This window comes from Talpa europaea, assembly GCF_964194135.1.
Source record: "Talpa europaea genome assembly, chromosome: 16".
In the NCBI taxonomy this organism is placed as follows: domain Eukaryota; kingdom Metazoa; phylum Chordata; class Mammalia; order Eulipotyphla; family Talpidae; genus Talpa; species Talpa europaea.
Genome location: NC_140084.1, coordinates 39,768,194 through 39,905,191, shown reverse-complemented (window position 1 = coordinate 39,905,191; position 136,998 = coordinate 39,768,194). Strand labels below are relative to the sequence as shown.

Here is a 136,998-nt window from a genome sequence, read left to right as displayed (position 1 = left end):
AGGGGTCAGGTCTCTGGCTGCCCAGCACCCACTCTCCAACCCAAAGATCTGCAGGACTCAGTGTCCCCCAAACAGCTGTCTCATATCGCACCTGCCTTCTGCTCAGCAGCCCACTTTCACTGTAGCCTCACTGCCTGGTTTTCTGTGACCCCACTTTGTTCCCCAGTTCTGTTTCATCGTCCTCGCAGCTGCTGAGTTCCCCTTGGGCACTGCCACCCTGTTTCCTGCCAGCCAGCAGTTCCCTGGAGCTCTGCTGCCCAAGCTTGCTGCACTCCACTGCCTGCTTTCACTCGCTGCTGCTCCTCCCCCTCCGCCTCTGGCTCACTCCGAGTCCCTCCAGTCCATCACCCGAGTTCCCGCTAGCTCTGCTGCCAGACAGCACTCCAGCTCGCCCGCTCCTCTTTCTCACCTGTCCCATCTCCCTTGAACCCGTGGCCACTGCCTTTCAGCCCCCTATCCGATTTCCCTCCGATCCCACCTCCCAATCTCCCCAGACCCTCACCCCACGCCACTCTACCCGCCACCTGTCCCTCCTCCAGCCTGTGCCTGGTCTCCCTGTTCTGGCTGTCTGATTTCCCTCCAGCGTGCAGCTAGAATCCTTCTACCCTGACGGTCCAATTCCCCAGTACTGCTCGTGCCAGATTGTCTTCCAACCTGCCAATAGATGTCCCGCTAGCCCCATCGCCTTATTATTGTTGCATCTCTGGCCCGCTTTCCAGTGCCATCTGATTCCGTTTCCATTAAACTGATCTGCCTCGGCCACCGCTGCCGATGTCTTTTTTCTCCCTGTTGCCTTATTTCTTTGCGGGTCCGATTTCCTGTGATCTCTGTTGCCTGTTTCCTATTCGGCCTCACCTTTCCCATTGCCTTTTATCCGTAGCATCTGATTCCACTACATTTTCTTTTGTTGCCAAGTACCCTGTGGGGGATTTCACTTATTTTATAATCTCCATTTCAGTCCTAAACTGCTTTCATGGGGGAATCTCTGGGAGGGTGACTCCAGCAGAGCCTTTGCCCCACCCCCTGCCAGGCAAGGTAGACTTGCAGGCGTGGCCCTCCAGGCGCCGGCTGGGTACTGCCATCTAAGGGAGTACCACGGGATTGTGGGATTTCCAGGAAATCAGGGGATGATGATGGCTTAAGGCACGAGCCCCAAAGAGGGGAAGGACACCTGCAAGGTGTCTGGGGAGGCCCAGACCTCTGCAGCCAGCCAGGCAGCGAGAACAGGGAGTCACCCACAGCTGCCCGTGCCAGGCTGGACTTGGGTAAGAGGCCAGCAGCTGGCCCAGAGCCATCCCTGCTGACCACATGTGGCCACCGCAGGTGCATAAATGCTCTGTGGCTCAGGGGCACAAGTGGTGCTGACCCATCTCTTGGGGTGTATAAGCCCCAAGTTTAGTGTCTGCAACAACAGAAGAGAGAAGGGAATTCCCAAGAGCGACAAACTGAACATTCCTGTTTAATGAGCAGGTAGTGGCTGAACTTGTTTTAATATGATTTAGGGAATCAAAAATTGAGATGTCACCATCTTAGAGCTCTAAATAACATGCACCTGTGAAGACCCCCAATACTGCACAAACCCAAAGCCTAGTCTCCATTAAGCCTCCTCCCCTGAGTTCCTTCCCAGCGGGGCTACCTCAGCTCTCTTTTCTGTCACCCCTGTACCTTCCTGCTAGATCTTTCCGTCCCGTCCAGCAGCCTGGCTTGTCACTAGCCCTGTCATCCGGAAAAACCTGCTTCCTCTTTGCCTTTCCAGCTCAAATTCATTTCTACCCCGACCCCCACCCCCCCCATGACCCTGTCCCACCCTCAATTAACTTTTCACTCTTCTGGCCTGATTACTTTTCCTCTTGCCGCCCAATTCCTTTTTAGGTTTGCTACTATTTACGTCCCCTGCTTAGTTGCTTTCTTTCCATCGCTACGAGATCTCTTTTACCTTCTTTGCCTAGTTTCTTTTACCTCTGCTGCCCGACTCCCTTTGTAACCGGCATTTCTCAGTTGCCAAGGCCTCCGGCAGGCGACCTCCAGGCCACCCCACCTCACCCCCCACCCGGCCTGCCCTCTGCCTGGCCCCTGCACCTGTAGACGAGGATGTCGTCGGCCGAGCTGTTGTACTGGATCTGGTACATGCGGATGCCCGGGATGGGCCGCTGATCCGGCCACTGGACGAGAGCGGCCGTGGCCCCGTGCTCAGTCACCTGGACGCCACGGTCGGTAGGGGGCCCGGGGTCAGCAGCCTTGGCAGAGGCGGAGGCGGAGGCGGAGGCAGAGGCAGCAGAGGGCGGGGTGAGGGCATCCGGATCCCCGTCCCGCGGGGGGTCACAGCTGGTGCTGTTGGCTAGCTGGGGGGGCGGCGGGGGGCCCACGGTCAGTTCAACCGCAGCGGTGGCCTCGCCAGCTGCATTGGCCGCAATGCAAGTGAAGACGCCGCCGTCGCCCGGCTCGGTGACCAGCAGCTCCAGCGTCCCGTTGGGGAAGGCTCGAGCGCGGCTCGAGTTGCCCAGCAGCCGGCCCTGGGGCGACACCCAACGCACTCGGGGCTCAGGGTCCCCCACTGCCCGGCAGCGCAGGGCGGCTGGCCGGCCCGCGGGCACGGCCAGGGGCGGGGAGCGGTGAGTCACCACGGGGGGCTCACACACAAATTCCTCCTCTCCCACAGCCCAGAAGTAGCGGCCGCCCAGCGCGGGCGGGGAGGCGCAGGCCTCGAGGTCGTCCTCGCGCGCCAGCCGCCGCAGCCACACCAGCTCGCAGTTGCAGTGCAGGGGGTTCCCGCCGAAGGCCAGCACCAGGGCGGAGGCGGGCGAGCCGCGGGGCCTGGCGAGCAGCGGGAGGCGGGAGAAGAGCGGGTCGGGCGGGATGGTGGTCAGGCGGTTGGAGGTCATGTCCAGCCGCGCCAGCTTGTGCAGGCGGGAGAAGGCGCCGGCGGGCACGGAGGCCAGCAGGTTGTGGTCGAGGCCCAGCGTGTTGACGTTGCCCAGGCGCCCCAGCGCCTCCCAGGGCAGCTGCTCCAGGTTGTTGTAGGAGAGGTCCAGGTCCTCCAGCGTCTCGGCGCAGTCGTCCAGGGCGCCCGCCGCCAGGGCTGCCAGCTGGTTGTTGCTCAGGATGAGGTGGCGCAGGTTGACCAGGCCGCGCAGCTGGCCCTCGCCCAGCGAGGTCAGCCGGTTGCCATCGAGGTGCAGGGCGCGCAGGGCGCGGAGGTCCGCGAAGGCGCCGGCCGCCACGTGGCGGATGGTGTTGCGGGACAAGCTCAGGTGCAGCAGGCCCGTCATGTTGGCCAGGTCCCGGCGGCGCACCGCGGCGATGAAGTTGTCCGCCAGGCGCAGCTCGGCCGCCCGCCGGTCCAGCGAGGGCGGCACGAACAGGAGGCCCGCCCCGGGGCACAGCACGCTGAGGGGCAGTGACTGTGTCTGGCAGCGGCAGCGGCGGGGACACGGGCTGGGTGTGGCCGGCTGGGGTGGAGACGAGGCGGGGGCCAGCGGCAGCAGGCAAAGGAGCAGTGGGAGGACGGCCATCGCGGGCAGGGGCGGCCTGCAAGGAAGATGGGGGCGTCAGGAGGCCGAAGGCAGGGAAGGGTAGCAGAAGGGGGTGTGGTGGCCCCACAGCGGGAGAGGAGGTCACGGAGGCCTGCGAGCAGGAGAGACGGTCAGAGGTGGTCAGATGGGGCAGAAGCCAGAGGTGATGGTCAGTGTGCGGGGGGGGGGGGAGCCCGAGGCTACAGAGGGTGGCCAGAGGGAAAGGAGGTGGTTCGGGATGGTCAGAGACAGAGGAGGGAGGGTCGGTCAGGGCACGTGGAGGCTAAGCGAGGGGGTTTAGACGCCGTCCCGGAGAAGTGGTCCAAGGTGCTGCGGAGAGAAGAGACAGCCAGGGTGCTGGAAGGACAGAAGTCGTCGGATGCGGTGGAGAAGAGAGGTGGTGAGAACTGGCCAAGCAGATGAGAGGTGGACAGACAGACGGACAAAGATGGTGCAGAAATGGGCAAAAGCCAGACAGGTCGTGAGAGAGAGGAGAGGACAGGCAGGTCAGAGAGTTGGAGACCAGGACGGCTGGCTAGGGTGCGGGGCACGGGGAGAGGTCATCCGGGAGAGGAAAGGCAGCTGGGGATGTTACAAAGGCTCAGAGGGTAGCCATGATGGGACGAGACAGAGGAGAGAGGTGGTCAGCAAAGCGAGGGGGGCTGTAGAGTGGCCGTTAGGGTCCGGGTGGAGGAAGGCAGGGGAGCTGCTGAAAGATGGTCGGAGAGAGGAGAGGTGGACAGAGGAGGCCAGAGAGGAGATGGACAGAAGCCGCAGAGGGAAGAGAGGTAGCCAGAGATGTCAGTGATGGTCAGAGACAGTCACAGGCCACGACCGAGAGACGGGAGTGGACATGGGCTACAGTGCCGGCCAAAGATGAGAGAGGAGTGGTGGCCAGTGGCGTTGAAGGTGGCCATTGAACGAAGCAGAAGACAGGTGGCTGGATGGAGACGCTGAGGGGGGCGGTTGGAGACAGAAGCTGTAGACAGAGGCGGTCAATGAGAGTGGTGTGGTAGCCAGAGAGGAGCAGTGGACAGAAGTGTTAGAAACAACCAGAGAAAGGAGAGGTGAGTAGAGCTGGTCGGTGGGGGAAGTAGAGAAAGGAGACTGGAGAGAGAGAGGGTTGGAGGTGATCAGGGAAGACAGATGGCAAGAAGTTCAGGGAGATGCCATCAGCTGGGACAGACGAGGTCAGGGACAGGCAGGGCTGGATGAGTGTCTAGAAAGTGAGGCAGAATAGAGGCTGGGGCCCCAGCCTGGGGACACAGGGTGTCTGGTTCCTGGGAGAACCCCAAGGGTGCCCGGGGAACCTGGTCCTCATCTGCCTCCACCCTCAACCACCAAGTTCCTCCCAAGTCCCTCCCACCGCCACGATCTTTCAGGAGACTTACCTGAGCTGGAAGAGCCCCAGGGAGCAGAGTCCTCAGGCTCCAAGGGGACCAGGGGTCAGGGCTCCGGAGGGACTCCTGGTCATGCCTTCCCTGACCCCGAGACCGCTGCAGAGGGACTGCCTGTGTGTCTCAGCTGAGGCCTTGGGCCACAGTCTCTCTGGACCTTGACACCTGCCGTCCCAGATTCCCAAATTTTGGGCCCCTAGGGTCTAAGACCCAGCGCCCAGTTGGGGTTGCTCAGCGCCAGTTCTCCCACCTCCAGTCTTGGGATGCTAAACACTCAAATGGTGAGTGTGGGGTGAAGTCCCACGCCCAGTCCTAGCATCCGACACTGGGGTGTTGGGTTCAGATATTGGGGTGCTAAATAAAGATCTGGAGGTTTCTGGTCCCAAATTTCAGCACTCAGGTTTGCAGCACTTCAGGCCCAAGCTTAGGTTTAGGCCCCTCGGAATGCCAGGGTTCAGATATTAGAATCTGAGGCTGAAATCTCAGGGTTCAGTCCCAGAGAGTGGATTTCAGGATATAGATGTGGGAATCCTGGCCCAGATTTTAAGGTCCCAGAAACAGAATTCAGAGTTCAGCTCCAGATGTGGGGTTTTAGATGCCAAATCTTTAGGTTCAGGTTCCAAATCTTGGGGTCCATATTCCAAGTCTTGGGGTTCAGGCTTCCAAATCTTGGGGTCTGGGGACAGATGTTGCGATTCCAATCTCAGGTGTTCACGTTCAGCCTCCAGGTCTTGGGATCCCAGCTCCAGATCAGGGTCCCAGGTTCGGGGTTCTGAATCTCTGGCTCCAAATTCGGGGTGCAGGGCCCCGACGCCGGGGTGCGGGTCCTGGGTCTGGGGCGGTGGGGTCGCGTTTGCTCCCTGGGCTTCTGCGGGGACCGGCCCGGAGAGCGGGGGTCGGCTGCGGCGGGTGGGGGTCCGGCCGGGCAGCCCCGGGGGCCGGGGTGGGGCGAGGCCTGGGTGCGGACGGACAGATCGGGACACGCGGGGTGGGGGCACCGCAGCGTAGGCGGGGGCGCAGGGGGGAGGGGCCGCGCTCAGAGACCCCTCCCCCGCCGGGGCCGGGGCGGGGGCCGGGCGGGGGCCGGGCAGGCGGGCCGGGTCCGGGCGCTCCCGCGGCCTCCTCGCCGGGAACCCAGGGCCGCGCGCGTGCCGGCGCTTAAAGGCGCAGGCTCCGCGCGCGCCCGCGTTTAAAGGTGTAGGCAGACCCCCCCCCCCGCCCCCTCTTTTCAAAGGCGCGTCCCAGCTCCACCTGGTGTTGCTGGGGAGCAAGAATCCTTGGTGCCAGAGACACACAGAGATGGGGATAGAGACCAAAAAAAAGGGCAGACTTAGACTGAGGGACAAAGACAATGAGAGAGGCAGGTGGAGAGACAGAAGACAGATGTTCTAGGAGTGATGGAAATACAGGGACAGTGAGAGACCCAGAGAGAAGGAGAGAGACAAGGACAAGTCAGAGACAGGCAAAGACAGAGACGGAGAGAGACTGACAGAGTCAGAGACAGAAATCGAAAGGGAGCAGCTAACATGCCCCCCAACTCAGCGGTGAGGAGGGTGTGTGTGTGTGTGTGTGTGTGTGTGTGTGTGTGTCCAGTTCTCATTTACTGCCTTGAATGTGGCCATTCATCCCAGAGCACCCCCCCACCCCAAACCTGTCTCCTTCTGCCCCTCTGTCTCAGCATCACCGGGCCTCCCCACAGGTAGCTCCCCAAACGGACCCAGTCTGATTTTTCAGGTCAAAGGGGAGACACTGCTTCTTCCCAAGGCACTTGCACTGGTCACCAGGGGCAAACCTGGCTCCAGACCCTCTGGAATTGGAGTTAGCTCCCAAGACACACTGACCAGTTATCCCAGGGAGGAAGGAAAAGATGGGCAGGGCGCTAGCCAGGTTGATCCAGAGAAGCGTGTCTACGGCCTCCCCCTCTCCCGACTCAACCCACAGATCCACAGAGGACCCTACTAAATCTGTACCCAACACATGACTCACCAGAAGTGGTGTCCACCTGTTCTGATGCTTGTGAGAATAGGGGAGGCCGGAAGGGGGTGTCCTACATGCCTCCTGACAGATGGTGTCCCCAAAAGAGGGATGTGTGATGGTTCACAAGCCTGGCTTGGGAACTTGGTTATAGCAACATAGGGGACCTGATCTTTTGGGAGCCCTGGCCCAAAGCGGGCACCGCCTTGACCTACGGTCATGACCCTATCCTGGGGAGACCTGAGTGATCGTAAACACCCCTGGAAAACCCATCTGAATGGAGGAGCAAAGCAACCTGGGGGCACACCCACTCTGGCATCCCTAGCCATACTGGAGGTTTTAGAACAGACTTTTGGCTCCTTCCTCTTATGTGTATTGAAAAATTGCATCTAAAATTAACTCAGCTCAGGGCCTGTCTTTCCAGATCATTAGCAAAGTTCATCAGTGCTTCTGACCCCGCAGACTGAGTACTGGTCAGACACTCAGAAAAAGGATGCAGAAATTTCCAAGTGATGGAGTTGGAGGGAAATATCTGAAGATGATCCCAAGAGCAGACTGAGATTAGAATTCAGTGGATCGGGCAAATTAGGGGGTGATCCCAGGAAACAGGGAAGAGTGAACCAGAGGAGGAAGGAAGTTAATAGAAGGCACAATTGAGGAGCAGTTTACTTCTCAGGATAATTGGGGCTCAGTTCTGCTGGGGAACATGAAGGAACCTTGTAGAACACATCCAAATTGTTGTCCCCCTTCCCTTACCCCATTGGGTGATGACTGTCCCTTTCAGGGGAGAGAATGGTACCGAGCCGGCTGAGATCTGGGGCAGAAAAGAAGACAAGGACCCCTGGCATGAGCTAGACAGTAGTACTCACACTTCAGCTGCATTGGAATCATCCCCAAGACTTACAGATTTCCACGCAGCAATCTCAGAGTTTCTGATTCAGTATGTCTGAGGAGGAGCCCAAACATTTGCATTTGTAAACAGGTTCCCAAGTGGTACAAAAGCTGCTAAGGGGCCACACTTTGATAACCGCTGGGCTCAACCAGGGACCTATGCCCAAAGCTGGTGGACTGAGGGCACTTGGACCTCTGTTGTGTGGCAAAGAGACCACCTTATTTAATTTTTTAAAAGATTTATTCATTTATGCATACAAGAAGAGCTGGGGTGCAGGCAAAGGTGCAGGGGGGTGCGAGGATTCACCAGAGACAGAGTGGGGAGCAGAACAGGCAGACTGATGAAATACACTGCTGAGGGGAGCAGCGGGCAAGACAGGAGAGGTCTGCTGCGCCATGTGGGTAGCTCCATGGCCAGGGATCGAACTTGTGCTGCAGAGGCTGCAGGATAGCTTCATAGTGCTGAAGCTTAACCCCTTGCACCACCAGGGAGGCCCTGAAACCACCTATTTATAGACAGAGGAGGGCTTCAGAAACAGCGTAGCAGAGGCAACAGTACGAGGTTCGCATTTGCTGTAGATTTCTGGGCTGATGACACCACAGCAAAAGCATCTACCTGGACAGCACTGGCCGCCTTCACTGAGCTCCCACGCCAGAAGGGAGAATGTCACATATCGAGACAGCCCAGAGCGGTCAGGGAAAGGACAGGAGAAGCTCAGGCTAATCAGATCGGGGCTGTCTGGGAGACGCCCAGCCACAGTGGTCAGGCTCTGATTGGGGAACAGAGGGGTGTAGCATCCCAGAGACAGATGCAACCTTCTGTCTCCTCCCTCTGGCGTCCTGGGAACTAGGGAGGCCTCCCAGAAGACGGGACCTTCATGCTGAGACACGAAGGATAAGTACTAGCACAGCAGATGGACAAGGGCCCCCCCTCGCTGTGTGTGTGCCACTCACCTGTACCCTCACGCCACAGCATGTGCCGCCTGGGGGAGGGGTCCCTGGGGTGCCCAAACAGTACTATGCACGTGTCTGCGTATGCTGTAATCACTCACTAGCTCTTGGAAGGGATCCTGGAGCGATGGTTGTTTGGGGGACTCCGCCTAATTGCTGCATTTACTTAATTGCAACATCTGGAGAAGGGGAGCGAAGCAGCAGAAACAGCCACAGCAGGAAGAATGAGAAGCTGCGTGAGAGCTGAGGGGGCGTGGGGGAACAGGACTGCTCATATCTGCTCACAGAATCTGCCCCAGTACACACAGATGCGCACAGAGGACACAGCCGTACTCACACATGCGAGTCACATACCCAGAGGCTCATCCGAATTTACACGGACAGCAGGCACGAGCAGCACACATCTAGCAAGACTCGTATCCAAGTGCAGGGGACGCGCAAGGACACGCATAGACACACCCCTCTGAAACACACAGATTCACACTCAGACATGTGAGCGGTCACGCGCAGAAACACACTGCACACATTCTCTGTTGCACACGTGTGAGTTACACATGCACACATATACACAAGAAACATTCAGAGTCACAGGAAACACAAGGGATGCGTACACACACAGACACACACACTTATGCACACATGCTCTCAAATCAAGGAAATCAGTCTGTTGGCCAAAAACTTAGGCCCCTTCAACTCAGGAGCTGTCAGAGCAAGGAGGGGTGGAGGTGGTCTTCTCTTATCCTCAGCTTGCACCCACTAACCTAACCTTGCCAGTTAGGGGGTCACTGCAATTGGCTCAGCTTTGTCATGAGCACATTAATTGGTACTGAGAGTGAGGGACTCATTTTAAAGGTCGGGCCTGAAGGGGTACCCCCATATAGAAGGGTCAGAAGAGAGGAGCAGTGAGTAAACCCCCCTCAAACAGACACACTAACTACCCTAATCAGATTTATGGGTCCCAGGCAAGCACTGACTTCTATAGGGAAGCCCCGAGACCCTGCGCGTACAGTGATGCTTGACTATGGTGGAAATATAAGGCCACATTCAGGGTCAAAGCGACTTCAGCTGTCAAAATGGAAGAAAACATCTGTGAGAAAATAGAAGAAAGTTTACACTTGTACAAAAAGTGGGGGACGTACAATGATAAAATTTCAACTAGCAGAGACTCTGGGCCACTGTGTTGCTCTGCTATGTGAAGCTGATCACCCCAATTGAGAATTAGAGGATCATTTCGCCGTAGGATGGGCTCAAGTTTTATTGATATCAGGGGCCAGAGAGGAAGGGTCAGTGTGGCGGTGAGTGTGATGCCAGCTGCTATAACAAATCACCCCTGGTGTCCTGCTTGGCTGGCATGTCCCTCCAGCAAGTCACCCATGACACTTGTTAATCTTATTTATTTCCTGGGATTCTGAATTATTGGCTTTCACCTGGCAAAGAGAAGACAGTGTAGAGAAGTTTCACCAGCTTCTCAAAATAATCTTGGCTGAGAGGTGACTGACACACTTCCCTTCTGCCTGTATTTTATTGGGAAAACTAGTTCCACGGCCATTGTAGATGCAAGAGGTAATTGAGAACACATTCCCAGGCAGAGCAGCTCCCTCCCAGCAACAATTACTGCAAAGGGAGTACAGATTATAATGCACTTAACATTAACCACCTCCATTGCCCAACGTCAACCTCAGAGGATGCAGAAAGAAGAGGCGGTGGGCTCTCCCATCCACTGCACCAAATCCCCATTCAGGGAGAATTTTCCAGCCCCATCCTGACCACCTACTCCCCTACTCGAGCCTGTGGGGTGAACGAGCACAAAATTGACCCCTCTGAGGGCAAAGTGAATCTGACTTGATTTGATAAATCTTTAGGTCAGTGTGGAAGGACAATGATAAATGTCCAGCCAAGCATTTACTGAGCCCACCCAGCGCGCCAGGCCTGATGCTGGAAATGAGCCCACAAATCACACTCCAGGCTTTGGAATTGCGTCTCCTCAGAAGGCAGAAAGAGAAGAGATCATTGCAGAACTTGTGGTTGTTGCTGTGATAGTCCACTATCAAGATGAGGGGATAGGGAGGGGTAAGGAAATCACCAAGTCAGCCTTTTGGTGCTGGTGGGAGTTCAGTGAAGGCAGGGCAGCCTGGAGGAGGTCACCTGGACCCAAAAGGAACAGGGCTTTCTGGCATGAACAATAATAACCCCAGCGTGCAGAATCCGTGCTCATAGAAACCTCATGACTCCAGTTCCCAACACAAAGCACTACTGATGCAAGTGCTAATCAGAAATCTGATCCCTGTGAACATAAATCCATGCTGATTCATGTGCTAATTATAAATCTATGCCAATTGTAAACTGTACTGGAGCAGATCTAAATTACAATAATGTGCTGATAATCACCTGCTCAAAGACATCCATGTGCTAATGGCCATCTTGAGTTGATTCATGTGCTAATTACAATCTTGGTACAATTTAAAGCGTGATCAGAGGGTGTTTCACAGTGAAGAACAGCACAGACTCTGAAGCCTGACAGCCTGGGTTCAAATCCCATCTCTGTCATTGACCAAGTGAGTGGCGTTGGGCCTCAGCTTCATTCCTGTAATGGGGGGCAGCTAGTACCGCAAATGGCTGTTGGGAGAACTAAATACGATGATACACCTGGAGCGTTGGAAGCAGTGCCTTGCCAGTGCTTAGTCTCTAAGTAATAGTCGTAGTAATTAGGATAGTAATCAGCCAACAGTTACTGTGCTGATTTCATTTATCCTCATAGCGGGTCCTACCTACAATTTCTTCACCCTTTCTTGGTCCAGGTGTGAGGAGCCTTTCCAGAGGTGAAAAGGCTTCCCGAAGGTTCCCAGGGCGACCCTCAGACGTCCCCAACCCCACACCCAACTCTTCCCAATTCGGTACCATTCCCACGCCCGGGCGTAACTGCTCAGCCGCCACGCGGGGGCAGCAATACACCGCGCCACCGCTCTGCGCGGGACGCATTGTGGGGCGCGTAGTCTCGCCGGCGGCTTGGGCGGTGGCGCCAGACAGGCAGGCGAACTACATTTCCCACAAGTCCACGCAACACCCTCTGCCTCACCTTGCTCTAGTCCGGAGGCGGTGGCTTCGCCCCCGCTGAGAGCGCGCCTGCTGTGCGGCGCAGGGGATTATGGGCTGCAGGAGCTGGGCCTCGCGCCGCTGGAGGGGGGGTGTGCTGCGCAGGCGCGGAAGAGCCCGCTGGCCCTCACTTAGCAGGTGGGTGGGCACTGATGTTTAGGTACCGGGGCCCGCAGCTGCCCGTGCTGAAGCTATGGCAGCGATGGCGGATACATGGCCCCTTCCTTACTCGAGGACCAGCGAGAGTGCCTCACCGTTGGGGGGCAGCTCGCCCCCCTTTGGCTCTCCTTCACCAGTCCGCCCCCACTTTTCACCTCTGGAGGTCTTTGCTCTAGGGTCTTAAGGGGGGGTGCCAGGGAGAATCCCTTTTCCTTCTATTCTTTCTTTTCCTTCACAGCCACCCTTCCCCAGCCCCCTTTAAACATTATTATGGTAATGTTCAATCATGCACAAAAATAGAATAGTATAATGGTCCTCCAGGTACCCATCACCGTTCCTCGACAATCATCAACATATGGCCAATCTCGTTTTATTTTTTCAGCTTCCCCTTCCCGCTGAAATTAATTTAAAGTTTATCCCAGACCTCATTTCATCCATAAATGCTTAAACACCTATCTCTAAAACATAGGTTCTTAAGAAAACCCATAACTAGAACACCTTTATCACAGCTAAGAGAACGAATAATTCCTCAATCTTATCTAATATCCCAGTTTCCCTTATTGTCTTGTAAATGTCTTAAATTGTTTTTCTTTATTGAAGTAACATTGGTTTACAACATGGTGTATGATTTAGGGGTATAGGGTCACCACGCCACCCTCATAATCTTCTAACTGTTGGTTTGTTCAAATCAGAATCCAAGTAACGGCCATGACATTGCATTGGTTGGTATCTTTCAGTCCTTTGTTCTCTGACAGTTTCCCACCCCTTTCATTCATCTGGCAGTTTGATTTGGCTGGTTGCTCTTATTGATGTCCTTTAGTATGTTCTGCTGTATACTGTATGTCCTGAAAATGGGTGGAACCTGAGGCTGGGCCAGATTCAGGGTCAACTTGGGAGTAAGTATCCTTTATGGGTGATGTCCAGTCTCTCCATCAGGATGTACAAAATAATGTCTCAGTGCGTGTGTGTAAGATGTTAATATCTGATGGAGGCTCACAGTAGAAGATTTAGGATAGGGCCTCCCTGGTGATGCAAGGGGTTAAGGCGCAACCTATGAAGCTATCTGCAGCCACTGCAGCACAAGTTTGATCCCTAGCCAGGGAGCTACCCACATGGCGCAGCAGACCTCTCCTGTCTCACCCGCTGCTCCCCTTAGTAAATCTGCCTGTTCTGTTCTTCACTCTGTCCCTGGTGAATCCTCTCACCCCACCCCCCTACACACACACCTCTGGCCTGTATTCCAGTTTTTGTATGCATGAATAAATAAATCTTTAAAAAAAATATAGAAAATTGGGATAGAGGCATCACAAGACCAGAAACTGGAGGTGGGGGTAGAAACGATGAACATAGTTGCTAAGCCAGCTATAGAAATGAAAAATCCTTTGGTGCCAACTGCTGTAACAATTATCAGACTGCTATAGAAAGTATCCGAGGTGCAGACCAGAGGTGGAAATGGAAGGCCATTGCAGAGAATCACCTGTCCTTACAAATCTACCCGGTCACACCACAGAAATAATTAACTTAACAATAAATAATAAATCCACAAAGGAATGAATCCCTCCTCAAACTATAGAACACTATAGCAATACAATTTCTGGCCTGGCAAGAGGTAGCTCTCCTTCCAAGACTATCCTGCTCCTCCCAAGACTGTACTGCTCCACCCCCTCCAACAGTCTAAGCAGACATCTCTTTAACAAACCTGTCCCTTTCAGAGGCAGTATTTCCTGCCCACTTGTGTCTGTGCAAGTGTCTTCCCCTCTCCATATGTGTGTGTGTGTGTGTGTATGTATATATATATATATTATATATATAAAGTCTACCCTTTTGGATGTAATCAAAAGGCTTTGCCTAGTGGGTAACCATGCCATGTGCTGCTGAAAGGGGAATTCTTTCAGTTTTGAAACTTTCTCAGAAGTAACCCAAGGCTCCCACTCACCGAACCCCATATCTCATCAAAACAACTTCAGTACCTAATGTTGGGTTTGGTGTTGTCACCTGAACCATCCCCTGCAAACCACAGCAGACTTCAGGAGGGAAGTAGCCGCAGGTCTCCCCCACCCCCCCACCCCGTTTCATAACAGTGATACTTTTTATTGCGAAAGCTCTTTCTTCTTGTTAAACTCGAGGCAATTCTCTGTCCTCAACTCACTGGTCCTGCCTTAACAGGCCTGTTCTGTGCTGTTCAGTGTGGTAGCCACTGAGTCACCCCAAGTGTCCACTGCAGACTTGCTGAGATGCGCCGTAGGGATAAAACACACACACTGGGAGTTCAGAGACTTAGGTGTTGGGGGCCTGCTGACCTAAAGGGAGCTGGACTTTTTGGACTTTTTGGAAAACACCTGTTTACTCTGCATACGGAGTTCCAGAATGTTAGAAGTTCTGAAAACAGAACTTCTTCCCAGAATTAACTCCAGTTCTCTGAGGATGTGTTGGCTTCTGAGCATGTTCCCTACTAACCAGAAAAACTTGTTTTCAGCAGTCACTTATTAATCTGTACAAAACACAGTTGCGTGCTATTTTCTTTTTCCTTTGTTCATATCTTCAATAAAAGCTTGGGCTGGGAGAGTAAAAGGCAGAGCTGCTCTCCATGGCTCTCTCCAGCCTCCCCCCATTGCAAATTCATTTAGACTCCCGAGTCTTCCTTAACGGCAGAGAACTTCACCGGCTGTCCTGTCTGCAGCACATAGGACCAAAACACCTGAATGTCAGCTAGCTCAGTAAAAAAATATGGATGACATGCTGAGATGATAGCATTTGGGATGTATTGCTAATAAGATATATGAGTGACATATTTGATTAAAATGGCTTTGACCTGATTTTACTTTTTAACGGGTGGCTATTAGAAAATTTCAGATCACAAATATGGCTCTCATATTTCTCTTAGAAAGTGTTTTCTACACCACTGTTGTCAAACTGTGGTCTCTAGGCCCGCAGCTGCCACAGCGGCAGCAACATCACATGACAGCTTGTTAGAAATGCAAATGCTGTCTTGCCCCAGCCCCAGTGAACCAGAATCTCTGGGGACACGACCCAGCAGCCTGCATTTTAACAAGTCCTGCAGACCACGCCCGTCTGAAAACTCCCCTCCTGGCTTCCGAACACAGCCCTCTCTCCCAGTCCACCCACGTCTCACGACCTTACTGTTAACACCTCTAATCTTGTGCCCGATTTGTCAGTCCTCTTGCCACAGCTGTGTTCACAAACATAAATCGGATCACGTTATTTCCCTGCTTAGAACCTTTAAATAACTTCTTGTTGCTTAGAGTAAAATCCAGACTCCTTCCTGTGGCCCCTGCAGCACCTCTATCACGTGGCCACTGCAGCCATGGTGTCCCCCCTAAGCCTCCTTTACTCTTTTTTTTTTAAAGATTTATTTATTTATGGGCCTCCCTGTGGTGCAGGTGGTTGAGCGCAGTGCTGTAAAGCTGTCCGCAGCCTCGTTAGTGCAGGTTCCATCTCAGCCGGCTGGGGAGCTACCGACATGGCACGGCAGACCTCTCCTGTCTCTCCCACTGCACTCCTCAGCAGTGTGTTTCAGTCAGTCTGCCTGTTCTGCTCCCCACACATCTGGCCTGTACCCTGGATCTTGTATGCATGAATAAATAAATCATGCATACAAGAACCGGGGTACAGGCCAGAGGTGCGGGATGGCGGTGGGGTTGAGAGGATTCACTGGAGACAGAGTGGGGAGCAGAACAGGTAGATCCACTGAAATACACTGCTGAGGGGAGCAGCGGGTGAGACAGGAGAGGTCTGCTGCGCCATGTGGGTAGCTCCCTGGCCGGGGATGGAACTGGTGCTGCAGAGGCTGCAGATAGCTTCACAGTGCTGTGCTTAACCCCTTGCGCCACCAGGCAGGTCCCCCAAACCCCCTTTACTCTTTCTGCTCCGACCATGCCACCCTCCCAGGGTGCATGCTACACACACTCCCAGGTCTTCCTGTCCCAAGAACTCTGCTGTGGCTGTCCATTCCTCCTCTGGGAACATAGTTTTCCCAGATCTCCCTTCAGGTCTCAGCTTCAGATGCTCCATCTCTGTCCTGACACATAGACAAAAGCCCGACTCCCCCACATCACCTTCCCAGGGCATTGCCTACCTCTCATTCTCTCCTTGGCACCTGCCCATGCTATTCTTCCTCCTCTTCAGTTTTCTGTCTCCCCGTCTAAGATGCAAGCATGCAAGGACGGGGTCTAATTGCTCTTGCTCACCACTTTGCCTCCGCTCCTCACAGTGACTGCACATCGTAGGTGCTCAGTAAAGGTCTCTGCTGACCCAGCCAGTGAACTGCCCCAGCTGCTCCTCCTCAGTCTCTCTTGCTGCCACCACCTACTCTGAGATGGGAAGATGGTTGGTATCCTCAGTGTTGTAAATACCAGAGCATCCGACAGTCCTGATTTTTAGCATCTGCCACATTGGGTGTCTGACACCATGGGAGAGTGACTACCTGGGAAGATTTCGTGGAGGAGGTGCCCCCAGACCTGTTTTAAAAATGAGTAGAAGACAGTCAGTCCAATGGAAGCATGTGTACCAAGATATGTAGGTCAGAATTCCTAAAGCTCAAATCAGATGACGCTGGAGCCAAATCAGGGTTCGCATAATGGTGGAGGGTGAGTAACAGAGACCCTGGAAGCCACAGGAAGTCATCCAGCCTTCATCTTGAAGAATGGTGATTCCCAACCAGCTACCAGGAATCAGAATGTCTGATTCCAGATAAGGAATTCTGATTGTAAGGTATCTAAACAACGTGGTGGTGGTGGTGGGGATGTCCAGTTGGTAGACATTCTCTACATCAAGAAAGTCCGGGGCCTCCCTGGTGGCCCAAGGGGTTAAGACGCAGCCTATGAAGCTGTTTGCAGCTTCTGCAGCACAAGTTCGGAAGTTCGATCCCCAGGCGGCCAGGGAGCAGCCCACGTGGCGCAGCAGACCTCTCCTGTGTCGCCTGCTGCTCCTCTCAGCAGTGTATTTCAGTCAGTCTGCCTGTTCTGTTCCCCACTCTGTCTCTGGTGAATCCTCTCACCCTCCCTCACATCTGGCCTATACCCCAGCTCTTGTATGCATAAATAAATAAATCTTAAGAAAAAAAAAAAAGAAAATCTGGGCTGCAAATTGGGACTGAAGATGCCATCTTGAATGTTCTAGTCTCCTCTGACTTGGTGGAATTGAGATAAACCATCTCCGCTGTGTCATACCCAAGTTCTTGAAGCACAGGACGGTGAGCAATTAATGAGATAGTTGCTCTTTCAGGACACTGGTTTGGGGGGATTTTGTTCTGCAGTGATAGCTACCTGAGACAGTATGGAGTGAATTGTTTCTTGGAAGAGGAAGCAAGAGAAGATCATTGTTCTCAACATAAAGACACTCACTGCCCTGATCGGGACGGGTGTATTGTTTGCCTTTGTACGTTTCCTCAGTCTTTCATTCACTGTCATACATTTTTCCACCAGATATGTGTTGAGGTCCTTCCATGGGCCACTGTCTGTTCCAGGTGTTGTGGAAACACTGGTGACAAGACAGACAGAATTACAGATTTCATATATTTTAAAGTATAGCTTCAGTGTAGGAGCAATCATCCTGAAAACAGAGTGAAGAAAGGAAGACTATATTATCTAACAAGCATAATGTCACATCAGTTGGATTTATGTCTCAGCCTTTTGGGGGAAAATAGCAGTTCAGAGCCTCATCTTGTATGATAAATGAAAACTAAATTGCAGATGGACTAGAGTAAAATGTAGGAAGAAAACACACAATGAAAGTCTTAAAGATGAAATAAATATTTAATAACCTTTGGTAGAGAATGACTTTCTGAGCTTCAAAATGGAAAACAAATCAAGGATTTGACTGAGTTAAGAGTTGAATATTCCCTATATTCAAAATGGGCTTGACTGAAATAGTAGAGAAAAATATTTGCAAACGGTGTGATAGAAAGATGGTTTAATCCAGACTTCTTCTAAACTTTTTGTAAGTGGGAGCCATATTGTATGTGACTTTTTTCTTTCACTCAGCATTTGTCTGTGAGGTAAATCCACTTCATGGCAAATATCATGACTACTGTTATTTATTCCCTGTGTCTAGTATACTTACTCTCATCACATAACATTCCGTTGTGTAAATTTGCTACAATGCTTGTGTCCATTTTCTTGGGATGGGCTGAGGGAAGGCAGGGAAGAGCCTTATTCCAGTTTCCTGGTGCCCATCCCCCAGTCTCTAGGAGGCAGAGACAGGGACCAAGTTCTGAGTCCCCAGAAGAGGCTGCGCCCAGCTCTTCCCAAAGTGGTCAAACCTCTGTGCCCCTTCAGCAGTGTCTGAGATCCTGTTGCTTCACATCTTTTTTTTAAAGATTTATTTATTTATGCATACAAGAACTGGGGTACAGGCCAGAGGTGTGTGTGGGGGTGAGAGGATTCACCAGAGACAGAGTGGGGAGCAGAACAGGCAGACTGACTGAAATACACTGCTGAGGGGAGCAGCGGGCAAGGCAAGACAGGAGAGGTCTGCTGCGCCATGTGTGTCAGCAGCATTCCCTGGCCAGCTGGGAATCGAACTCAAGTTGCAGAGGCTGAGGGTAGCTTCACAGTCCTGTGCTTAACCCCTTGCACCACCAGGGAGGCCCTTGAACAGAGATTAAACACAACTAGATACAACTGGAAAAAGAAGGGACGTGGAAAGATACGATCCAGAATTCAGCAGAGACAAAAAATGAGAACTATGAAAAAAAAAAAAGAGAATTTCTAATTTATTTATTTTATGGTAGTCCCAGAAGAAAGGGGTAGAGGCAATATGTGAGTAGAACATGACCAAGGTAGAGTTACAGCAAGAATGGAAAATTGTTGAATATTGGAAACTCGACGTAAATCAGCACATTTACAGGTTAAGAGAGGAAGCATACAACGACCGCAGCAGATACCAAGAAAGCATTTGATGCAACTCAACATCAATTCATGATTAAAATTCTCAGCAAAGTAGGAATAGAATTAAATTTGATGACCAGCACTATCAAAATCTATAGCTAACATCATTTATGATTAAGTATTCAAACATAAAATGGTTAAATATTTAGAACTTTCTCTTTGAAAAGCTGATAAAAATACCCATTGCCACCACTGCGGGTCAATTTTGTCTTGGAGACCTTGATTCTGCGGTAAAGCAGAAAAACAGAAGTCATTAACTTCGTTTTTGATAGATGATGAGTCTGGTTACAGAAGATTCAGAAGACTCCATAGACTAAGCTATTGGCATTCCTAACAGAATTTAGCCAGGCTGCTAGATATAAAATCAATCAACAAAAATAAATTTTATCGCTCTCTCCCAGTCATAGATCAAACAAAAGTAATCACTTACATTCATATAAATGGTCAGCTACTTAGTAATAAATCTACTAAAGTAGGTGAATATCACGCATAGGAAAACTTCATAAAAGACTTTAAAAATCTAAATAAATGGTGTTATCTATAGCATCTCATGTGATTGGATTGCATGTCAGCTTTCCTCTGAATTTACCTATAATTCAATCCATCCATAATCTGGATTCTAAAAGTTTTTTTTCCCCTGTGGACTTTGCAGGATCCTAATTTTATACAGAAATATAAAAACCCAAGTATAATCAAGATGTACAAAGAGAAGGTCTCACCCAACCTGATATCAAGACTTATCACAAAGCTATGGGAATTAACGACCGGTGAACTAGAACAGATCCAATTCCAGAAATATCCCCATGTTCATACTACCAACTGATTTTCAAATAGAGATTTTACTACAGAGCAGGAGAGGAAAAGATGGCCTTTTCAATAAATAGGCTGAGTTATTTATCATCTAAATGAACAAAAATAACATTAGATTCCTACCTCATTATACATGCAACTCTCAGTAGACTGTGGATCTAGACTGAAAGGCAAAACAAAAGTTTTTAAAAGGATAGCATAGAAAAAATTCATAACCTCAAAGAAGGTCTTCATGAAAGACCACCAAAAGCACTAACTACAGATAGGTTGCTGGGGCCTCCCTGGTGGTACAAGGGGTTAAGTGTCAGCACTATGAAGCTATCCACAGCCACTGCAGCATGAGTTTGATACCCTGCCAGGGAGCTACCCACACAGCGCAGCAGACCTTTCCAGTCTCGCCTGCTGCTCCCCTCAGCAGAGTATTTCAGTCACTCCACCTGTTCTGTTCCCCACTCTGTCTCTGGTGGGTCCTCTCATCACCCTCACCTCTGGCCTGTACCCCAGCTCTTGTAGTATGCATAAATCCTTAAATTTTTTTTAAAAAATTCTCTGTTCAAAATATTCACTGGGCCTCCCTGGTGGCACAAGGGGTTGAGCACCACACTATGAAGCTGTCCGCAGCCTCTGCAACATGAGTTCAATTCCCTGCCGGCCAGGGAGCAACTCACATGGCAAGGCAGACCTCTCCTGTCTCGCCTGCTGCTCCCCTCAGCGGTGTATTTCAGTCAGGCTGCCTGTTCTGTTCCCCACTCTGTTTCTGGTGAATCCTCTCACCACACCCCCACACCTCTGGCCTGTGCCCCAGTTCTTGTATGCATAAATAAATCTTTAAAAAAAATCCACTGAAGTATTTAATTTTAGTGACTGTATTTTTTGCTTCTAGATTGCTTTTTGTTTGGTATTCTAATATTTGTTCTCACTTTTATGGTTGCCGCTTCCCTGATTAAATTTTCAAACTTGACTTTTGTTTCCTTGAATATAGATGTGGTATATAGTCTGGATCCGATCATTCTGGTATCTGAAGCGTTTGTGTTGATGCTGTCCTCTCTGTCCATACTGCTAGTTCTTGTTCATAATGTCTGGGATTTGTAGGAAGAATCCAAAGACCTAATCGGGTATGAAACTCTACAGAGGACATTGGTTGCTTCTGTCAGACACCAGAACAGCCTCTTTTTTTTTTTTTAAAAAAGATTTATTTGTTTATGCATACAAGAGAGCTGGGGTACAGGTCAGAGGTGCAGGGGGGTAGGAGGATTCATCAGAGACAGAGTGGGGAACAGAACAGGTGGATTGACTGAAATACACTGCTGAGAGGAGCAGGGAGAAGTCTGCTGTGCCATGTGGGTAGCTCCTTGGCTGGGGATCAAACTCGTGCTGCAGAGGCTGTGGAAAGCTTCACAGTGCTGAAGCTTAACCCCTTGTGCCACCAGGGAGTCCCCAGGACAGCCTCTTAAGCTAGGATGAGACCTCCTGCATTAACCTGTCTCACACAGGCCTACAAGTTTAAGCTGTAAGTTCACATAAAAGCTGGGGGCTTCTGGCTCACTCTTGCCCTGAGTGTTACAGGCCTCCAGATCTGAGCTTAAATGAACAGCCGGTTCCACTGCTCCAGCCTGGCAGACCTGGCCCTTTATTTGTGCTAGCCCACTAGGCAGACTGCTGTCTACTTGGAAAATGCCTTCACAACCAAGTTTGAGTTTGGAAGTTCCTCTCTTGTGCTGTTCTGGATTTGGGGCGCTATTTCTTTACCCTCTTAGTCATACATTGAAGCTTTCAGTAATCCTCCCCCACCCACACACACACATTGTCATTTATGTGACACCTTCAGTGTTCACCTTCAATGTCATTTGTCAACTGCCCAGTGGAGGGCAGTTCCCAGCTTCTTAGAACACACTTACTGGCAATAAATGTCCTGTATTTTTTTTTCTCCAACAAAATTGACATTATTTATTTATTGCATTTTTCTGAACTGCCTTCATTTCTTCCTGATCATATAGGTTAAAAATGCTTCCTGAAAAAAAATTAAAATTTTTAAATAAAATATAAGTTATTTAATTTTATCACCCAGAGATACCACTTTTGAAGTCCTTTTAAAGCATTCACACTTTTTTCTATGCAGACTTGCATGGTTTTACATATATTTTATGTAAGTGGCATCATGTTATAGACAACACTGTTATATATTTCCTTTATTTTCTATCCTGTTTTGCTCTTATGCTTTCCTATCTCCTGCCCAGACCAGGTCACCAGTATTTTTTTTTAAAAGATTTATTTATTTACTTACTTACTTACACAAGCACTGGGTACAGTCAGAAGCACGGGAGGGTGAGAGAATTCACCAGAGCCAGAGCGGGGAACAGAACAGGCAGACTGACGAAATACACTGCTGAGGGTGTAACAGGGTGGTCCCCAGGAAAGGGGGAGGTTCCCTGCCCCACCCAAGGGAGGGTGGAGCTGAGCAGGAAGAGAAGAAGCTGCAGAAGAGACTGAGGAAGGAAGCAGGATGGAGCCAGGAGACCTGGAGGAGGCGCATGGAGCCTAGAGACACGTAAAGAAACTGCGCTTGTCTTTTGGTCGTGGACGGGGTGACACAGATGTGGGGGAGACCCGTGGGGAGGTGACAATGGCAGTTTTTATCTTGATGTTGATTTTGTTCTTTTCCTTCCGGGCTTGTCTGGTTGTTTGTGACCCTTTTCTGTGGGTCCCCACTGGAAGATGCTTTAGACTTGTGGCAGGCTTTGGGGCCTTGTTCTGGGCCGATCCCATTTGGATGGAGTTTTACCCACGAGGGGACGGGTAACTTTGGGTGCTTCATTTAGAAACTAGACTCTTTGCCTTACCTGTATTGTTTCCTAGTTTTATTAAAGTTCCTTCCCATTAAAGTCTCATGTGTTTTGTGTTGATGCGGCGGATGGCAGAACCCATTTAGAATAGGCAGGTTTGCGGGGTTTGGGCTGCCCCTCTCCCTGTCCTATAACAAGGGGAGCAGCGGGTGCGGCAGGAGAGGTCTGTCGCACCACGTGGGACCCTCGTCGGCAGCCAGGGATCGAACCAGCGCTGCAGAGGCTGTGGGCAGCTTCGCAGACCAGTGCTCAACTGCTGCACCACCAGGGGAGGCCCACCGGGTCACTAGTATTACCAACATAGCAGCCTGAGGCATATCCTTTCATAGCTTTCTCTGCCATCATTCAAATATGCACAGACACACACATCTGTAAGGAATTCTTACTGGTCATTGTTTGAGACTCTATTATATTCACTTCTCTACATCTTGCTTTTCTCAGTTAAAATTCCCTTCATCAGCTTATAGAGTTCTAATTCATTTGTAATGACTTCATTCATAGTTCGGATAAACCACGGTTGATAAAGTTATCAAGCATGGCTTCAAATATACTTAAAGACTTTCATTTTACAAATGAAAAGTCAGCTGTAGTGCTCTAAGATGGTGGCCCACATTCCAGCCAAGAGGCTGGATGGAGAAAGAGAGGGCACACTCTGCCTCTAGGGACACAACCTGGAATATTCCACTGGCCAGTTATAAGTCCTCATCTGACTGCAAAGAGGCCGAGAAATAGTCTTACTAGGGGGCCAGATGCCCAGTTATAAATTCTCTTTCAACAGGAGAGGAGGAGACAGTAATATTGGTGAGTAATGAGCTTTCTGCCGCAATCACCTTCTAGCAAGCTGGCACTTGCTGGCACTTTGCCACAAACCAGAATGGGAAACCTGTGGGTAGTTATCAACATCAAAACTGATAGGAAATAAAGAGATAGAAATAGAGATGCCCGTTTCTTTGGGACTTACCATTTACATTTAATTAAAACTAATTATTTTTCTTTTGTTCAGGGTGTAATTTACATTGAATTAAGTTCATCCTTTTTAGTGTATTGTTCTATGACTTTTGCCAAATGCATGCAGTGATGTGATGATTGTCATGATAAAAATAGAGAAGAATTCCATCACCCTGAAGGAGTTCCCTCATTCCCCTTTGCAACCACCATTCCCTTATCTTCCAGCCCCTGAACTGAGGTGGTTCTGTTCTCTGTCCCTATAGTTGGCCCTTTCTAGAATGTCATGTGAATGGAATTGTCTATGAAGACTTTTGAGTCTGGATTCTTCCACTTTGCATGATGCATTTCAGATTCATCTATTTTGCATGCATCAGTAGTTCATTTCTTTTTCTTTTCTTTTTTTAAAGATTATTTATGCATACAAGAGCTGGGGTATAGGGTAGAAATGTAGGGGGGCCTGTGAGAGGATTCACCAGAGACAGAGTAGGGAGCAGAACAGGCAGACTGACTGAAATACACTGCTGAGGGGAGCAATTGGCGAGTCAGGAGAGGTTTGCTGCGCTTTGTGGGTGGCTCTCTGGTCGGGGATCGAACTCATGCTGCAGAGGCTGCGGATAGCTTCACAGTGCTGTGCTCAACCTCTTGCGCCACCAGGGAAGCCCCCTGATGTAGACATTTCTACATTTCTTTCTATCCAGACATCCAGAGTCTTTTAAACCTCATCTCTACATTTTGGGAATTTCTTGCTTATGAGTTTGGCTTCCCTAATCTAGAAAGCAGAAACGTACTTTCCCAGCCTTCCTGTGGCTCAGGCATGTGTCCTGTGCCCTATCAATGAAATGTACCACATGCTAAAAAAAAAAAAAAAACAAACCCTTATTTTGTAAAGAGAGAAAAACGCAAGAGTACAAAGGATCCTCAATAACCATTTATCCCCGAGAACAGTCTGCAGTGGCCCGCTCACCCCCGCTCCTCCATTATTTTGTAGCAAAACCCCAGACATCATATTTCAACTGTAAATATTTTGGTACTCACATCAGAATTTAATTTGAAAGCGAGTGAGGAGAGAGGAGGTTTTAGTGTGTGAGTGAGAGGCACGCTGGGACCCCCCCAAACTTGCAGTCTCCAGAGGAGGTCTAGACATCTGTGCGCACAAAGACAAAGCAGACTCCTAGCGTGAAAGAACTGTAACAGAATTAGCATGCATAGAAAGAGAAGAGAAGAAAGGATAATTACCCTTCTGGTAAATGCTCAGCCTAACAGGATCCCCCCCCCCAAGCTTGCCTCAAGCCCAGGGCCCCTTCTGTTGGGGAACCTTAGGAAGGGAGCGAAAGGGGCCAGACAAGTCTGAGACAAAAGGAGCAACACCGAAGTACAAATCAAGGTAACAGCCACCATTGCCCCTCTCCTGCCCCAGGTCTCTCTCCCATGGGTCTCTCCTCCATATGTCTCCTTCCCAGCAGGGTGCAAGGGGGGGTCATGAAAGCAAGAGCTTTCCCCTCTCTTCTGCCCCCAGAGCCCACCTGCCTTCTGTGTTCTGTATCACCTGGTCCCCGAGCCCCCTCCATCATATCCACTGAGAGGATATTGGGGGACACCAATATTCTTATCTGCCAAGGGGATAATTCAAAAATAAACAGTGAGCTGTCTGGGACACGCTCAGCCTCTGCAGAGGGGAGGGGCCTTGTCTAATCCAGCCTGTTAGCGCTAGTGATCACTTAGTCCACTATCCAAAGAATGTTTATCGAGCACCTACTATGTGCATGGGTGATACAACAGCAACCAAGGCAAAAAGACCTCAGCTCTCTTGGAGTTTCCATTTTAGAGGAAGAAGCAGACAATAGAAATGGGAACATGTAAATCAGAATTTCAGGTATGATGAATACAGGAAGAAAATGAAATTGGTGGTGGGAAGTGACTTCAGAGTGGTGTTCTCGGGACACCTCCATGAGGGTGTGACATTTGAGCCGAGACCTGGAGGATGAGAATGAGCCAGACTTTGGGAACTAGACAGGGAAAACTGCAGGCCCCAAAATCCCGAGGTAAGAATGAGCCTGACTTCTTGAAGCCACTGCAGCTGGGGCAGGGGAAGCAAGAGAGGCGCTGTGGGAGGGGAGGCCAGGGGAGAGGGCAGGACTTCATGTGAACTCCGGCATTGATTTCTCTTGGGTAAATGCCTGCTTCCGCGGAACTCCTGGGTCTCTGGGTACGTGACTTTCACTTTACAAGAAACGACCCCCCTCTTCTTCCAAGTGGGGGTTCGGTTTCGCACCAGCAGGGCTCGAGATTTTCAGTTGCACCCACTTTGGCAACGCGTGAGAGGGTCAGTCTTTTTCATTTTACTCACTCCAGTGGTGTGTAGTGGTGTCTCATTGTGGTTTTAATCTGCATTTCCTTAATGACTATGTTATCGTGTTCTTTCTCACACACTTGCTGGCCACGCACGCCTTTTTTTGTAAAGTGGTCAAATATTTGGCCATTAAAAAAGATTGGGTTCTTTGATATTTCAAAAAACAGCCACTGACTGCTGTGGGTGTGGCTTAGAGGCAGAAGTGGGAGCAGGGGAGTTTGGGGAGGGGCTGTAGCTTCACACAGAGACTTGTCACAGGCTGGGGAGATGGCCTGCTTCTGGGAAAGTCAATTCCGGCTGCTGCCAGACACTTGACAGATCTAGGGAGGGGGCAGTCCTACTTCCTGGAGTGTGGCGTTGGTTGGGGGGGGGGTGGTGTAGGGGAGGTCCAGTCAGCTGGGTACCCTCCATTTCTTTCTTCACCAGTGGGGAAGACCTCATCCATGCTTAGAGGGGAGACCAGCCCATGCCAGCACAGTCGTGCCAGTTGCTAAAATATTAAAAAACTTCACTTCTGGGGCCTCCCCTGGTGGCGCAGGTGGTTGAGCGCCGTGCTGTGAAGCTGTCCGTAGCCTCTGCAGCGCCAGTTCGATCCCCAGCCGGCCGGCAAGGGTCCCACATGGCGTGGCAGACCTCTCCTGTCTGGCCCGCTGCTCCCCTCAGCAGTGTATTTCGTCAGTCTGCCTGTTCTGTTCCCCGCTCTGGCTCTGGTGAATCCTCTCACCCTCCCACACATCTGGTCTGTACCCCAGTTCTTGTATAAATAAATTAATAAATAAATCTAAAAAAAAAAAAAGAAAAACTTCACTTCTGCTTGGTTAACAGACTGTACCCCATATCCCACAAGCATCTGCCAACACCCAAGTCTGCTCCTTTGGGACATCTTGGACTTCCTGCGTTTCAGCAGTTCGAGGGGAGTCTCGAGCACTATGACCCTGCGCTGTGCCCACGCCTGTTCCTGCTGGGTGGGGCCTGCCAGGACCTGGCTGGAGCGGGGTGGGTCAGATCAGGAGGCTGAGGCTGAGGCTGAGGGGTGTGGGAGGCTTTAAGCACTAATATCACAATAATACGACATCCATTCAGCTTATAGAGTGTGCCGGGCGTGCATTATTTCAATAGACCTCGCAGAAACCTCACCGTGAACTTTCATGGCAGGAGCCCTCCCCTTCTCCCCCTCACATCTCCCCCCTCCCCACCACCCCAGTACCTCAAGTTCCTGGGACCCAGCTAGAAGGAACCTGAGAAACCGCATTCAGGTCAGGGGGCCCTCTGGCCCAGGGCCTCCTCTGGCCTCGGCTCCCAGCTCACTCTGCTCCCGCAGTTAAGAGGCCTAGAGCGCCTACCAGGGGCGGGGCCTGGCGGTCTGGGGGAGGCTGTTGGTCCTCCAGTGACCAGACCAGACCAGGCCTGGATGAGAGTGGCATTTAGCAGCCAGAGCGTCTGGGCCTGGGCCCTGACCCTCCTGCAGACTCCAACTCCTACCCCCTCGCTCCCAGTATCCAGCCCATGACCAACATCCAGTTTCCCCTTTTTTCTCCAAAGCCCAGGACCAGGGAGCTGAGGGGGTGATGGGGGAGGTGGACTTCCTGCTACTGACCCATCCCCCAGGGCCCTAACCTCAGGTTCCTCCTTCCCCAGCCCAGGCGCAGGCTCCAGCCTAGGCTGAGCGTCCCTCTCTCCTCCCCGGTAGCTTCCCTCAGTCCTGCTTCCAGCCACTTCCTCATTTGGTGGGGCAGACAGGCCCGCCCAGCAGTCACCACACTGTCCCTCACCCACCCACCGCCTGTGCTACGCTCTGTGTTGCTGCCTCTGCCTGTTCCTTCTCTCTCTGCCTGCCTGGCCGGTGCTTTCTCCTTCCCTGGCTCTCATTTTGACTCACTTTTCCTTCGTCTCGCAGGGTCACATGTGCGTCTTGGGATCCTGGGTTCCATTTCCACATTTATTTCCTCGCAGCCTTGGCAGGTGTCTTTACCTTTCTGCAAAATGGGATGATTAAGAGCATCTATGTGAGGGGGTCAAATGAGTTATCCAGGGAGGCCTGCCCCTCACTGGTGTCTACACCCTGAGGCTTTCTTAATAGCCGAGGGGCAACAGCACCCATTTCTGATGATCAAATCATTAGTGTAGCTGGTGCTAATCACAAGCTGACAGGTGTCTGACCGTATTCTAGAAATACTAATTCATTTGAGTCCCCAACACCCTACAAAGTAGATACTATTTTAACTCCCGGTTTTACAGGTGAGGAAACTGAGGCCCAGAGAAACTGAGCAACTTGTTCGAGGTTGTCCAGTCAATAAGAGGCAGAGGGCCTACCTGGTGGCGCAAGGGGTTAAGCATAGCACTATGAAGCTATCCGCAGCCTCTGCAGCACGAATTCGATCCCCAGCCAGCGAGCAACCCACATGGTGCAGCAGACCTCTCCTGTCTCGCCCGCTGCTCCCCTCAGCAGTGTGCTTCAGTGGATCCGCTTGTTCTGCTCCCTACTCTGTCTCTGGTGAGTCCTCTCACCCCCCACACCTCTGGCCTGTGCCCCAGGTCTTGTATGCATAAATAAATAAATCTTTAAAAAACAAACAAACAAGGGCCTCCCTGGTGGCACAGGCAGTTGAGCACAGTGCTGTGAAGCTGTCTGCAGCATCTGCAGTGTCGGTTTGATCCCCGCAGGCCGCGGAGCAACACTCATGATGCAGCAGACCTCTCCTGTCTCGCCCGCTGCTCCCCTCAACAGTGTATTTCGGTAGGTCTGCCTGTTCTGCTCCCCACTCTGTCTCTGGTGAATCCTCTCACCCTCCCGCGCATCTGGCCTGTACCCGTTCTTGTATAAATAAAATAAATCTTTTAAAAAAATACAAACAAGGGGGTAAATATTAAAAAGAAGAAGAGGCAGAAATGGCTTTAACTGTGGTCAGTTGCAGCTGTCCTGTGACAGTGATGTCTGACCCCTAATTGGGGATGGAGGTCAAGTTGACGTATTTCCCATTTACCCTTCACATCCACCATTAGTGGCTGCGTCAGGGCTCCTGGGGTGTCTGGGTCTGACTCTTTCTGGTGTTATGTCTCTGTCCCTCCCCTTTGTCCCCTCCTCCCTCCTGCCGGCACCCACGTCAGACTTCCTCCTTCACTTGGCTGGACGCCATATCCCACTGACCCTTAGACTGTGGTGTCCCTCTGCATCGCCTGCGTCATGGGGGGCCCTGGACCCTCCAACCGGCTCCTGATCCTGCCTCTCCTTCTGACTCTGGCTGGTGAGTAGGGGGCTTGTGCTGCTGCCCCTTGAGCCCCTGGACTCCCCTTGGGGTAGGGCGGGGAGCAGGGCGGAAAGAGAGAACCAAAGGTGAGGATCAGGCTGGGAGCAGATCCCCAAACCCCCAAGCCCTGTGGGTCTCTCCCAGAACCTGACCCCCCAAGATTTGGCCTCTGGTAGAAGCAGGGGGAAGAGACGCTGAGGATGTTGCAACAGAACAAGTGGTTTAAGAGTCACACAGTCCCGCGGCCTAAATGCTGGCCCGCAGGCCCCACCAGACGCAGCTGTGGAGACCCACCCTCCCCAGTGACTACACCCACCTCCCGGTCGGAATCCCCTGCCTCAGCTTACCTTCTTTTTCTCTCCTCAGACCTCAGCCCTGTCCAGGCCCAGCAAGGTAGGCTTAGACCCTGCAACTCCCTCCCTACCTCTCAAAGACCTCATCTCTGTCCTCCCGCTCACCCCTCCTCCCAATTCCCCACTTTCACTGACCTCTGCTGACCTGCCACATCCCCAGAATGCAAGTGCTCTGCGGTGAGCCCTGGTGTGCTGGCGGGGATCGTGCTGGGGGACCTGGTGCTGACTCTGCTCATCGCCCTGGCTGTGTACTCCCTGGGCCGGCTGGTCCCGCGGAGGCGAGCGGCCTCGGAGGGTGAGTGAGGCTGGCAGGGATGGCCCAGGACACTCTGAGAACTTGCCTGGCAGGGAGGGGTCTGCTCCCGAGTCACCAGCATACAAAGGGACAGTGATGGGGGGGCGGGCTTTTGCAATAGCAAAATGGCTCCGACTCATCACCCTGCCTGTCTCTGCACCTTGTCCGCCCTTCCCCCCAACAGTGTCCCGGAAACAGCGCATGGCTGAGACAGAGTCGCCATATCAGGTGAGGAAACCAGCTTCTCTCCCTCACATCTCACTCCTGCCCTGTGGGGGGTCTGACCTAAATACTGCTCCCGGGCCCTTCAAACCTAGGCCCTGCAGCCACTTCGCAGGCGGCTCTCCAAACCCTTGAGGACAAGTGGGCCATCTGTCCAGAACTGCGTTCAGGGGCCGCTCCCAACCTGATGCTCCGCTTAAAAAGTGACAGGAAATATAGGGCTTGCTCTGCTTTGCCAGAAGGCAGGCTCCAAATTGTTCTGGAAATGGCTGCCCAGAACAAACCGATTTTGGCAGCAGCTCTCCAAAGGGCAGAGGACGTAATTTAGCCCTAGTTTGCTCACTCTAAAGAGGGGAGGGATCCTTCAGCCCCTGGAGAAATGGGTGAAAGCTAGGAATTCCTCAAAAACATCCAATCAAGGAATACAAAATTGAGGGCCTCCCTGGTATTACAGGTGTTAAGTCTCAGAGCTATCAAGCTATCAACAGCCACTGCAGCACCAATTCAATCCCCGGCTAGGGAGCTGACCCACATGGAGCAGCAGGCCTCTCCTGTCTCACCCGCTGCTCCCCTCAGCAGTGTATTTCAGTCAGTCTGCCTGATCTGCTCCCCACTCTGTCTCTGGTGAATCCTCTCACCCACCCCACACCTCTGGCCTGCACCCCAGCTCTTGTATGCATAAATAAATCTTTAAAAATAAAAGGAAACACAAAACTGTGCCTATAATCAAGGGGGGGGGTGCAAGTACCCTTGAAACCGATCTTCAGAACCACAATGCAGATGCAAGTCTAGATGTCAGCCACACTGTCCTTAACCCTTTAGGGGGTCATGGGTCTTCTGAGAAGCCAAACAGACCCCTCCCCAGAAAGATGCACACCCAGACTGGTTGTGTGCATGTATTTCAGGACCCTGTCTGAGGCCTTCCTCTCAGGGCACAGAACCTCCCCACCCCTCCAATCGTGAGCCCCGTTGTGCGAAGTCTGTTTTCTTTATCAGCAGCCAGCTTTGTTTTGCCTCACCTGTGGATAAAATGTCTCTCTGTAAAGTGTAAGGATCCTTTAGGAGTTAGGCCCTGAGGTCCGGAAGACTGAAGGGGCTTTTCAGCTACAGGGAGGCAGTGAGATTTCATTATTCTTTTAATGATTTGTTTATTTGTTTGTTTATGCATACAAGAACTGGGGTGTAGGCCAGAGGTGCAAGGGGTGAGAGGATTCACCAGAGACAGAGTTTGGGGAGCAGAATAGGTGGATCTATTGAAATGCACTGCTGAGGGGAGCAGCGGGCAAGACAGGAGAGGTCTGCTGCACTCTATGGGTCAACTCCCTGGCCGGGGATCGAACTCCTGCTGCAGGCGCTGGCAATAGTTTCATAGTGCTGGGACTTAATGCCTGAGCCACCAGGGAGGCCCAGCAGTGATATTTTATTTTTGTTTTTGTTTTAAAGATTTATTTTTTATTTATACAAGAGCTGAGTTATAGGCCAGAGGCGTGGGAGGGTGAGAGGATTCACCAGAGTCAGAGAGGGGAACAGAACAGGCAGACAGACCAAAAAGCACTGCTGAGGGGAGCAGCGGGCATGACAGGAGAGGTCTGCCATGCCATGTGGGAATCTCCCTGGCCGGCCGGGAATTGAACCCGCACTGCAGAGGCTGCGGACAGCTTCACAGAGCAGTGCTCAACCCGCTGCGCCACCAGGGAGGCCCCAACAGTGATATTTTAAAGACAAATATTACCCCAACTTATTCATTTCTTCAGTGGACTTTGCTGAACATACATATGTGCTAGGCCCTGGAGACACATCAGCAGAGCTCATGTCCTGGTTGTGGAGACAGACTTGAAGTCGATTGACAAACATGATCATTTGGGAAGGCATCATGAAGGAAATAAAGCTGGCTGATGTGACAGTGACTGGGGTGTGGGGGGCAGAAGCTAGATGGGGAAATCAAGATGCCTCACGGGACTTACAGGGGGAGAAGGAACCATCTGTGGGCAGATCTAGGGAACTAGTGTTCCAGGCAAAGAGAACAGCAGCATGTGCAAAGGCCCTGAGGCTATCATCAAAATGATGAAGCCAAGGAGAAAGGGGGACATTGAATGTACTTGAGTAAAATCCAGATCTTTTCCATGGCTACAAGGTTGGAGAAGCTGCCGGGAGACTTGCAGGTCCCTTGGAGAAAACGGTTTTTATTTATTTATTTATTTATTTATTTATTTATTTATTTATTTGAAACATTGTAAGATTTGTAAAAATTACTTTCATTATTTATTTTTAATTTTTTTTTATTTTGTGTAGAAGAGCTGGGGTATAGGCCAGGAGGTGAGAGGATTCACCAGAGTCAGTGGGGAGCAGAACAGGCAGACCTAATACACTGCTGCGGGGAGCAGTGGGCAAGACAGGAGAGGTCTGCTGCCCCATGTGGGTAGCTCCCTGGCCGGGTATCGAACTCGGGCCGTAAAAGTGATGGTGCTGAGACTTTTTGGTGGCCCCCAGGCCACCAAAGAGGCCCTGGATTTAGTTTTTTAAGTATTTTTTGCTGAAACCCTTCTACTTCCGGTCCCCACCCTGACAATGCTGGTTCCTGTCTGCTTGTTTAGGAGCTCCAAGGGCAGAGATCAGATGTCTACAGCGACCTCAATATACAGAGGCAGCAGTACAAATAAGCCTGAACCACAGCAGTCAACAGCCTAATGCCTGGATGCAGACATTCCTGCTGCCCATCCAGCACCCTATTTTAACCCCCACCAAGATGCGGATCCACAGAGTGTTCCCTAAACATCATACCTCTCCCCACTACTGTTTCCAAATAAACATGGAACACAAAACCACTGTCAAGTTATTCCACACCCTTGGGCTGAGGGAATGGAAATATACAAGGTTGGGGGGTGGGGGGGCGTAGGGGGGAGGTGCGGGGGGGGGTGTCTCACGAACTCAGAAACAGCTAAATGGGAGAGAGACTTTAGGGAACAATTCTTTGAAAAATTAGAACCAGAGGTATTTCAACTGGTATTTTATTCCAACACAAGAGTGGGCTTCCCATACCAACATCCACAATCCAGGGTGAGAGGGTCAGAAGTCAAAGGTCCCAGCTACAGGGGGGAGGGTCAGCCCCTGCCAGGCATGTTGATGTAGACTTTGCTTTCTTCTGGAGGCGGGGGAGAGAAATCATGAGGCCTGACCACCCACACTTACACATCGCCCCCTTCCTGGGGACCCCCTGTCTCAGGGGATTCCGCAGGAGTTCCCCTGAGCACCTTCCCCAGGGTTTCCCCAGCACCTCCTCCAGGGCTTCCCCAGGGGCCCCCTCCAAGGGACCCCCCCCTCTAGGGACAGCACTCACCCTCAGACCTGTCCTCACCTTGGGTGGGCCTTGCACGTAGGCGAACATACACAAACACCGCGGCTAGGATCAGCAGCGACACCACCGCATCAGCTGCCACAAGGGCTGCCTGGAGCTTTGGGGACGGGGGCCCACATCCGGGACAGGAACCTGGAGGGGCGGGGACAAGGGAAGCAGGCAGCTGAGGGAGGTGCCAGACCCTAAGGACTGTGCTTTGGGCATAGCAGGGCCTCCCAAAGAGAGGCTGGGGGTCGCTGGCTTCAATTTGGTGATGGGGGTGGTGCTATGGGGAGAGCGTGCCCAGAGAGGGCTGCAGATCCTTTGCGGGCTCTGATTTGGGAGCCAGGGTGAGCGGGTGATCTGGAGAGCCTCTGAGGGTGTTCCAAGACTCCCTGGACACGCTTTAAGGACAGAAGTAGTTCTAAAGTGGCAAATCGACAGCAAGGAGTGTTGACCTCTCACCTGGCACCATCTCAGCGGCTGCCACTGTGAAAAGAGGAAAAGTAGATCAGGGAAACAGGTGATTCGGAAAGTCAGGTGTAGGGAAAGGTGATGTCCCGAGGAAAAAACCTCCACTCTGGGGGGGTCAAGTGAGAGAGGAGGGCCAGACTGGGGGATGGGGTGGGCAGAGCTCCCTGAGATCCAGGGAGAGACGAAAAACAGAAGCAGAGGCCCAGAGGCAGCAGTGAGTAGGGCAGATGATCAGGCAGCCTCCCCAAATCTCAGCTGCTTTCCCCAAAGACTCAGGCTCTAAAGTCAAATGGATCACCAGGAAGTGAAGAGGCACTGGGAGCAGGACCCACCCTCAGCACCCACCCCTTCAGATGCGACCTGAATCACCCCTTTCACCAATACTCTGCCCGCCAGCCACCCCCATAACCGCTGGCTTCACCTGGGAGCAGAAGCAGCAGCAGGATTTTGCCTGGAGGGACCATGGTGGGCAGGGGCGGAGAAGTTCTAGGGCGCAGTTGTGACAGACAACGCAGAGAGGCAGAGAGCGGATGTCAACTAGTTGGTGGCAAGATCATCTGCTAGCTTCCTGTATTGGGGAGCGATAGAGGGAGGTTGAGAGGTGGTGGGTCTCAGTGACAGCCTCTGGGCACCAATTCAAGAGAGAATTGGAGAGACCAGGGAGGCTGCCATCATTTTCCAGGCGGGCAGTGATAGGTGGACCAAGGTGTGGGCGCTGGGGAGATTCTGGAAAGAATTTTGAAGTAGATGCAATCTGGGCACCAATTCAAGAGAGAATTGGAGAGACCAGGGGGGCTGCCATCATATTCCAAGCGGGCAGTGACAGGTGGACCAAGGTGTGGGCGCTGGGAAGATTCTGGAAAGAATTTTGAAGTAGATGCAATCGGCGGTGCGGGTGTGTCTGTGCGTGAGAGAGAGTGAGAGAGAAGGATCCAGGATGACCGAAGTTTCTAGCCTGGGCAACTGAAAAGCTGGAGTAACCTTTGACAGATGGAAGGGGAAAGTGCTGAGTTGGAAATGCCTGTGTAGAAGTCAAGTGGGATGAGCGTGCATGCATTTGGGGTCCAGGGCCTAAGTCTGGCCTGGACATGTAAATTTGGGGGTTATGGCAAATGGATAGTATTTAAAACCACAAGACTGGATGAGATCACTGAGGAAGTGAGTAGACACCTCCTTCCTGCCACCCCCAAACACAGACAGCAAGAGAAAAGGAGGAAACAGCCAGGGGAATGGAGAAGGCGCCACAAGGGAGGGAGGAGGAACAGGAGAGTGTGGAATCTTGAAAGCAGGGACAGATTCGGAGAACAGTCAGTGCTGGTGGAGGCACAGAAAGGGGAAATGAGAACCAGCCTCCCACTGGAATGCCAGTGGGCTTCAGGTCTGGGAATTCCTGCCGGTTTAACACACAACACCCAGCCAAGGGTGTAGCTGCAGTGATAATTATTTTTTTCATATTTTTTTAATTTATACAATAGCTGGGGTACAGGCCAGAGGCACGGGAGGGTGAGAGGATTCACCAGAGACAGAGTGGGAAGCAGAACAGGCAGAAAGCACTGCTGAGGGGAGCAGCGGGTGAGACAGGAGAGGTCTGCTGCGCCATGTGGGTAGTTCCCTGACAGGCCGGGAATCGAACCTGCGCTGCAGAGGCTGCGGACAGCTTCACAGCGCTGCACTCAACCCGCTGCACCACCGGGGAGGCCCCTGCAGTGATAATTTTTTTTTTAAAGAATTTATTTATTTACTTATTTATTATTTGTTTATTTATTTATACAAGCACTGGGTACAGTCAGAAGCGCGGGAGGGTGAGAGAATTCACCAGAGCCAGAGCGGGGAGCAGAACAGGCAGAAGGACCGAAGCACACTGCTGAGGGGAGCAGCGGGCGGCAGGAGAGGTCTGCGCGCCATGTGGGACCCTCCTCCGGTGGCCGGGGAGCAGCTGGGGATCGAACCCGCGCTGCAGAGGCTGCGGGCAGCTTCGTAAACCAGCGCTCAACCGCTGCGCCACCGGGGAGGCCCAGTGATAATTATTTTTAATGACGAATAAATAAATGCGAATGACCTCTGAAACAGAAGAGATGTGGGGATGAAGAAGAAATCTGAATCCACCTGTCCCACTCTTTCCTACAGCCCTTCACTCCTGGGGCCCAGGAGGTTGGGGCTCCCAGCTGGCTCCAACCCAGAACCCAGTAACACCGAACCCTCCCAGCCCAGGGCCAGGAGTTACGGCCTCCAGCACCCCCTTGCACAGAAACCCAGAAGTCCCGGCCCCCAGAGTTCTCCTTCAGGAGGCTGCTACCCCAGGCCCCTTAGAACAAAGATGGGGTCCCAGCTCCCTCATTCCCAGGAGAGCCGGGTCGGCGCTCAGGGGCAGCCCCGCCCCCCGAGGGTGGCTTTGCTGGAGTGTGACGTGGGGAGTCCCGGCCGGGTGGGTGGGGCTGATCCGGGACTGGGCGGTGTCAGAACCCCAGTTTAAAAACTCGCGGGGGCCCGACGCAAGAACGGGGACCCGGCGGCGGCTCCGCGGGGTAACAGCGAGGCTGGCGCAGCGCCGAGGCCGGGGCCCTGGGGGCCCGCCGTCCACGCCGAGGAATCCCAGAGGTAACGGGGGCGGGAGGCGAGGCCCGCTCGGCCTCCCCGAGAGCGAGGCGCCGGGAGTCGCGCCCTCAGGGCCCCGGGGCCGGGGCCGGGCCTTCCAGGCGGAGCCCCGAGGGGGGTACCCGGTGTTTGGAGGGGGCAGGCGGCCCGGACTTCTGGGTCTCGATGAAGCGGGGTTGGGACTCTGGACCCCCGAGTCCCGGGGGTGGGGTGAGGGGCGAGGGGGCGGGGGGGAGATCGGGGATCCGGGGTCCCGGGCGCCGCGTGCGTGAGGGCGGAGGCCCGGGTCCCGGGGTGCTGGGGGGGCGGGGGCCGGCGGCCGGGACCCCCGGTGGGGGAAGGGCCCGAGCGGGGCTGGGGGGCGTGGTCGCCTCCACTCAGCCGCCGTCTCGCAGCGCAAGGGCCGGCGCCCGGCGCGGGGGTCCACGCCGGCGGGCGCCCCGTCCGCGCCCGGGGATTCCCGGCCGGGCCGGGTCCAGGGTCCCCAGCGGACCGGGAATTCCCCACGTGCGGGGATTCCACTTGCGCCACGCTCGGCCGGCGCCCCGCCCCGCGCCGGACACCTGCGGGGGGAAGGGGCGGGGGCGGGGAATGGAAGATTCCCTTGCGTGAGCGCCGTGACGTCAGCGCGTCGCCGCCTCGGAGCCGGCCCTCCCCCGCTTAACCCTTCCCCCGCCGGAACCCGGGCCGCGTGGGCGCGGGCGCGGGCGCGGCGTCCGGAGAGTGGGCGTCCCAGATCGGGGCGCGGGCTCAGGGTCGTGGGGCAGCAGGGGCTCAGCTTCTGCGGGGTGCGCCCTCGACGCTTGGGTCTGAAGCTGAGGCGGGATCCGAACCTCCGGAGCCTGACGAGCTAGGGAACCCTGGACTCGCGGGCTCGGTGTCCTGAGAAAGCAGTGCCAGCTTTTGGGGTAAAGAGATGTTGGCATCTCCAGAGAGGGGGGCCCCGCGCCTCCCGGGGCTCAGGCAGGCCTGGGAGACTGGGGGGGGGGCTGTGTTTTTCACGGAAGCGGACGGGGATCGGCAAGGGGCGCCCTCCTCCTCCTCGCGCAGTTTCCACGACGCTGGTGGAAAGTTGGGTCAGGGGGAAAGTGCGGAGCAAAGGGAAGGAAGAGCGGAGGCGGGCCCCGCGCCCGAAATCTTCGATGGGCTTTGGAGCTAGTTCTCAGGCCGCAGCAGTGTGCCAGTTTTTCCGCGCGGGAGGGCGGGGAGGTCGCCCAGATCCACTCCCCCGCGCCCCCGGCGGGGGGACTTGGGGCGCTGATGACTTCCTTCCCGCCGCCAACAGTGAGCCGGAGCGAGCGCAGCCACTGCCCCTCGCAGACCGTGAAGAAGCTCCTGGAAGAACAGAGGCGCCGCCAGCAGCAGCCTGCCGCTGGTGGGGTACCGGTGAGGCCCAGGAGCCCTGTCAATCTGGGAGCTGATGGCAACCCCCACGAGGCCTCCTCCTGTTGGGCAGGGACCCGCCGCCGACTTGCTGGCATGGGGAGAGATGCCCTGGGGGTGGGGAATGGCTGCTGAGAAATCCACCAGGTAAATTCACCCTTTTCCCTTTTTGTTTCTGCTCTCTAGGGACAGTTCCCGGCGCCCCTGGCTCAGTCCCTGACCCCATCTGTGAGTGAGGGTGAGGCTGGTAAGTCTGGGGACTCATCTGGTTCCCTCAACTCCTTCCCTAGCTTCCCTTAGAGCCTCTAACATCCCATCTCAGAACTTTTGGGAACTGACATGCCAGGCTCTCGTTCTTTTTTTTTTTTTTTTTTTTTTAAGATTTATGCATACAAAAGCTGGGGTGCAGGCCAGAGGTGTGGGGGGTGAGAGGACACACCAGAGACAGAGTAGGGAGCAGAACAGACAGATCGACTGAAATACACTGCTGAGGGGAGCAGCGGGCGAGACAGGAGAGGTCTGCAGTGCCATGTGGGTAGCTCCCTGACCGGGGATTGAACTGGTGCTGCAGAGGCTGTGGATAGCTTCACAGAGCTATGCTTAACCCCTCGCACCACCAGGGAGGTGCCAGGCTCTCATTCTTGCTGGGACCCCTTAGAAATTTGATCTCCGGGCTTCCCTGCTGATATCCTTTGGGGGACACTAGGTACCTAAGACTCCCAAGTTCATGGTGTTCCAGGAATCTGGGCCCTCCACCTCTCAGTGTCCCAGAAGTCCAAGCGTCTGCTTCTGGTGCCTCAGGATTCTGGGTTCCTTCCCCTTGTGTCACAGAAGCACTCGCTTTCTGTGCCTTGGGAACATCCAGATCCTCATCCAGCTGCTGCAGCTGTGGCTTGCCTGACTCCGGTAACCAGGTTGTCCCCGGCCCTCCTCTCACACGCAGGCCATACTCCCTACCCAGCTCACCAGGAGACTTTGGGCTCCGGACCCGGCAGCCTGGCTCCCCATCCAGGCTTTCCAGACTGGGATCCCAACACGAATGCTGCGTACGCAGACAGCCCCTACCCTTACCCTGCCTCCTCTGCTGCTGAAGGTTTCCTGACTCCTGACTTCTACCCACCCTTGGACCTGGGGAGGCCGTGTCCGTTTTCCCTGGGAATGGAGGTGAGCTCTAGAGAGGGAATAAGATGCCAAGGGGGCCCCTAAGTTTCCCAGTCACCTTCACGTAGCATTCTGAGATGTCTGGGATGGGGTGAAGGTCCCATTCCTCAGATGGGCAAAACTGAGGCCTAAGGGTCCAGAGTCACCTGGCACCAGTGAGACACCCAGCCATTCCCCTGGGCTTCTGTGTGTATGTGGTGGGTCAGGAAGAGGGGAGGGCATTCTTAAGACTGACTCTCCCCCCACTGGCATCCTTCAGGACCCCCTGGATACCCGGCTCTATGCAGAACCTTCCCTGTCACAGGCAGGATCTTGGAGGGGTTCTGGACTCCCCTCAGGTCCCCCACAGTTGCCCCCTGTGGTCACCAGCACATCCCTGGACACAGCCCGCGCTCACATTCTGGCTTTGGGGCCTCAACAACTGCTGGCGCAGGATGAGGACGGAGACACGTGAGTATCAGGGAGTGGCCGGGGTGGGGTCTGTGGGCTCCTGGCGCAGCTAGGGGCTGGCCATACTCACTGCTGCCTCCACCCTTGTCCTCAGGTTCCTGCACCTGTTTGCTGCTCGGGGGCTGCGCTGGGCAGCATACGCTGCAGCTGAGGTGCTTCAGGTATATAGACGTCTGGACATCCGTGAGCATAAGGGCAAGGTGAGGCCTGGGGTCTGGACTACTGGCTGGATCTGAAGGCAGAGGGTAGGGGGCCTGGGATTTGTGGTTTTCAGAGGAGAGGAGCCTGAGATCTGACCTTTCCTGTCACCCACAGACCCCTCTCCTGGTGGCTGCTGCTGCCAACCAGCCCTTGATTGTCGAGGATCTGCTGAACCTGGGAGCAGAGCCCAATGCCACTGACCACCAGGGACGTTCTGTTTTGCACGTGGCTGCTACCTATGGGCTCCCAGGAGTCCTCTCGGTATGACTTGCTGGCAGGTGGGGTGAATGGGGTGGACAGGTGAGCTAGATCCCAGCTTCCAGGAGATGGAAGAGACCCTAATCCAGCACTCTGCCTTCTCTTCCCCCCAGGCTGTGTTCAATTCAGGGGTTCGGGTTAACTTAGAAGCCAGAGACTTCGAGGGTAAGTTGAGCGGTGGCAGGGGGTGCTGGTGGGAGGGGGTGCCCCAGATGCAGAGCCCTCACTGCCTCCGTTCTGCAGGCCTCACCCCGCTCCACACAGCCATCTTGGCCCTCAACGTCGCTATGCACCCGCCTGACCTAGGCCCCCTGGCTCTGAATACCCAGGCCCGAGACAGGTTGACTTGCGTCCAGATGTTGCTGCACGTGGGTGCTGATCACACCAGCCAGGTGAGCTGGGCAGTGGACAGCTGGCCCCTCTGGGGTTTTGAGGTGGGGGCAGGGCACCTTGGTGCTCTACCTCTTCCCAGCAGTGTGGCCTTGAACACTATACTTCTCTGTGTTTCAGTGGAAATACTATTACTGGTCTTACTTTATATTTTTTTAAACTTTTAATTTTTTACATCATTGTTCATTTTTAAACTATATTTGCTTCCCCCTACCCCTTCAGGTGGAGTCCCCATAGAGCTTCCTTCCCCAGTGCACCCGTGCACCATCACCTCAGTCTCCTGTGCTCCTCCCTCCCTCCCTCTGATCCCTCTCCCTCCTCCTCCCCTCTAGGATGTCTCTGGTTTATAATTGTCTGGTTTTGCTTTGTTGTGTTTTGTACTGTTATTTTTTTGCACTGATGTCTTATTTGGTTCCCCTACATTCCTGCTATAAGTGAAACCATCTGATATTTTTCTTTATCCTTCTGGCTTATTTCACTGAGCGTAATTCCTTCTAGCTCCATCCTCATTGCTGCGAATGGCATGAGTTTATCTTTTTTGATTGCTGAGTAATATTCCGTTGTGTACATATACCACATCTTGATGTAGTCATCTATTTCTGGGCATTTGGGTTGTTTCCAGGTTTTACCTATGGTAAATAGTGCTGCAATAAACATAGGGGTACAGGTGTTCTTTTGGATCAATGTTTTTGTGTTCTTTGGATAGATTCATAGGAGTGGAATTTCTGGGTCATATGACCTATTTTACTTCATTTTTAGTAGACTGAGGAACCTCCAGACAGCTTTCCATAGTGGCTGGACCATATTACTGGTCTTAGTTTATATTTATCAAGCACTGACTTCTCATCCAGCACTGAGCTTTACCGATTAGCTTATTGGCTCCCTAAAGATACCCTTGGATAGGTGTGCCATTGTTACTGATAGGGAAACTGAGGCACAAGGAATTAAAAATCTTATAGCTTGTGAGTTTATGAGAGGGGATTAGGACCCAAGTTTCTGACTTCTGAATCCTGCTCTTAACAATTCTATTCTTATATATTGTAGGTATCTCTTCCTTCCCCTGATAGTAGTTTCTTCATCGGCTGGCTGAGAGAATTAAATATCCACTTAATGATTGGGGTGTTTTTAGCTAAAGAATTTTGAGCAAAGATAACGCGCAGAATTAGCACAATAAACTCCGCATATCTAACATCAATAACCATCAATTCAGCTGGTCCTGCTCCAAACATCCCTCTATTTAAGCAAATGCCTCTATTTTTTTTAAAGATTTATTTATTTAAATATCTATTTATTTTTTATACAAGAGCTGGGGTATAGGCCAGAGGTGTGGAGGGTGAGAGGATTCATCAGAGACAGAGTGGGGAGCAGAACAGGCAGACGACCGAAATACACTGCCGAGGGGAGCAGCGGGCACGACAGGAGAGGTCTGCTGTGCCATGTGGGAATCTCCCTGGCTGGCTGAGAATCGAACCCACAGTGCAAAGGCTGTGGGCAGCTGCGCAGTGCTGCGCTCAACCCACTGCGCCACTGGGGAGGCTCCCAAATCCCTCTATTTTAAGCAAATCTAAATGTGTTAATTTTATCTGAATACTTGGTATCTTTGGGGCCTCCCTAGTGGCGCAGCGGTTGAGCGCTGGGCTGCGAAGCTGCTCGCAGCCTCTGCAGCGACGGTTCGATCCCCCGCTGCCGGGTGAGGGTCCCACATGGCACGCAGGCCTCTCCTGCTGCCTGCTGCTCCCCTCAGCGGTGTACTTCGTCAGTCTGCCTGTTCTGCTCCCCACTCTGGCTCTGGTGAATTCTCTTACCCTCCCGCGCTTCTGACTGTACCCAGTGCTTGTATAAATAAATAAATCTTAAAAAAAAGGTATTAAAAAAATATACTTGGTATCTTTAAAAGATAACTCTTTTTACCTCAAAACCATTATTCCACCTTTAAAAATCAACAATCTCATAATATCCTGTGTTCAGATCTTTAGCTCCAAAGTGATGTATGTTCGTTTATTTATTTTTTTAATGAAAACCCCTAGGACTCATGTAAAGCCATAAACCCCTCTATCACTGTTTTATTTTCATGACTTACTTAGTGAGCCAACTAGGTTGGTCCTGCCCAAAAATACTTTTTTTTGCTGTTCATTTTCATTACAAACCCTTTTAAGACATCCCAAAGTTTCATTATGGAAATGTCTTTATTTGCTCCAAAATACAGAGAACTGCTCCATATGGAAATGGAGTAAAGTTTTCTTATCCCACTGATTAATGCTGCCCAACGCCCATCCTGGTAGATAAAGAACAGTCCATGTGGGATGTGGGTGTGCCTGTTACTATGCATAATGGAATATGGGGTGTCCAGGCTAGCTGCCAGCCCAGAGAGCCCCTCTAGAAGATTAGGAATTTCTTTCTCAAAGACACTTGGGCTGGACAGCTGTCACCGTAAGTGTACATTCTGTGATGTGTGTGATGAGAACCGCAGCCCCTTGGATGCTGGACTCTTGTGCAGTGCGCAACACACGCAGCTGTGTAGGGTACTCCTGGGGGGGACTGGCAAAGGAGGAATCAGGGTCCTAAAGGCTCTTGGATCCTGTGAGAGGGCGCCTGGGTGTGAGGCCTGGCCTGACCTCTGTCATCCCCACCCTGCAGGAGATCAAGAGCAACAAGACAGTTCTGCACTTGGCCGTGCAGGCCGCCAACCCTACCTTGGTTCAGCTGCTGCTGGAGCTGCCACGGGGAGACCTGCGGGCTTTTGTGAACATGAAGGTGGGGGGCTAGGTTGCGGCGTGCAGCTTGTGTGAGATATAGCAAGAGGGACAGTGGGATGTTGGGAGTCCTGTGGTGGTGACTGCAGAGGGGACAATGTGTGACATGCACGGGTGCTGTGTGGAATGGGGATGTACGCTGGGAGGTAAGTGTGGGGCGTAGACAGAGGGGTGTGGCTGTGTGGGGGAACCGGATGTGAAAGGAGCAGGATGTGAAAGGAGCAGGATGTGGACACGAAGGCAGGGTCTGGGTGAGGGAATAGCAGAACAGGAAGTGTGGCGTCGAGGACTCAGCCCGGCTGCGCACATCCTTAGAGGCCTCTGTCTTTCCCCAGGCCCATGGGAACACAGCCCTCCACATGGCAGCCGCCCTGCCCCCGGGGCCGACCCAGGAGGCCATCGTGAGGCGCCTGCTGGCAGCTGGGGCAGATCCCACACTGCGCAACCTGGAGAACGAGCAGCCTGTCCATCTGCTGCGGCCCGGGCCGGGCCCCGAGGGGGTGAGTTCAGAGCCTACCTGGCTGCAGAGTGGCCTCTGACCTAACAGAGTGAACCCCGACCCCTCTCATTCCCAACTTTAGAGGGTGGATTATAACCTTAGAAGGTGATCTTGACCCTCACCCAGCGCCTACTTCAAAATGTCACCTTTGACCTCAGTATTTGACCCCTTACCTCATCATGGGGACTTTTCCTGACCTCCTTCCCTTTGACCCTTGACCCCCACTCCTCATTGCTAACCCCTGACCCCCAACACCTTTCCCTTCATCCTCAGTTCTGGCTCCGGGTCCTTCCTCAGCGTGGGAACTTCCCCTCCAGCTCAGCTTGACTCTGAGCCTCTGACCTTCAAACCCAAGCAGCCCCACTCAGCTTCTCCCCCCTCTGACCCCCAGCTTGGCAGGGTCTGCCTCCCCCACCCTCCTTCCAGCCTTCCCACACTTTGCCCCCGCCTTGTCATGTCTGCAGCTCCGGCAGCTACTGAAGAGGAGCCGTGTGGCGCCCCAGGCCTGTCCTCTTAGGACGCAAACCCAGAACCTGGACTGATTTTTCCAGTCCCCACAGTCCCGTTGGACGTCCAGCGTATGCGAATATTGCAAATCCTTGATGATGGATGTGGAACATCCTGCCATTGGGGTCTTACATTAAAACCTCAAAATGGCTCCTGGGGGGGGTGAACAGTCCCCAATATTTGGGGTACTGTGTTACTCCTCCCCCTCCTACAAGGAGCCCCTTAATGATTTCTGTGAAATTGAGGTCCCTTGATTATTTCTGTGAAACACCCTGGAACAACCCTTGCCCCATTGGGGTCTGTTGTTTTTCCTTTCCCTAACTCATGTCTTCACACCTGGAACCCCGCATGTAATTTCCCTCCATGATACTTGGAGCACCCCAAAACAACTCCTAATACCATCCCGGTAGAGCTAGGATGACCCCCACCCTCCCCAGGACCCACACCTTTCAGGCCCTTCACCCTGTGACAGAGGAAGGTCTCTCTTAGATGAGCGCCTGTAGGGCCTACTGCTTTCTTTCTGATTCAGAGCTCAGCCGGCCCCTTTCCGGGACCCCAGCATTTCCAGTGAGTCCCTCCCCATCCAAAATTCCTATTAAACGCAGTCTGGACTAGACCTGTCGTCTCATCTCTGGGGCCGCTGCTGCGGGGGTGACTGGTGCCTGCGGGGTCATGTCTGGGTGTGAGCGCTGGGTGCCTGGTCTCAATCCTGCCATCCCCACCTCATGGTCTAACTCCAGAGACAGCACAGGAGTCTCTGCTTGTGGGCACTCCCAGACCACTGGTGCCCGCTCTGCCCCTGGTATGAGTGTGACAAGCCTTGAATGCCAGCAGTTCATGTCACTGACCACTCCCACAGCCCTCATCCAGTGGCTGATAAGAGACCGTGTGTCATTCTCCAGGTTCCTTACCTCCCTGTGGGCAACTCGGAAGTGTGTGGGTTTTTTTAAAGATTTATTTATGCATGCAAGAACTGGGGTACAGGTCAGTGGTGTGGGGAGGTGAGAGGATCCACCAGAAACAGCGTGGGGAGCAAAACAGGCAGATTGACTGAAATACACTGCTGAGGGCAGCAGCGAGTGAGTCAGGAGGGGTCTGCTGCGCCATGTGGGTTGCTCCCTGGTCACCGGGGATCGAACTTGTGCTGCAGAGGCTGCGGATAGCTTCATAGGTTGCATCTTAATCCCTTGTGCCACCAGGGAGGCCCACGGAAGTGTGTGTTTTACGTGGACTTAATGTTCCCCATAGTGGCCCCCACCCCTGCTTGGCTGCTTTCCTTTCTGTGTCTTTTCCCCCTCTCAACAACCTTCACGCCTTCCAAAGAATGTTCTCAAATCCTTGCCTCAGTGTTTGTGTCGGAGGAAACCAAACCATACATACCCCACAGCTGTGCTGACCTCAGTTTCACCACCCAAAGCACCCCCACTCCAGAAAGCCCCCTGACCTGAACAGCTCCCCACTGCGTAATCTCTCATGGACAAAAACTAAGCTCCCTTTGGGCATAAACCGGTGTCTCCTATGGGGGAAGGTAAAAGTAACAGGCTTTTCTGCCCTCCCGCCATTAGGATAGATGATGGAACCCTGCGGTCTTGAATGCATGCCTGATGGCGGACACCTGGAGTGGGGCGTGGGCATATGTAGATGGGATTCACCTGGGCTGAGACTGGGCTTTTTTTTTTTAAGATTTATTTATTTATTTATACAAGAACTGGGGTACAGGCCAGATGCGTGGGAGGGTGAGAGGATTCACCAGAGACAGAGCGGGGAGCAGAACAGGCAGACTGACGAAATACACCGCTGAGGGGAGCAGCGGGCGAGACGGGAGAGGTCTGCCGCGCCATGTGGGACACTCGCCGGTCAGCCAGGATGGAACCGGCGCTGCAGAGGCCCCAGATGGCTTCACAGTGAGGTGTTCAACCGCCTGCGCCAGCAGGGGAGGCCCAAGACTGGGCTTTTAAGGGTGGCGTCACGGGGATGGCAGCAGAAGCCAAGAGAGAAGAACGAACGGGAGAAGCAGAGAAGCAGAAGCAGAACCACGAGAGAGCAGAGCAGCAGAGACCACCAGAGAAGGCCAGAGAGCCCAGAAATTGTGAAGACTTGCTGGGGGCTGGGAGGCCTGTCAGCCTCCCGGGCTCCCAGTACCCCTGCCTGCTGTGTACCTGGTAAATCCCAATAAAGGCCTGCAAAAGCCACTGAGGGCTCCAGGACTCCCTCCTCCTTTACCCCGTCTGCTTGGGTCATAGAAAACCTGCTCTGTCCCTATCCTGCCGTTACACTCCACATCAAAAGTTAAGGCTTAAAACAACTACCACTTACTTGTTCATGAATCTGCAGGCTGGGCTGGATGTCTTGCTCTGGCCATGCATGTGGCTGTGGTCAGCTGGAGGCCCAAGTGGGCTGGACAGCTTTCACTATCTTCTGGCTGCTCTGCGGTGATGGCTGGACCTGCTGGGCGCTGGGGGAGCCCTCCCTCTCCAGGTGGGAGGATAGATGGGTCTCTTCACAGGTGGCTCCAGGAGGGACTTTCCCTAGAAAATAAGCCCCAGTTGCTCCCTGCCCCACCCCTGTGCCTGCTGACATCCCATTGGTCAGTCACCAACCTCAGCTCAGGGGGGCAGGAGGCACTACACAGGAGCGTGAATCCTGGAGGGTAGTTAAGGGGGGGGACTCCCACGCCTGCTCCCTTGTGCCAGTACACACGTGCTGTGACTCATGTAGTGGCAATTGACCCGTGAAAAATTCATAGGAATTAGTTGTATTTCATCAATTCTAAGAAAATTGAAATCTCTCTTACTGCCAGTTGGGGGTATAGTTTAATTGCTGCACTTTTTTTTCTTTGCAGTACATAAGTGACATTTCTTTTCACTGATGACTTCTTAGTTTCTGTTGACGTGAGGTAGATATCCAGACACACACACACATACACACACACGTGCGCGCAACCCTGAGATGATAAAATGTCTCTTAGGAGACGTGGCATTATTAAAAGAATTAACAAATCATTTTCAATTGTAAAGAAGGAGGGTTTATGGGCACAGAACACCAAATGAGCAATAGCAAAGTTATTTTTCCTATTAGAGTTTAAACAATAACAGCTTTAAAATTAATTATGCTAAGTAGTGCCATTAAATTTTAAAGGTTACTAAGGAGTCGTGTGAGCATATTCAGCAATGTGGCCTTTCATTTCCTGTCCCATCTGCTTAATACTCTGTTAGCCTTTTGATCACTTGGCTGTGAAAACCCAAAGGCAGCTTCCCCCACTACCCCCAACCTCTTCCCAGCTGTGGTAGATTAGTCATAGATTTCTGATAGGGTACACCTGAACATATAACTCAGAATGATGTGGCAACTGGGTTCTCTAAGGAAACTGTGGCATTATATCCAATTTGCATCACATGGGCATCTTCCGCCCAATAGCTACCAGGTCTGTATTTAATATGCATGACCTGTGTTTACATATATTTACATATATGTCATGCAGTGCCATTGCGAGGACATAGGACCTTTGGGAGAATTAGAAATAGGTGCATCCCATTGGAGCAAAGAAAGTTTCTTCAATAAATGGTGCTGGGAAAACTGGGTCGCTACATGCAAAAGAATGAAGCTTGACCACTACCTCACACCATACACAAAAATCAACTCAAAATGGATTAAAGAACTAGACATAAGACCTGAAACCATAAAATACATAGAAGGAAATATAGGCGAAACACTACGTGATATGCACATCAAAGACATCTTTACAGACACATCACCCAAAGCAGTGATAGTGAAGGCAAAGATAAACAGCTGGGACTACATCAAATTAAAGAGCTTCTGCACAGCAAAAGAGACAATAACAAAAACAAAGAGAAACCCCACCAACTGGGAGAACATTTTTGCACCCAACACTAATGATAAAGGACTGATGACAAAAATCTGCAAAGAGTTGATGAGACTCAGCAACAACAAAGAAAATAATCCAGTCAAAAAATGGGCAGAAGAGCTAAAAAGAAACTTCTCTGAAGAGGAAATGCAAATGGCCAACAGGCATATGAAAAAGTGTTCAACATCACTTGTCATCAGGGAAATGCAAATCAAAACTACCATGAGATACCATCTTACACCAGTGAGAATGGCACATATTAAAAAATCTAGCAACAACAAATGTTGGCGAGGGTGTGGAGAAAAAGGAACTCTTCTGCACTGTTGGTGGGAGTGCAAACTGGTCCAACCACTGTGGAAAGCTGTGTGGAGATTTCTGGACCTACTAAACATAGAGCTTCCATATGATCCAGCAATTCCACTCCTAGGTATTTACCCAAAGGACACAGAAACATCAATTCCAAAGAACACCTGCACCCCTATGTTTATAGCAGCACTATTTACAATAGCTAAGCTTTGGAAACAGCCCAAATGCCCAAAAATAGATGACTGGATCAAGAAGATGTGGTCCATATATACCATGGACTATTACTCAGCATTCAAAAAAGATAAACACATGCAATTTGCAGCAACATGGATGGCGTTGGAAGGGATCATGCTCAGCGAAATAAGCCAAAAAGAAAAAGAAAAATACCGGATGGTCTCACTCATAGCAGGAATCTAGAAAACTTAAATAAGGGACCAGGAAAATGAATATAAGAAAGTGAAAAACAAAAATCAACAAAAAACTATGAACCAGAGATACTTTTTGGGAGATGGGGGGCGGGAGGGGAGGGATTGGGGTCAGAATGGGGCATTTGCAATTGTATGGGGGAATATAAAAATAAAATTTATTATTTAAATTAAAAAAATAAATATAAACATTTGAAAAAAAAAGAAATAGGTGCATCCTCTTTAAGCTGGCTGTCAGAAAACTGCCTTGCTGATATTAGAACGTGGCACTTGACTGCCACCTGCAGGGAAGGTGTGGTAAAAACGCAAATCCACAAGTGTCTTGGAGGTGCACTAACTGAACACCATGGGGTACAGCCTGGAATTATTAGACAGCAGGTTCGCAAAATGGCCAAGAGTGTGGGTGCTGGAGCCAGGTTGCCTGGGTTGAAGACCTAACTTTGCCCCTTCCTAGATAGTGTGGGCACATACTGTAACTTCTTACCTCGTTTTTTTCCAATCTATAAGTGAGGATAATTATGGTACCGACTTGATGGGGTAGAAGTCATGATTAAGTGTGTGTAAAGGCAGGAATGGATCACAGTGCAGGTTTTCTGATCCCATGCAGACCGGGTAAAGGAGGACTCAGAGTCCTCAGTAGTTTTGCAGGTTTTTTATTGGGGTTCACCAGGCATATGGCAGGCAGGGGTGCTGGCTGGGGGGCTGGGAGGCTGGCAGCCCCCCAGCAAGTCTTCACTCTATCTGGGCTCTCTAGCGTTCGTTCTGCTGCTACTCGGCTTCTCTTTCGGCTTCTGCTTCGGCTTCTACTGCTGCTACTGGCGATCCCGTGACACCGCCCTTAAAAGCACAGTCTTAGCTCAGCTGAATCCCATCTACCTCTGCCCACACCCTATTCCAGGTGCCCGCCATCAGGCATGCATTCAGGACAAGGAGCCATCATCTATCCTGATGGCAGAAGGGCAGAAAAGCCTGACATTTTCTTTACCCTACAGTGTTCAAGGAATGCGGAGGATTCAGAACCGTGCCTGGCCCAGGATGAGTGACATGAGTGTGCCCCCGTGGCATTTTTAAATATATGCAATAAATACTTGTGAAGTGGGAGGCACAGTTCAAACGTCTCCACAAATATTAACCCATATAAATCCTTATTACAACACTCTTGGGTCAAGTCACGCCATAGGTAGAGGGCTAACTCCAACAGGGCACAAGATGGCGAGGGTATAAATTTCTTTAGGAGCTTGCAGACATCCACGACCCTTTATGGGACGCGTGGCTGGGAAGTCCATGCTTCAGGGAGAATCCGATGGCCTCCCCCAGAAGGGAAGATTTGGGAAAGGGAAGAGCGGTTCAAGACTCCCACTCCCTCATCAGGCACTCAGGTTGGGTGTGGATGCTGTGTGCGATTGTGTGTGGGAGCAAGTGCTCAACAGTAGGCTGGGGCGGCCTCCCGGTGGCGCAGCAGTTGAGCGCTGGGCTGCGAAGCTGCCCGCAGCCTCTGCAGTGCCGGTTTGATCCCCGGCTGCAGGCGAGGGTCCCACATGGCGCGCAGACCTCTCCTGCCGTCCACTGCTCCCCTCAGCAGTGTACTTCGGTCCTTCTGCCTGCTCTGCTCCCCGCTCTGGCTCTGGGGAATTCTCTCACCCTCCCGCGCTTCTGACTGTACCCAGTGCTTGTATAAATAAATAAATAAATAAAGTAAGTAAGTAAGTAAGTAAGTAAGTAAGTAAGTAAGTAAGTAAGTAAGTAAGTAAGTAAGTAAGTAAGTATAGTAGGCTGGGGAAGTGTGCCAGCATCCTTGGGCTTCACCCTGGAGCCCAGCGGAGCGAGGATCCGAAGGCGCGGCCAGTTCAGCACCCTGGAAAGCTCCCGGGCGCGTGGGCGAGCGGCTCTCCCGGCTCCCGCGCGCCCAGCCCGGCCCTCCGCATGGCCCCGCCCAGATTTAAAAGTCCGTTCCCGGGTCTCCCCGGTGGCGCAGCGGTTGAGCGCTGGGTTGCGAAGCTGCTCGCAGCCTCTGCAGCGCCGGTTCGATCCCCGGCTCCTCCCCGGCCACCGGAGGAGGGTCCCACATGGCGCGCAGACCTCTCCTGCCGCCCGCTGCTCCCCTCAGCAGTGTCCTTCGGTCCTTCTGTCTGCTCTGCTCCCCGCTCTGGCTCTGGTGGATTCTCTCACCCTCCCGCACTTCTGACTTTGCCCAGTGCTTGTATAAATAAATAAATAAATCTTTAAAAACAAAAATACTTAAAAAAAAAAAAAAGAGTCCGTCCCGCCATTTAAAGGGGCGAAAGCGCCAGGGCTGGACTGGACAGCAGCTTCTAGAGCTGGCGATTCCCAACACCCCTCCCCTGCAGAGACGCGGGACGGCAGGTGAGGAAGAGGATTTTATTGGGATGTTAATGGGGACACGTGGGAGGGTGAATTCCAGGGAACAACAGACACAGGAACCAAACAGGCGGTCACCTTAAGAACAATAAATTAACTGACAAAATAAATTAAAATGAGGCGGTCCCAAGCAGGGAGGCAGGTCGGAAATACCTGGGGATTTCTTAGGGGTGGACTTTGGAATTGGAAAGGGGAAATAAGAATTTCCAGCCCCTTTACAAAGGGTGTGAAATGAACTTTTTCAAGACCCCCTCGTGTTTCTGGCGCTCAGCCACAGGGTGCCCGGAGCTGGCTCAGGGTCGTTCCTCTAGGAAGCGGTAGGTGGGGTTCTCGTAGCCGTGACGCTGCAGTTCACGGAGCTGCTGCTCCTCCAGGGTGAGCATGGGGTCCACCTGCAAGGGGCGCAGGGGCGCCAGCGTGAGGCAGCGGGTCACTGCTGCAGCTCTCACAGCCCACCCTGCCCAGGCCCTGGAATTCCTCCCCGAGCTGCGCCTCCGTGCTCTCACCTCCACCACCCCGTGGCTGATGGCCCCATAGGGCTTCTTCCTGCGCAGGAGCAGCATGGAGAGGACAACCAGGGAGCCCCCACCCGCTCCCATGATCAGCAGCCCTGACACAGCCTCTCGGGACACCCCTGTCCCCGCTGGTGCCTGCAGGAAGAGAAGGTGGGGCGAGGGTCATCTCTGGTGTGTTCTGGGAGTCACAGCCTGGCTACACCCTCTAGGTAGAGCCAGAATATTCTTCCTCTTACCAGCTCATCTCTCTGGATCTCCGATGAGTGGAAAGGAAAACCCCTTGGAGCAGACACATTCACCTGGGGGAGCAGAAGGTGTCAGGGCTCCAGAAGCCTGTGCTCCACCCTCTTCCACTTGGGACAGAAGAGGGCACCCCCAGCCCTCTTCCCTAAAGCCTGAAGCCCATACCCTGGGTCCCCTCTTGTCAGACCAAGGAATCCAAACCCCTAGCACCCTCCTCCTTCAGACCTGGGTGTTCAGGCCCCTGTCCCGTCCCCCCTCAGGAACTCACACTCACCTTTCGCTCATGCTGCTCCAGGGGGGACATCTTCTCTTTCCCAGGGGATGCAGCGTCTTGTTCTGTGGACCCTGCCCCCCCCCAAGTCCTATCTCATTCCTGAGAGTCTAGAGTGGTGTCACCCCTGCCTGAGGAGGGGGTCAGAGGGGCACCAGACTCCATCCCAGGAACTTTGGGTTCCCAATGTCTGGACCATTTCCATTCTGGGTTCAGGGACTCAGTGGGACTCCGTGGCTGGGGCCTGCTCTGTGTTGTACTCACCTTTGGGAGGAGCCACGGGGGAGTCTGCTGGCAGGCAGAGGAGGCAAGGCAGGTGGAAGGGTGGAGAGAGCAGGGCATTGCTGAAGTCAGGGTGGAGGAACACCCTCCCGGGGGCCAAGGAGGAGGACCAAGGAGCCTACAGAGGCCTCCCCAACCCGACATTCCTTTCCATCCTCGCCTACTCCCTGCGCTGGCTGCGACACCCCTAGGCTTTAGGGGATTAGAATTGAGATGGGGGGGGGGCTATCCACCAAAGTCTGAGGTTATCTATAGCTGAGGTAACTCACCGTCTTTGGAATCTGGAGACTGCAGGGCACCCTTGTCTTCACTGCTGCCCGCTGGGGCGGGGGCTTCCAAGTCACTGAGACCCAGGTGTTCAGAGTGGAGAAGCTCCTCTGAGGGGGACACGCACAAGGTGGTTGAGGGTGTGACTGGGTGAGTGGCTGGCACTCTAACAAGAGAGCGATGGGAGTGCCATGAGTATGACCCGGGGGCAGGGAGCACAGGATGGAGGCACTGTTGGTAGGGAGGATGGAGGCTGAAGTTTCAAGAAAATACCCCGGGGGTTGGGCCCTCCCTGGTGGCTCAAGGAGTTAAGACGCAGCAGCACTATGAAGCTATCCATTGCCACTGCAACACGAGCTCAATCCCTGCCCAGGAGGTGACCCACATGGCGCAGCAGACCTCTCCTGGCTTGCCCACTGCTCCCCTCAGCAGTGTGTTTCAGTCAGTCTGCCTCTTCTGCTCCCCACTCTGTCTCTGGTGGATACTCTCACCACCCCCCATACCTCTGGCCTACATCCTAGCTCTTGTGTGCATAAATAAATAAATCTTTAAAAAAAGAAAAGAAAATGGCTTGGGGGCACTACAGAAATGGCAGCTCTCCTGCCCACCTTTGACGGCACAGGTGCCTCTTTTTTTTGTTGTTAATAAACCTGTCCTTGGGCCTCCCCGGTGGCGCAGCGGTTGAGCGCTGGGTTGCGAAGCCTCTGCGGCCTCTGCGGTGCCGGTTCGATCCCCGGCTGCTCCCCGGCCACCGGAGGAGGGTCCCACATGGCGCGCAGACCTCTCCTGCCGCCCGCTGCTCCCCTCAGCAGTGTACTTCGGTCCTTCTGCCTGCTCTGCTCCCCGCTCTGGCTCTGGTGAATTTTCTCACCCTCCCGCGCTTCTGACTGTACCCAGTGCATGTATAAACAAACAAACAAACAAATAAATAAATAAAAATTCATGCCTCTAAAAAAAATAAAATAAAATAAAAAATAAAAAAATAAACCTGTCCTTTTAAAATGTAAAAAAAAGAAAAAGAGGGCCTCCCTGGTGGCGCAGGCAGTTGAGCACAGTGTTGTGAAGCTGCCCTCAGCCTCTGCAGTGCCGATTCGATCCCCGCTGGCCTCGCAGTAACCCACATGGCGAGCAGACCTCTCCTGTCGCACCTGCTGCTCCCCTCAGCAGTGTATTTCGTCAGTCTGCCTGTTCTGTTCCCCGCTCTGTCTCTGGTGAGTCCTCACCCTCCTGCACATCTGACCTGTACCCCAGCTCTTGTATAAATAAAATAAATCTAAAAAAAAAAGAAAAGAAAAGAAAAAGAAAACAGCCTGGAAAGCAGGTGAGTTAGGTTAGGAATGTGCCATCCAGCAGGACGTCACAGCGGGCCCAGGCTGAGGTAGGTCATGCTGTCTGAGTCCATGCTCTGGTGTAGGCCCCTCCCTTGGAATCTGGGCTGGTGGCTTGCTTTAGCTAACACAACGTGTGGGCTCAAATTTTAAGAAAACCTGGCAGCTTCCATTTTTGGGTTTTGGGGGCCTGTACCAGTATGTGGGAAATCGAGCTACCTACTGAGAGGCCAGGTGGGGAGGCTCTGGGCAAAGAGGCCCTGCGCTGACATGGCCTGTCTGTGCCAGAGCCCAGCTCCGCGCTGACCTCCAGCTGCACGCTTGTCTCTTGGCACAACCCAGCCAAACCCAGACCAGATGGTGGAATTATGAGCAAAGGACAGATTTAAGCCAGTGAGTTCTGGGGTGGTTTCACAGGAAAACTGAAATGATGGGGGAGTGAAAGGCTGAGAGTCAGGATCTGCTTTGAGAGCTCTGGAGTGGGGCTGGGGCACTCACGGATCTGGGGCCGCAGCTCCTGCGCCAGGTGGGGGTTCTGGTCAAGCAGGCCCAGGCTCTGGTTCATTCTTTCCTCGATGACTTGCAGGTGGGTTTGCACCTGTGGGGGAGTAAGAGGGTGAACTGGGCGATGCAAGCTTGAGATGTGGAAATGGAGGCCGGAGGAAGGTGGAAGGACAGCAGGGGTTGAGGAAAAGTAGCCCATGCAGTGGACAGCAAGTGGCACACACGGGTCAGGAAGGGCTGTGGAGGGAGGCAATGGCGGGAGGAGGCGGAACCCAAAGGAAAGGGAAAGGTGTGCAGAAGGAAGAGCTTGGGCAAGAAAGTGGGGCACAGACTGGTGGCGCAGACAGTTGAGCGCAGCGCTGTGAAGCTGTCTGCAGCCTCTGCAGCGCGGGTTCGATCCCGGCTGGCCGGCGAGAATCCCACATGGCACAGCAGACCTCTCCTGTCTCGCCCGCTGCTCCCCTAAGCAGTGTGTTTCGTCAGTCTGCCTGTTCTGCTCCCCGCTCTCTCTCTGGTGAATCCTCTCACCCCCTGCACTGCTGGCCTGTACCCCAGTTCTTGTATAAATAAATAATCTTTAAAAAAAAAGTGGGACACAGGGGACAAGGTAAACTCTGGACATGAAGAATAAAAGATAGGAAGTGGAGGTGGGGACAGTGGTATCTGCAGAGAATGAAGTGAGGTTTGAAGGGACCCCAGAGGAGGAGACAGACTGGTGGGGCAGACAGGGATGATGAGTTCAGGGGCAGGATCCAGAGCACAGCACTGAAGACTCGCAGTTGAAATACAGGACAAGAGGATCCAAGAAATGGAAATTAGCATCCGAGGGCATGGAACAGGGGTCCTGGGAAACCGAGAAGGGGTGGGGAGAAAGGAGAGTTGAGGGATGGATGGCAACAGGGTTCAAGGCTTTGGGGAGTGATTCTGGAAAAGGAAGCAGGAATCCAAAGGACAGGAAGGGGGTGAAAGGACAGGAAACAGGAGTCCAGGATAGGAAGGGGGACAAAGGTGTGTGAGGGGCAATGATCCAGAGTCAAGAAGTAGGAATCCAGGGCTCCCTGGTGGCGCAAGGTGTTCCGCATAGCACTGTGAAGTTATCAGCCGCGAGTTCGATCCCTGGCCAGGGAGCTACTACCCCCATGGTGCAGCAGACCTCCCCTGTCTCGCCCGCTGCTCCCCTCAGCAGTGTATTTCAGTCAGTCTGCCTGTTCTGCTCCCCACTCTGTCTCTGGTGAATCCTCTCACCCCCTGCATCTCTGGCCTGTACCTCAGCTCTTGTATGCATAAATAATCTTTAAAAAAAAAAGAAAGTAAGTAATTCCAAGAGATGAAAAGAGGGTCTGAGGGATGAGAGAGGTCTGAGAGCCAGCTTCCCAGAGACTGGGCTCTGAGGGAGAGTATTTAGGAGCTGGAGCACGTGGGTACCTGGAAGCGCATCTGCTGGGCTTTCTCGGGGTCCACCGCAGCCACATGCTGGTAGTGCCTCAGCGTGTGCCGCTGCTCCTTCTGCTCAGCACGCAGGTACCGCCGCAGGGCCAGCAGGACGCGCTCCGCCTGGGGAGGGATGAAGGTTGCCCAGGCCCGCCCCGCCCTTCCACCCTCTGCCCTCTGCCCCCGCAGCTCCCACACCTGGGGTGGGTCTCCCTGCAGTGCCGCCAGGAAACCTTCCAGGGCCGCCCGCCGCTGGTCGTTGATCAAGGCGATGACCCGCGTGGCGTGGGTCTCCACCAGGCGCTGCCGCTCACCAGACACCTGCTCCTCCAGCGTCTGCAGAATGGACTGGAAGTGCTGGAGAGGGCACGGGCAGGAGGTGGGAAAGGTGAAGGTGGTGAAAGTTCAGGTCAAGGGTGTCGGGAAAGGCAGGCCCACAGGGCCAAATGGTGGGTCTAGGCCTGGCAGTCACTGCAGGTGGAACCGGACCACAGGAGGCTGACCGAAAGGGGTGGGGCCTGGGCCAGTGGAGGCAGCGGGCTGGGCCTACTGGTGCCCATCTGGGGGTGTAAACTGTATGAGGTGGGAACACCCTGAGGAGAGAACTGGCTTGTGTTAAGGTGGAAAAGACCCGTAGGAAGAGCAGGACGCAGGCCTAGCCAGGGCTAGCCAGACTTACAGAGACTGAGATGGTAGGAGGCAGAGTGAACAATGGGGACGGGGGGGGGGGGTTCCTGGGGGGTGTCTGCAGGGGGTGGGGCTGCATCAAGGTGAGTTTGAGAGAGAGCGGAAAGTCATGAAGCTGCACCTACTGAGGACTGAATAAAAGTGAGAACAGAGGTACAAGGCCAGTCAGAGGCCGCTGAGCGCCAAAGAGGGGCTGGAAAGGACAGGGTTTATCTGCAGGGGAGCCAGAGGGCTATGTAGAGAGGATTCCAGAGCCAGCCCCTGGAGGTGAGGGGCAAGTTAAGACAGGGCAAATCTTGACCAATCTGAGCAGGAGCTTGGGCCGGTCACAGTAGACCAGGGGCAGAGCCAAGTGTGGTGGTGGGGGGGGCCTGGAGACAGCTTGTAAGTAGGAAGGGGTGGGACTAAGGAGGCTGAGAGCAGGAGCAGCCCCACAGAGGATTGTCCTACCTACCTCGTTCAGGGCCTGCCTGTCAGCTTTGGGCAGGTTCTTGGATTGGTTGTCCGCCATGGCCCATTCACGCATCACCTGCGGGTACGGGGAGTTTTAGGGTCCTTGAACCCACCCTTTTCACCTGGTGAGTCTCCTGATCCCTCTTTTTTTTTTTTTTAAAGATTTATTTATTTATTTATATAAGCACTGGGTACAGTCAGAAGCGCAGGAGGGTGAGAGAATTCGCCAGAGCCAGAGCGGGGAACAGAACAGGCAGACTGACGAAATACACTGCTGAGGGGAGCAGCAGGAGAGGTCTGCGCGCCATGCGGGAACCCTCCTCTGGTGGTCGGGGAGCAGCCGGGGATCGAACCGGCGCCGCGGAGGCTTCGGGCAGCTTCGCAACCCAGCGCTCAACCGCTGCGCCACTGGGGAGGCCCCTCTCCTGATCCCTCTTTAAGACTCTGGAAGCTCCGATTCCTTAAGCTCTGGGGGAAGACTCCGAAGGAATTTAAAATGAAAGTATATATTGACCAGAGTTTCCAAAGAGTCTGGTAGCATCTCAGTGGGATTCTAGGGGGGCTGTGATCCCTGTTTATCTGAGTGATCCCTATTCATCAGGCTGGAGGTGGATGGATGCCTGGGGCGCCCCAGTGCATCCCTGAGGAATTTCCTGTTATTTAGGAAGCTCCATGTTGGGGGGATCTTGGGACCCTGTGTCATCACCTCATTAATCTGGCGCATTCTACGCTCCTCCAGATCCATCTTGGCCCGAAGGAACCCCTCGTGCTCGCTGATTTCTCCAGGCATGCCAAAGTACACGTCCACACCGTCTGTGGGCCTCGGGGTAGGAGTCACTGCAAGACCAGAAGGCAGAGTCCGCCTGCAGCCCGCCTCCAGGTCCTCCTCCTACCTGGAGGATTTCAGTCCCCGAAGTGCACCGGATGCCACGTGTATCCTTTCAGCAACCGCTGCTGCCTGGCATCTCGGAACAGGGGGAGGGACCGGACTGGGTCTGTTTTTACAAAGCTTAGGAATCCATTGCACCCTCTAAGCTTTCCCAAAATAATCCTTAATGGCTTCTCTGCTTCCAGGTAACCCCAACCATCCTACCACTCGCCTTCTTCACAGGCCAACCCCTCCACTTCTGCTTTAGCCAAAGCTACTCCCACTCTTTCTGTTCCCCGCCCCCTGTCTGTCCACTCCCCCCTATGTCCTTCCTAAAAATGCCCCTAGAGAAAGGCATGTTCCCTCTAGGGTGGAGGGGCCTAGGGGTTCAGAGACCACCTCACCTTTACTGACCGCTGCAGGGGTCTGGGAGGCCGAGGGTGGGACTCTTTCCTGCTCATCTTCCTCCCCGACTCGTGGGGGTTCCACAAAGTAGTCATCCACTGGCTGCAGGAAGGATTCTTCTTCCTCATCTTCAGCCTCCTCTACCCTGCGCCCCGGGGGCCAGGACCGGGTGGAGGGGTCCCTGCAGGAGCAGGACAAGGTCCAAGGCAGTAAGAAAAGCGCAGGCCTCCAGGCTTGCGTCTCCTACCCAGGGGCCTTGGGGTGGGCACAGAGGATTCCCTCCCACTTACCCGTCCGCTGTCCCTGCTGGGTCAGGGGTCGCTGGAGGTGGGCAGCACACATACTCCACGCCTCGGAACCGATCCGCACCACAGGGCAAGAGCATGCCTGAGCCGTGCAGGATGAGGCCCTGGGAGCTGCAGGCCTGCAGGAAGAGGGGTCCGGGTGCCAGGGTTGTGGGATAGGGGAGGCTCGAAAGGGCTCCTGGAAGCCGGGGTGGTGAGGGTTGATGGGGCTGAGAGTTTGGATTTGGGGTTCTGCCCATGGGAAGAGCAGGTTGGAGAACCCTAACTTGGGTTCTGCAGGAGGGTGTTAAGGGACTGAATTCCACATTCTGGAATCGGGGATGAATGCACCAGCGTCCTGACCTCCTGTGCCTCCTGATGCCTCCGGGTTGAACTCTCGCACTGGTCCATGCGCTCCTGGTGTAGGAACCGGCAGCCTTCAGGTACCAGCAGGGCCTCGCTCACAAATTCACCCGCTGGGGAACAGGAAGGGGCGCCAGAGTGAGACCATCCCACAGCCACCAGCCTGGCCCTCCTCAGAACGCAGATGGTTTATCCTGGGAGGCGTGTCTGTTTCACCCTGTCCCCAAGCATCCAGTTCACTGATGTGGGCGTGAGTCTGGGGCCCAGAGCCTTGCCTCCTGGAGACCCACACCCTGCTCCCCTCACCCAGCCTGTGACTCACGCAGGCAGCGGAAAGGCACGACCTGGTGGTGGGGGTGGGCACAGCGCCCGCTCCGGACATCCCCACACCAGTGCTCCATGGGGATGGCCTGCGTAGCCTGTTCCACGCGTGCAATCTGCAGCTCCGGGTACATCTGGGGGGACAGATTAAGGGCGATCAACCCACTGACCCGCCCGTGCCAACTGAGCTTCTGCACCTTTTTCAAAGCTCCTAAGCACTTCCCCAGGCACTGCTTCTCCAGATCTGGCCTCAGGCAGTTCAGTCCTGCTCGCCTATTGGCCAAGCCCCCTAACAGCTCTCCTAGCTAAGTCCCTCCATCTTTAGGCCTTTGTCCACATTCCTTTCGAAGGACCCCCTCATCTGCCCATAAATTCAGTCCCTCTCTTTAGACACCTTTGCTCCCTGCCCCCCTCAGGGTTGGCTCCCTCCTCCTTTAAGCCCCCCCCCCTTTCTTGATCTCTCAGTGTCTCTCTTTACATTACACCTGCCGAACTTCTCACACCGGCTCTTCACCTTTTCCCCAGTGTGGCTGGTTCCTGAGGCCTTGTCTTAGCCCCTCTCCTTTGCTCACACCCACCACGCCCCAGCTCTTTAAGGAGGCCTGCACACGCTGCTACAAGCTTCACCTGATGCCTTCTGCAGCTGGCCTTTGCACGCTCTCCCCCTTTCTAACCCAGTTGCTCCAAAACAAGCCCTGCCTTACGCTCACTTCGCTTCTTGGTGGCCACGGCCCCTCACCTCGCTGGGCCGTGCCTTTTGCACCAGCGACCGTGCCCAGCCTGCACCCACGTCGCCAGGGCCGCGGCCCCTCCCCAGGCGCGCCCACCTGTCTGCAGTACTCCAGCACGCGCTGCGGGTCCCGGAGACACAGCCGCGAGAGCTGCGGGTCGGGCTCCCAGCGGCCGGTGCGCAGATCCCGGTGGAGGGTTAGGTGCCCGCATAGTCCAGTCACTTGGGCCGAGCCCGGCGCCTGGAGGTGGAGGCGGAGGGATCGGCAAGGGCTCGGGGGGCGCTGGCCTGTGGGTCACCCCGTCCTTTGCGCCCTAGGACCCAGATGCTCAGGCCCCCCAGCACCAGCCCCCCTCAGCCAAGGACCGCGCGCCCGCCTGCGGAGACGCGCGGTTCTCGAGGAAACAGCTCCCACTGGGCGGGGGCGCCCCAGCTCTCCTGTTGCTATGGTGACCAGGGTCCCCCGGGATTCTCACGGCCCTGTTGCCGCGGAGACAGGCTCCGCCCCCACCCGGCGCAGCCGCACTGTAGCCCGAAGGGGTTAAACCCGAATCGCGGGGGAGGCGGCCAGAACCCGGGCGCTCTGGCCCCTCCTCCCTCGAGCCCTAGCCCAGGCGCCCCTTCTCGGGTGCAGAGACCACAGGCCTGGCTTCAGGGCCCTGCGGGCCTGGACATCAAATCCTTGGGGGCTGGGAGCTGCATCCGGAGGTCCGGGGGGCGGTGGCTGGAGGCCTGGACCCCCGAGCCCGGGAGGCGGCAGGGCCCCTCACAGCGGTGCAGAGGATGCCAGCGACCCGCGCCCTCCGGGACCTGGGTGCCCTGCAGCCTGGCGGGCCCCGCGTGCCAGCGAGAAGGGGCTGGGGCTGAGTCACCTAGATCAGGAGGGTCTGAGGGGGCCGGATCTCCGAGACCAGGGGCTCTTGAGAAGCCAGTTCCCACGCTGGGGGCGGGAGGGGGCTGGGCCCGCGGGGGGGGGGAGATGGGCCTGGACGCCTGGGGTCGTGAATGCCCGGTGCGGTTCGGGGCTCCCGGGGTCGGGCCCCCGGCTGGAGAGACCGCGCTTCCCGCCCGGGACGCGTCCGCTCGGGGCCTGGCGGCCGGTCCCGCCCCTTCCCCCACCCCCAGGGCCCGGCCGGGTCTCACCTCGGCCGCGCCGGGGCTCCCTCCGGCCAGGCTCCCGCCGGCGGGCCGCGCGCGCAGGAGCAGCAGCAGCAGCGGCAGCAGCGGTGACAGCGGCGGCGCGCCCCGGAGACGGCGCAGGCCGCCCGCGGCGGGGCTGGCGGGCCCCATGTCCCGGCGCTCGCGCCCTCGCGTCCCCTGCGCTCCCGCCCTGCCCGGCCCCGGCGGTGACAGGAGCTCCCAGCGCCGCCGCCGCCTCCCGCCGCCCCCGGGCTGCGCCGGCGCCGCCAGCCCCGCCCCGCCCGGCCCCGCCTTCCCGGCCAGGACAATAGCGCGGCGGCGCTGCGCAGAGTGGAGCTCGCGGGCGGGGGGCGCCTGCGCCAGCCCACGCCCCCTCCAGCCCGGGGCTCCCGCCCCGCGCGCGGCCTCGGCCTGGGCGGTGGGCCCGGCCCCGCGCGCGCGTGGAGTCCGCCCCCGGCCCGCCCCCCCGGCGCGGCTCCCACCCCTGCCAGGGAAGCCGGGATGGGCGACCCCCGCGCCCCAACAAATAACTCTCCCGAGGCCTTCGAATAGGGATCTCCCGAATTTCCACAGTCGAGAACACGGCAGCTGAGACTCAGACTCCAGAGTCGGCCCCCCACCTTCTCGCTTACAGACCAAGCCCCCGGCCCTTTCTCGAGACCCAGGAATCCGGGCCTGCTGCTCTGCTCCCCAGGGACCTCTGGTGTCTGGGCCTTTACTTCCTAGTTCAAGTATCCGTGAACCAAAGCCCCCAGACCCTTTTTTTTTTTTTAAGATTTATTTATTTATGCATACAAGACCTGGGGTACAGGCCAGAGATGGGGTGTGTGTGAGAAGGTTCGACAGAGACAGGGTGGGGAACAGAACAGGCAGACTGGCTGAAACACACTGCTGAGGGGAGCAGCGGGCGAGACAGGAGAGGTCTGCTGCGCCATGTGGGTAGCTCCCGGCCAGCCGGGGATGGAAATCGCGCTGCAGAGGCTGGGGATTGCTTCATAGCGCAGTGCTTAACCCCTTGCACCACCAGGGAGGCCCCCCCCCATCCTTTCTTAAAAGAGTCAGGTATCCAACACCTTATCCATCCAGGACCCAATAAGTACCTCAGGACAGGAGTCTGGACCCACATCTGTGCTCTAAGGACCAGGAAATCTCGCTTCCTCCCCACCCCCAGCCTCTCCCTCCCCTCTAGGGCTCCATGTTTTGTCACCTCAAATGACAGTGTAGATTCCTTTCTCCCCCTCCCCACCCGGGGTTGACCCCAGTAACCCTGCCATGCACCTGCATCTGTGCATATGTATTTGTGTGGATGTATAGCAGAGGGCCCTGGAGACCTAACGGGACCTGAAGGTGGCTCACAGTTTTGCTCCTGCGGCTACTCGGGGATCTAGGGTAGAGGAAGGCCGCTGAGGCAGGTCTGATGACTTCCTTCCGCGATAGAGGGTGACCTCAAGAGGACCTCGAAGGCACACTCACTTCTTTGCCATTTTTTTTATTAAACATAAATATTCTCATCCCCAGATTTCCCTCCTTCTGCCCCATCCTTACCCCGTGGGTCCAATTCCTCTAGGACCTTTCAGGAAGATAGAAGGAATCAAGATGGTGGCCATATGGGTTTCCCAGGGAATGAACAGCCTTTTGGCTCCACTTCCTCAGGGAGAACCAGCACACGCCCTGGTCAGGCCTCCCTGAATCTTCTCAGTGTAGGTGGTCATCCTGAAGCTCCTCCTTTCAGTGTCTGGAAACGACTTCCACCCGTCACTTCCCTGTCCCCATCCTTCTGTGGCAGGCTCATGCGCCATCTTGAACCTCTTTGACATGGGGAAATAGGTGGACATGGCGGCCATCTTACTGTCACGTGGTACATCCATCAATGACTCAGACAACTGTCATGATCTTTCTCTCCCTTCGGTGTTCAGTTTTGGAGGCGTGAGATCACCAACTTGGTGTGGTTCCTTGGAATTCAGGACAATCCAATACGGCAAGTTGAAGATTTCAGGACTCTTCCATCGGAGATTTGTCATACATGAGTCTGGAGGCGCTGGTGGATGGGTGTGGGGAAGGGAGCATATGGGAAGGGGGGCGTCCCAGGGGCCAGATCTGGGGTTCCAAAGGTCGTGGGTTTGACGTAACTGGTGAAAGCTCGAGGGTGGGGTGTGGTGAGGTAACCTGCCCGCGCTCGGTACAGTCTGCAGGGGGGGGCCATGCCCAGGTGCGGGCTGAAGTCATAGAAGGTAGGAGCCCCTGGAGGCCCCAGCGGGGAGGATGGTGGCAGGAAGAGGCCGCCTCCGGGGGCTTCACCAAGACTCAGGCTCACACTGACCCCTCGCACTTTATAGTAGCCATTGGTCGGGTCCTGAGGAGACAAAGGGGACTTGGTAGGTGAGGGTGAAGGGGCGCGAGGGGCGCTGGAGGAGAGACCCTGGCATAGAGCTAGACCCAGACAGGGAGAAAGACAGAAACAGAAGCAGGCAGAAGCCCAGAGACAGAGACAGACACACAGACTGCCAGAAAGACAAAGTGAGACAGAAAAAATAGTGCAAGAGACAAAGAAACAGAAGGAGGTGGGCAGAGAAAGACAGAGACAGAGATGGAGGGACACAGGTTCACCCCCTCTCTGAAAGTAGAGTATTAAAGTGAAGAAACAATTGTCATTGATTTGTCTGGAAAAAAATTTGAGATTTTCCCAGCCCGCAAAATAACCTCCCAAACGTTACCCAGTAACACATAAGACCTAAACTAACACCGACATGTAGTAGCAGCAGGCGTGATATAATAATTGCACAGTCTGGTTAAAGTAGTTCAAGGGAAGAAACTTTTGGGGGCACTCTTTCAACTTGGGGTGTGCACTGCCTCCAGAATAGCTACTGCAAGCAGATGCTGAATATGCCTTTTGTCCTAAAAGCAGAAATCCTCTTTGGATTTCTTTCTTTCTTTCTTTGAAGATTCATTTATTATACATACAAGAACTGGGGTACAGGCCAGATGTGGGGGGTGGTGAGAGGATTCACCAGAGACAGAGTGGGGAACAGAACAGGCAGATCCACTGAAATACAATGCTGAGGGGAGCAGAAGGGAGACAGGAGAGGTCTGCTGTGCCATGTGGGTAGCTCCCTGGCCGGGGATTGAACTCGTGCTGCAGTGGCTGTGGAGAGCATCATAGGTTGCATCTTAACCCCTTGCACCACCAGGGAGGCCCCTGGATTTCTTTCAGTTAACAAAAAAAGTACTAAAGTCAAGCTTTGTAAAGCCAAGTGGCCTATCTCAGACTTGCAAAAACCAGGGAAAGCTGGTCAGGCGAGCCGAAGGAATAGGAGAGATTGAGGCCAAGACACATTCATCTGCCCGGCAGCCCTGAGGCCTCGATTCTGTGTTCATCAGTGGGCTAGACCTGGCTTTGTCCTCCTGGAGATCTTGGGTCAGAGGGGAAATGACAAATCACCAGACACAGTCTGGAGGGGTCAGGGCTGGAGGGGGGTCTGGGCAGTGAAAAGGGAAACACAGACGTGACAGGACTCGACACAGAAGCACAGGAAGAACACTGAGGCCGTGACACGGGGCCAGCAGAGTGCTGACTGTGATAAGTGAAACAGAATGATCAGGGCTGAGAGGAGGGAAGCAGGGGCTTCCTGGAGCAAGCCAAGTCTGAGCTGAGATCAGGAGGAGGGAGTCAGGCAGGCCCCGGGAGGGGGGAGTGTTTCAGGTGATGGGAGTAACATGCGCCAGTGCAGAAAACAGAATGGAGGGCTCTGGGCTGGGTGCTGGGGTCAAGTCTGTCCTGAGATGGGACCAAAAGGAGGGACAGGTTTGGGGAGATGTGAGGCCAGTGTGGGCCCTGCTGGGTGGAAGGGACCTGGGAGAAGCGACCAGGGAGCAACATCCGGGAACCCTGAAACAGGATTGTGAAAAGAAAGCACAGGCAGGGGGACCCTGATTTGGGGCTCAAGGTGGAGGCTGAGGCTGGGGCAGATACGCAAGTACAGCCAGCAGGTGGGCGAACCGAGGCTGTGGAGATGGGGAGACTATTCAGGGGGCAGGAGAAAGGGGTATGTAGGGGTTACTTCCAGCTCTGGGCATAACAGTATGAAAGAAGTGCGGGTAGACGTGGGGAGAGCTAGAGGAAGAGGGAAGGACACTGACCTTGGTCTCCAGAGCCCCCTCCTCATCCAGAACCAGGTCACTATGGTCCGTGTGCACCATGGGGCCCTGGGGTGGAGCGATCAGTGAGAGGGAGTAGTCAGAGAACCTTCCTTCCCTAGGGCCAGACCCCTAGGACCTTCAACTGGGCAGCAGAGGGTCAGGCAGGAGGGCCAAGAGCACCTGGGAGCTGGGGTTCCAGCCTTGGGGCTAGGGACCATGGGGCATAGAGAATAATTGGGTCTAGAGAATAATTTCATCTTGGGCATATCGGAACTTGGGGGACATTGAACTTGGGGTCACTGTTGGGACTAGGGCCTTATTTGAGTTTGGGGGTCTGGTTGAGAAGGGAGCACATTTGTGACTGGGCTGCTACTTGAACCTGGAGATGGGGCTGTGGCTGGGGACCCCAGCGTCCTACCCGGTCCTCGCCGCTGCCGCTCTCCTCGGGGCACTGAGAACTGGAACCATCGCTGCTGCCTGGGATCCGCACCAGGTTCTTTTGCTTGGAGAAAGAGGCTGAAGCCAGGGACAGGTGGTTGGGGGGTGGGGGTAGGACAGAGGTAAAGATGGGGCAGTGTCACAGTTTGTGGAGATGGAAGAGCAGGAAGAGAGGACCAGACTGGACCACGGAGGGAGGCTGGGAACGCGAGGATGAAGGCCTGGTTGGGTAAGGAGCTAGGGCTCCCTGAGGAACTGGAGCTAGGGCTGAGGGTGACCTCAGGGCCTGAAGGGGAGCCAAGCCCTGTGTGGGGTGCAGAAGGGGAGACTGCAGCCAGGTCAGTGGGCAGGGTGCCTGTGCGGGACTCGGTACTGACCTCTGCCGTAGTGCCAGCAGCAGAGGGCCACCCCGGTGATGACCATAAGGAGAGTGACGGCCGCAGCAGCCACCCCAGCCACGATCCGTAGAGTTGGCAGCCAGTCTGTGGGGAGAAGGGGGGTGTCCCGAGGGGCCAAGGGAAACGGGAGAGGAACTGTGGACAGAAGTGCAGGACTGGGGGATCTCTGGGGTCACAGGCCACTAAGGTTGAGGATTCCCAAGGTTTGTAGTCCCCGGGTTGAAAGGCTCAGAAATTTGGGATTTCACAAGGTCAGACTGCCTGGATTTAGGGGATCAAAGACTTTCAGGTTTTGGTTTTATTTTTCACTTTGCAATCCCCCTATTTGAAGGTTCCCTCCTTTGGGGGCTCTAAGTGTGAGGACTCTCACGGCAGGATTCTATATTTGAGGGAATGAATTTGGGTCTCAGGAGTTAAGGAATGCAGTTCTGAGGTCCCCAAAGTTTGGGGGTCTGCATTTGGGGATCCTCAGTTTGGGGATTGCAGCTTTGGGATTTGGAGTTCTCAGATTTGGGGTCTTCTGGCCCAGGGTCCCACCTCTGCGGCCCAGGCTGACGTGGGCACCACGCTCTCCTAGGCGGTTCCGGGCAGTGCAGTTGAAGCCCTGGCTGAAGTCGGACTCCTGTGTTCCCGAAATGTGCAGCACAGACATCAGGCCTGGAACGTGTCCCCCGCTGCCCTCCGGGGCTGGGAATGTCTCCACCAGGAACCGGCCCCGCGACCCCGCCGCCAGGAAGCCCTCATCCCAAGACCAGACCTGAGACACGTGCCAAAGAAGTCATGGAGGAGACTGGGTAGGAAGGGGCGGGGTGGGTGGGTCGTCTGGGGGTAACAGGTGGTCATAGCAGTTTGGGGGACCCACTCATGGCGGCGTGGGTCATGTTAGTGGGGATGTTTCCTTACCACGGCTTCCGGGGTGGGGGAGGCGAAGATGAGACACTGGAGGCGGGCGGGACCCCTCAGGAAGGCGGGCGCAGAGTGGAGGGCAGTCACCACTGGGGGGGCTGGTTGGCACATGGTGGGCAGGTCAGACGACAAGCCGGGGTCTCTCCTAAGCCCATTTCAGCTGGGCAGGGCCAGGCCACCCGCTGTCCGCCAGCCCCAGCCAGCCAGGTCCCGCCACACCCCTCAGAGGTCCTCTGGCTGCCACCCCCAGGCCGCTCCGTCTACAAACGTCCCCCTGTCAAGGTCGAGGCCACAGGACCTCACCCGGCCCTCTGCCCACCCCCTGTGTCATGAACTGCCGCCTCAGGAGAACTTTCTCACCGTTCACTGTCAACCTAGCCTCCGCCAAGCCGCCCCCCAGGCCCGAGGGCCCCGGCTCAGCCCTGCACAAGTAGTCGCCCGCATCCTCCGGCCCCACCGACGGGAGTCGAAGTGTGGGCCCAGAGGCCAGCACCTGGGTTGAGAAAGGGGCGTCAGGGGCGGCCCTTGGGGGAAGCTCCGCCCACCCCGGGCCCCAGATCGCACCTCACCTGCCAGGACCCCCGGCGGGTCCAGGTGACCCGCGGGGACGGGTTCCCGCGCCAGGCGCAGCTGAAGGCGGCGTCCTCCCCCGCGTCCACAGACAAGGGCTGCGGCTTCGCCTGCAGAATCGGCCCGACTGGAGCAGAGAAAGGGGATGCGTCGCTCGGCGGGGAGGGATGCAACAGGTGGCCCCTGATCTGCCGCTCAGAAGCGCCACGCCCCAGAGCGCCCCAAGCACGGCCCCTCCCCGGGCCACCGCCCCTCGGCTCCCAAGGGGCTACACGCCCCGCCCTCGCCCCGCCCCTGCTCCCCCGGGCTCAGACCCAGCACAGAAAACCCAGCCTCTGGCCGACTCGGGGCCCACCCCCCTCCTTCGCAGCCACGCCCCACTCCGGCCTCCCGCCCCCGCCCCGCCGCCCCGCGGCCCCGCCCGGGCTCACACTGCACGTCCAGCGCGGTGCTGCGGTTGGCGCTCCCCACCGCGTTGCTGACCTCGCAGGACACCGGCTCGGTCAGGAACGAGGCGTCCGCCACGACCTCCAACATTGGCCCTCGGGCTCCGAGCACCGGGGCGCCCCCCTTTGCCCATCTGCGGAGGTAGGGGGGCTGCAGTGCTGACCCTCTCCCCCAGACTCCCTTACTCAGTCCCAAGCCCAGCCCTCCCCAAGCTGAGCTGGGGGCTGGGAAGAGATGACCTTGGTCCTCACCTGTAGCCGGTGACCGGAGGCTGCGCTGTGGCCTGGCACCGGAAGGTCACCTTCCCGCCCTCCTGCACCGTCTGCGGGTCTGCGGCCAGCGTCACCACGGGGGGGTCTGTGGAGGTGGGCCAGCGGTCAGCGCGCGCAAGGACCCGAAACCACTGATGACCTAGGGGGCCAGCTCCCTGCCCTCACCCCAGCATCCAGGGCCCCTGTCCTCTCTTCCCTTTGAGCCAGGAGTCCTGGCCTGTAGCTCCCAGCTCCTCCAGGGCCACAGCCCCCTTCTTTCTCATACCCCGGGGTTCCTCTCTCTCGGAGGACCTCGGGTCCAGGCCCCAACGCGCCTCTGCACTCACACTGCAGGCTCAGCGTGACCACTGTGTCCCTGCCCGCCGGCAGCGCCTGGCTCCGGGCCCGGCACACCAAGGTGGCTCCATCGTCGTGGCTGGAAGGGGTCAAGGATAGGACGCTTTCCACGGACCCAGTGGCCACTTCCCTCAGCAGGGTCTGGAGGTGATGAAGGATGATAGTGATGATGAGGATGATGATGGTTTCATCTACAGCTTATATAGTGCTTCCTACCCGGTAGGCACTCTTCTAGGTGTTTACAGACATTGCTTCATGTAATCCTCACAATTACCCTATGAGGTGCGTACTGCTACCCCTCCCCATTGTAATGGCACGGGATGGACAGATTAAGTCACTTAATCAAGCTCAATCAACTAGCGAGTGGCTGAGCCAGGATTCGAACCCAGGTAGCCCAACCCTAGAGTCCTTATCCCTAATCACATGGCGAGGGTCCCAATTCTCGAACCCCTGCCCTCCCGCGCCCTTCCTTCCTCTGGAAGACACCGAATGTCCTCAGGTGGACACTGCATGTCACTGAATGTCACTGAATGCGCGAGGACCTCACCTGGTGGAAGGTGGCCCCATCCAGCCGGACCCCATCTCGGAACCACAGCAGCTCGGGGGTGGGGTGAGCATTCCCACGGCTCCGACAGGTCAGATTTGCAGGCATCCCAGCAACCAGAGACACAGAGGGGCCACCCAGGACCTGGGGGGCTTCTGGGGGCACTGCGAGAGTGGATTCAGGGGTCAGAGCTGGATCCAGGGCCCAAAGACCCTGGTCTTCCCAGCTCTAACCAAGCATTCCTCTGGGTTCCTTGGACTCTGGTACTCCCAGCTGGCACCGGCTGCCCTCAGGGGCCCCCAGGGGCGAGGACTGGGCCCTCACCCAGCACGTGCAGCCGGGCTGGTCTGGAGCGGAGGCCTGCTTGCGTGGCCTGACATTCGTAGGATGCTTGGTCCTCTAGCTCCACGGGCCTGATGTGGAGGTCGTGCTGGCCACTGGCTGTGCTCCCTGCTATCCAGTACCGGGACCACCCTGCAGCAGGGAAGAGGCAGTCATACCGTGGCTCTGGGTTCCTGGCCCCAGGAACCCCATACATCCACCCCATACATCCACCCCATACTCCACCCCATACATCCCACACCAGAGAGATGCCACCAAAAGTGGATGTGGGCCAGAGACTTTAATTTACCCCAATCCACAGTCACTGCAAACTTGGAGTGCTAAAATTTAAAAAACAAAGCAAGAAAATAATCGCCATAAAAGTCAGAGTAGACGCTACTTCTGAGGAGGAGATGACTGATAGGGAAGGGAATAAAGGGGGTTTCTGAGGCCCTGGCAAGTAAACTGGGAAGACACCTAAGGGTGTCTCCTTTATAATTACATGGCAAACCTTCCATTTGTTTTATCTGCTTTTTTGATTTATGCAATATTTACAACACAAATTTAAATGTCCAGGCCAAAGAGGAAGCTAAAAAATCAGGACCCTCAAATATTTGCCTGAGCCCATCCATATGTCAAACTTGAACAGGTCAAAGTAGAAACTTCAGCTATAGTTCCAGCCCAGCACCCTCACCCTGCAGCCAGACTCCCCAGGAGGGAGAGCAGCCTCACCTGGCAGATCCCGCTCACCCCCAAGAGCCAGCCCATCCTTAGTCCACTGGACCAGCCCCCAGTATGCCCCCAGGGCACAGGGCAGCCGCGCCTCATCCCCCAGCAGTACCACCTGGTCCTCCGGTTGTTGCAGGAAGTGGGGTGACCCTAGGAAAATGGGGGGCAACAGACCCGAACTTAGCACATTCAGGAACCAGGGGTCCAGGCCCCAACCTCCTCTTGCCTCAGACCCAGATGCCCAGCCACACCCCACCCCCCGCAGAATTCTCCTTCCTTAGATCCAGGAGTCTGAACCCCCCAGCCCCATCCACCCTAGTAAAACCACCCCTCATATTCATCTGCTTCCCCCCAAAACCCAGGTACCTGCTTGCCCTCTGAGGCAGAAGAGGAGGACCAGAAGGGTGCAGACCAGCATCTTGAGCGCGTGTCCCCCAAGATCCAGCGGACTTGCGGTTGCACCGGCTTCCCTGCCAACTCCTTCCTTCAAGACAGGGCACCTCCCACCGCGTCGCCCCCCGACTTCCAGACCCCGCCGTCTCTGGGCTGCAGTTCCCCGAGTGTGCTCCGCCGCAGGCTCGGACGCTCTGAAACGCCGGGCAGTTCCGCGCGCTCGGGGCGCGAGAGACCCCAGGAGAGGCCGGTCGCGCTCACCCCGCCCCGGCGCGCCCCGGGGGCCCCGCCCCCTTCCATTGAGAAAGTCCCGCGGCCGCCGCGCCGCTGAATGGGGCCCCGCCGCGCCGGCTGCCCCCGAGGGCGCGCGCCGGGGCGCGCCGGGGGCCTGGGAGCCGGAACACCTGGGCCGACAGAGGGGGTCCCGGCTGCGCTGGACACCTGCACGCTCCGAGATTGGGGGGAGACGAGGGAGGAGCGGAGGCGGGAGGGGGCCGAGTGGAAGAAACTTGCTCAGCGCGCGCCCCGCGGGGACCGCGCCGAGTGGAAACGGAGCTATAAATGGGCGCCTCTGGGGCCGCGCTCGTTTCCGCGCCCTGGGGAGGCGGGGCGCGGGGCTCCCCGGGGGCTGTGGGTCAGGGAGAGGGCGCCCGGGTGCCGGGGAGGCAGCGGGACGCCGGGTAGGGGAAGGAGCTTCATCTCCAGACGCCTCGAAAGCGTTTCTCCAAACAGCCCTGCCTCCCCGGCGCGGGCTGCGCGCCCGAGATCCCGGCGCCCGGCCCGGCCCCGCCTTTCCCGGGCCCAGCCCGCGGGGCCGGCCCCTCGCCCCCTCGCCCCCTCGGCGGTTGCCCGGCGACGGCGGGGGGCGGCGCGCGGCCGGCGGGAGGGGCTGGGAACCGCGCAGCTGGGCCCGACGCCGGCTGCCGCCCAGCTGCGGCGTTCCCACGCTGCGGGCCCGGGGGGCGCCGCGCCGCTCGCGGGCAGGTGGGCGCGGGCCGGGGCCCTGGGTCTGACCCTCCTCAACCTGCAGGGTCGCGGGTTCCACATTCAGATTCTCCCTTGGTCCTGAGCGCAGGTTTTTTTTTAATCACTAGTGCAGGGGCTTGGAGTCCCGGAGTTTAAGATGGGGGTTCAGACCTTTTTTTAAAATATTTTTTAAAAAAAATATTTATACAACAGCACAACAGCTGGCCAGAGGCGCGGGAGGGTGAGAGGATTCACCAGAGACAGAGTGGGGAGCAAAAGAGGCAGATGGACCGAAAGCACTGCTGAGGGGAGCAGAGGGTGAGACAGGAGAGGTCTGCCGCGCCATGTGGGTAGCTCCCTGGAGCCGCTGGAAATCGAACCCGCGCTGCAGAGGCTGCGGACAGCTTCACAGCGCTGCGCTCAACCCGCTGTGCCACTGCGGAGGCTCTGGAGGTTCAGACCTGTGTTGATTGAGAAGTGAACGGCCTGAATACAGAGTTCCTGAGAAACTGGGCACATCATTCCCTTGCCTGCGGCACTGCGCAGTTGGGAGAGCATGACAGGGGGTCAGAAAATCTCATCTTGGTTCTTCCAGTCAGTGGGTTGAAACGACCTCTCACACCCCACACAAGCCCAGGAGGATTTGAAAATCACCAGACAGTGAAATCTGCCCTGGGTCCTGTGGGGGTGAGGGGGAAGGCTGAGAAGCCTGATCTCTGGGATCCTTGAGGAGAGAAGGCTGAAGCCTGGACCCCGGAGGCTTCAAGGGGTAGGTCCTGAGGGCTCAGATGTCTAGGTCCTGACTTCTGTTTTGGGGACCCCGGCCTTGGATTTTGAAACTGGGAGAGCTTGGGGCCAGGCCTCCTGTGTCTTGGGAAAGAAGTCAGGAAGTGAGGCTGTTTTTCCAGACACCTGCTCTGGTTCCCCATCTTAACTCTCTGGGGCCACAGGCATGGAAAGATGGAGAGCCTGGGGTCCCAGGAGCCTCCAAAAGGAAAACAGCTAAGGTGGAGGGGGAAGGCTTGTGCTAATTAAAGGTCCCAGAGATTGACAGCTCTACACCCTGGCCCAGAGGGACACCATCTGGTGAGGCCTCTGGCCCTTTCCCCAGGAGGAGTGGGGGCAGGTGGGGGCGTTGGGAGAGTGGGGTGTGGGGGTGGAGGGCAGGAGTCTGTAATGGGAGGGACAGAGAAAGACCAAAGGGAGCATCAGGATTGGAGCTGAGGGAGTGCAGCCCAGATGCTCCATCTTGTCGCTGGAGGAGGCCCGGATGGGGACCACGGTGGGGAGGGGGGTGAGAATGAGCAGTTCCAGTCCCTGCAGGAGATGAGCAGGCAGAAGCAGCTTACCCCCCAGCGAGTGTGTGTACACTGGGGACAGTGGGGGTGGCACCCAACCAGCATATGGTCATGGAATCCAAGGGTGTGACAGTCAGAGGGGCCCAGAGATGGGGAAACAAATAAGAGCAAGAGGCTCAGAGGAAGGTTGGCTGAAAACAAATGGAGTCCCTGGTGTATGTAAGAGACAGAATATGGTGGGGGGGGGGCGGGTAGAGGTGAGGAAAGAGACAGAAATAGAAAAACAGACACATGTAGGGGCAGAGAGAGGGAGAGAGAGAGATGATTGCAATGTAACTATCTACTGGAGAGAAAAGAGGTAGAGAGAAAGACTCAGACACAAGAACTGGGGTACAGGCCAGAAGTATGTGTGGGGGGTGGTTTGAGAGGATTCACCGGAGACAGAGTGGGGAGCAGAACAGGCAGACTGACTGAAGTACACCACTGAGGGGAGCAGCGGGCGCGACAGGAGAGGTCTGCTGCACCATGTGGGTAGCTCCCTGACCGGGATTCGAACTCGTGCTGCAGAGGCTGCGAACAGCCTCATAGGTCGCGTCTTAACCCCTTGCGCCACCAGGGAGGCCCCAAATAAATAAAACTTTAAAAAAAAAAAAAAAGATAGTGGAGATGGAGTGAGGGAGTGAGACAGACACGGGAAAGGAAAGACGGGCCAAGGCGGCAGAGGAGGCTCGGAGCTGGAGTTCACATGGTCCCTGCACGAGTTGTCCCCATGCCAGGCTCGTGCCAACGCACACACCAGCTGCGGATGGTGTTGGGCCCTGCCTTTCCCTGCCGTCTACTCTGCCCCGTGCACACTTACACCCTGGCCCCTCTTACATACTCACACGCTCTGCACACGCCCACAGGCCAAACGCACACTCACTTTCCCCGTTCTCACATGTGCTCACACACTCCCATGTGCTCACATGCGCACACATGCGTGCCAGCTCTCTCCCCTGCACTCCTCCAGCCTCTCACACTCTTGCACACTCCCTGCAGGGACCCCTGGCATCACGGAAACGGGTGATGTCTGGTCGGGGAAGGAAGGCTCTTGCCAAAATCATGTCCCAGGGCAGGAAGAATCAGGCTGAGCTGGGAAGGCTGGAGTCTGACCCAAGGCAAATCTTTGGGGTCACAGGGGCTGGGGAGGCACCAAGGAATGCGCCTGGTATGTGCTGACAGGGGGTTTTATGTTCCAGCTGGGCCGGGAGGAGCCTGCTGGGTGAGGTCTGGAGCTGCAGCCACAGGAGAACCTCCAGGGAGTGTGATGCTGAAGGGGACTGAGCGAAGGGCACAGGCCTGCCCTGCCACAGACCACACTAGCCTCATCGCTCTCCTGGGCTCCTGGGCCCCCAGACCTGGCACAACAGGGCCTCCTGAGGGGGCTGAGTGGTGAAAGAAGGAAAGCAGTGGGGTGGGTGTGACTGGAGAGAGGGAAGAGAAACAGAGGCTGTAAGGGAGAGACTCAGAGAGTGCCTGAGACCGGAGAGGTAAAGACTGATGAAGGGAGGGGTTGGGGCGCCCTAGACTAGGGAGATAGAGGTGGGGGTCAGGGCTGTGGAAAGGGAAAACAGGAAGAGCAGGAGACAGGTGGAAAGAGAGACAAAGAAAAGAGAGGCAGTAGGAGAGGGGCCCAGAGAGAGGCAGACGCAGGGGCAGGCAGTGGGTGCTCTGGGACCACAGGCAGAGGCCCGGATGGCCCTAGGAACCCCCGTCACGGTGCCCCTGGTCTTCGTGGGGCTGCTGACCGCAGGTGAGTAAGATCCTGGGCTGGGACTCAGCTGCAAGAGGCCACTGTTTCCCACTGGAGAGACAGAGCCTGCCTTCTGCTCACCCACCTGTGTCCCCAGGCCTGGCCCAGTCACCCAGCCCTGCTTTGGCCCCCAGAGGCTTCTGGGGTCTGCCTGAAAACATGACGGTGGTGGAGGGGGCCGCTGCCACATTGCGGTGTGGGGTCCGCGCCCCAGGCAGTGTGGTGCAATGGGCCAAAGATGGGCTCCTCCTGGGCCCCGATCCTAGGATCCCAAGCTTCCCGAGATACCGCCTGGAAGGGGACCCTGCTAAAGGTAAGGGGTGAGGGCCTCCCGGGTGGCACAGCGGTTGAGCGCTGGGGTGTGAAGCTGCCCCGCAGCCTCTGCAGCGCCTGTTCAATCCCCGGCCGCTGGCGAGGGTCCCACGTGGCGCACAGACCTCTCCTGCCGCACCCGCTGCTCCCCTCAGCAGTGTATTTAGTCAGTCTGCCTGTTCTGTTCCCCGCTCTGGTGAATTCTCTCACCCTCCTGCTCTTCTGACTGTACTCAGTGCTTGTATAAATAAATAAAATACTAAATAAATAAATAAATAAAGGTAAGGGGGGAGACCCTAGACCCGCGGCACCAGCAGAGACCTGCGGCCCTGACTCGGCCCTGCCTTCAGGTGAGTTCCACCTGCGCATTGAAGCGTGTGACCTCAGCGACGATGCCGAGTACGAGTGCCAGGTCGGCCGTTCTGAGACAGGCCCCGAGCTCGTGTCTCCCAGAGTGCTCCTCTCCGTCCTGGGTAAGGGAGTGGCGCCCCCAGGGCCTGGGTGTCTGGGTTTCCAGCTCCCCCTACTCCGGGTCCCCAGCTTTCCAGCCCCAGGGTGCACACTCACTTCTTCAGCAATGAGACTCAAAGCTCAGATCCTCATTCCTTCCCAGCCCTGGTGCCTCAGCCCAGTCTCTTTCTCAACAGTGCCCCCCAAGGTGCTTCAGCTGACCCCCGAGGCTGGGAGCACGGTCACCTGGGTGGCCGGACAGGAGTATGAAGTCAGCTGTGTGTCCGGGGATGCCAAGCCAGCACCGGACATCATCTTTCTCCAGAGTGAGTGGGGGTGAGCGGGTGGGGGCAGTGTGATGCCCCCAGAATGGGGTGGGCGTATGTCCTTCCCATTGTCCACCTAGGGGCCCCCCAAATATGACAGTCTGAGAAGGGGACATAGGAGCAGGCCTGGGGAGACGCTGAGGCTGTGGACACCGTGCATGGGAGGGGACACCCAGGAGTTTGCAGGGCTCCTGGACTGGGCCCCAGGGAAGAGGCTAAGGCTGCAGCAGATTTGGGTGCCAGCACTGGTGCAGAAATGAGGAACTGAGGTGATGGGGTGACTGGTACAACTAGCAAAGATGTGAGGGGAGGGTGGAGGCGGGGAGAACCTCCCTCAGCCCTGAGAACTCTGTTTGTGGGGAGGCGTGACTGTGTGGAGGGAGCAGAGATGGCACACAGTGGGGGAGGGAGCGGCATGTCCAGGCCATGGTCCCCAGGATCTTCCTTGAGGGGAACCCATCAACTCTCCGGTCCTGCTGTTACCCCAAGGTGGACAAGCAGTTTCTGACATTTCTACTAATGTGAATGAGGGGTCCCAGGAGAAACTCTTCACTTCAGAGGCCACAGCCAGGTATGGAAGTTGGGGCTCCCCACCCCCAGTCTGACCCCCCCCATTTCTCCATGAAAACCCCATATCCCAGGGAAATGGACACTTGGGTCCAGGTAGGAATATCTGGGACCACATTGTTCACCTGACACTCCAAGGATACTTAGAAAGCCCAGTTCCACCAAGAATTTGGCCAGATGGTGACCCGTGCGACCCCAGTTATCACTAGTGACCCCCCAGATCTCTTCCTTGGAACTCCAGATTCTAGAAGAGATCAGTATGGAGATTTAGACCAGGTGTGGGGACTGGGATTCCCCACCTCTTCACCCTGACTCCCCAAATTTCAGATGATGACTCTGACTCCAGAACCCCAACTTCTCACCCCAGGGTGACACCCCAGAGCTCGGATAATGGGCAGTTACTGATCTGTGAGGGGTCCAGCCCCGCTCTGGACATCCCCATCCAGGTCTCACTCACCATGAATATTCTGTGTAAGTGGGGAGCTGAATCAGCTGTGGGCGCTGGGGATGGGGAGCAGAAGTTGGGGGCTCTGGAAGAGTGTGGGGATTAATGGAAAATTCAAGACTCAGTGAAAAGCTTGGGGGTTCAGAGGCAGATTGTGGGGCATGGAAAGAATGGATGAACCCCCATGAATGACAGCTGCTCCTCAGTCCCCCCAGGCCCTCCTGTCATCGAGTGGCCAGGCCTGGATGAGGGGCATGTGCGGGCAGGGCAGAGCCTGGAGCTCCTGTGCACGGCCCGAGGCGGGAACCCGCCAGCCACACTGCAGTGGCTGAAGGTAAGAGCAGAAGCCACCTTGGGCGGGGGCAGAGGTGGCCGGGAGCTGACTGAGCTGGTCCCCACCTCTAGAATGGCCAGCCAGTGTCCACAGCATGGGGCACGGAGCATGCTCAGGCTGTGGCCCGCAGCCTGCTGGTGATGGTGGTGCGGCCAGAAGACCATGGGGTGAGGCTCAGCTGTGAGGCCCATAACAGCGTGTCTACAGCGGCCCAGGAGCGCGGGGTCACACTGCAGGTCACCTGTGAGTCTGGGTGCCAGATGCCCATGTATCAGCCTGAGGCCCAGATAACCACCTGCTGGTGCCCCAGCTCATGCCTATCTGACGCCAAGACCTTGTCTGTGCTCAGTCCCTGCTCCGTCTGGACTGGTCTGTGAGGCCTGCAGCCCAGCTGTGTCTCTCCTCTGTCCCCCCATCCCTGTAGTTCCCCCCAGCGCCATTACCATCCTGGGGTCCCCATCCCAGTCCGAGAACAAGAACGTGACGCTGTCCTGCATCACCAAGTCCAGCCGCCCACGGGCCCTGCTGCGGTGGTGGCTGGGCCCGCGGCCGCTGCTGCCCACGGAGGAGACGGTCATGGAGGCAAGGCGGGGGCTGGGCTGGGGTCTGAGGGCAGGGAGAGCTGGGGGCCTGACTGCTGAGTCTGGGAAAGGAGGTGCTTGGCAGCCTTAGTCCTTGGGGGGCATGTACTAGGCCCCCGACTCTTGGGTCTGACAGAAGAGGGGCTGGAGACGCTTCCAGTGTCCCTTCTGGAGTCCGGGTCCCTGGTGCCAAGGATGGGGGTGCCCTATCCCCAGCTCTGAAGCCCCCTCTCTGCCAGGGCCTGCATGGGGGCCACATCTCCATGTCCAACCTGACGTTCCTGGCGCGACGTGAGGACAATGGTCTGATGCTCACGTGCGAGGCCTTCAGTGAGGCCTTCACCAAGGAGACCTTCAAGAAGTCGCTCACCCTGAATGTGAAATGTGAGCCCCCACCTCACGAGGGGGCTCCCGGGCCCTAGAGACCCCATCTTCAGGCCCCAAGAGAGACAGAGCCATTTCTGTGGGTTCTTCCCACAGATCCTGCCCAGAAGCTATGGATCGAGGGGTCCCCAGAGGGGCAGCAGCTCCGGGCTGGGACCCGAGTGAGGCTGGTGTGTTTGGCCATCGGAGGCAACCCGGACCCCTCCCTTACCTGGTACAAGGTTGGTGCCCAGCAAGAGCTGTATCAGCCTAAGGGCTCTCCTCTGTGCCCCCAGCACTGTTACCATCCTGGAGCCTTCCCCTGTGGGGGCGGGCAGGAAGGCACTTCTCCAGAGTCTTGGGAAATCATCCGGAAATCTGAATTTCTTTTTTTTTTTTAAGATTTATTTATTTATGTATACAGCAACTGGGGTGTAGGCCAGAGGTGCAGGGGGTAAGTGGATTCACCAGAGACAGAGCGGGGAACAGAACAGGCAGATTGACTGAAATACACTGCTGAGGGGAGCAGCGGGTGTGAAAGGAGAGGTCTGCTGTGCCACGTGGGTAGCTCCCTGGCCGGGGATTGAACTCATGCAGCACTGGCTGCAGACAGCCACATAGGTTGCGTCTTAACCCCTTGTGCCGCCAGGGAGGCCCAAATCTGAATTTCTTGACAAGTACTGGAGATTTTGAGTTTGGGCAGGGAATTGGAAACAACATAAATGTCAGGAAAATTAAATGGAATTCTAGGAAAATTCTGGAAATTCCGAATAAACATGAGAGTTCTAGAGTAAGAAATTCTGGGTGGGGATTTGGAATTATAAAGAAAAGTGTATTAATTTCACAAAATTAAAGGAAATTCTAGTGAAATCTCAGAATGCAGGTGAAATGGCAAACATTTTAGGAAAAGACTAAATTTCAGGAACAAAGAATGAGAGTCTGGGCGAGGGCTAGAAATTTTGGAGAAAGGTTAGCATTTGAAAAATCATTAATGTTTGAAAATTTGAACATTTGAAAATCATTTGAAAATCATTTTAACATTCGAAAATCATTAATATTAAATCGGACTCTTGGGTTTTGGGAATAAGAGAATAAAATTCCATTTACGTTTAAAGAAATTCTGACAGAATTCTGGGAAAATCCTGGGGCATTAAGGAGCTAAGAGGCAAAGACTAGAAATTATAGGAATGACATTGGAATTTCATTTAGCTGGCTAGAATTTTAGGGAACTGCCAAGAATTTGAACCATACCGAGCATTAGTGTAAAAAACTAGGATAATAACGGAATATTAGGGAAGGATCCAGAAATCTGTGGAAAAAGAACTGGATATAGAGAAAGGTCAAAGAAAATTTGAGGTAAGTGAAAATTTTAAGAAAAAGAATTAAGGCTAGGGCCTCCCTGGTGGCTCAAGGGGTTAAGCACCTCGCTATGAAGCAATCCACAGCCTCTGCAGCACAAGTTCGATCCCCGGCCGGCCAGGGAGCTACCCACATGGCGAGCAGACCTCTCTTGCCTCGCCCGCTGCTCCCCTCAGCAGTGTATTTCATCAGTCTGCCTGTTCTGTTCCCCGCTCTGTCTCTGGTGAATCCTCTCATTCCCCACATCTCTGGCCTGTACCCCAGCTTGTATGCATAAATAAATAAATCTTAAAAAAAAAAAAAAGAGCCTGGGGGAAAAGGCTGGGGGGAAAAGGCTGGGGGGAAAATGAAGAAATACTGGGAAGAGTAGGGGAATTCCAAAGGGGTTTTTTTCTGGCCTATGATGTTGGTAAATGCAGCAGGAATGATTTTTGAGGCTGATTTTTGAGGTGCATGGCAGAGGGTAGGCAGGAAACCCTGACAGTTGCAGGTCTCCAGAGAGCAAGACCCACCGACTCAGGGGGCCCCAACTCAGGGGGCCCAGGGTGAAGAGATGCAGGGTGTGTGTGTGTGTGTGTGTGTTGCTCAATTCTAGGCCCTGTGCTTTACCCTAGTCACGTGCTCACGAAAGCGGGCTCCTTTTCCTCATCACACAGCCAGATGTGGGCAACCTCAGGGCTGGGTGGGGGACGGCAGGGCTACCGCGGTCCCCCAGTCAGTCTCGGCCCGCAGGACTCGCGCACGGTGTCCGAACCGCGGCAGCCCCAGGAGCCGCGACGGGTGCAGCTGGGCAGCCTGGAGAAATCGGGGAGCACCTTCTCCCGCGAGCTGGTGCTGATCACGGGCCCGTCGGACAACCTGGCCAAGTTCACGTGCAAGGCCGGCCAGCTCAGCGCGTCCACGCAGCTGGTGGTGCAGTGTGAGCTAGGGCATGGCCAGGCTGCAGGGCGGGCTGGAGATCTGGGTGGGGGCACAGGGGAGACCTCAGGGCCAGGATGCCCTCGGGCTCAGCCAGGCTTTGGGGGGGTCAGGGAGCGAGACCTGGTGGAAGCAGGCGGGGCCTCCTCATCTCTGAGATCCACGCGTTCATTTCCAAGTCCCCCCGACCAACTTGACCATCCTGGCCAATGCGTCCGAGCTCCGCCCCGGGGACGCCTTGAACTTGACTTGCGTCAGCATCAGCAGTAACCCTCCCGTCAATCTGTCTTGGGACAAGGAGGGGGAGAGGTAAGAGTGTTAGGGCCCCCCGCATCCTGGCCGCCCCCCCCACCCCCAGTCCTGACCTGACCACCCCACCCCCTGCCCCCTCTGCAGGCTGGAAGATGTGGCCACCGCCCGGCCCCGGACTGCCCCGTTCAAAGGCTCATCTGCCGCCAGGACAGTCCTTCTGAGACTGACATCCCGTGACCACGGCCACGGTGTGACCTGCAGGGCCCACAGCGCCACGCTCAGGGAGACCGTGAGCGCCTTCTACCGCCTCAACGTGCTGTGTATGTTTCCTGGCCTGGGCCTCTCTCAAGTCCCTAGTCCCTAAGCTACTGGGCCTTCAAGTCTTTCCCCTCCATCCTGAATCTTGGCCCCTGTCTGGCCTTTATCCTCATCCCTGCTCCTGCTCAGCCCCCATCGCGCATTTGTCCTCCACCTGAGCCCTTGACCCTATCCTGATCCCTCTGTCCACCCTTAATCCAGACCGTGGCCCTACTCTTTTTTTTTTAATTTATTTAGTTATGCATAAAAGACCTGGGGTATAGGCTAGAGGTGCGGGGGGTGAGGGTTGTCAGGGGGTGAGAGGATTCATCAGAGACAGAGTGGGGAGCAGAACAGGCAGACTGACTGAAATACACTGCTGAGGGGAGCAGCGGGCGAGACAGGAGAGGTCTGCTGCGCCATGTGGGTAGCTCCCTGGCCAGGGATTGAACTCGTGCTGCAGTGGCTGCCAAGTGCCACCAGGGGGCCTCCCTGGTGGCGCAAGGGGTTAGGACACAGTCTGTGAAGGAATCCACAGCCACTACAGCACAAGTTAGATCCCCAGCCAGAGAGCTACCCACACAGCGCAGCAGACCTCTCCTGTCTCGCCCGCTGCTCCCCTCAGCAGTGTATTTTGGTCTATCTGCCTGTTCTGCTCTCCACTCTGTCTCTGGTGAACCTCTCATACCCCACATCTCTGGCCTGTAGCCTTTTTTAAAAATGCCACCAGGGAGGCCCATGGCCTCTACTCTTAAGGCAACTTAACTGTTACCTTGTCCACGACCTTAAATCTAGTAGCGACCCCTACTTTAAACCTATAACTGATCTTAAATTCATCTCGGATCCTCCAACTTTAACAACAACTTTGACTCCCGGGGGCACCCCTCATGTAGACCCTCCAGAGTTTCTGGGGGAGCAGGTGCTTGTGGTGACCGCGGTGGAACAAGGCGAGGCCCTGCTGCCGGTGTCCGTGTCTGCCAACCCCACCCCCGAGGCCTTCAACTGGACCTTCCGCGGTTACCGACTCAGCCCAGGTGCGCGGAGCCAGCCTGAGAGCGGGGCGGGTCTCAGGGACCGGAGGGCCTGGCGGGCGCCTGACCCTGACCTCCCGCAGCTGGCGGCCCCCGGCACCGCATCCTGTCTGGGGGAGCTCTGCAGCTGTGGAACGTGACCCGCGCAGATGGTGGCCTCTACCAGCTCCACTGCCAGAACTCGGAGGGCACTGCGGAGGCGCTCGTGCGGCTGGATGTGCACTGTAAGCGCCCTCCTCACCTTCGAAAATTAGGGCACTCTGGAGCCCTGTCCACCAAGGGACCCCCCCAGCCAAGAAACTCTGCCCTCTGTTGAGTCTCCTCCTGGTGTAAGCTCTGCCCACCTAGGGACAGTCACCCCTGCTGGAAGCCCCCCCACCAAGTGCTAGTCAGGCCCATGGTGGGACACCCACTTCCTGTGTGGAATCTCTGCCAGGCAGGACCCACTAACAGGGACATCAAGCCCACCATGAAAGCTGAGGCTGGGTAGAGGGTGGGAGAACCCCGCTAACCCAAGAGCGCCTCTACCAGGATGGTCTTCGCTCACTTCTGTAACTGTCCTGGGCGCCTTTTAGACACTGTCCCACCCCAGGCCCTCTCCTGCCATGGCCTGCCTAGGCCAGTGCCTTCCCCAAGCCCCTACCTCCCCCAGATGCTCCCATCATCCGGACTCTCCAGGACCCCACAGAGGTGAATGTTGGGGGCTCTGTGGACATAGTCTGCACTGTGGATGCCAATCCTGTCCTTCCAGAGATGTTCAGCTGGGAGAGGCTGGTGAGAATTCAACCTTTGGTAAATGGAGGTGGGGCTGGGGTTTGTGGTTCTTACTAGGGACTGTGAGCTGCTTGGGAGGAGGGGCTCCCCTCTATGTGATGCTGCACAGCTGCACACTCGTCAGGGCAGATCCAAGAACTCGCTGCTGATGACACGTGAGTGGGTACATAAGTGGATAGATCCCCAGGTGAGCAGGCAAGTGGATGGGTATATGGATGGGTAGATGAACATGTGGATAGATGTGTGAGTGAATGGAAGGGCAGATGGATAAATGAACAAGCAAATGAATGGATGAATGCATGGAAGGGTGGCTAGATGACTGAATGAGAGAAATGGGTAGATAAGTGGATTAGATTAGAGGGTAGATGGATGACTAGATACACCCTCAGTAGAAAGACAGTGGATGGATGGATGGATGATGGGGGGTTAGTTCTGTGAAGACAGATGGTAGCTGGAAGACTAAGGCTGTAGGTGGGACTCATCCTGGGGGATGATGGAGTGGATGGATGGATGGTCAGTGGAGAAATAGACAGATAGATGAGTTGATGAATAGATGTATGTGTTTATGGGGGTATTTTTGAGGTGGTTGGGTAGATAGATGGACGGGTGGATATATGAGCTAATAAAAGGAAGACAGATGTTGGAATGAATGTGAATAAATGGACGGAGAAGTGGATGGATGGATGGATGGTTAGGTGAATGGATAAATAGATGTGTGCCTTGATGGATACATGGTTCTAAGCATGAATAACTGGATCAACAGATGAGTGAGCGGTTGGCTAGACTGATGGATGAATAGATGGGCCTGTTCGAGACTGATTGGATACATGGATGGATGGATGGGTGGGTGGATGGATGGATGGATGGGTGATGGGGGGTTAATTCTGGGAAGGCTGATTGTGGCTGGAAAACTGAAGCTGCCAGTGGGACTCATTCTGGGGGACGATGGAGCTGGGTCCAGTCTGAGAAACCAACTACTGTGTTTTGGGCCCCCAGGGAGAAGAGGAGGAAGACCAGAGCTTTGATGATGCAGAAAAAGTGTCAAAGGGATCCACTGGGCGTCTGCGGTTCCGCCATGCCAAGCTAGAGCAGGCTGGTGCCTATCAGTGCATCGTGGACAATGGAGTGGCACCTCCAGCCCGAGGCCTTGTCCGTCTTGTTGTCAGATGTGAGTAACACCCAACTGCTGCCGCTAAACCCTCATCTCTCATGTTCATCCACATACCTCACATCGACTCTCAACCCCTCCTAGTTGCCCCCCAGGTGGAGCACCCCACTCCCCTAACTAAGGTGGCTGCAGCTGGAGATAGTACCAGTTCTGCCACCCTCCACTGTCGTGCCCGAGGTGTCCCCAACATTGTCTTCACTTGGACCAAAAACGGGGTTCCTCTGGATCTCCAGGATCCCAGGTGAGCCCAGGCGCAGCCAGGCAGCACTCCAGCCCCTGCTCCGGTCCCCCAGCTCTGGTTCCCCTCCCTGAGCCCCTGCCGCCCCTCCTCTCCAGGTACACGGAACACACGTACCACCAGGGGGTCGTCCACAGCAGTCTCCTGACCATTGCCAACGTGTCTGCAGCCCAGGACTACGCCCTTTTCACGTGCACGGCCACCAACCCCCTCGGCTCAGACCACACCAACATTCAACTCGTCAGCATCAGTATGATGGGAGGGGGCTGAAGTGGGCACAGAGGGGGTGAGGGTGCCCCTGCATCAATCCCCAAGTCTCTTGGTGTTCCCAGACTGACAGTGTTACTGAAACCTGAGAAATGTTTATAAGTGAGGTTGGAGTTTTTGTCTGTCCCAAAAATCCTAATGGGGACTGAAGCTTCTGGAAAACCCACAACAAAGAGGGGGATTTTTTAGTCCAAGTAACTAAAAATTACTTTCAGGAGTTGCTGGGTCCAGGTTCGGCTTTCAAGAACTCTCCATCCCCCGGGTCTGCTTTTCTGTGTTGGGTTTGTTTTTTTTTTTTTTAAGATTTATTTATTTATTCAAACAAGCACTGGGTACAGTCAGAAGCACGGGAGGGTGAGAGAATTCACCAGAGCCAGAGCGGGGAGCAGAACAGGCAGACTGACGAAATACACTGCTGAGGGGAGCAGCGGGTGAGACAGGAGAGGTCTGTCGTGCCATGTGGGACCCTTGCCGGCGGCCGGGAATCGAACCCGCCCTGCAGAGGCTGCGGGTAGCTTCGCAGGCCAGCACTCAACCATTGCGCCACCAGGGGAGGCCCTCTGTGTTGGTTTTATTCTATGACTTTTCATAGCTGCTGTTAGATTTTCTTGGGGAAGTAAAGACTTCTTTGCCTTCCTTACAGTGGTATGAAAGTTCTAGAATTAGGATGCATTGACGCTGCTTGGCTCCCTGCCAAGATTCCCCCAGTCAGGGGAAGGAGATATTCTTCTTGGCCGGGCCTGGGCACATGTCTGTCCTACTAGGAGTGAGGTCACTTCCGTCACAATCACATGGCCTGAGAATGTGGGCAAGTGGTTCTCCAAAGGATAATCAGGGTTCTGCAACCAGAGAGATGAGGGTGTGAGATAGGCACCCTCAAAAATCCACTACAGGCAACATATATATTCTAGTCAGTCTTCATGATTTGGACGGTCTGTATTTGCAAATTGGCTTTAATTGTTAAAATGTATTTGTAGCCCCCAAATCAATATTCATGGTGCTTTTTCACTCATTCAGGGACATGTACAGTGTGGATGAAAAATTCAAGTCGCTCAATGAGCTTTTTCTCAGATGAGATAGAGTCAGTGTTTCAGCTGGTGTGCTGTAACCAGGGGTCTTTTCTGCATTCTATTTAGCTCCACCTTTTTTGTACTTTTGTGTTTTTTGTTAGTGATCTTGTTATTTAAATGCCCTCCAGGGGCAGTGCTGTTGAGTATTTCCAAACACAAGAAGGCTGTGTTATGCCTTAAGGAGAAAACAATTGTGTTGGGTAAGCTTCATGCAGGCATCAGTGCACTGCGGTTGGCCATGATTTCAGTTGCTTGTGAATCAACGATGCATAGTAAATAAGCAGAATGCACATAAAGCAAGATCATGGATTGGTCAGCAGGCAAAATTGTGACCCAAGGCTAGCAGGACCTCAACCCTGCTTTTCCCCCAGAAGCTATGATCTGGTGTTTGCTAACTCAGCATTCCCGGTGACTTGATAGAACACAAACACCATGCATGACAAGAATGGGCAGTATATTTAAAATCATTCTTAAGAAAAATCTGGAAGAAACCACTGGGATCCTTTTATGTCCTCTGATTTCTTTCCACATTCTTTTCCCCAAAGGCCGCCCTGATCCTCCATTGGGATTAAAGGTCGTGAGTGTGACCCCCTACTCGGTGGGGCTGGAGTGGAAGCCTGGCTTTGATGGGGGCTTGCCACAGAAATTCCAAGTCAGGTGGGTGCCTGTCGCGGCAGGAGGAGGTGAGGCAAGGCAGGGCCTATTGGAATGACTGCCCTCTGTCTCCACGCAGGTATGAGGCCCTGGGGATGCCAGGCTTCTTCTACATGGACGTCCTGCCACCTGAGGCCACCACATTCACACTGACTGGGCTGCAGCCATCTACCCGGTATAGGATCTGGCTCCTGGCCAGCAACGCACTGGGGGAGAGCGGACTAGACAGCAAGGGGTCCCAGACCACTATCACCACCCCAGGTGAGAAAGAACAGTTAAGACTTGGGCAGAGTTCCTCAGAGGACGTATAGGGGGGTACAGTGAAGTCATTACTATTATTCCCTTTTTGCAGATCAATAAGCTGAGACCAGAGAGGTTAAGTGACTTGTCAAAGGTCACACAGCTAGGAGGAGCTAGAGATGAGATTGCAACTCAGGCAGATGAACTTAGGAGGTCAGTTTTTAGCTGCTAAACTATACTGAATGCAATTAATGACTCAAAGGAAATTAGGGAAGAGTTTGAATTGCAAGAAAATCAAAATTGTGAGGTGCAGCTAACTAAAGCTGTGCTTAGTGGGAAATTTATAGCAGTAAATGCTCATATTTAGATTTTAAAAAAGAAAAGTCCAAACTGACATTATAAGTTTCCATCTAGAAGAACAGCAAATTGAACCGAAAGTAAAGAGAAAGAAGTAATAGAGGTAAGAGTATATATTGATGGACTAGAAAACAGAAAAACAACAGAGAAAAATCAATGAAACCAAGTTTCTTTTTTTCAGAGATCAATAAAATTTGTAAGCAATACAACAACAACAGCAAAAGGAGATACAACTTGACTATCAGAAATGGAAAAGGGACATTACTACTAATCCAACAGACATTAAGGGGATAATTGGGAAGTATTATGAAAAAAAAAGCCATTATACAAATAAATTCAGCAACTTTGATGAAATGCAAAGTTCCTTGCACTTGGCAAATGGGGAGCTATTGACTCTGGCAGGCACTGCAGGGCCATGGTTGCTTAGTCATACCGAATCTGGTTCTAACTAACCTGGGTTCAAATCCTAGCTATGCCACTTTCTAGTCGTGAGAACTTAGCAAGTTATATAACATGTTTGAACCCCAGTTTCTAAAGTTAAGGCAGATCTCAGATCTCTTGTGCCTCAGTCTCTGAAAGTAAGATCTTTTCAGACTTTTGTGAGGATTAAAGGAGTTATTGTTTCTGAAGTGCTTAGATCAGGGCCCTGTACAAAGAGACCTAACTTTCTTTCTCTCTCTCTTCTTGACAGAACAGCATTTTCTATACCTACAAACTTCTCTACTTTTTTTTTCTTGTTCTTAGTCTTCTCTCTCAACACTAAAACATAAAGTACTACAGTCACCTCCTTTGCTCTAGAAGTTATACCTATATTAAGCAATCCTGAGAGCTTAGCATCTTTTTTGGTTAGCCCCCAAATTGACAATTCTGATTAAAAGAATCTTGCACACCATGAAGTGCTTATCAGTAATAATAATTATTATTGGTATTGGAATGGCTATTCATGGTATTATTCATAGTAATATTACCAGCAATTTCTAGGTCTCTTTGGGATATTCCTAAGCCATAAATCAATTCCCAGGAGTCTCAAAATTGGTTGGAAAACTTACTAGGAGACACAGAAATATTTAAGGTTTATCCCTTAATTTAAGGTTCTTGATGTTAATTTACACTCTTTTTAAAAAAGATTTATTTATTTATGCATACAAGAGCTGAGGCACAGTCCAGAGATGTGGGGGGTGAGAGGATTCACCAGAGACAGAGTGGGGAGCAGAACAGGCAGATTGACTGAAACACACTGCTGAGGGGAGCAGCGGGTGAGACAGGAGAGATCTGCTTCGCCATGAGGGTTGCTCTCTGGCAGGCCGGGGGTTGAACTCGTGCTGCAGAGGCTTCGAATTGCTTCATAGTGCAGTGCTTAACTCCTTGCACCACCAGGGAGGCTCCTAATTTATACTCTTCATATCTACCCTTCAGGTCTAGATCAACCTTCTGGAGAACCTGATGGCCAACCACCTACAGAGCTGCCTGAAGGTGAGTCCTGAATAGAACTTTCTAGTCTGTATCCCTGCCTCCTCTCCCCAGTGGCTGCAGTCCCACGAGACTAAGTTCTGTCCCTCTAATTCCCTCATCCACATCCTTAGCCTTTGTCTTGCTTGGATGTGAAAGCAAAGACATCTCCCTATACCTCCAGCATTCATCTCATTTCTTAGCAGCTAGCAGAGGGCTGTCCTAATGTTCTGGCAGAATCCCACTGGGTTCTAATTCTGATCTCTAATCACTGTGGAAAGAGGTATAGATGCGCTTACTGGCCAATTGGGATGTGTCCTCCATGGAGTCCTCCCAGAGCCCTACACACTCAGCAGGGGAGTGACCGTTTCATAGAACTTGGAGAGATGGATGCTGAGCACACCTTAGCTTTGGCTTAGAGGTACTTAGCTTTGTCTTCAGGTAAAGGAGCCTGAAGTTTGTGCAAAGAGGAAGTCGTTCGATATGGAGTTTGAGAGCAAATAGAGTTTACTCTAGAAGAGAAGACACTTAAGGACAGATAATTGACTATGTCAGTGTCAGTGATTCTGGAAACAGCCAGTGTTTGGTTGGTGTGGATGGAGGGTCCGTTCCCAGAGCTTATGGTAGGTGGGCAAAGCTAGAAATGTGGGAAGAGGCCAGACCACAGAAGGTCTTGAATGCTCAGCTAAGGAGCTGGTGCTTCTGCCTGAGTCCAAGCAAAGGCAGGACTTACTACTAATGACTTGATGTGAGAAAGGAATCACCTGCCCTGGAGCGGCAAGGAGTTGGCAAGGAAACCCATCCCCATTTGCCACCCTGACTCTGGAGGAGGGCTTGGCTTGGTCAGGGATGGGATTTCCCCAGAACCTGGCTTGGGGCCCAGTGCCACTTGATTTGGGCTCACTGAAGGTAACTTCCACCCCCCAGGACCCTCAAAGCTGCCCCTGCTGCCTGTGCTGTTTGCTGTTGGGGGTCTTCTACTGCTCTCTAATGCCTCCTGTGTTGGGGGCTACCTCTGGAAGCGCAGAATGAGGCGTCTTGCTGAGGGTGAGGAGAGACCCTTTTCTCTCAGGAGGGAAGCCCCAGGGTGACGGGAAGTCTTGGGGCAGCTGCATATTTGAAAGTCTCCCTGAACCAGCTGGGCTCAGGGGGGCACCTCTGACCCCTCTCTTCCTGTTTCCCTCAGGCATCTCAGAGAAGACAGAGGCAGGGTAAGTGGGGGGTATTTTCCCATTAAGGAGTGCTCTGAGAGAAGGTTTGGGGGTGACAGATATCAGAGGGTCATCAGGTAACTTTGCTCCATACCTCGAAGGTCAGAGGAGGACCGAGTCAGGAATGAATATGAGGGGAGCCAGTGGACTGGGGACCGGGACACTCGGAGCTCCACGGTGAGTAGGGGGAGGGGTTCTGACAGCCCCGCAGACAGGACCTGACAGTGACGAAGATTCTGCTGTTAACTTCAGGCTAGTCATTGCCTTTTCCAGGAAATACTGAGCCAGAGGGTAGGAAGGACTTTATCTGTGTTGTTTTTTTTTGGGGGGGGGGATAGGTTAGCACTACAGATGTAGAGCCATATTACCACTCCATGAAGGATTTTGGCCGCCAGCTACCCCCCACACTGGAGGAGGAGTCTTATGCTCGAGGTGAGTCATGCCCACATCAGAACTACCCTCAATCATAGAGTCCCCTGATGCCTGGACCAGGTGCCCTGCTCATCTCTTGCATCTGCTCCAACTCCAGGTTTCACAGGTCTTGAAGTAGAGAATATGGTCTTTCCCGAGCACCTGTATGATGAGGTGGAAAGATTGTACCCCCCGCCTGGAGCCTGGGGATCCCTCTACGATGAAGTTCAGATGGTGAGATTTGTATCAGCAGAAATCTTTCCTGGGTAGTGCCAGAAACCCACCACCTGATGCTTGTGTTAGTTAGGATAAGCTAGCTGCTGAAACAAAGAGGCCTGCATCCCATGGCCTAAAGAAGATAGTCTGTTTCTTTCTCTAATAGGTGCCACAGGCAAGTGACTGCTGCATGTGCCTATTTCAGAACCCAAGTTCTTTCCATTGTGTTCCTTGGCCCTCCCCTAGCATGCTGTCCAAGTCTGCATGGAAGGAACCATTCAGTGGTGGGGGTGGGTATTCAACTGATGGGAAAGGGAAAAAGAAGGTGATAGAGGCACAGCCTTCCCTTATGGTTCAGGCCCAGAAATGGTACGTTCTGCTCTCATTATCCTGCAAAGGAAGCTGAGAAACGTAGTCCATCTTGGCAGCTACAGGCCTCGCTACAGCTCTATTAGTGTGGCATAAGGGAGACGTGCATTTCCCTGGATAACTAGCCATTTCCATTACACTGGTTAAGCAGAGTAACTATAAAGAAAAAATTCTTTGGGGCCTCCCCTGGTGGCGCAGTGGTTGAGCGCTGGGCTGCAAAGCTGCCTGCAGCCTCTGCAGTGCCAGTTCGATCCCCAGCCACCGGGCGAGTGTCCCACATGGCACACAGACCTCTCCTGCCGCCCGCTGCTCCCCTCAGCAGTGTACTTCGTCAGTCTGCCTGTCCTGCTCCCCGCTCTGGCTCTGGTGAATTCTCTCACCCTCCCGTGCTTCTGACTGTACCCAGTGCTTGTATAAATAAATAAATAAATCTTTAAAAAAAAAAAAAGAAAAGAAAAAATTCTTTGGCCCATTCAACTGAAGTCAAGGAATAGAATTATTTTCAGGACCACCCAGCTGAACCCAGAATTCTCCCTAAAGATGTCCCTGGCAAATCCAGGCTTGCATCCTATTAGATTAGGAGCCTTCAAAGAAAGGGAAGGCCTCCTTTTCAATAGCTCCAAAACCTTAACACTAACACTTACTGGTTTAGCTTGAGTTACAAACTCACTGCTGAACCAATCGCTGAGGCAGGGGATGGCAGATGACAGTCTTTGTGACCTTGGCTAGTGCTCTGGCGCCTATGGGTCAAGGATATCCCTGTTAGATTGTGCCAGATGGGGCACTAGGCTCGGATGGTATTTTCCCCGCCTGTGCGGAAATAACGCCCCTTGACTGCTGTCCATGGTGCTGAACCGCATGTGCCCTCCAGAGCGCAGGAAGCAGCCTGCACACTCCCTCCCCCTCGCCCCCCTTATAAAGAGTCTGGCAGCAAATAGGCCTCGCAGGACATACTGTCTTTCTAAAAGCCACTCAACTGTGTCATTGAAATGTAAAGGCAGCCAGAGACAGTACAGAAATGAAAGGGCATGGCTAAGTTCCCATAACATTTTTTTATAATGAAATTTGAATTTCATGAAAGTTTGTATGTCACAAATGTTGTTTTACATTTAATGTTCCCCAATAATTTCAAAATTTAAAATAAAAAAATCTAAAAAGCATGCAAGCACAAGCATCAGGCCTTATTTGGCCCCCAGACAAATCTGTTCTAAGTGTACTGAGCTGTAACTACTGTTTTCTCCTGTTCTTAGGGCAAAGGGCATCCCAACTAAGGACCAGAGAAATCACAAGCCACACCCCACAGTTCCCATAGCTGATATCGTGGACTCTAAAAGTTTTCATTTCTGACATCTAAATTATTTTTTGACAGGAAATCAGGAGATAGCTTGAGCTTGAATAAAAAACAATCCAGTTAGAGGGGTCAATGGGGTGAGAAGACATAGATAAATCACTATTATCAAAGGGTGGATATTGTTGAAGTAAGGTGGGCAGTTTGTAGGGATTCATGATGGGTGTTCATTCTAGTCACCATCCTCTTTGTATATGCTGGGGTTTTTCTTTTTTTTAAAAAAAGATTTATTTATTTATGCATTCAAGAGCTGGGGTACAGGCCAGAGGTGTGTGTGGGGAGGTGAGAGGATTCACCAGAGACAGACTGGGGAGCAGAACAGGCAGATGTACTGAAATACACTGCTGAGGGGAGCAGCGGGTGAGACAGGAGAGGTCTGCTGTGCCATGTGGGTAGCTCCCTGGCTGGGGATCAAACTCATGTTGCAGAGGTTGTGAATAGCTTCACAGGTTGTGTCTTAACCCCTTGCACCACCAGGGAGGCCCTATGTTGGGGTTTTTCTATAGTTAGAAGATGAAGCATTGCGGGGGGGGGAGGGGCGGTTTGAGCAAGAGTGTGTATCCTCAGAGCTACAAAGCTGATCCACAGGGCATCTCTCTGTAGTTCTAACTCCTCCTTTGCTTGTCAGGGACCCGGGGACCATCACTGGTCTGAGGACATGTATGAAGATCCAAGAAGAATCTATGATCAGGTGGCCAGGGACTTGGCCCCTATGGAACCTGATTCTCTACCCTTTGAGCTGAGGGGACATCTGGTGTGAAATGTCTCAACACCCTCTGCCTATACCTGTTGTGTCCCGCAACATATCACAGTGGTCATCTTCACTCCGGCCTGGGCTGAGCTTGCTAAGGGAACTTCATAAGATACAAAGAGACTGGACTTTTTCAAGGGAGGACATAGAAGGGTGTGTGTAAGTGCCAGAAGCTGACTGCAGCTGGCGTGAAGGTAAACAAGACTCTTCCTAGCTTTGGCTTTGGAAACTAAACTCCTCCAAAGGAATACAGCGATGTGAAAAGGACATAGCCAAAACAATAAAGCTGTGCTGAGGGTCTTTATGCTTTTGAAGTAAAATTTTCAAAAGTGTGAAAAGACGTTTTAAAAACTCAGTTCATTTTGAGTTCAATGGCAACTGAAAGAGGTGGTAATAAGTGAAATTAAGAACTGTTGCTATATCCCACTTGTTTTACTGTTTTCCACAGTTCTCTAAAACATGATGTATAAACCGTGATATCCATGGAAACATAAACATCTATTTCTGTAGAAAATAAAATAGACTGTCAAAACCAGCTAGAGACAAAAGAACACGTATGTATGATTTCTTGTACAGACACTCTCAAGCAGGAAAGATAATCTGGTGACAGCAGACCAAGGGGTGTTTGGGACCATGAGAAAGGAGTTTATTGCAAAATTTATGAGGGAACTTGGGGGCTGATGGAAATGCGCTTTATCATGACTGTGGTAATGGTTACATGGGTTTGTGGATTTGTCAAAAGTCATCAACCTGTGCATTTAACAGGAGTGCATTTTACGTACATAAATTACACCTCAGCTAAGGTGATTTTAAAAACAATTTCCAAAGTAAAGCCACCCAGCAAGAGAATTCTTATTCTTTATATTAAAGAGCAGGAAAAGCAAACTTAGAAATCCGTCTGTTTCCCTGATGAACAAGGTATAGTTAAATGTAATCTTTCTTGAGGCCTCCACTTTTATTTGATTAATTTTATTATTAAAACTACTTATTCCAATAAGTCCACTAGACTTACTATGGTGATTGCTTTAAAATATATACAGGGCCTCCCTAGTGACCTAGGGGTCAAATCTCTGTGCTATCCCTGCTACAGCCCGAGTTTGATCCCTGGCCGGCCAGGGAGATACACACATGGCACAGCAGACCTCTCCTGCCTCTCCTGCCTCTCCTGCTGCTCCCCTCAGCAGTGTATTTCAGTAGATCCGCTTGTTCTGCCCCCAGTTTGTCTCTGGTGAATCCTCTCACCCCCCACACCCCAGGCCTACACCTCAGTTCTTATACAAAAAAAAAAAATTATGCCTGGAAAGGATAGGGTAACTATGATAAGCAAGGATTAAAAATAAATTAAGGAAAGTATTTTGTGTATTTTGTGAGGTTAAAGCAAGATCAGATAATACATGAGAGTGTGTGTGTGTGTGTGTGTGTATGAGAGAGAGAGAGCTAGCAAGCTGGGGGATGCTATGACAGCCTGGTGCTGAGGTGCCAAAACCCAAGCAGAGGGGAGGGCATGTGCAGGAGGGCCCTACAGGGCAGGCTGTTGCAGCCCCAGGGGTATGAAAAGGACCAGTAGCTGACAGTAGTAGCAGCAATGGGACACAAGTGACATACAGAGGGGCTGATCAAAAAAACAAATCTATCAACAACAGCCAGATCTCCCACTATGAAGGAAGGAGCTCTGCATGGATCAGAATATACCGTGAGCCCTGGGTGATGCTTTGTCCATTTGATGTCCTTGAGACCACGAAGACAAATGGAAACACCTAACAAAAATGCTTCAGCACAAACAGGTGCTCATGGGAGTTTAAATTAATACAACCACTTTGCAAAACTGATTGCATCTACTAAATCTGAGCATATGCACTACCCTTTGACCCTACAATTATACTTCTAGGTAGATAATCAATAGACATGCTTATAAATGTGAACTAAAAGACTTGAACTGAAAAGTTCATGGCTACCAGAATCTGGAGACAGTCCAAGTGTCCATCAGAGGAGAACAGACCACTAAGTTGCTTATTAACCCAATGCATGTTGTGCCGATGTGACCAGTGTGAACCAGGGGTGTGACAATATGGGCTAATCTCGCAAACATATATTGACTCAAATAAGACTCAGAGAGAAGACACAGAAGGATTTCTTCTGCTTGGAGTTACAAACAGAGAGAACTGAGCTGTGGCATCAGAAGTCAAGAGCCATCTGTGCAGGGGGGAAGAGAGTGTGTATATTCAGAAAGGTGTTTGATAATGTTGTTTTCAGGGCTGGGCACTAGCAACACAGATGTGATCACTTCGTGAAAATGTATCACACTGAATGCTTGCGGTAAGGACACTTTTTTTTTTTTAAGATTTATTTACTTATGCATATAAGAGCTGGGGTACAGGCCAGAAGTATGGGGGGTGAGAGGATTCACCAGAGACAGAGCGGGGAACAGAACAGGCAGACTGACTGAAATACATTGCTGAGGGGAGCAGCGGGCGAGACAGGAGAGGTCTGCTGCGCCATGTGGGTAGCTCCCTGCCCGCGGATCGAACTTGTGCTGCAGAGGCTGCGGATTGCTTCATAGTGCTGTGCTTAACCCCTTGCCACCACCAGGGAGGCCCAGAACACATTTCTTTATGTGTGTTGTAAGCTATTAAACATCTTACATTCTATCTTTACATTCTATAGCATTGTGGTTGAAACTCTGTTTTCCTGATGTGGTGAACAATGCCTGGTATTTTTCTGAACGACAGAAAACCACTATCTTCACTCTACTTACTACAGAGTTTCATGGCAGCAAAAGCTAGGGCATGTCCATGCAGGTATGGACGTGTTTAATAATTTCAGATAATTATAAACTTTTTTTTTGAACCCACATGAACGCATTCATGGGCATTTTCAAGATGTTCAGAGCGGGGAAGCAGCGTCTGAATGAAGGCCCCTGACCAAACAGCGCCTTCCCGCCCTTGGGGCAGCCAAAGACTTTGGCGCAACTTTCCAAAGGTACCACCAGGGGGCGCCACCGCCCCGCTTGAGAAGAACTGAAGCATTGGAGACTCCAAGCCGCGCCCTGGTCCGGGGGTCTGGCCTTCACAGGACAGGTCTGTGCTGCAGATGCCAAGGTGGCCGTGGAGGGGGTAGCGGGGGTGGGGGAGTGTCCTCTGCAGCCAGGGGGTCACCGCGCCCCGCTAGTCCAGGTAAGCAGGTGTGTGGTACCTAGGCAAGGACTGAGCCCGGGGAGGGATTTCCTTAAGCTGCTGGAGAGCGACAGCCAGAGCAGAGCGTGGTGGGACTGAAAGCCAGTGAAATGGGCATCACCAAGGTGGTCTTAGGTGACTGGATTTATCCTGTGGGTATCACAAAGCCGGTGACTCGTTGAAAGGACAGACAGCCTGTGGGAGCCGGTAACCCCTACTCCAAGCTCGTCTTCTCTCTTCACTCCCGCAACCAACGGAGTCACTCATGAGCCCAGTTGTTCTGGAATCTGGTGTCGGTGAACGCTTTTCCTGGTGACGGGCAGAGTCTTCTCTCTGGAAGCAGCAGTGCCCAGTCCCCCAATTCAGGTAGGTTTTTTTGTTTTGTTTTGTTTTTTTAAGATTTTTATTTATGTTGTGTAGAAGAACTGGGGTGTAGGCCAGAGGTGCAGGGGGTGAAATGATTCATCAGGCATTAGTGTGAAACGACAGGAGTCTCCTCCCAGAAGGCCCTGCACAGGCTGGGGTCAGGCCTTGCTGCTGAGCTGTCCTACATCCTGAGGCGAGGGATGCGTGAGAGCTAATGAGGCAAATAGGGAAGGAAAAGGCTTTGAGAGAAAAGGTCCAGAAACAGGAAGCAAGTTGGTGATGGAGGAACAGCGGGCATCATAGAGGGTGAGGGGCAGGGGAGACATAGGTGCTAAGGCAGGGGAGGGGAAACACCATATTGTCAGGGACGCGCTTCGAAGCTGGGTGAGCATTTATTTTATTTATTTATTTATTTTTACCTTTTTTTTTTATAGAGGCATGTTTTTATTTTATTTATTTATTTGTTTGTTTGTTTTGTTTATACAAGCACTGGGTACAGTTAGAAGCGCAGGAGGGTGACAGAATTCACCAGAGCCAGAGCGGGGAACAGAACAGGCAGACTGACGAAATACACTGCTGAGGGGAGCAGCGGGTGGCAGGAGAGGTCTGCGCACCATGTGGGACCCTCCTCCGGTGGCCGGGGAGCAGCCAGGAATCGAACCGGCGCCGCAGAGGCTGCGGGCAGCTTCGCAACCCAGCGTTCAACCGCTGTGCCACCGGGGAGGCCCACGGGCGAGCATTTATTTAATCGCCATGGGAGCTGGTGACGTACCCTTTGACCCTGTTCAAGTACTACATTTCTGAGTAAAACAGCAAATCTTGCCAACCTAAGGTGGCTTTGAGGATCCTCAGACACACGGGTGATGAATGGTGTACACCTCACCAAGGGCCAGGCACCAATGAGACTGTGCACACACAGCTCTTCATGATCACAACCAGCACCTATTGAGCACCTGTTGTATACCAGGCTGTGTGTGTCCATGAACTCATGGGCTCTTTCTAACAGCCCTGTGAGACCACTACTATGATACTGTTTTACTTTTATTTTTAAATTTTTTAATGCGTACAAGAGCTGGGGTGTAGGCCAGCGGTATAGGGGGTAAGACGATTCACCAGAGACAGAGTGGGGAGCAGAACAGGTGTGTAACGCAACCAACCCATACCGGGTAGGTTCATTAACGGTTCTAGCAGCCATGTTGTCGTCACGCTCTCTGCCTTTTGTAGTTGCCATACTCCGCTGCGCTCCTCCGTACTCTCCTCCATCCTTGACACCGCACCACCACCCCGCACTCTGCCGCGCCACCCTTATAAACCCAGCCTCTCAGCCCAGGTGTACCCACCTAGGCATGTCCACACCCTACTCCAGGTGTCCGCCATCAGGCACGCATTCAGGGCTGCAAGCATCCACCATTAAGCCCAATGGTGGGAGGGCAGAAAACCCTAATACTTTACCTACCCTACAGTCCACCCCCTCAGGGTTTTCTGCCAGACGGTCTATACAAGTTATATATACACGTTTCTCTTGGCGATAGGAACACTGCAGCCATGGCCCACAAAAGCAAGCGAAATACATCACAATATAACAACATACAACAGGACACAAATGAGTCCAGGCAGGGCACCAAGCTAGTGGCAAAAGACAAGATTATTGGCACCAGCAGATGAGCCACCAAATCTGCTGCCGAAGGCACCGCTCATACGAGGGAAGGGAACCACTCACGGCATCTGCCGTCACACGCCAGGAGCCGTCAGGCTTCCCGGCCTTCTCTGGCTGTGGTCTCGGCCACAAGCCTCACACCTCATCCGCTCCCGGGATGCGCTCACTCTTGGGTTGGCGATTCTGCACCGTTGGGGGTAATCGCCAGCCCTCAGGGTTCTCCGTCTGCGGTCACTCCAACACTCGGCTTTCATAGCCACCAACATAGCAAGTAGACCCTTGACATTTTCCTGGATTTCCATAGAGCAGAGTGCATTCTGCTCCTGTGTCTGCTAAAGCCAAAACCCTTTGCACGTTAGTTGGGGACCAGCGGATGGCAAGCTCCACACGTGGCCTCCGGTCCCCGCCCATCCCCTGTGGATGGGTTCCTTTGCCATCACCCTATTCAAAGGCGATCAGGCCATTGCCCGAGGACGGGGTTGGCAGCAAGTGGTCTTCCGGGCTCAGGGCATGCACCTGAGGCCTGGAGCTTCCAGGCTTGCCCTGGGCAGCAGTCTCTCTCCTGGGCGTGAACCTCTGGTCCTCTTGCAGCTGCTGCCATAATTCTAGCAAATATGCCTTGGGCTGTGCATGTATTTTGGTGGGATCTACACCTGCTCTCACTAAATCTGTCCACATTTGGTTACGGGTAACTTTAACAGGTTCTGTGATGCCAAGAGGCTTCCTTGCCCTCCTTGGCATTCCTCTTGACCTTTCAACAACTACCTGTATTCCTTTCTGAGTCTGAGAGCGCCAGCTTTCGACTTCACCCCAGCGAGCTATCACGGTTGTGACGGCGTGTATCTGACGTCCCACAAAGGGGGCTAGAACTGCCATGAGGGATCCAAATGAGGATGAGGGGCCACTCTTTAATACCAAGTCTCTCACCCCTGCTGTGAAACGCTCATCGTCAGGACCACGAGTGTTTACACTGAACATGGCCTGCCGCATCCCCAATTCCCAGAGCACCTGTGCCAGCTCGGCGTCCGCCCGCCATCCGCTTACTGTCTCCGGCACGTCTCCCACATCAGCCCACACTGTTCGCATGGCAGCCATTATCCACTCCGGCAGGGTGTGGTCGCCCTGGCCATACCGCCGGCTGTTCTGCAGCCTCTGCCTCAAGGATGGGTGTGAAGTCACGGAGGCCAGTCTCTCCCTCTCCTGTGCCGTGCACATAATCCCGTCTACCCCCAGGTCCCACAAACGCAGCAGCCAGGCTACCAAGGGTTCCCCTGGTTTCTGGCGGAACTGTTTGCCAGGTCCACCAGTTCCGCCTGGGTGTAAGGTTGGTAGGTAGTGAATTCTGTCATCTGTGGTGGTCTGTTTGCTCCGAACTTCTTCCTCCAGAATCCTCAAGCATTGTTGCAGCATCTGCATCTCTGCCCGCATCTCATCACGTCCTTGCTGGATTCTGGATGGCTCTGTCGCTCTCCTCCGTCCTCCACACCGCACCACCACCCTGCGCTCTGCTGCGCCACCCTTATAAACCTGGTCTCTCAGCCCAGGTGTACCCACCTACGCATGCCCACACCCTACTCCGGGTGTCCACCATTAAACACAATGGTGGGAGGGCAGAAAAGCCTGATGCTTTTACTACCTTACAAAGTGGATCTACTGAAATCCACTGCTGAGGGGAGCAGCGGGCAAGCCAGGAGAGGTCTGCTGTGCCATGTGGGTCAGCTCCCTGGCCGGGGATCGAACTCATGTCTCAGTGGCTGGCGATCGCTCCATAGTGCTGAGACTTTAGCCCCTGCGCCACCAGGGAGGCCCTGTTTTACTTTTATGGTGTGAGATATGGTATTTACATGTTCAGGAGGATACCTAATTCCAACTCTCCCTATCCCTAAGTAACCGTCTCTGTGACTTCTGTCATCATTTCCTTGCTTGCTCTTTCTAAAGGGCTTGACCGTCCACATATGTATCCCTAATGCTTCACTGCCATTTCCTTGCCTCTGCTTGCAGATGTATGGACTAGCATGGCTCAGCATGTCCCACTTGCTGTCTGGCTTCCGTCACTCAAGTGTGTGTGTGTGTGTGTGTGTGTGAGAGAGAGAGAGAGAGAGACCTGCCTGTGGAGCGTGTGCTTCTGTGCAGTGGCTCAACGACAGGAAGCCGGTCTGGGAAATGTGTCATGAGGCGATTTCATCCTTGTGTGAGCCTCATGCTGGGCGGTGGCCTCTGAGACACCTGGGCATACAGGGACCACTGAAATATCCTATTTCATAGCTGTGGCTCTTTTTTTTTTTAAGATTTATTTATTTATGCATACAAGAACTGGGGTGTAGGCCAGAGGTGTGGGGGGTGAGAGGATTCACCAGAGACAGAGTGGGGAGCAGAACAGGCAGACTGCCTGAAATACACTGCTGAGGGGAGCAGCGGGCGAGACAGGTGAGGTCTGCTGTGCCATGTGGGTAGCTCTGTGGCCGGGGATCAAACTTGTGCTGCAGTGGCTGGGGATAGCTTCATAGTGCTGTCTCTAACCCCTGCGCCACCAGGGAGGCCCAGCTCTGGCTCATTCTTTTGTCATGGCTGAGGGCACAGTGTTGCTATCCATTCACCAGCTGGTGGAGACCAGGGTGGTTCCAACGACAAACAGGGCTGCTGCGGGTCCCTTCTCGTGCCTCTTCCCTAATGCCCGGGTTCAAGGTCGCAAGGACGTGTGTGTGTCATACATAGGCGATGTGTCACATCACAGGTGATGTGCGTTGTCACATTTATTCAATAGCCATTTGAGGATGGTGATCATTCATTTCCTTTTTTTTTTTTTTGAGGCATGTATTTTTTTTTATTTGTTTATTTATTTGTTTGTTTATACATGCACTGGGTACAGTCAGAAGCGCGGGAGGGCGAGAGAATTCACCAGAGCGGGAAACAGAACAGGCAGACTGATGAAATACACTGCTGAGGGGAGCAGCGGGCGGCAGGAGAGGTCTGCGCGCCATGTGGGACCCTCCTCCGGTGGCCGGGGAGCAGCTGGGGATCGAACCGGCGCCTCAGAGGCCGCGGGGAGCTTTGCAACCCAGCGCTCAACCGCTGCGCCACCGGGGAGGCCCTCATTTCCCATTTTGAGATGGAGCAGGTACAAGGGAGCCCAAGACCTAAAAGCTGAGCTGCCAGGGACTCAGAGCTTGTGGCTCCAAGGCCCAGGCTCTTGCTTTACACCCACTGGCACTTGATGGGCACCGAATAGTTGGGACCAAGTATTAGGAGATTATTGGGGCTTCCCTTCCTGTCCCCGTTATTTGAACTCTGCACCCATCAGTTAATAATTAACTGCCCCCCAAAGAGCCGGTGGTTCTGAAGAGGTTCCTCTCCCTGGCTAGTGCCTGGTTAATCAGTCACTGCCCCGCTGGTCAAGGGGCATTTGGTCCACCTGTTGCCCCCAAAGCCCCTTTCCTACCTTGGAGGTCAAGGGGTCCATGATGCTGCGGACCTGGAGGGCGCTCCATTCCAAGGCGGGGCCCCCCACGGGGGGTTGGCAGCCCCTGAGTTTCGACGGCGGGGCCTTCCACCTCAAGGGCACCGGGGAGCTGGCGCGGGCCCTGCTGGTGCTCCGGCTATGCGCCTGGCCCCCGCTGGTCACCCACGGCCTGGCGGTGAGCAGTGCCCGGGGGGCCGGCCTGGGGTGCCTGGGCCCCGCTCTGAGCCCCGCTTTCTGTCGCTCCAGCTCCAGGCCTGGTCCCAGCGGCTCCTGGGCGCCCGGCTCTCGGGCGCGCTCCTCCGGGCCTCCATCTATGGGCAGTTTGTGGCCGGGGAGACGGCCGAGCAGGTGAGGGGCTGCGTGCAGCAGCTCCAGGCCCTCGGGCTGCGGCCTCTGCTGGCTGTGCCCACTGAGGAGGAGCCAGACTCAGCTGTCAAGACGGGGTGAGTGGGGGGCGCCCCGGGGTCCGGGAGGATGACAGGAAGGGTGTGAGGGACCCTAGGGCCTGACGCCTGCTGGCTGGGCAGGGAGGCCTGGTACGAGGGGAACCTGGGCGCCATGCTGCAGTGTGTGCACCTCTCCCGAGGCCTCCCGCAGACCCCGGGCTCCGCAGGGGACACCCTCATGCAGCTGAAGGTGACGGCGCTGGCCAGCACACGGCTCTGTGTAAGGGACACGCGGCCTGGTGGGGGGAGGGGCGTGGCTGCCCACCAGGTCCCCCTCACCCCCCTCCCCGCCGCCTCCTTGCAGAAGGAGCTCACCTCATGGGTCGGAAGACCAGGGGCTTCCTCAGAGCTGAGCCCCGAGAGGCTGGCGGACGCCATGGAGTCCGGGCGGGTAAGGACCCCAGCCTGGGGAGATAGGAAGGTTGGTGGAAGATGTGGGAGGCAGAGTTCTGCACTTGGCAGGTATCTGCAAGGGGCTCTTCAAATTGTTTAACCGCTGCTGCTTCTCAGGCTTAGAGCATCCAGAATAAATGTGGCTGAAACACGGGAATGGAGCTGCGGATGCGCTATGGGTCATCTGGGGGTCTTGGGGAGTGGCCCGAGGGCCTGGAGCCTCAGAGGAGTGATAGACACACAGTTCTTACCAGCTAGAAGAAAGTCTCTCAATATATTTTTTAAAGATTTATTTATTTATGCATACAAGAGCTGGGGTACAGGCCAGAGGTGTGGGGGGGTGGGGTGAGAGGATTCACCAGAGACAGAGTGGGGAGCAGAACAGGCAGATTGACTGAAATACACTGCTGAGGGGAGCAGCGGGCGAGGCAGGAGAGGTCTGCTGTGCCATGTGGGTAGCTCCCTGCCCGGGGATCGAACTTGTGCTGCAGTGGCTGTGGATAGCTTCATAGTGCTGCATCTTAATCCCTTGTGCCACCAGGGAGGCCCCAAACATTTGTAATTTTTGAAACACATCCCAGACACATAGGAGGGAGGGTTGGTGTTTCAGAGCGTGGGCTGTGGAGCATGAGTTTCGCCCCTTATGAGTTTTAGTTGACTCATGCGGGGATGGTGACAGCAACTTCTTTCCTGAGTGGTCTGAAGGATTAAAATCCCTGCTGAGCTGGGATCTGACTTCCAGATGGACAGAGGGACTTCCTCCTCCTCACACCACTTGGCTTCCCCAAACCACGACCTGCTTCTCCTTTTTCATCTCTATGGGTTCAGTCTCCATCTTTGTTGGGTTTTTTGTTTCTTAAATATGGAGGTTGCCAGGGCTGGTGAGAGGGTACTTTGCTGTCTCATTATTTCCCTGGCAAGGGTCTCCTCCCTGACCCTGACAGCCTCAGATTCCCCATTTGCAATAGCGATGTCCATGTTTCTGTTTCCTGAGCCCCCCAAACATCTTTCCCTGGACACCCCCAAGACAGTTTACACCTGCTCGTCCCATACCGACACCAGTGTCTCCTTCCCCTCCTTCCTGTTCCCATCTCAGATTCAACCCCCACTTCCCAGCCTTGGTCTTCTGCTCTCTGGTTCCTCAGGACAATTCACGCCTGTCCTGTTCACGGCATAGCCCCACCCCTGGCACCTAGACAGGGTCTGAGAAGTACATTGTAAATGAATGAATGGATATTATGAAGCTAGCAATTAATGAAGCCTTTAATAATGGGGAACTGGGGCCTTCCTCGTGGCGCAAGTGCCAGTGCTGTGAAGCTATCTGCAGCCACTGCAGCACAAGTTCGATCCCTGGCCAGGGAGCAACCCACATGGCGCAGCAACCTCTCCTGTCTCACCGCTGCTCCCCTCAGCAGTGTGTTTCAGTCAGTCTGCCTGTTTTGCTCCCCACTCTGTCTTTGGTGAATCCTCTCACCCCAGCACCTCTGGCCTGTACCCCAGCTCTTATATGCATAAAAAAAATCGTTAAAAAAAAAAAGAACTCGTGAATTAAAACCAATAAATATAAGCATTGTAGGGAAAAATAAGTCATGGGCAGGGGACCAGAAAGCCCCGGGTAGTAGCAAATTTGAACCAGAGAAAACCTCTTTGCGAAGGTGACAGTGGAACGAGACTGGGCGGAGAGGCAGGAGTGAGGTAGGTGGACTTGGGGAAAGCGTGTTGGAGGCAGAAGGGAGAATCTGCAAAAGCTCTGTGGTCAGCAGGCACCTGACATGGTCAGAGAACAGCAGGAAGGCCAGCGTGGCTGGAGGGCCGTGGGGGAGGCGAGAATGAGAGGACGGAGAGCAGAAGGGTGAGCCTCGGTGGCTGCAATGAGGCCTTTGGCTCCTGATGAGGAAACAGGAGAAGCTGAGAGACTAACAGGCGGTAACACAGCACTCCCGAGCCAGCTGCTGTTTGAGCACCGTCTATTCAGTAAATCAAGTCACTCCACTCTCCAGACTTTGGTCTCCTCACTGGAAATAATGGAATGACACCTGAGCTTGGAATGACACCTGTCTACAACGCTTCTATTTATTGGTTTTAATTCCCGAGTTCCTCTTTTTTTTTTTTAAGATTTATTGATTTATGCATACAAGAGTTGGGGTGCAGGCCAGAGATGCGGGGGTGAGAAGATTCACCAGAGACAGAGTGGGGAGCAGAACAGGAGGATCTACTGAAATACACTAGAGGTCATTGTGAAGATGAAATCGTTAGGAGGGTTTATGGAGCCATCTAGTCATAATAATAACCACCCCGATTGCTGGCACTGTCCTGCCCCTCATTATATCCAGGTATTTTTGACACATGAGTCCTTTTTTATACACACAGCAACTCTGTCAGGTAGGAACTGCTACTCTCCCCATTCACAGCGGGGGAAATTGAGCCCATGAGGTCATGTGACTTAGCTCAAGCCACACGGTAAATGGAAGAGTCAGCACTCAAACCCAGATTCTAGGGTTCTCCCCGCTGTGTTACACCCCAAGAAACAATATCCACGTATAAAGCTACTTTTCTGATTTCTAACAATTTCTAAACTTTTTCCCTTCCTGGTGGTGGGGGATTGGCGAGCTAGGGCCTAGCGGGGTCCAGTAATCCTCACCCCCACTCGCCTCCCTTGCTGCCCCCCCACACACACATACCAGGACCTCCAGCTTTCCTGCCTCAATGCTGAGCAAAACCGGCATCTCCAGGCCTCCCTGAGCCGCTTGCACCGGGTGGTACAGGTACGGCCTTCTAGCTGGGGCGCCCCCAACCTGCCGCGAGCCTGTGGGCCTGACCAGCCCCTCTCCCGCCAGCACGCCCCTGACCAGCCCCTCTCCCCACAGCACGCCCGGTCGCAGCAGGTGCGTCTCCTGGTGGATGCTGAGTACACCTCGCTGAACCCCGCACTCTCCCTGCTGGTGGAGGCCCTGGCCGTGCGCTGGAACAGCCCCACGGAGGGGGGGCCCTGGGTGTGGAACACCTACCAGGCCTATCTCAAGGTGCGTGGGGCTGGGGATGTGGGGGGGCCGCAGGCCAGGCTCCCAGCGCCCTAAGCTGCTGTGCTCTGCAGGACACACCCGAGAGGCTGAGGCGGGACGCAGAGGCCGCAGACAGGGCCGGCCTGGCCTTTGGGGTGAAGCTGGTCCGAGGGGCGTATCTGGACAAGGAAAGAGCCGTGGCCCGGCTCCAGGGGACCGCAGATCCCACGCAGCCTGACTACGAGGCTACCTGTCGGAGGTAGGAATGGGCCGCACTGGCCTCTGAGGCAGATGAAAATTAACATCCGATCTTTAACTGGAAATCGCTTCCCACCATGCAGAGTGTCCTGTGTGGGAGGGTCTCTCCTCCCTGCTCCAGACTCCAGCTCTTGCAGAGCAGCCTCCTCCCTGGGCAACCTGCTCCCTCCCCTGTCCCTCCTCCCCAGTCTGTCTTCCACCTCCAGCCAGAGGGAGCTTGTTAACACCTGAGTCACTTTTGTGTCTCCTAAGCGCAGAATCTTCCCATGGCTCCCATCATACCCTTAATAAACCCCAGATCCTTAGGGCCCCACATGATCTTGCACCTGCTGTCGCTCCTCCCCCGACTCTCCTCACTCAGAGTGCTCCAGCCACAGATCCTCCCTGACGACCCCAGGGCCTTTGTGCTTCCTGTTCCCATTGCCTAGAATGTTTTTCCTCCACACAGCTGCTTGGCTCAATCCCTCCTCTCCTTAGGTCTTCACCTACTAGTATCTTCTCAGGAGACCTTCCCTGCCTGCCCTATCAAAAACTAGAACATTCTGGGATTCTGGGCCTCCCCGGTGGCGCAGTAGTTGAGTGCTGGGCTGTGAAGCTGCCCGCAGCCTCTGCAGCACCAGTTCGATCCCCGGCCACCAGCGAGGGTCCCACATGGCACGCAGACCTCTCCTGCCGTGCCCGCTGCGCCCCTCAGCAGTGTATTTCGACAGTCTGCCTGTTCTGTGCCCCGTTCTGGCTCTGATGAATTCTCTCACCCTCCCGCTCTTCTGACTATACCCAGTGCTTGTATAAATCAATCAATCAATCAATCAATCAATCAATCTTAAAAAAAAAAAACAACCTAGAACATTCTACCCCCACTCTCTTAGCACTTAGCAACTGAGGTTCTATATAGTTTCCTAATAGCTCACTGACTGTCTCCCCCACTAAAATGTGGGCTCAGGAGGGCAAGAGTTTCTGATTTGTTCACTGTTGAGCCCCAAGTGCTGAAGATCATGCCCGTTACAGAATGGATGCTCGTTACAGATGTGCTGAATGAATAAACAACCCCAAGCAGTAGATACTATCATGACACCCACATTTTATAGGCAGAGACACAGAGAGGTGGAATCACTTACAAAAGGTCATGTGGCTAAAAAGTGGCAAGGTCAAGATAGGAGGCCAAGCAGACTGGCTCTAGAACAGGAATTCTTACTTCAAATCATCCTGTACTGGGGAAAAGATGTGGGTGAGCTCCTTGAACCCCCATCCCATGGCCTTGGGAAGAAGGAATTTATTCATTCAACACATACTCGCTGACCACCTCTGGTGTCCTGCGCATGACTCCATGGGTGATGCAGGATGTATAAGTCAGCTTCCTGAGGGGCAGAGAAGGGTGGAGAACAGATCTGGGTTCAGCAGAGAATAAACCAGTGTTGTCTGTAAAGCCCAGAGGGTGGCCCCCGGCCTGCAGCAGGCTCTGCACACTTGTGTCAGTCTGTTTACCTTCAGAGTGGTGCCCAGAGAGAGTCCTCATTCTTTTTAAGAGCTGCATAGTACTCCACCATCCTCCATGTGTCCTCATTCATTTAGCCAGCTCCCCACTTATGGACATTTGGGTTGTTGCTAATTACACTCTGTGGACTCACTGCCCTGAGTGACCTTGAGTGAATGTGAGCTTGTGCATCTGAACATGGCCTTTGCCTGTGTGGCTGCCACTGTGCCGGAGGCTTTGTGCGGAACTTTATCTCACACCATCCTCACAGTGGGGTGAACTCACATTGCTACAGAGGAAAACTGCTCAGAGAAAGGCTGTCCTGTGCAGTTAGCAGGGACTGCCCAACCCCAGAGTCCCTGCCCTCAGGCACCCCCCTCCCCAGGACGGGGATCCTGGGGCTGAGCCTCACTCACCAGGTGCCCTGTGCTGAACACAGCATCTCCCTTCAGTTACAGCCGCTGTCTGGAGCTGATGTTGGCCCAGGTGTCCCGCCGAGGCCCCCTGTGCCACCTCATGGTGGCGTCCCACAACGAGGAATCAGTTCACCAGGCAACCAAGCGGTATGCGGTGGGGGTGGGGGTGGAAAACAGGTGCCTCCTCCCTCCCCAGGCATGCACGCAGGGTGGTGGACAGGGGCCAAGGAGGGAGTGTGGGGCTGGTGGGTTCAGAGGGTTGTGGGGGAACAGCCAAAATATTTAACCCCTGCTACATCTGTAGGTTGACCCAGCGGGCCAAGACATTGGCCCTTACTGTCTGGGGTACGGGAAGGTCCGAGGGTTCACTGGGGGGGCTCTGGAGGGGTTGGAGCAGCGGTTACTTATCACTGAGTTTGGACGGCATATCCAGCACCGCCATGTGGGTGCCTGCGGGCCTCCTGCTGCTCTGCTTCCGGCCACGCCTGCGCTGATGCGGGGTCTTTTCTTTAGCATGTGGGAGCTGGGCATTCCCCTGGACGGGCCGGTGTGTTTTGGACAACTCCTGGGGATGTCTGACCACATCTCCCTGGCACTGGGTATGTCAATGCCCCCAGGCCTCATCCCCAGGCCTCATCCCCCTCCAGCCAGTCCCTCCTCCCCACACAGCCGGGGCCTGGCCGGGCTCCCATCCAGAGCATGCGGCTGGTGCAGGCGCCAGACTATCTGGGGAGACTGTCAGACAGTCTGGGCGTCAGCGTCTGAGGCCCGGCCGGCCTCGCTGCTCTTGCTGTTTTGCTGGTTCCAGACCACGGCGTCTTGTTCTGTGCGCTGCTGGGTCTTGTGTCTTCAGGGTGCTGCGCCCAGGCCTGGGACCAGAAATGTGTGTTTTCTTCTGCCAGGTGCTAAGGTGGACAAAATCACCGTGGATCCACAGCGGGGGGCTTTCTTGAGTCACCCAGGGGTGCACCCTTGGGTTGCCCATGTGTTAGGGGCTAACCCAGGGCCAAGCTTCTTGGGGTGGAGTTCTGCTTTCTCGCCCAAGCTATGTGTGGTCAAGGCCGTTCCCTGCGAGTGGAGATGGTGGGAGGGTTGACTCCTGTTAGCGCCTGCTCTGAGGGTGTCCATGCCAGGGCCCCAGTTTAATTTGGGGGAATTCTGCCTTATGTCACTCTGGGTAGGTGATGGGGCTTGATTCCTGTCCCCCTCAACTCTCTGAAGTCATCCAGTCGCAGCTCAGAGCAGAAGTGCTTCCTGTGTCTCGCAGCATTTTAGTAACTTTAAGAACATTTTCTTCAGTCCTTGCTTTGGGATTTTTAGGGTTGTTTTTTCTTTCTTTCTTTCTGTTTTTGTCCCGTTCGCTTTGTCTGTTGTCAATAATGGAAGTCTCTGTGCCGGGTGGGGCCCAGGGGAGCGTCTCCCCGAACAGGGGCCCACTTCCTGCCCATGGTCTCCCCCCAGGGCAGGCCGGCTACGCTGTGTACAAGTCCATTCCCTACGGCTCCCTGGAGGAGGTGATCCCCTACCTGATCCGGAGGGCCCAGGAGAACCGGAGTGTGCTGCGGGGAGCCCGCAGGGAACAGGAGCTGCTCAGCCAGGAACTTCGGCGGAGGCTGCTGGGGGGTGCCTAAGTGTCCCCCAGCAGCCCCCCGAGGTTGTGTGGTCAATAAAGGTCCTGAGCTACTGCCCAGACTGTTGCCCTCCGCCGATGCTACCTCCTTGGGGAAGGAGCCCCCCCCCAAGCCGGCCCAAGCCCGGGGTCCGGGCTGCGCAACAGCGACCTCGTGATGACCCAGAGCTCGGCAAGGACTTGACAGGGACTTAAGTAAGCGCCCCCCCCCCCCCCCCCCGACCCTGAGGTGGCCTGGACTGCAGGGCCCCAGCAGCGCTCACACAGGACCTCTCTGGGCTGCAGGGGTGCCCCGGTGACAGCAGATGCGGCCACGGGGCCTGGAGGGACAGGATGAAGAGCCAAGCCGCTGCCCCTCAGCAGGCGTGTGCCAGGCCCCTCCCGAGCTAGGCTGAGGTCAGCTAGGCGGGGGACAGCAGGGACCAGACAAGCCGGGCTCCGTGTCAGGCTCTTCGCCCGGGAGGGCCAGGCAGCCTCTTCCCAGGCACAGCTCAGCGCGGTCAGCGCTGTGATGGGGGCGCTGGGCAGAGCATGGTCAGTGCTGTAGTGGGGGAGCTGCGCAGCGAATCGGGTGATGTTAGGAAAAGCTGGGGGCTGTGGGAGACCAGAGTAGCCAGCTGGGGATCGAGAGGGCTCCCCAAAGAATAAACAAGTGCGCAAGGAGAAGGGCATTCAAAGACAAGGGCGTGCGCATGAGCAGGAAAGTGTGAAACAGACTGGGGGTGGGTGACAGGGATGCATGGCCGGGGCGAGGGGTGCAGTCTTAGGGGCCACCCTGCGGGGCTGGGACTGTGCCCCAAGGCACAGCAGAGTCAGGAGAGTCTCCAACAGGGTCAGCTTTGGTTTTAGGGAGACCCCCCCTGCTGCTATGTGGCCGGTAGACCAGAGTGGGGGGACTGACTGCAGGCCCAGGGGAAGCTGGGGCAGGGGCGATGTTGGGGAGCAGGGCTGGGGGGAGCTGTGGGCTGATGGGTTGAGTGGAGGGAGAGAATCACAGGCTCTGGCTTGAAGAGGGGGGCAGTGGAGCCAATACAGTCTGGGGGAGACACTGGATCAGCGTGGGACCCACAGGTGTGAGGCTCCCTGGGGGCATCCAGGGGGAGGTGTCCAGGACCATGTGGGGCCCAGGCTGGGGCAGAGAAGGGAAACAGTCACTGGGGTGGGAAGCATGAGACAGGCAAGCACGGGGATTCAAACTGTTGCCAGGAGCTTGCGGGTTCTTTGTCCGCGCGTGCCAAGGAAGCCAGAAACGCCGAAGGGCGGGGACGGGGTCTTTCTCAGGCGCTTTGGTTAGACCAGACTTCAAGCATCTTCAAGCACTGTGCTCCAAAGGCCCCTCTAGCCCCGCGTCTCTCCCTGGCTGTTAACAGCAAGTTCAGCAAAGACAGTTCGTTATCAGTGAGGGGCCTTCACTCCAGGCGGCTGGCAGCTTCTGGGGGTTTCATGGCGCCCCAGCTCCCCAGCGCCTTCTCTCTGGGACGGCTCATCCCTGACAGAAACCCCCCCCCCCCCCGCGCCCCTGCACTGGGAAGGTGACTCAGTGCAAGCGGGTCACAGGGTAGACACGTGTGTGGGTGCAGGTGCCTCAGCTCTGGGGGTGCCCTTCTCGGCCCTGCCCAGCCCCTATCACTATCGTTTTCCCCACTGCTAGTTTTAAGCCCTTATTTCTAGAGGTTGTTTTAGACGAAAGATGCCACCAGCTTCTGTTAGCACAGCAGTTGCAGTCATCAGCCAGCCCGTTCCTTTCCTAGGTATAAATGTACAAAAAGAGGGCCTCCCTGGTGGCGCAGCGGTTGAGCGCTGGGTTGCGAAGCTGCCCGCTGCATCTGCGGTGCCGGTTCGATCCCCGGCTGCTCCCCGGTCACCGGAGGAGGGTCCCACATGGCGCGCAGACCCCTCCTGCCGCCCGCTGCTCCCCTCAGCAGTGTACTTCGGTCCATCTGCCTGCTCTGCTCCCCGCTCTGGCTCTGGTGAATTCTCTCACCCTCCCCCGCTTCTGACTGTACCCAGTGCTTGTATAAATAAATAAATAAATAAATAAATGAATAAATCTTTAAAAAAAAAAAAAAAATAAATGTACAAAAAGAAACAAATAGGAGCATGTTGTAGACAACAACACGCAGTTACACCGAAGAAAAGAAAAAGCAAGGGTCCTTTCCTTTTTTCTTTTTAAGATGTATTTATGTATGCATACAAGAACTGGGGTACAGGCCAGAGGAGCAGGGGAAGGGGTAAGAGGATTCACCAGAGACAGAGTGGGGAGCAGAACAGGCAGACTGACTGAAATACACTGCCGAGGGGAGCAGCGGGCGAGCCAGGAGAGGTCTGCTGTGCCATGTGGGTAGCTCCCTGGCAGAGGATGGAACTGTGCTGCAGTGGCTGTGGGTGGCTTCATAGTGCTGAGACTTAACCCCTTGTGCCACCACGGAGGTCCCTCCTTCCTTTTTTTAATAGTAAACCCGCCCTTTTGGATATAAAAAAAAAAGTCTAGAAAAGCCTCCTGCAGGCTTGCAACACTTACCAGCCAGGAGGTGAAATAGGACAGATCAGGGCCCAGAAGCTCTTCCCTCCTTTATCTCTGGGACAACAGAATGAATGATCTCAACTTTCTGTTCAATGAGTTGAGCATTGTTAGTCAAATTAAAACCACACAGTCCTTTAAACTCCTCAAGGCGGGGCCTCCCTGGTGGCACAAGGGGTTAAGTGTCAGCACTATGAAGCTATCCGCAGCCGCTGCAGCACGAGTTCGATCCCTGGCCAGCGGGGTGACCCACATGGCGCAGCAGACCTCTCCTGTCTCGCCCGCTGCTCCCCTCAGCAGTGTATTTCAGTCAGTCTGCCTGTTCTGCTCCCCACTCTATCTCTGGTGAATCCTCTCACCCCCGCCCCCCCCCTCACCCTTGGACTGTATCCCAGCTCTTGTATGCATAAATAACCCTTTCAAAAATAATAAACTCCTCAGGCACACGGCCGCCTGAGCAGTAGATGCGCCTGGGCAGCTCGATTCCCCAGCCTCGCTTTCCTCAACTGGCCCAATTCCTGGCCGCTGGCACCAGTGCCCTGAGAAGCAGCATTTAGTGATTTTACTGTCGGGCAAGCCAGGTGCTCTGCCTCCAGTCTAAGAGTCCCACGTAACTGGCGCCCCACAAAACACGCAGTGACGTATTCTATGTGGCTCCCCAGAAGTGCGTGTCCCCGCCATTTGGTGAGAGGGAAATTTCCCTTTTTTCTTTCACTTCCTGAGTTAAGTGAGTCTTTTGAGGCATAACCGAGGTGTTTCCCGGTGCTGCAGGGCGCCCTGCTATTTGCAGAAACAAGAGTAAGCCACCTTATTACATAACAAAAACCACCCGCAGGTAATTTGAAATGGGCCACAGCAAGTCACCCAAGAGGGAGGCTTGCAAATGGTGTTGTCACCTTCAGGCAGATCTAAGCACTTTTTCATGCATCCTGTGCAGACCACACATTCTTGAGCAGGTGAGACATTTGCCAGCTTTAACAAACATGTCTTCTTCCTTTTGGCTGTAAAGGATCCCCCCATTCATAGGGGGAGGAACAAGCCCTGGGCTCTTTTTTCAATAAAGATTGATTTATTTACGTATATAAGAGCTGGGGTACAGGCCAGAGGTGCGGGGTGGGGGGGGGTGGGGGGTGGAGAGGACTCACCAGAGACAAGAGTGGGGAGTAGAACAGGTGGATCCACTGAAATCCACTGCTGAGGGGAGCAGCAGGTGAGACAGGAGAGGTCTGCTGTGCCATGTGGGTATCTCCCTGGCCGGGGATCGAACTCTTTCTACAAAGGCTGCGGATAGCTTCATAGTGCTGTGCTTAACCACTTGGGCCACCAGGGAGCCCCTAAATGGTCAGCCTAATGGCTGGTTCCCATAGCAACTTTATCAATTCCCTTTATTCAAGCCTCCTAAACCTTCCTGCTGGGCAGAGTCCGGCTTCATTTATAACCTTATTTGATGATACCCTGACACAGGCTCCTGATTGCGCATGCGTAGTGCCCTCATTAGGATGCTCCCTAATGGGCTAATTGATTCCACCTGCCCCTCGGAGGAAAGACCTTTTTGGTCCCTGGCCCTGACCTCCCTCCTTAACAAACTTGGCTCCCTAGTGCTCGCAAGGATCGCCTACACTGTGTGGACACTGCAGCCTAGAGATCCTTGCGAGCACTAGGGAGCCAAGTTTGCTGAGGAGGGAGGTCAGGACCAGCGACCAAAAATTTCTTTCGTCTGAGGGGCAGATGGAATCAATCAGTCCATTAAAGACCGTAATAATAAGAGCACGACACATGCACAATCAGGAGCATGCGCTTTGGAGTCAGACCCACTATCAGGGGGTCACTGACTGATAATGACTTACTGAGTGACCCCAGACACCCCACTTAACCTCTCTGAGCCCCATCTCTGAATCTGTAAAGCTGGTTCTCAAGTCAGCGGCTCTCATGTCTCAGGGAGCCTCAGAATCACCTGGGGGCGTTGTAGAACACAGACTGGGGCCGCCCATGACCAGAATCTGAGAACCAGTCGGACTGAGGCAGGGCCTGAGAATCTGCATTTCTGACACGTTCCCAGAGGGTGTGGGCGCTGCTGGCCCGGGCCCACTATGAGTGCTGGTGCTTTTAAGGACTGGCCTTTGACCCTCCAGCTGTGCTCCACCGGAGAAGGGGAGAAGCCTCCGGGCTCCTAGGGCCCGTCCTCCTGGCTCCTAGGCCGTACTTGGGGTACGCGGGTCCCCGACTTCCTTTCCAGGCAGCCTGAGGCCAGTGTTCAGGGCTGCGTGGGGTCTGTTCACAGAGCAGAGACAGCAGGAGGGTGAGTGGGATCTCCAGGCCGCAGTTCCGCACACTGTGTGAGATCCTGGCGAGCACTAGGGAGCCAAGGTTGTTAAGGAGGGAGGTCAGGGCCAGCCACCAAAAAATTCTTTCGTTGGAGGGGCAGGTGGAATCAATCAGTCCATTAGGGACCTTCCGATGAGGGCACGACGCATGCGCAATTAGGATGGCCTTGGGAGTCGAAGTTCCTACAGCACCACTGGGAAGGCTCACCTCTGACAGAAACGGCCCCGCCCCTCCCTCAGGCGCCCCTGGCCCGGGAAGGTGACTCGGAGGAAGCAGGTCACAGGCCAGACAACGAGTTTGGGTGCAGATGCCTCAACTCTGCGGGTGCCCTGCACACCCCCTCCAGGTGGGGTAACCTCTAGGGGGCAACCATAGCTCTGGAGCAGAGGTCACCATCTCTTCTTTCAGGTCACCTCAGGGCCATAGGGCGCCTCTGGGGGAGGGAGGCTGCTGTGCAAGTGCAAAGGCAGCCGGTGGCCGCCAGCACGCGCGCGGAGGCCTCCAGCCACCAGGGCCCGAGCGCCCAGGCCACACGCTGATGCGTCCCTCACGCGCCGATCGCGTTCCGATCACGCATCCACCCGGGGCGGTCACTATCGGAGCCCAACGGTAGGCCCAAGCCTCCAGGACTGGGGTCTGGGCCTTAGAACCTTCTGAGACCTCACTCGCCCTCAGCTCTCCCCTAGACCCCTCCCCCAGCTGAAGACCCGCCCTCACACGCCCAACCCCCCCATACTGTCCCTTTCTCCCCACCTCAGAGCCCACCCAATACTCAGACCCTCCCCGGGAGGCTCATGGATCCAGGCCTCAGACCTTTTCCTTCGTGCAGTCCCTTCCCCTAACCTGCAGACCCTGGGCTTCCCACCCCCACCTCCGCTCCCCCCCCCCCCAACTTTCCCAAACCTCAGCAAGAGCCCTCAGTCCTCAGACTCTCCTTGCCAGACTCCCTGTGGCTTTGAGTCCCCACCCCAGTCCCTGTGCTCAGGCCTGGTTCCCAGTCCTCTGACCCACCCCGGGATTGTCCTCCTCTGGTCCCCCAACTGAGCCCTAAGACCCAGGTGCCTCTCAACTCTTAACCCTCAGGTCTTCGCCAGCCTATAGGTTGTCTTCAGACCTTCTTCCATAAACCCCCAGACTCCTTCCTGGGTTCACAGTCTATCCCTGATGCCCTTACACCCCAACTCAAGGAGTGCCTGCCCCCGATTTCCTTAGACCCCTTTCACCTCTCAGAATCCCTTAGACACCCCCCCACCCCAATGACTTCCAGTATGAGTAGCTCTTCCAGAAACCACACCTTTACCTTTTCTCAATCAGACACCTCCCTCCAAATCAGACCCCCACTGATCCCCTTCCTTCCACGGGTCCCCTGCTCACTACTCAGAGCCAGTTGTGTCTTTACTGCCTCCAGAGTCCTTCACTTCTTCCTGCCCACGAGACCCTCTAGCTGATCCCCACCCAGGACCTAACTGAGGTGGACCCACAGATGCCCTCCCTGTCCTCTCGCTTCCCTGTGGAGCTGGGCTCCGTTGGGGACCCAGAAGGCCAGGTGGGCCGCCTGCATCGCCTGGCTGTGTCTGGGGGCCCAGGCTGGGCCCTCACCCGGCTCCTGCAGAGAGGTGAGGGTCCGGCTACTGCAGCTGCCTGAGGGGGCAAGATCCAGGGGTGGAATGCAGGGTGTGACTTGAGTTGGCGCATCAAGTGTGTGCCAGGCACCTACTGTCTGCCAGACACTGTATGATGAGGACCTTTGGGGGTGAACATGACCTTCTGGATCACCGTGAATGAAATCAGGGAAAGGATGGCCTTTGGGAGGGGGTGATATTTGAGTCCCATAATATAAGATCCAATCATGTGACAATAAGGGTAAGAGCACTTCAAATGATGGAGGAGCTAGTGCAAAGGCCCTGAAGGCAAAGCAGACTGGGTTTGTGTAAGTAGCTGCAGGAGCAAAGGGACTTGGGCCTAGGACTGAAGCTGAAGGGAGGCAGCAAGTGCAAAGCACCTCAAAAGGAGTGAATTTTGTTCTGTGATGGGAAAAACAGAGGCATTGCAGGCAGGAAATTAACCAATTTAAATGTTCTTTTTCATTGATATTTGCAAATTGCCTACCTGACCACTTTCTAACTTGCTTAATAAATAATTGTTGATTCTTTTACATTTTTTGGTTATCTAAAGATGGTGACAATTTAGTCTCTCCTTCAACCTTTACTTTCTAGTATTTTTTTTTCAAGATCGATCTATTTATGCATACAAGAACTGGGGTGCAGGCCAGAGGTGTGGGGGTAGAGGTGAGAGGATTCACCAGAGAGAGATTGGGGAGCAGAACAGGCAGACTGACCAGAGTACACTGCTGAGGGGAGCAGCGGGCAAGTCAGGAGAGGTCTGCTGTGCCATGTGGGTAGCTCCCTGCCTGGGGATGGAACTCGTGCTGCAGTGGCTGCGGACAGCTTCATAGGCTGCATCCTAACTCCTTGTGGCACTAGGGAGGCCCCTACATTCAAGTTTCTTAATTGAAATTCTTCATTTCTTGGAAGATGTTGACCAGAACTGCCCAACTTTCCTGAGTTTGTTTCTGCATTCAGTATCTTGCTTGCTATTGGGTTATTGGTTTTTAACTTTTATCAAGTGAGGAATTTCCACCTATTCTTAGTTTTTTAGGGGATTTTTTCCCCCCTAATAACTAGGTATTGAAATTTATCAAGTGCTTTTTTTTTCTGCATCTACTGAGTTAAATGTGTTGTCTCTTAATCCATAAATGTATTTTATTATGTTGCTAGATTTTCTTATGTTGACTTATCCTTACTTTCTGGGAATAAATCAATTGGGTTACTTTTTTTACTTTATTTAGGGGTTTTGCATATATGATCATACATACTGATAAATTACAAAGTTTCTGTCTATCATCACGGAACTGATGTAAAATTTCATTTGCTGGCTCTGAAACCCCTCATTTGGTTATGGAATTAAGCTCATGTGCTAGCCTTATTAAATGAGCCCCGCCTTCCCTCTTTCTTTTTTAATTTGTACTTTAAACATTTTTTGATTTTTAATTTTTTTGCCCTCTTTTTCTATTTTTGGAACAACTTGTGTAAGATTGTCTATACATCAAATGATCATCATTATAACGATTGCATTATAAAATGACTTATGTTTTAAGACCATCCCTGTGCAGGCAAGACAAATGCAGAAACCCAGGTAGGACACCTTGCAAAAGATGGTGGGCTGATGAGTCACAGAGGATGCATTAAGTGTGCCACTCAGAGTTCTTGGTTTGTGGCAGAGCCCAAGCTGGTGTGGACCAAGCACATAATTGATTAGCCATATCTGCCAAGGACACAGGACAGTGACACCAAGCATTTGCCCCCTGGGGATATGGGATAGGGCCTGGAGGAAGAGGGAACTTGGGGAGGGTGGTGTCAGCAGAAGTGGGAGGTAAGCAGTGGCCTGGATGAGTGTGGAGAAACAGGACTTGGGGGCCCCCCTGGTGGCGCAAGGGGTTAAGATGCAACCTATGAGGCTGTTCGCAGTCTCTGCAGCACGAATTCAATCCCTGGCCAGGGAGTTACCCACATGGCGCAGCAGACCTCGCCTGTCTCACCCCCTGCTCCCCTCAACAGTGTATTTCAGTAGATCCACCTGCTCTGCTCCCCACTCTGTCTCTGGTGAATCCTCTCACCCCCCATACCTCTGGCCTGTACCCCAGTTCTTGTACGCATAAATAAATCTTAAAAAAAAAGAAGAAAGAAACAGGTCTTGGGAGGGTTGGGAGGGGTCTGAACGGGGTGACAGGGGTCAGGGTTGACATGGGCGGAGCCCAGCTGCTCCCTGGGTTCCGCATCTTAGATCCTGTGTTCAAAAATAAACGTGAGCAAATTCCCAGGGAGTTTGGTGCTTTTGGAGAAGTGGATGGTGGCCACATGGGATCTACGCACAAACTTAGAGCCGGGTGGAGGCACCTACAAGCCAGTCTCCACGGTGTCCACTCTCCCCTGGGCCCCGGGGGGAGCTCTGTGTGGTTTGGACACCTCTGGGGTGGGGACGGCTGTAATGTAGCAGGCAGATGTCACCCCCGGAGGTGACCAGCTCAACTGCAGATTCCGAGGCAGAGTCCTCAGGTGCTGCCGGGGGCGGGGTGGGGGCCGTGTTCGGGACACAGAGATGGCCCTGGAACGGTCATGGACCGAGGAGGGCCTGTGGAAGCTGGCAACGGGCTTGGATTTTGCCTGGCAGCCCCCGGGAGTAGAGGCAGGGACCGTCCTAAGCTCGCTGCCCCTCAGTCCCGCAGGTGGATGGTGAGAACTCTGCTGGGCAGACGGGGCTCTTCCTCTCGGCGCTGCTGGGCCGCAGCTCTGCCGTGCGGCGCCTGCTGGCCTTCGGGGCCAACCCCAACCAGTGAGTGGACAGTGGTGATGTCCCCACTCCCGGGGCCCTGCGTCTGAGCCTGGAGAACCAGGACTCTCCTCCAGGGGCCTCTCTCCCTCCCAGCTGAGACCCGCCCTTCCCCGGCACACCCTTGTCCTCCACCTTGTCTCGGGGACCCTCTCCTCTCAAAGACCCCATTGTGTCCCCAGGCGACCCCTCCCCACCTGACACCCCCCTCCCAGGTTCGCAGTGACTCTTCTCACCCGGCAGCGTCTTGTCCCTGCTCTCTCGCTTTCTGATCCTTGCCCGTCCTCACCGTTCCCCGCAGCCGCTGCCTCGACGGCAGCACGCCTGTGCACGCAGGCGCCTTCTCGGGCCACAGCCTGGTCCTGCTGCACCTGCTGCGGGCCGGGGGTGACCTGCGACTGCGCGACCAGCAGGGTCGCACCCCTCGAGACTGGGCGGAGCAGGGCCGGGCCGAGCAGAGCTGGGAGGTGAGAAGGGCCTGTGTGGGCGGGGCCTCAGGGCCGGCATCCCCCACCCTGCCTCACCCACCTGCCCCGCCACGCCCAGGTGCTGAAGCTGTTCCAGCTCTGCCGTACCCGCATATCAGCTCTGATGCAGGGAGGGGAGCTGGCACCCACTGCGACCCTGGGCCAGTGGCAGGGCTGCTCTGGATGCGGCCTGCGTGGCTCCCTGCGGCTGGCGCGGGCGGACAGGTAACCGTCCACACCCTGAAGCTCCCCCATGCCCCACTCCCAGCTCCCCCAGACTTACCTTGGGCTGCCCTTTACCCCAGGGCACTGAGGCCAGAAGAGATCAGGAGATCCCCCCAGATCCCAGCCTTGGGGATCGGCTGGGTAAGTGGGAGAGGGTGGGGGAGGGTGGGCACCCTGTCCTCTTGGTCCCTCATCGCCCCACTCCCCGTCCCCAGCTGAGCAGCCTGTGGCCACTCGGGCTGGTAACAGGCGTACCCCTCGCGGACCCCAAGGAGCTGCAGCCAGCCCAGGGCGAGCCAGACCGCACCTACGAGAGCAGCTCCCACACCTTCATGGCCAAGTGAGAGACCCCACCCCGGCTTCTGCCCCGCTGTCCAGAGATCTGGGGACAGGGCAGGCCTCTTTCCCGCGCAAGGAAAGCCCACTCGCTCAGACCTGCCCCCTTCCCCCCATCCCTGCTCTCAGCCTCCTGTGGCGGGGCCACGCGGTGACAGTGCGCCAGCTGAGGGCCCCCGGGACCCCGCCGGATGTGCTGCTGGCCGACCTCCAGCACTGCAGGTGCCCGCCCCAGACCTCCTCGGCCTCCTGCCTGCCCTCCCGAGCCGAGCGCGTCAGAAATGGGCCTGGGAGAGTAGCCACGGCGTGGGCCCTGCTCCAGGAGTGGCCGTCCCCAGCGCCACCGGGAAGCGGGTTCCCCATTCCGTGTGCTGTGTCTTAGAGGCCTCGGGGAGGGGGTGGGTGTAGGCAGGCAGACCATGGCTGGGCACAAACTGGGTGCCAGGCTGTGCTCCCACGGCCTGGTTCCCTGTCTGGCACTGTGCTGACCGTCAGCCCCTAGCACAGGGTAACCTGTGCCTGTGCTGGCTGGGGCCTCCTCATAAATGGCCCGCTCTCCTCTTGCCCAGCACCCTGCAGCACCCCAACCTGTTGCTGCTCATGGCTTTGAGCCCCTCGGTGGACCTGTTGGGGCTGTGCCTTCTCTTTGAGCCTGTGTGGCTGGGCTCCCTGCACGCAGTGCTGCACTCCCGGGGACCGAGCGAGGGGGGCGCCAGCGCCATGCCAGGCCTTCAGCCTGGCCGCCTGCTGCTGCAGGTGCTGGACGCCCTGCTGTTCCTGCAGGCCCGCCAGCGTGCTCACGGGGGCCTGAGCTCCCATGCTGTGCAGCTGGTGCGGCCAGGCCTGGCCAAGGTGGGCAACCTGGAGCATGGGCGCCCACTGCACCAGCGCTGGCTGTGGTCCAGGTGAGTGCCTGCCTCGCCTGCCTGCCCCGTGTCCCATCGGCAGTCACTGACTGGCCTCTTGGCCTCCACAGGTCACAACAAAGCTACACTTGGGGCACTCTCGGCCCAGGGCTGCCCCCGCCTCCTGAACTGTACCCATGGTTACCTCTTGAGCTCATCTGTGGGGACACACCTGCCACCACCTCAGACCTCTACAGCTTCTGCCTCCTGGCCCAGGAGGTGTTCACTGGTCAGTGAGTGAGCCTTTGCCCTGCCCCGCGGAGGCACCCCGCCCTCCCGCCCAGGCCCCGCCATCATGCTTCCTCGCAGGAGAACTTCCCTGGGCCGGGAGAAAGGGGCCTGAGGTGAAGGCTAAACTGGAAGCAGGTGAGAGCCCGGTCTTGGACCCCCTGGTGCCAGCCCCCTATCAGGCCCTGGTTCGGGCCGGGCTGGGCCTAGGGCCTGCCGACCGCTGGGGCAGCCTGCAGAGTACACGATACCTTCTGCGGGAGGCCCTGGCCCAGGTACAGAACAGGTTGTCAGGGGTGGGTGGTGGCCGTGGAACCTCAGGCAGGGCCCACAGCCCCACACCCAGTCTCCTCTCCACAGGCCTCAGCTCCTGAGGTGAGCTCCCCTATGGATCGCACCACACTGTGTTCTGTACCCCAGGGCTCCCTGCCGGGTTACAGGGCAAGGAGTAGGTGGTAGCAGGTGTTGGGTGCAGCCCAGCTATGGCCCCCCCATTCCAACCAACTGGCCTGCCCCCCCCAGAGACACTGTCCTGTGAGTGGCTCCCAGAGCCAAAGCTACACCCCAGCCTATGCCCCTGTGCTGTCCCTAAGCCCTCCACCTACCCACCCCACATCCCAGGTAGGAGCAGGCCGGGCTGCAGAGCACCAAGGGAGTTTGGGGCTCTCAGGGAACCCGTCAGCTCTCTGCCATCACTCTCTGCAGGCCCTGGAGGCGCTTGAGGTCGTGGGCCACAGCGGAGTCTGGAGGGGCGCGGCATGGGACTCGGGCAGCAGCCTGACTCTGGGCAGCAGCCCCAGCCCTGGCCTCGGCCTGGACGGCAGCCCCACAGCCGGGATCAACCTGCACTGCTGCCTGGAGCCCCGCTTAACAGTATGGATGCCCCAGGCCTGTGTGACCACCCAGTCAATAACCTGTGACGCTCCATCCCAGCTTCCCCAGCTGCCTCTCTGACCAAAGACCCCCAAGCTGTCTCCTCACTGTGACCCTGCCCATCCTGCTTCCCCCAGACCCCTGCCCCGCACGCCTGCCTTTAGGACTCGGCCTCTGTGCTGGGGACCCAGGGCTCTGTGCGGCAGTTAGAGGAGGTCCCAGCTAAGACACACCAAGCCCTGCAGGGGCTGCCCTGCAGGACCCCCAGCAGTGTGAACCCACCCCTGCTTGCTGCCCCACAGGGAGGCTTCCCACCCCCTGGTGCTAGAAGGAAAGGCACCAGACCAGGTGAAGCAGAGTGCCCTGAGCCCATCCCTGCCCCGTCCTACCCTCCCAGGCCCAGCCTGAGCTCCATGGCCACTGGTGGCAGCTCGTCTTTTTTCCTGCAGGCGCCCAGCACTGAACTGATCAGAGGAAGTCTCTTCTCCAGCCTGCAGAAGTGAAAAATGGGGCCCTGGTGGGGTGGAGGCGGGGGCTTCTGGGGCCCTTCCTCATTCCTGAGGTGTAGCCCTGGGTCTGTCCTGACCCCCTGTCTCCACCCCCCCAGGATGGATTTGCTGGAGGAGATCCTAGCAGAGCTGCGAGGCGGGGGCCAGCTCGCAGACAGGCCCAGGCCTGACCCCACCCTTGATACAGATTCTTAGGACACTCATGGCCCCCTCTCTGCAGATCACCCCTCCCAGGCCCCAGGAATGACTCCCCCACTTGGCACCCGCTGATGTGACAAAAAAAAAAAAAAAAATGCTAAAGCGCCCATCTGTGTCTGCCTCTGGTCACTGAGCCTGGCCCCAGCATGACACCTGCAGCCACATTCTCACCATTTTTATTCATTAATTTTGTCAGATGGTTTAGTGGGGTGTGTGGGGGGAGACTGGCAGGTGCTGTGCCCCTCACCCCCTGTGCACAGATCAAGACATGCTTGGGGCTCCTGGAGGGAGCGGGAGGACAGCTTCAGCCCAGCCCTCGGGTTTGTGCGAGAGCCCCCAGGATAGAGGATGGCAGGGGCGTGGGCGCACCCTTCAGCCCAGGGTAGGGGAGCTATGACAACAGGTTAGGGACCCACATCAGAAGCAAGTTACAAAGTTAGAAACCTGGGCAGGGGGTCAGGAGCTCGAGAAAATACAAAACAAGGGTTTGGGCTGGACCAAGATCATGAGGGGCAGGGAAGGAGGAAGGTCTCTCCCAGCTCTGACTTAGCAGTAGCTTCGGGTCTGGCCCTCAGAGTGGAGGGACCAGCTGGGAGTGGGGTAAGGAGGTGGGGGACCAGCCCCCTCCCTTCCCTGCCCCCTATTCCTGTATAAGGACCCTCGGTGATGCTCACCCCCTCTCCCATAGGCTGGTGGGGCTGCCCTGTAGAGCAGGAGAGGCTCAGAAGGGCCCCAGGGCTCATGCATCCTACGAGGGGTGTGGGGACCCCAGGGGGCCCGCTGCTTCAGAGGGAGGCGGGGGGCCGGGGGGCCGGGATCTGAACGGCTTCTGGGGTGGGCAGGTGGAGAAGAGGAGCAGGAAGAGTCAGGTGAGGGACCCCTGGGACCGAGCGCTAAGTTGACATAGAGGGGTTCAGGCCGAGTTGGGCGCCGGACAGAGTGCTGGGGGGCCGAGTAGCCAAGGTGGTCGTGGGGAAAGCAGGAAGGGGGAGGGGGATAGCTGAGCAGGAAGTCGGGGGACCTGTGAAGTGGGGGTGACTGGCCAAGCATGCCATATGAGGCATTGAGCCTGTCAGGGGGCATGGAGCGAAAAGGACTCCAGGACCGGGTAGGGCCGGAGTAGGGGGGCCCCTCACCTGCCTCGATCTCATAGTACAGATTTTCTCCCCTGTCGAGTGGTGCAGGGGGACCCAGGGGGCTTCTCCAGACCGGGGCTGGGGAGTTGGGCTGGAAGGATGGGGAGCCCATGGGGTATAAGCCTGGCTTGGGGACTCCCAGAAAGGGGGGCAGGCACTCCCGGGGGACGGAGGAGAAGCCTGGGGTAGGAATCTGTGAGGAGACAGAACATGGGAACTGGGCTGCTGCCTCTGGTGTGTCCCTGGGCCCCCCGCCCATCCTGAGCTGGGCACTGACCTGGGCAGGGCCTCTGAGCCCCCTCCTTGAGGTCCCTATGGGCCTCTGGCTTCTCACCAGGCTCCCGTCACTTTGCTGCCTCGGTAGGGAGGGTGGGGGTCCAGGAGCCCAGGCACCTGGGTGGGCTATGGAGTGGGGGGGTGGCCCACTCCCCGAGGTCACCAGGGGCTCACTGCCTACCTCCAGGGATAGTGAGCGGCGGAAAGGGGAGCGGGAAGCAGGCGGGGTGGTCCCATGCTCCTGCTGGCTCTGTCTCTGGGCCACCTGCTGAGCCCGCTCAGCCAGGGCCAGGGCCATGAGGCGTGCTGGGTTCTTGGGGGGTGGGGGTGGGGCTCCCCCAGGGCGCAGGAGGGACAGGGGCGGGGTTGGTAGTGGTGAATCCATACCAGGACCTGGACAGAGAGGAATGGGGAGGGGAGTCAGCTGCGTGGTGGTGCAGTCTCGGGGCGAGGGTGTGGGCTGGGCTGAGCAGCACTCACCATGCTGACCTTGGGTTCCCTGGGAACCAGGCAGTGCCAACTTGCTGCAGATCTCCTGCTGGCAGGTGTCACTCAGCTGGGCCTCAGCTCCACGCAGCAGCAGGGGGATGAGATGGGGCCGCAGGCCTGGGTTGGGGCTGAGGGCTGGTGTTGGGGTGACTGAGCCAGGTGTCCCCCCAGCTCCTAGCAGCTCCAGGACAGCGGGTGGCACCGACACAGCCAGGGGCTCTGAGATGTCCAGGGCAGTGGGCGAGGCAGGGCTGGTGGGCCCTCGGGGTGAGAGGGCCTGTGGGGTCACCCTGGGTGGGAAGGCAGAGGCAGAAGCAGGGGGTGCTGGGCTGGCAGGAGGTGCGGGGTCCCCTGGGGTGGGGCTGCTGCAGCGAAAGGTGAGAGGATCAAAGTCGAGTCCCCGAAGCCCCTCCAGGCAGCGGGGTGGGCTGAAGTCCAGCTCATCACCATCATCTAGCCAGGCTGAGGTTCGGTGTGAGGGTGAGCCGGAGAGTGCTCCCAGCCCGGCTGCCGAGGATGCTGAGGACGAAGACTTGGAGGAGGAGTCGGAGGAGGAGTTGGAGGAGGATGAGGAGGACAGGCTCTCGCAGGAGCCAGCAGGTGCTGGGCCCACAGGGAAAGCGTCGCTGCTGGAGTGAGGTCGCCGTAGCCTGTGCAGCCTCTGGAGGCCTGGAGGGCAGTTAGGACTCAGAGGTCAGAATTTCACACCACCCAGCAGGCCGGGGAGGTAACATGAAGAGGCACTTCCCGGATAGGGTCACAATGGCTGGGAGAGAGTCAGAGCTGTTCAGACTCAGGGGTGATAAAGGAAATAATGGGAAGTCCGTGAAGAGAAAGTTCCAGACCCAGGGGAAAGAACCAGGCCTGACAAGCTGCCCGAGATGGGTTTTCTGCACATGGGACAGCGGCGAGCAGCTGGGGGGATCCAGCCTGAGCCAAATGCAGGCAGAGGGAGGGGTGTGATAGTGCACACGCCACAGAGCCAGGCGCACCCGGCAGGCTGCCCCTTCCTTGTATTTCCCTGCAAAGTTTCACAGTGACAGATGTGGGGAAACCTTAAAAGCAAGGGGGTGTGGGCCTCCCCAGTGGCCCAGCGGTTGAGCACTGGGTTGCGAAGCTGCCCGCAGCCTCTGCGGCGCCGGTTCGATCCCCGGCTGCTCCCCGGCCACCGGAGGAGGGTCCCGCATGGCGCGCAGACCTCTCCTGCCGCCCGCTGCTCCCCTCAGCATTGTGCTTCGGTCCTTCTGCCTGCTCTGCTCCCCGCTCTGGCTCTGGTGAATTCTCTCACCCTCCCGCGCTTCTGACTGTACCCAGTGCTTGTATAAATAAATAAATAAATCTTAAAAAAAAAAAAAAAGCAAGGGGGTGATGCTCATCAAATCTAGAGCACACCCTGGTCGCGAGGCTGCAGGGGGCAGAGGGCAGCTCACAAGGTAGCGGGGCTTTCTTAGTTCTGGCCAGGGGGTTCCTGGGTATTCATTCTGGTCTTTAAAATCTCTCCCCAAAGGACTGAAGGAAAGTCTGTTTGAAAGGAGCCCACGCGGGACAATGATCATGGTGCCGTGACCGCAGACACGCTTTATCCCACTCACTCTACCCAATGCCCAGATGAAAAGCTAAAAATAGCCCAAACAAACCCCAAAACCTAAGAGCCCCCAAACTGAAGTAGACATTCAGAGGCCAATGGGGGACCCCCACCCCTCCCAGCTCTACTTGGGTCCGGGCCTGGGCCCCCTGCACTCACCAGCCCCACTGGCTTGGGATGACAGAGACTCCTCGCTCTTGGCCGACCTGAGCGTGACTGTGTCCGGGCGGCTGCCTGCAAGGAGAGGTGGGGGGTCATGGGGGCACTCTGCTGCCTCCCCCCACCATCCAAAGCCCAGCTTCTGACCTGAGGGCTGTGGTGGGGCTCGGGTGCCCCCCAGCCAGGGCAGAGGCTTCTTTCGGGGGATGTTGGGGCCTCGGCCCAGTGCAAAGAAGGTCTTCCAGCTGCTACCCCCCGGCTTCCGCGGTTTCTCGCCTCTCACCCCTTTCCTCCTGGGGTTGGGGTAAGACAGGAGGCGGTCTGAGTTGCTAGGTCTTCGTGTCGTACTTTCCCTCCCCCTGTCATCCCTCGCACCTCTCCACGGGTGAAGCTGGAGCCTTGGGGGCTGTGGGTTCTGTGGGTGTCCCCAGCCGGCCCTGGGTGCGAGCCTGGGCTTCCTCCAGCGTCAGCAGGCGAGTGGAGGGGCCACTGCCAGCAAGGGACTTGGGCCTGGGGAGGAGGCAGCGGCCTGCGGAGTTGGGAAGGGGGACACATCGTCAGGTGGAGGGGCTATTCAAGGCCACAGGCAAAGCCAAGCGCGACAGCCCAAGCCCCGGCCCCACAGCGTGCCCACCCGGGCTGGCAAGGCATGGGGCCAGGGTGGATCAGGCGGGAATGGGTGGGCGGCAGGCAGGTGAGGAGGGAGTGAGGCAGAACGAGCTGATGAGGAGGCAGCTCCCAGCAGCCAGCAAAGGCAGCGGCTCTGGCTTCAGTTACCTCCGGCTAGAGGGCCCTCCGACGTGTTGAATCCTGATTGGGCTGGGGTCCGGGACAGGGCGGGGGGACTCTGGGTGGGGCCAGGGCAGGGTCAAGTCTGGGGGCCTCCCCCTCCTCCCGGGTGGACCAAAGACCCCAAGTGCCCCCAGGAGCTACAAGGGGTGAAGAAAGAACGATGTCCGGGCCAAGAAGTGGGGATCCTGAGCGTAGGAGCTGAAATGAGAAGGGGGGGGAGGGGAGGGAGAGGCCGGGGCGGGGTCCTCAAGGAGCCAGGTCCAGCTTCAGTGGGGTAAGGACACGGCTGGGAGCCCATCTGCCCGCCCACTGCGGCCCTGACAATGAGGGGACAGTAGCCAGCACAGCAGGGTTGGGATGGGCGTACCTGCAGGGTCGAGGCCAGCAGAGGTGAAGGTGTCACTGAACAGGACGTCCACGTGGGTGAGCAGGAATTCCACCACCACTGACTGTACCCGAACCTCCCTGAAGGCTGCTGCCCCACCCAGCCCCACTGACTCCAGCTCCATGGACCTGGATGGAAGGAGGGGGAGGGAGGCCAGAAGCCTTGAGCCCCAGTTGGTGGGTGCGGGCTAGGCAAGGTGGGAGCCAACGGGACAAGACTGCCATTCAGCATCCCTGCCCTCATCAAACTGATCACATCTAGAACTGGGTTCTTGACCTTTCCCCAAGTCTGCGTTCCCGCCTTCCCCATCTCAGTCAGTGCATTTCTGGTGACTCAGGCCGACCACTTCAGAATTTGATTCCTTTCTGTCCCTCACACCCACATTTAATCTGCATGCAACACTGGTGGATTCCACCCACAAAGTCCATGCAGAATCTAGATCTGGGCCTCCCTGGTGGCGCAAGGGGTTAAGCACAGCACTAAGAAGCAATCTGCAGCCTCTGTAGCACGAGTTCGATTCCCAGCCGGCCAGGGAGCAACCCACATGGCGCAGCAGACCTCTCCTGCCGCTCGCTGCTCCCCTCAGCAGTGTATTTCATCAGTCTGCCTGTTCTGTTCCCCACTCTGTCTCTGGTGAATTCTCTCACCCCTCAGAAACCTCTAGCCTGTACTGCAGCTCTTGTGTACATAAATAAATCTTTAAAAAAATTATTAACAGAATCTAGATCTGAATCCAGAGTGTAAATTCCTCTCTCTCCTGCCCCACTCTGGTGCAGTCTCCACCCTCCCCTGCTGGACATCACAGCAGCCTCCTCCCTGCCCGTCTCCGCCCCCACAATCTGCTCCCCACTTGAAGTCAGAGGGAGCCTGTGAACCTGAGTCAGATCAGGGCCTTCCTCACTCAGAGTCCTCCCCTCACTGCATCTCACTCCTGGTGAAAGCCTTCCAGGGAGGTGCTGGTCCCTTATCACCTTCCTGACCGTGTCATCTTCTCTTCAATAGCTTGCTCGCTCGCTCATTTGCTCACTCACCTCCAGCCTCCCTGGGGTTCCCCCAGCACACCAGGTACTGCCCAGTCCCAGGACCTTTGAACTCTCTGTTCCTGCTGCCTGCCTTGCTCCTACCCAGTAGCCACACAGGTCCCTCCCTCACCTTCTACAGCTCTTGACTCAAATGTACCTCCTCAGCAGAGTCTTCCCCATTCACTTTATTTAAAATAATCAAAGTCCTTCTCTGTACTCCAGGTCTCTTTATTTGTGCCCCTAGTTCCTTTACCCATCGTCTGATGTTCCACCTATTTTTTAATTTATCTGTTTCCTCAGGAAAATCTGAACCCCTCCAGGACAGAGAGCACCCCTGTCTTGGTCATCACAAAATCTTCTGGGGCTCACTCTGCTGCTGGCCATAGCGGACTTCTACAGAAACTTCCCTATTTAAAAATTTCAAAATGCCATGACCCTGCACATCTCCCTCCTTGCTTTGTAATCTGGGCACTCAGCACTGTCAGACAGCGCTCTGGATTTTTCTTATTGGTGCTGCACTGCCCGTGTCCTCCGGGGCATGTGAGCCCAGGATCCTGCTTCCTGCTGTGAGCACAGGGGCTGGCACAGCACTATGAACAAATGCTGGTGGCTTCCTGAGCGGGGCCCAGCCACTGGAGGAGCTAAGGCGGGCTGATGAGCCGCCAGCTTACCGTAGTAGGTTGGGTGCCCAGACGATGGCCAGGTTGCGGGCATGCATGCTTGTGTTGGCGCTGTGTCTCGCCATGCGGGCCAGGTGCCTCAGCAGGTACTCCAGGGTCCTGAGGTGGGAGCAGAGGGGGACACCTGAGCCACATGTCCCTTGGGATGCTATCACAGCCCTTTCCTGCCCCTCCTGGTTTACCTGTAGTGTGGCGGGGGCAGTTGCTGGATGACGTCATGGACACGCACCAGGCGTTCCTCCTCCCCAGGCACTGACATGGCTTCCTGAGGTTGTGAACAGGCATGATGGGAGCTGGGCTGATGTATCCCACACCCCCCAACCTCACCAGCACCCTTACTCACACTGAACTTCCCATAGAGCTGGTATGTGAGCAAGGGGTTTGGCAGCTCCCGGAAGTAGAGCTTGCAGAGGGAAGACACGCTGTGGATGTCCTGCAGGAAGGCGGGGCCGGACAGCTCTGGGATCCTCTCACTGTCAAACTCATGCCTGAGGTCCCCCGAGAGGAGGAAGACTCAGGTCAGAGCTGGCCCACCTGGCTGTGTCTGCCCCCCACCCCTCCCCAAAGTATCCAAAGATGGAGGCAACTTCCTTCCTGGGCTGCATTCTTCAGAGACAGAACCTTACTGAACCCCACAACAACCCTGTGTACCAAAGACCAGAGTGCCCCATTTTACAGAGGACACCAAAGCTCAGGGGGATGACCCTGCCTACAGTGACCCAAGGCCATCTGACTCCAGAGCGTGACCCTGTCCCTTCCACAAAGTTGTGACTCTGAAATGTCATTGGCAAATAGCTGAAGCTGCAGCAGCACCTGCCCACAACCCTCCCTAGTGCCCCGCTGCTTTAAGTACTTTGTGCCTGCTTTCTCACCCCCTTCAACCTCCCCCGAGGAAAATTCCCAATCTTAACTGTTGCCCAAAAGGTCTATACATTCTGCCCTAGTTACTTCTTGACAATCGGCTCTCCCCTTGCACTGGCTGGCCCCGCCCCTCTGGATGCGCTGAGAAATTCCGAGAAATTCGAGAAATTCCGCAGGGCCTGTTCCCTCACCTCCAGGGCTTGGTCGCTCTCCAGAGGCCTTCTCTGCCCACCCTGTCTAAAACTGCAATCCTGCTTTCTGCTCATCTCCTCATCCCAGTCTGTTGCTTTCCACAGCTCTAGCCAGCTAGAGCAGCCTCTCTCACTGACTTGTCTCCCTCCAGTGTGTGAGGCCCAAGGGAGTGGGTCTCTGCTCATCTCAGTCTCCACTGCATCTCCAGGGCCTTAGGCTTGGCAGGTGGCAGGTGCTCAGTAAAGACTGATCCTCTGCTTCTAATATATATATTTTTAAGTTTTTTTTATTGATTTATACATACAAGAACTGACCAGAGGTGGGGGTGGTGGTGAGAGGATTCACCAGAGACAGAGTGGGGAGCAGAACAGGTGGATCTACTGAAATACACTGCTAAGGGGAGTAGCGGGCAAGACAGGAGAGGTCTGCTAAGCCATGTGGGTAGATCCCTGGCCGGGGATTAAACTCGTGCTACAGTGGCTGCAGACAGCTTCATAGAGCTGAGACTTAACCCCTTGTGCCACCAGGGAGGCCCCTTGGATCTAATATTAATTCTCTCATCTTCCAGGTCTCAGATGGGGTGACACTTCCTCAAGGAAGCCCTCCCTGGCCCTGGTCTCAGTCCAACCTGGCTCTATGCCCTCCTAATTGCTGATAAGTCTGCGTCCCCGGCACATGGCATGGGGACTGGCGTGGGGAAGGTGTTCAGACAAGGTGGAAGGGTTTGGTGGAGGGCCTCACCGCAGCCTCTGGATGTTGGATGACACGCCTGAAAGCCGGTAGATTCCATCCACCACCCCGTGGGCCTCAATGAACTCCGAGCAACAACGAAGCACCTGGGGCACTGGCAGAAAGTTGGGGGTCAGGGCAGGCTGTGCCTTGGGTGGGTAGGGTGGGTCGGGCAGGTGGGCTGGGCCTTACCGTCCTGGCCTGAGTTGCTGAGGTGCTCTCCCAAGTCACAGCCAAACACCCGCTGCCGCAGGATCCCCCGCTGCCGCAGACGCTGCCGAGAAGGCCGGGAACGCATGAAGGTACGGAGCAGGCCAGCCAGCTTCCCACGTGGTCGGGGAACAGCTGTGGGGGAAACGCAGGCCACACAAGGTCAGGGCAGAACCAGTCTGGCGGGGTAGGAGGCAGAGGCCTGACCCCCTGCTTTCATTCATTACCTGAAGTCAAAGAGGAGATGCCCTGGGGAGCTGGAACACCACTCAGGGGACCATCAGCATCTGAGGGGTGAACAATGGTTGGAAAGGATGGATGGGAGGCAAAGGATGCAGAAGGGCCTCCCCTCTTTGCCCATGGCACTCACCCCCCTTCAGTCCTGGACCCGGCCGCTCTGTGAACAGTTCCACACACTCACTTGGGAAGAAACCAACCTGAGAAAGACTCAGGGTCAGTGACCGGCCCAACCTTGCGGGCACAGCGGCCCCACCCCACCTGTCCATCCTGAGGCAGGCTCACCTGGAAACCTCGCTTGCCCCGCCACCAGCTCCGGTCCTCCGTGGGTGGCATGTCAATTACTGAGACAATGTCTCCCACCTGCAAGCAGACAGGCGCGAGGAGGGCAGGTCAGAAGGAGCAGGTGGAGTGGCAAGCCCAGTTGGGGTCTGCTCCCGACACACTCACCTCGAAGGACAGCTCATCTGGTGCCTGGGCTGTGTACCGTTTGATCACGTGGGCAGCGGCCACCGCAGGGATATTGAGGGAGGCCTCCTCACTGAGGAGCAGTCGTCGGCCATGGTTGTCCAGCTGAGGTGGAGGGGATGTGGCGGGGAGAGGCCAGAAGGTGATGATAAAGACAGAGGTTCCACCAGGCCCGGTGGAGGCCATTGCCTGTCCCCCATCTAAAAGCCCCTGTCACTTGGAGCTACTCGTCAACACTGAAATGCTCGCCCCTTCCAAAACAAAGCCGCTTCCTTCTCTTGTGTGGCCCAGGTCTTCCCCGCGCCCTCGTCCTCCGCACATTTGCTCTCTAAAGACCCGCTGGTTTAAGTCCCTCGTAAGCAGGCACTTTGTGAGTTCCAGTCAAACCTATTTTTAACTGACATACCTTGAAATCCTCACATCCCCCAGAGCCCAATACCTGCTAAAATGCGTGCTCGCTCGCTCGCTCTCACAGGCATGCGCCCACACAGACACTGAAATACCAGCGCCTCCTCCACTCCAGCTCCCTTCTTTCCTGTGCCCACCCACACACCCACACGTGCACGCACACATGCGCGCACACACACTCTCTCTCAGGCTGGTTCTTGCTCCTCAGACACCCCTCACCCATTCCTAATCTAAGCCCCCCTGCTGGACCCACCTCCATCCAGGTGAGCACAGGCCCACAGTTGAGGTTACTGTCCACCAGTCCTGACAGGGTCTCCAGGTACTGCAGCAGCAGTGGCACCAGCATCTGGGGGCAGATTGTCAGGGTGGGCTCTCGGGAGGGGGCCTGACGAGAGCCCACTGCCCTCCTGTAAGCCCTGGGCCCTCCCTGGGCAGGGCTGGGATTCCACCCAAGTGCACGGTTGCTGCTCTGCTGCTAAGCCCCGAAACACTGCCATAGCGGCTGGCAAATGGGCTGTGCCAAGCTCTTATGTGCCCTCATTGGACTGGTTACGTTAACCGAGTCCTGGGAAGCTCCCCATGATCCTAAAGTTAAAGGGAGCTTCCAGGACCCTGCTGCAGTGCAGTGCCTGTCCATTTGGACTGGCCAGTATTCAGGTCATGCCAGCGTTTTAATATTCATCTATCCCCTCTGCCTTGATGGCTCCACACGTGTCTGATGAGGACACACCAGTGGATGATGCAGGGGCTGGGACAACAGCAGGTTACCTGGGCAGCCCTGGCACCCTCTGGGGGTGGGGGAAGCTCTGGAAGGCAGGAAAATCTCCGGTCAAAGATGCACCGGTGGAGGTGGGCATCCAGGGATCGGAAGTCATCATAGCTGCGGAGGACTGGCCAGGAACGGCCCTGCAGGGTTGGGAAGGACGAAGCAGCAGTGGTCCCATTACAGTGAGCTGAGGAGCATGGTGACCAGTCCACAGGGCTAGATGAGAGGCAGGGGTGGCCTCACCTGACAGGTCACCTGTACCCCAAACACCAGTTCATTCTCTCCAGAGAAGCTGGGGCCTTCACGCTCTGGAGACAGCAGAAGCTGCAGAGGGAAACAAAGGCCCAGGTGAGGGCCTCACTTTTGCCCCAGTGCTGACCGCACCAGGTTGCCACTCTGGAGGGATGGGTCTGTCTCGCTACGGGCCCTTCCCAGGGTGGGGCTTGGTGGCGTCTCTCTCAGCATACAAGGTCCTGGCACAGAGCATACAACTAACAAAGAAATAGTTGCTGAATGAATAAAAGAAGAAATGAATGCGCAAACAGCTTTCCCCCTTCCCCGCAGTAACTACTGCCACTGGTTGCTCAGAGAACTGGAGCAGCCAGTCCCAGGGATAGTTTCAGTGGTAAAGTGGGAGATATTTCTTTGGCGTTGGGTGGGATCTAGCCTCCCACCTGGGTGTAAAGCCCCCATACCTGGATGTGACCAAAGTCAACATTCTCGTAATGGAAATGGGCACAGTCAGCCAGCCGGGGAAAGGGACCTCGAGGAGCTGAGAGCCTGCAAGACAGGTAACACATCACTGGTGGCTCCTGTGCTTGGCCTCCCCTCCTAAGCTGAGCCTCTCCCTCACCGCTCACCTTTTCCCAGGCTTCCCCTTCACACTGGGCCCCGCAGTGGGGGGCAGGGGCTGCACCGAGCCCTCCCCTGGGCCATCCAGGCTGTCAGTGCTGCGAGCCTGTGGAGCAGAAGAAGAATCAGAGGCCCCCAGAGATGGGGCAGCAAGACAACAGGAGCATTGTTATCCAGCAGCCTGGGTCTAGAGGTCCAAACTGCTCCACACGCTGCCCTGAGGATGCAGTCAAGGGTATGTCGGGGAGGTGAAGGCTGGGCTGAGGACAGTCCTGCTTATTCGTGTGTGGTCTGGGGTGGGAGTGGAGGAGCATGTGCCAAAGGTGAGGCAGGGAAACAGCCTCAGCAGCTGGTTCCATCTCTGTTTTAAAACCTCCTGTAGCCCTGGTAGAACACAGTGATCTTCCATATGTGCCTCTCCGCATCTTTCGTCAATGTCTGGACAATCAGTCTTATTGCTCCCAATCTCTCCCTTCCTGACAGCTTCTTCATAGTAAGTGCATGCTTTTCACAAAACACAAATTGCCTCTGTATCTCTAGAGATCACACACGTTCAGTGGCTCCCTGTTATCTTCAAGATAACTCTGAATTCTCTGGTGTCTGTCCCATCTCTTCCTATTGCCACCATCCTCGGAGCTCTCGAAATTCTAAGAGTCCAGGAGCTGAGATCCTGGGGGTCAGGGGTCACATCACGAGTGCTTGCCCAGCCCCCTCCTGAGCCTCACCCTCATTCTCCTCTGACTTCCTTCAGGCCTGTGCAAGGCTAATCCTGCTGTCTTGAACTCATGTGCCCAGCCTCCCACAGGGCTCACTCCGAGTAGAGTGATGTTAATCCTAACCTCCTACTTTCCAACCTCACCTCTTGGGCCTCAACTCTCATGTTCCCGCCTCTTGGAAGCTCTCCAGTACTCTTCAGGCTGTGTCAGGCACCTCTTCTGGACTCTTCCATCCCCTGAGATTCCTTCACCCCAAACATGACAGCTCCGCCTGAGCCCTCTGAGATATCACTGGTGACAAGTCCATCTCCCCCACAGAACTGTGACTTTCCCAGGAGCAGGGCCTGGAACTCGAGTCCCCAGTTCCCCAGCATGGCCCAGCACAAAGTGGGACAGAGAGCTGGTGCTCCACACAGCCAGGTTTGTAACTAATTTCTTTGGATCCTAATTATGCCCAGCGCCAGCCCAGTCGCACAGCTGGGGCCAGGTAAAATCTGATGAATAAATTAACCAGCTGCCAGCGGAGGAGACTGGCTTTTAGCGTCTCCCTCTTGCACACGCCTGCAAGCCAGAGTTCATCCTTGGGTCTCACCCTGAAATCTGTCTCCCTCCAGCCTATGAAGTTCCCCAAGGGATCTGATTTTCGCTCTGCCTGGAGCAGAGGGTCTGCACAGAGGTCTCAGTGAATGTCTGCTAAGTGAGTGAATAAGGGAATGAATGGATGAATGAGCAGGAACAGCATGGTGGGAGAGGGAGCCGGGTGGGGGAGGGAGCATGAGGACCCAAAGATCAAGCTGCAGATACAAGGGATGGCTTGGGTTTGGGGTGGCGTGAAGAGGAGGGGCACAACTGGAGAGTCTGCGGCTAAGGGGGTAGGTAGGAGGGGGTTGGCTGAGGGCTGGGGTGGGGTAAGAATGACTAGAAGAAAAGGGTCAGGCAGAGGCTGGAGCCGGTGGGGGTGGGGCTCAAGAACGAGACAGGGGCTGGGGGGAGCAGGTGGGGGCCAGCCCGGGGTGGAGGTCGGGAGGCGGACGCCGAGGAGGGCTTTGGGGTTGGGGTGGGGGCGGGGGAGGGACCCAGGGAGCTTGCGGGGGGCCACTTGGGGGCGGCAGGTGCTTCCCGGACCAGCCCCCCTGCTCCCAAGCCCAGTTCTTCGGCCGCTGTCACCCCCGAGCAGGGCGTGGAAGGGGCCGCGCGCCGAGGGGGCGGGGCCGAGCCCGGGACTCCGGCCCGAGACCGGGGGAGCGGGACGGACCCGACGAGGGGTGAGGGGCGGCGCAGGCCGCGGGCTCGGGCGGGGCCGGGGGCGGAGCGCGCGGGGCGGGGCCGCGCGCGGACAGACTGACACGCGGACGGACTGACGGCCGCGTGGGCCCCTCACCACCATGGTCGCGTAGCCTCCTCAGGCGCCGGCCGAGCACGACCCCCGGCTCGTCGTCCTCGTCGCCGCCGCCGCCGCCATGGCGACACAAAGGGGAGGGCGCGAGCCGCGCGCGGGCGCCTGCAGGCCCCGCCCCTAACGGCTGCCCGTGGCTCTGGCGCGCGCCTCACGGGGGCGGGGGCAGGAGGAACGCGGCGCCGCTTCTCATTGGCTCTACCCTTGGTGGGGATGACGCCCCGCCCACCAGGCCGATTTTCATTGGCTTCGGCTGCGGTCCCATCCCGGGCTCGGGCTCTTCGGCCCCGCCCCGCCAAGTTTGACAGCGCCACGCCCATGGCTGTTTTTCATTGGCTGTCATTCTCCTCCCGAGACACACCCCCGGTTCTTTATGCTCTCTCCACACACTCTGATGCTACCCCTTAGTCCACTCGCAGTGACCGCTCCTCTGACATTCTTAATTGGATTCTTCCATGGCTTGAGGGCTTTTCTCCAGCCTCTAGCAGCTTTTCAGTCTCTGTCTTGTTGCTCCACGTTGTCCGTCCTGACCCTGCCCACCAAATATGGAGGGCATTGCCCACGAATGCTGTTCATTGACTCAGATACCCTGTCTGGGACACAGCCCGAGGGACACTTCGATATGGCCGCTCCCCACTCACTGGACATTTTAGCCAACCTCCAATCTTTTTTTTTTTTTAAAGATTTATTTATTTATGCATACAAGAGCTGGGGTACAGGCCAGAGATGCGGGGGGTGAGAGGATTCACCAGAGACAGAGCAGGGAACAGAACAGGCAGACTGACTGAAATATACTGCTGAGGGGAGCAGTGGGCAAGACAGGAGGGGTCTGCCGTGCCATGTGGGTTGCTCCGCGGCCAGCCGGGGATGGAACTCATGCTGCAAAGGCTGTAGATTGCTTCATAGTGCAGTGCTTAACCCCTTGCACCACCAGAGAGACCCCCAACCTCCAATCTTGACTCCCTTTAACTAGGGATAGATTTAGAACACAGGCCAGAACACGGCCATGCCTCCTATAGACGCAATCCCAGAAAACAACAATGTCCTTTCCAAGAGGATTTTCCCATCAGTCATGCCCCCAACAAGGACCTCATCCCTCTGCCTGTTCTGTGCCCCACTCTGTCTCTGGTGAATCCTCTCACCCCCTGCATCTCTGGCCTGTACCCCAGCTCTTGTATGCATAAATAAATAAATCTTTTTTAAAAAAAAAGACAATGCAGGTTCCTTGTTGTCTACTGGAATGACTATTTCTACCACCTCAAGGCATCATGGGAATAGTGTGACTATGCTGAGGCAGCCATGGCCTGAGGAAGCCCAAGTCACATGGAGAGACCATGTATAGGCACTACCATCTGCAATTCCAGCACAGCCCAGCCTGGAAGTCAACTGAGCCCGGTGCCATACCTGTGAGTGAAGACGCTCCAGTTGTCTGGTCATTTCGGTCTTCTCAGTTGAACCCCTAGATATCATGGAGCAGAGACAAATGGTCCTCAATTGTGCCTCGTCCAAATTTCTGATTCACAGAATCTATGAGCATAATACGGTTGTTTCATGCCACTAAATTTTGGGGGTGACTCATAAGCCTGCTCTGAGTAGGATGGCCCTTTGCCAACTCCTTGATTCCTACTTGTCTCAGCTTACAAGTGACTTCCTTAGGAATCCTTCTAGGTCCCTCACCCTCAACTGATCCAATTCTGCTACTATAAACATCTTATTTCTCCTTATATCTACATTTCTTATTGATTTCATTGAAATGTATGGTTTGTTCAAAGACTGTTGAATGCACATACTATTGTCTGTGACAAACAGAAGCTGCTTTTAGTAGAAATCTACCCTATTCCCCTCCTTTTAAAAAATACAGACATCAAAGTTATCTTGATCATATATTTTCCAGCCTTTTATGATGAAAAGTTTTAAACATACAACAAAGTTGAAAAGTTTTATAGTGGTCACTCAAAGCCCCATCATTTAGATTCTACCATTAACATTTTATTGTGTTGGCTTCCTCACGTCTATTATTAACACATCTATTAATTATCACATCTATTTATTACTGC

General features: G+C 55.1%; 9 protein-coding genes across 11 annotated transcripts in view; 4 read left to right on the top strand and 5 right to left on the bottom strand.

Annotated features, from left to right (window-relative positions):
* The window catches only part of LRFN3 (leucine rich repeat and fibronectin type III domain containing 3), a 4,162-nt gene extending 635 nt beyond the window's left edge, over positions 1-3,527 (bottom strand). The window contains exon 1 of the mRNA XM_084256672.1: positions 2,080-3,527. Coding sequence (XP_084112798.1) covers positions 2,080-3,512 — 1,433 coding nt within the window. The 5' untranslated portion in view covers positions 3,513-3,527. The remainder of the gene's footprint in view (positions 1-2,079) is intronic.
* A 25,493-nt stretch (positions 3,528-29,020) lies between these two features.
* Positions 29,021-32,614, top strand: TYROBP (transmembrane immune signaling adaptor TYROBP; the record flags this gene model as incomplete). Its single annotated transcript, XM_084256671.1, has 5 exons — positions 29,021-29,081; positions 29,451-29,477; positions 29,598-29,732; positions 29,917-29,960; positions 32,549-32,614. The coding sequence occupies 5 exons, from the start codon at positions 29,021-29,023 to the stop codon at positions 32,612-32,614; spliced, it is 333 nt and encodes a 110-aa protein (XP_084112797.1).
* Positions 32,615-33,268: 654 nt separating this feature from the next.
* Positions 33,269-34,260, bottom strand: HCST (hematopoietic cell signal transducer). The gene is made up of 3 exons (XM_084257913.1): positions 34,184-34,260; positions 33,754-33,777; positions 33,269-33,441 (listed from the first exon to the last, which is right to left on the bottom strand). The coding sequence occupies exons 1-3, from the start codon at positions 34,224-34,226 to the stop codon at positions 33,275-33,277; spliced, it is 234 nt and encodes a 77-aa protein (XP_084114039.1). The 5' UTR covers positions 34,227-34,260; the 3' UTR covers positions 33,269-33,274.
* Positions 34,261-36,079: 1,819 nt separating this feature from the next.
* NFKBID (NFKB inhibitor delta) lies at positions 36,080-43,994 on the top strand (the record flags this gene model as incomplete). Its single annotated transcript, XM_084256892.1, has 13 exons — positions 36,080-36,187; positions 36,231-36,360; positions 37,643-37,743; positions 37,927-37,987; positions 38,684-38,904; positions 39,206-39,351; positions 39,446-39,551; positions 39,667-39,813; positions 39,924-39,975; positions 40,054-40,202; positions 42,838-42,954; positions 43,289-43,453; positions 43,917-43,994. 13 exons carry the CDS (start codon positions 36,080-36,082, stop codon positions 43,992-43,994), a joined length of 1,581 nt encoding a protein of 526 aa, XP_084113018.1.
* A 7,062-nt stretch (positions 43,995-51,056) lies between these two features.
* APLP1 (amyloid beta precursor like protein 1) lies at positions 51,057-61,187 on the bottom strand. The gene is made up of 17 exons (XM_084257218.1): positions 61,030-61,187; positions 59,984-60,127; positions 59,158-59,290; positions 58,836-58,948; positions 58,479-58,612; positions 58,188-58,369; positions 57,622-57,752; positions 56,917-56,991; positions 55,974-56,132; positions 55,770-55,898; positions 54,339-54,438; positions 52,515-52,622; positions 52,228-52,254; positions 51,967-52,037; positions 51,686-51,748; positions 51,441-51,584; positions 51,057-51,326 (listed from the first exon to the last, which is right to left on the bottom strand). The coding sequence occupies exons 1-17, from the start codon at positions 61,174-61,176 to the stop codon at positions 51,228-51,230; spliced, it is 1,959 nt and encodes a 652-aa protein (XP_084113344.1). The 5' UTR covers positions 61,177-61,187; the 3' UTR covers positions 51,057-51,227.
* A 1,856-nt stretch (positions 61,188-63,043) lies between these two features.
* Positions 63,044-70,542, bottom strand: KIRREL2 (kirre like nephrin family adhesion molecule 2; the record flags this gene model as incomplete). 3 transcript variants are annotated; one of them, XM_084256741.1, is made up of 15 exons in its annotated part: positions 63,044-63,379; positions 65,164-65,229; positions 65,582-65,679; positions 65,979-66,083; positions 66,537-66,756; positions 66,903-67,003; positions 67,266-67,398; positions 67,475-67,602; positions 67,907-68,055; positions 68,174-68,279; positions 68,521-68,671; positions 69,078-69,238; positions 69,399-69,548; positions 70,128-70,274; positions 70,491-70,542. In XM_084256741.1, 15 exons carry the CDS (start codon positions 70,540-70,542, stop codon positions 63,044-63,046), a joined length of 2,103 nt encoding a protein of 700 aa, XP_084112867.1. The 3 variants fall into 3 exon arrangements, with proteins under 3 accessions (XP_084112867.1, XP_084112868.1, XP_084112869.1); XM_084256742.1 differs by lacking the exon at positions 65,979-66,083; XM_084256743.1 differs by lacking the exon at positions 70,128-70,274.
* A 3,973-nt stretch (positions 70,543-74,515) lies between these two features.
* On the top strand, positions 74,516-92,340 carry NPHS1 (NPHS1 adhesion molecule, nephrin; the record flags this gene model as incomplete). Its single annotated transcript, XM_084256891.1, has 29 exons — positions 74,516-74,573; positions 74,671-74,886; positions 75,236-75,358; positions 75,533-75,661; positions 76,151-76,232; positions 76,596-76,699; positions 76,880-77,007; positions 77,079-77,250; positions 77,432-77,589; positions 77,828-77,972; positions 78,069-78,193; positions 80,043-80,229; positions 80,408-80,537; positions 80,625-80,800; positions 81,671-81,811; positions 81,892-82,032; positions 82,461-82,582; positions 83,579-83,750; positions 83,835-83,991; positions 84,087-84,238; positions 85,871-85,982; positions 86,059-86,240; positions 87,993-88,049; positions 88,953-89,072; positions 89,212-89,236; positions 89,338-89,413; positions 89,575-89,668; positions 89,766-89,881; positions 92,209-92,340. The coding sequence occupies 29 exons, from the start codon at positions 74,516-74,518 to the stop codon at positions 92,338-92,340; spliced, it is 3,732 nt and encodes a 1,243-aa protein (XP_084113017.1).
* An 8,645-nt stretch (positions 92,341-100,985) lies between these two features.
* On the top strand, positions 100,986-108,607 carry PRODH2 (proline dehydrogenase 2; the record flags this gene model as incomplete). Its single annotated transcript, XM_084257117.1, has 10 exons — positions 100,986-101,162; positions 101,234-101,430; positions 101,515-101,653; positions 101,738-101,824; positions 104,511-104,591; positions 104,694-104,849; positions 104,921-105,087; positions 107,013-107,123; positions 107,490-107,575; positions 108,438-108,607. 10 exons carry the CDS (start codon positions 100,986-100,988, stop codon positions 108,605-108,607), a joined length of 1,371 nt encoding a protein of 456 aa, XP_084113243.1.
* A 13,521-nt stretch (positions 108,608-122,128) lies between these two features.
* On the bottom strand, positions 122,129-132,967 carry ARHGAP33 (Rho GTPase activating protein 33; the record flags this gene model as incomplete). Its single annotated transcript, XM_084256890.1, has 19 exons — positions 132,838-132,967; positions 132,673-132,757; positions 132,221-132,301; positions 131,980-132,117; positions 131,465-131,557; positions 130,786-130,908; positions 130,621-130,698; positions 130,469-130,535; positions 130,326-130,385; positions 130,081-130,233; positions 129,901-130,003; positions 128,450-128,594; positions 128,289-128,371; positions 128,098-128,205; positions 126,387-126,532; positions 125,603-125,756; positions 125,228-125,520; positions 123,475-124,152; positions 122,129-123,387 (listed from the first exon to the last, which is right to left on the bottom strand). Exons 5-19 carry the CDS (start codon positions 131,555-131,557, stop codon positions 122,129-122,131), a joined length of 3,543 nt encoding a protein of 1,180 aa, XP_084113016.1. The 5' UTR covers positions 131,980-132,117; positions 132,221-132,301; positions 132,673-132,757; positions 132,838-132,967.
* Between the last annotated feature and the right edge of the window lie 4,031 nt (positions 132,968-136,998).

What these genes read in the sequence shown, in the direction of transcription:
- APLP1 (XM_084257218.1), bottom strand. Translation starts at nt 61,176, where the DNA reads ATGGGGCCCGCCAGCCCCGCCGCGGGCGGCCTGCGCCGTCTCCGGGGC. An exon ending in CCCTGCAGCGGTCAGTAAAG is followed by an intron (nt 57,753 to 58,187) that starts GTGAGGTGGTCT and finishes CTGGTCTTGCAG; the next exon opens with TGACTCCTACCCCGAGGCCC. An exon ending in GTCTCCAGATTCCAAAGACG is followed by an intron (nt 52,255 to 52,514) that starts GTGAGTTACCTC and finishes TCTGCCTGCCAG; the next exon opens with CAGACTCCCCCGTGGCTCCT.
- HCST (XM_084257913.1), bottom strand. Translation starts at nt 34,226, where the DNA reads ATGGTCCCTCCAGGCAAAATCCTGCTGCTGCTTCTGCTCCCAG. An exon ending in GCTGCTGCTTCTGCTCCCAG is followed by an intron (nt 33,778 to 34,183) that starts GTGAAGCCAGCG and finishes CTCTTTTCACAG; the next exon opens with TGGCAGCCGCTGAGATGGTG. An exon ending in AGCCGCTGAGATGGTGCCAG is followed by an intron (nt 33,442 to 33,753) that starts GTGAGAGGTCAA and finishes CCGCCCCTCCAG; the next exon opens with GTTCCTGTCCCGGATGTGGG.